The following is a 121,896-nucleotide window of genomic DNA, read 5'->3' as shown; positions in this document are numbered from 1 at the left end:
CAACTCTCTGTGATCCCACGGACAGTAGCCCACCAGGCTGCTCTGTTCATGGAATTTTTCAGGCAAGAATACTGGAGTGGGTTGCTATGTCCTACGTCAGGGCATCTTCCCGATCTATGGATAGAACCCACATCTCTTGCGTCTCCTGAATTGGCAGGCAGGTTCTTTACCACCTTGCCACCTGGGAAGCCCAAGAATTACCATATGATCTAACAATTCTACTACCCAAGAGCAGTATCATAGAAAAGGAAAGCAGTGGATTTAGGGACTTGTAGTGCTTACTCAAATGATCAGTGAAGGGAAATCCCAGATGACAGCCATGTAGTAGGTAATATAAGGCAATCAATCTAGACTAAACATGAGGATAAAAGGCTCCAGGAAGGAGATAACCAAAAAAAAAAAAACTGAGAGACAAAATACAATGGGCTCTGGGACAACATAGTTTTGAACTGCTAGGGCCCACTTATATGCAGAGTTCTTTCACTAAATCTGTACTATGATTGTCTGAATCCACAGACTCAGAACTGTGCATATGAAGGGCTGACTGTAAGTTTTACTCAGATTTTCCATTGCAGGGAGGGTTGGCGCCCCTTACCCTGACAGTGCTCAAGGTTTAATTATAGAATGTTCAGTATGCTGGAAAGTTTAAAACACCACCACAATAAAGATAAATGGTGTGAGGATATAAGGCAATTAGAAATTATCAGGGAGGGAATTCCCTGATGGTCCAGTGGGTAGGACTAGGTGCTTTCACTGCCAGGACGTGGCTTTAATCCCTGGTTGGGGAACTAAGATCCCACAAGCCATGTGGCATGGCCAAAAAAAGAAAAAGAAATACCAGGGAAAACAAAATGTGTAATAGAAAGTCCCAAATATCACATCATCAGCGCACACACACACACACAGATACTAACAAGTAACATCAAACAAAACATAACTGTCGTCTGGATCAGCTGTCTGCAGAGGGCTGACTCTGGTCACAGGCACTGCCAAATGCAGTTCTGAGGTGGGGACTCCCAGAAACCTTAGCCTCTAATAGTGGCATCTCCCATCACCATGTAAGGAAGGGATAGGGGTAGTTTGAGAGGGGAAAGTCACTTAGTCGTGTCCGTCGTGTCCGACTCTTAGTGACCCCATGGACTATATAGTTCATGGAATTCTCTGGGCCAGAATACTGGAGTGGGTTCACATTTCCTTCTCCAGGGGATCTTCCCAACCTAGGGATCGAACCTGGGTCTGCCACATTGCAGGCAGATTCTTTACCATCTGAGCCACCAGGGAAGCCCATCCTAAAGGAGTGAGTGAAAGTCGCTCAGTCGTCTCCGACTCTGCGATCCCGTGGACTGTAGCCTACCAGGCTCGCCTCTGTCCAGGAAGTCAACCCTAAATATTCATTGAAAGGGTTGATGCTGAGGCTGAAGTTCCAACACTCCGGTCACCTGATGCCAAGAGCTGACTCACTGGTCAAGACTCTAATGCTGGGAAAGACTGAGGGCAAAAGAAGCGGGTGGCAGAGGACGACATGGTTAGACAGCATCACTGACTCGGTGGACATGAATTTGCGCAAAATCTGAGACCGCAGAGGACAAGCCTGGTGGGCTACCAAGTCCATGGGGTCGCGAAGACTCAGAAAAGGACTTAGCAACCGAACAACTGAGGCACAAGGTCCATGTTCTCAGGCACAAGTGAAAGGCGCATCATATCTTCTGGAGGACTACCCAGAGTAAGCCCGAGTGTACCGAAAATTCGTTAACACATGTTCCTAAAAGTCCATGCTGGAGACGGTGAGGGACGGTGAGGGAGGCCTGGGCGCGCTGCAGACCATGGGGTCGCCACAGTCTTTTATCTAATGCGGCAGTTTGTCCCCAGTGTGAGACAGAACTACACTCTTAGTATTTCCGGAGGGAACCTAAGACCTAAGGCAGCAGCCAAGAACCTCGGCGGGGCGGGGGGTGAAGGTTATTTTCTCACTTTCTCACCCCTCAGTAAAAAACCCAGGAAACTCTCCAGTGGAGGGAAAAAAAAAAAAACCCAGGTCTCGGCATCGCGAAGAAAGACGTGAACTTGAGGGTCAACGTGCGCCTGCGCAAGCGACCACTCGTCGTCCGCGCCTGCGCCACTCCAGCCAATGAAGGAGCCCTCAGTCGAGGGTGGGGCCACAAGTCGCGCCTTAGGATTGGGCAGCGGGAGCCCAAACGGAAGGAGCGGAAATAACGCCAGCGTGCGCAAGCGCAGGCGGCCCTGCCGCGCGGTGGCTGCCGGGTGCCGCGGGCCGGCCTGTCCCTCGCCTCTCCCCTCCCCCTCGGCCCCGCCCCCTCGGCCGCTCCGCTCCCTGGCGTGACTCGGCACTCAGAGAGCGCCGCGGGAGAAGACGCCGCGGCCGCCGCCTCCTCAGTTCAGGCTTGGGCCTTCCCGCGCCTCCCGCCGCTTCCTCCCCCGGGGCCGCTCCTCCGTCAGGTTTGAAGTCGGCGGCGTCGCGGCCGCCCTGCCCAGGCTCCCCGAGAATGGTGGGCGTGAAGCCGGTCGGGAGTGACCCGGATTTCCAGCCGGAGCTGAGCGGCGCGGGCTCCAGACTCGCCGTGGTCAAGTTCACCATGCGGGGGTAAGGCCGGGCCCGAGCCCGTGGCTGGGGGTGGGGGGCGCCGCGGCCGTCCGCTTCCTCACCTCCCGGCCCCTCCCGCTTTGCCGTCTCCTTCTGCCCCCGGAAGTGTCCGGCCCTGGCCGCGGCCCCAGGGCCCAGGCCGCTGCCGGGTGAGGCCTCAGCCCCTCGGACTGAAGTCCCTGCTCGTGGCCCCGGGGGGCGGCTCCGGCGGGCTCGCAGGCCTGGGCGGCCGCGTCTCCCGGCCCGCGGTCCCCGCCCGCTCCTTTGGACGAGCTCTGCGCTCGCTGGCGGCCCGGCTCTTTTCTTTCTCTGCGGGCGTCTTCCGCAGCGGACCCTGGCTTTCGTCCGTCCCCTTCTTTCCTGGGGTCCAGCTGTCACTTGTATCTTAGGAACCCCCCCTCCGCCCCAGATTTAACTTACCAAATGGTTTGTCTTCGCCACCTGCAGGTCTGGAAAACGTGAAGGAAGATTTCAGCTATGCAACTAATCCGCCTTGTGCTTAGACCTGAGGCTCAGCTAATGCATTTTAAATTAAGATGTTGGGTCAGGATACTTTTTTTATTTTTGTTAAGGGTTTTGTTAGTCCTTTGGTTAGTAATCTTAGGCCGCCTTGTGTAAGAAGTTGCGTCTAATCAGGGCAATTATAGTAGATATATTTATATATATATACAGTTCAGGTAGACAGGTGTCCACACATCTGGCTTTGACCGAATAGACTCCATTTTTGACTTGGTGATTTAAGAGGAGAGAGAACTTGAAAGGTGTTATCTGGCTTTCGTAAATCTCGACGTAATTCATAGGTTGCAGAGCCGGTGGATCTTCCACGTTGGGTGTGTGGTATGTTTCTGTGTGAGAGTGCCGCGGTGGAAGTGGATATTCAGAACCAAGGTTTCAGCGAGTTTGTGCCTTTACTGACCTCCCCGTGCATATGTCCGTGCCCACCCAAATTGAAGGATTAGAAGTTCTGCTTGACACCTTGACCGTCCTGGTGGTTGTTTACACTATAACTTGGAGAAATCTCCTACACGTATCACTGTTTCACATAACACATTTTATTGTCCAAGATCCCCTGAAGGAGGAAATGACACCCGCCCCAGTGTCCTTGCCGGGAAATCCCATGGACAGAGGAGCCTGGCAGGCAGGCTACCCATGGAGTAGCAAAAGAGTCGGGCACGAATTAGCGGCTAAACAACAACAAACTACATAAACGTAAGGCGGGTGTTTTGACTCTCAGAGCAAAAAGTGCTTCAAACCTGTTGAACATGATTCAATAAATGTTCACTATCTAAACGGTAGCATTAGGATTAGATTCATTTTAGGGAATGGAGGGAAGCAGATAGAGATGAAAACAAGAGTTATTTTGGGACTAATCTCTTATGGAATCGGAAAGGGGCAGTGCATTAGATTTTAAAGCGTGTCTTCCCGGTTTTGTTGGTTTTATAGTGACAGTATTCTTAATATGAGGAAATACCTAGACATTTGTTAAGTCCTAGGCCAAAATTGGGGAAAGGAAGAGGTGATTTTAACAAAAGATCTCATTTTTAGTTCAGTTTTCTAATTCTAGTCATTGGGAGGTTTTATACTTTGGAGCCTTTATGATAAACTCTCTTTTTCTCTTACATAGCAGGAGGAGACATGACAGAATTATACATAATTTATTTGACGTGAGAAAAGTTACTGTCATCCCAACTTTAGGCCAAGAACATAGTTTTCTAAAGCACCTATTTCTTAATTTCCTTTCCATTTCTGTTTTAAGCCATATTCCTTATTCTCAATTTCCATGCTTTATCCATCCTATTAATTTTACTGTGCAGATTGTTGCTCTTCTGTTTAAGAATTTCTGTGTCTCTCCAATATTATTTTTCATTTGTTTTTTAATTGTTATATGTAACATAAATTTGCCACTTAGCCTTTTTAAAATGTACAATTCAGTGGCATTAAGCACACCCACAGTGTTGTACCACCATTACCCCTATCTCCTAGAAATTTTTTCATCATCTCAGAAATTCCCATACCTTCTCTCCAGTGCCCCTAGCCCCTGGTAACCTCTCTTCTATTTTCTGTCTCTATCAATTTGCGTATTCTTGAAACTCATTTAACTAGAAATTTATATATGTCTTTTTGTTTACGGCTTATTTTAGCATGCTCTCAAGGTTCACCGGTGTTATAGCATGTGTCCTATTTTCCTTCCTTTTTCTGTTGTATGTATATACCACGTACTGTTTATTCATCTTTTGATGAATGGTTGATGGACATTTGGATGGTTCCGTCTTTTGGCTATTGTAAATAACACTGCTGTGAACATTAGTGTGCAGGGATCTCTGTTAATCCCTGCTCTCAGTTCTTTTGGGTTATACCTATGAGCAGTATTGCTGGATTATAATGTAATTCTCTGTATGACTTTTTGAGAAACCACCAAAGTATTTTCCACAGTGGCTGCACAGGTTTGCATTTCTACCAGCCCCGCAGGAGAGTTCCAATTTCTCTATGTGTCAACGTTTAAAAATATTTTAATAGCCATCTTAGATGGGTGTGAAGTGGTTTCTGGTGGTTTTGATTAGCATTTCTTGATAACTGATCATGTTGAGCATCTTTTCACAAACTTACTGTCCGTTTGTTTTCTTTGGAGAAATGTCTGTTGGAGTCCTTTGCCCATTTTGAACTGGGTTATTTGTTTTTTGTTGTTGTTGTGGATTTGTGGGAGTTCTTTATATATTGGAGATCTTAACCCTTTTTCAGATGTATCATTTGCAGATATTTTCTCCCATTGGTTGCCTTTTCAGTTTTTTGACAGTGTCCTTTGACGCACAAGCGGAGTTGGAAAATTGTGCTGAAGTTGTGCTTTTGGTGTCATATCCCAGAAATCATTGCCAAATCCAGTATCATGGATATTCCTCCCTGTGTTTTCATCAAATAATTTTCTAGTTTTAGCTCTTAAGTTTTAGGTGTGTGATCTATTTGTAATTAACTTTTGTATATGGTTTAACTGATACTCTTACTGGGTCCAGCTTCATTCTTTTCCGTGTGGCTCTCCAGCTTTGCCAACACCATTTATTGGAAAAACTGTCTTTAACCCAATGAATGGCACCCTTCTCTAGTATTTTTTTAAGCAATTAAAATAATCATCACATCTTAATACATTTAAGTTAGTCTGTGTAAGGGACTTACTTAAGCACTTGTTGACTCCTGCAGTCCTCAAAATAATCTTTGGTATTATCTCCATTTTATAAACTAAAAGAAAGTTGAGTCACAAAGAGATCTATTTAAGATACCTTGTTTAAGGTCCCCTTGTTGAATGCACTGTTTGGATTGTAAAGTGCTATCCTGTTCTTTCCAGCCTAAGCAGAGGGTGATGCAAATTCACCTCTTTATTGCATGGAGCCTGATATTTTTCAGTAAATGCTGCCTTGAATAAGCTCTGCCTGCAAAACTTTCAATGGAGGACAGTTCAGCTCACATTCTAATATTCATTTACCTACCTGTAAAATGGGAATAATAACATGTAACCCAACTATACTGTTCAGAGGATGGAATTATGTATGTGGATTATATACTGTGATAACTTGTTTTTGTAACTGGTGTCTCCAAACTGATATATCTTAAATATACCCAAATACACTTAAGTGGTCATAAACAGTTGTTATCACTGATTAACACCAAGTTTAAAAGGATGTATGTTTTCTTTCCCATAAAACTCAGCAATGAGTGATTTTTATCATGAATTCATGAGTGTACAACTTTTGTAGATACGTTTATCATATATTCAGTTTTATTCAAGCAGGTTTTACTTTGTAGTTAGGTGTTATTGCTACTGTCTAAGAATGTCTGAGAATAGCTTTCCTAGTGGCTGAGACGGTAAAGAATCTGCCTGCAATGCAGGAGACGCAGGTTTGAACCCTGGGTTGGGAAGATCCCCTGGAGAAGGGAATAACAACCCACTCCAGTATTCTTGCCTGGAGAATCCCCATGGACAGGAGCCTGGTGGGCAGCAGTCCATGGGGTCACAGAGTAGGACACGACTGAGCGACTAATACAACAACAACAAAGAAGAATGTCTGTGTATTAGGATGGTGAGATGCAATGATTGTGGTGGTTTGTCCCAATAATACGCTATATAATAGTACTAATTATGTATTGTGAAATTGCTGTGGACTGAAGGTACTTTACCGTAATACAGGCCCAACGGTCCATATGGACCAAGCAAATAATATTAGGAAGTGATACAAGTGGCAGAAAGATAACTAGGGCTTCCTCAGGCCCTAGAGAATATATAGAGATTTTTTTTTTAATAAACATTTTTATTGAAGTATAGCAGGCATGCAGAGAATGTACACAAACCATTTAGGTGCATAGTTTGGTAAGTTTTCGAAATGATTGCACCTGTTTAACCAATACCCAGTCAGGAATACCTGCATTGCACAATCCCTCACTACCCCCAACCCCCATCCTCCTGCAGGCTCCTGTCACTCTTGAATTCTAACACTATAAAGATGGTATTATGCAGTATATAATCTGTCTGGTTGCCTTTCAAGAGTGTGTAAGTAATTTTAATCTTGGCGGTTAACTTAGAAATAACAACCAAAACAAAGCAAAAAGCACAGTGTGGGCCACTGTTGTGCAGGTTTTGGAATAGCAGTTGAGTTGGGTTTTGTGATCGGATTTCAGCACTGTGCTTCATTGTTCTTGTCTTTAAAATGAGGAATTGTGAAGCCTAAATGAATTTAAAGGTTTTATAAATTACATAACATACGATACACGCTTAGTGAACGCTAGCGATTCTGTGTCCCTAATAGGATCATTTGACCATGCTTGTTCATTAGTAAATATAATACGTCTAGAAACAACCCGTTCTACAGGCATGCCTCCGAGAAAGCAGACTTTTAAAATGCATCTTCAGAAGGCATGTACATTTTCCACACCATATACCAGCTGAGCGTATTTGTACACATTACCGCTTGATGGAGAGAACTGACTACTTTAGCAAGTGGGGAAGAACAGCAAGTTCTTGAAATAGAATCTGTTTGTATTATGACTAAATACAAATCTTATTAAGAAGAACCTAGCTTGTTTTCAAAGAAAACTGATGTTGGATTGGCTTCAGGAGTTAACTGTTCTGGTTGTGGCCCTGCCACTAACTAAAGTGTCTGATCTTGATCAAGTCAGTTAACTTTTCTGGCATCTGGTGGTGGTGGTTTAGTTGCTAAGTTGTGACCGACTCTTTGCGACCCCATGGACTGCAGCCCGCCAGGCTTCTCTGTCCATGGGATTCTCCAGGCAAGATTTCTGGAGTGGGTTGCCATTTCCTTCTCCTTTCTGGCATTTGCCTCTTATCAAATAATTGTGTTCTGCTAGGTCAATTTTAAAGTTTCAGCTTTGTGAGTTTAGTTCTTACACACTGGATCTAACAGGTAAGCTTTCCATCAAAGAGTTCAGAGGTGGAAAAATAACCTTTTTTTTTTTTTTTTTAAATCTCTGGACTAGATGGTCCCTGGTTTCTTGCAAGTTCAAAGGTACTGAGGTAATCTACTATCTAAGGGCTTCAAATTAAGGGCTTTGCAAAGTCAAAAAAGTACAGTCCTGAAATTTAGGCATGTTTGGGGGCATAATGTTCTAGAGATAGGAAAGGCCCTTGAGGAATCTAGTCCCTTCCTGTTTTCCAGAGAAATCAAATGATTTGTTTGTGAGCTCAGCTAATTTTGGAAGTTTAAGTTTACCTTTAGATGCTAGTGGTAAGCAAGGACCTTATTAAAATAGCAAGTAATTTCACTTGAGTGATTATAATGTGAAAGTATGCTGCTGTATATTTCTGTGCTTCTGTGTTCTGTGACTTATTTTGGTTTTTGACTAAAGACATCATATAAGACGTTCCATCTTACATGACAACTAACTAAATTAAACAGGATCGAGATAAGGTTAAATTTTGAAAGGGAACATTTATTTTCAAGACAGTCATTATTTAGCGGTCTGTTTAGCTTCAGGTTAGCTCATACATGATTGATGAGTGGAGTGATGACGTCTATACAAGGGTGGAGGTTGTGTTAATATTCTAATATTTTTCTTAGGTAGTGAGGGCCAGAAATAGGAATAGAGCCTGTAACAGGAAGCAGAAAAGCCCTCAGCCACAGAGGCAGGCTCCCTTTCAGGATCTGTTTAAGTCTAAATTAATAAAGTTAAACCTGGGCCTCAGCTCCTAGCCCTGGTTCCCCAGCGGAGGTCAGTCTCGTCTTGTCCTTCCTCCTGTCCCCTGCCTGGCTGGCCGCCCTGCTGGCTCCGAGCTTCCCTTGCATCTGATTCTCACAGCACCTGTAATACAGCAGGCACTTCCATTTGATCGTTTTTGTACAATTTAAATGTCTCCTGAGGTAGCCTCTAGGTCTGAGGCTCCTGCCTCAGGTATTTCCTGAGTACCAGTTGCTGTTTTTTTGTAGGAATATGTTTACAAAGTTGCATGGGTTTAAATGACTGACACCAATCTTATTTTTTCCGTAATTTTGGGCACATGCTTCTGCAGAAAGGAGGTTTTTTTCGGGAATGAGAAACTCTGATACTGTGCTTACGCCAGGTGTATTCTGTGACGCAGCGTGATGCTTGCGCTTCTCCTGTGGCCTCTGTTTACATGCAGCAAACACTTAATCGCCTACTGTCAGTTTATTCACTATCGTAAAAGGAAAATAACTATCAGAGAAACCGGAGAATGCAGGAGTATAGGCAGTTCTGAAAGTCTCCCCTAAACTTTCTCTTCCTTTCCAATCCCATTTTTCAGAAGTAGTAGTTTATTGTGTGACACACCTAAGTTGTAAGTATATGTTTGTATACATATATAACATGTAGATAACGTATATAAAGGCGTGTGTTAAATGTGGTCACAGAGAACATTTTTTTGTGAGACTTAAGTTTTCTTTTGAACAGTACAGTTTATCCTTATCCCCTGGTGTGAATGTGTCATAATTTTTGTTGTTGTTGTTGAAGTATAGTTGATACATAGTATTATATAAGTTACAATGTACCATATGGTAATTCACAGTTTTTAAAGATCACACTCCATTTATAGATATTACAAAATACTGGCTCTGTTTCCTTGTGTTGTACCATATATCATAGCTTATTTTATATATTATAATTTCTAAAAATATTTTTATATTGATTGTCATTTAGATTATTTCTATCTTTAAAAAACTATTTCAGATGTTTCATTGAACTTCTTTATACGTATTATTGTGAAATAGATTGTTAAGATAGGATTGACTTTTAGGAGTAAAGGTTGTTGAATCTTAAATTGTGGTCATTTAAAGTTGGCAGATAATGACCAAGTGACCCTTCAAAAAGGATCTACCAGTGTGTACTCCTATCCATAATGTTTAAGACTGATTAAAAGCCAGTAGTATTTTGCTAATCTAAAGATAGATTTCATCAACTGTAAATGTTTGTTCCTGTAAAATTTAGTCTCAGGGCCTAAAATTGTTAGATCCAAAAATTTATTTTCAGAAGCATCAAGTTTAGTATTTAAGAAATTAATAGTTATTTTCTTATTGCTGTGAGTCTTAAAGATGGCAGAAGATGAAAATGCTGATTAAAATATTAAGAATGGAAAGAGAATCACAACTTGAGTTTGAACATTTGTGAATTTGAACATCTTGTGCTTTAGAATCTGCTTTTCCTTGTGTTCCTGTCTGTTAAAGCCAAGATTTTTCTTAATTTTAATTTTTTGGAACTTTCATTGAAATATACATAGTACCCAAGGATAAATGTACAGTTCAGAGAATTTTCACAAACTGAATACACACGCATGTTTGTTTAGCTTCTGGACAAATGGAACATTAGTAACCTCTCAAAATATCTCTCATGCCCTATCCTGTCACTAACAAAAGTGACTTGTTTTGATTTATAATACCATTGATTTGTTTTACCTGTATTTGAACTGTACATAAGTGGAATCAGTGTCAGACTTTATTTTCTTGGGCTCCAAAATCACTGCAGATGGTGACTGCAGTCATGAAATTAAAAGACGCTTACTCCTTGGAAGGAGTTAGGACCAACCTAGACAGCATATTCAAAAGCAGATATTACTTTCCAACAAAGGTCCGTCTAGTCAAGGCTATGGTTTTTCAGTGGTCATGTATGGATGTGAGAGTTGGACTGTGAAGAAAGCTGAGTGCCGAAGAATTGATACTTTTGAACTGTGGTATTGGAGAGGACTCTTGAGAATCCTTTGGACTGCAAGGAGATCCAACCAGTCCATTCTGAAGGAGATCAGTCCTGGGTGTTCACTGGAAGGACTGACACTAAAGCTGAAACTCCAATACTTTGGCCACCTCATGCGAAGAGTTGACTCATTGGAAAAGACTCTGATGCTGGGAGGGATTGGGGGCAGGAGGAGAAGGGGACAACAGAGGATGAGATGGCTGGATGGCATCACTGACTCAATGGACGTGAGTCTGAGTGAACTCTGGGAGTTGGTGATGGACAGGGAGGCCTGGTGTGCTGCAATTTATGGGGTCGCAAAGAGTTGGACACGACTGAGCGACTGAACTGAACTAAACTAAGTGGAATAATAGACTATACTTATTTTCTCAGTGTTATTTGTGAGGTTCATTTATGTTTTGGCATGAGGTTTTACATCAGTCATTTTCATTGTTATATAGTATTCCAGTGCGTGATTAACTACAGTTAGTTTACTCATTCTGTTCTTGAGAGGAACTTGGGTGGTATCCAGTTTTTGGCCATTAGAAATGTTACTTCTACCAGTATTTTTTCATATGCCCTAAAGGCACACATGCAGATGTTTCTGTTTTGTATACCCTGGACGTGGTCACTGGTAGGCATAAATCTTACTTTAACAGGTAACTTCAGTTTCCTTTCTTACCCGATAAAGTGCTTATACCCATTTGCACTAAACAGGTCATTTGCTCCCAGTTCTTGACAGTGCTTCCTTCTTTGTTGTTTTAGCTGTCTTAGTGGGAGTAGCTTTAATTTGCACATCCTTTGTTTCCTTAGTGACTGAGGAAGTCTTTTTCTATTTACTCACTGCTTTTTTTTTTTGCCTGTGTGACCCCATAGACGGTAGCCCCCCAGGCTTCCCCGTCCCTGGGATTCTCCAGGTAAGAGTACTGGAGTGGGGTGCCATTGCCTTCTCCTACTGACTGCTTGGATAACCTCATTTGTCCTATTCAAGAGAACTCTTTTTTTTCTTTTGGATAACAGTCTTATTGATTTGTAAGTGCTTTTTTACATATTAGAGGTATAAGTCATATGTTTGATATGTTTTACACATTTTTTTTTTTTTTAACCAATCTGTGGTTTGTCTTTTCACCCTTTGTTATCTTGATGAACAAAAGGTCTTAAGCGTAATATTTTCCAGCTTATCAAGTATATCCCCAAATATCAGTTCTTCCCTTTTCTCTTTAGTGCTTTCAGTGTTTTAAGAAATAAATTTTTGCTTACTCAAGGTTTTCAAAGTATTCTCTGTATTTTTTTACCCTAAAACCGTAGTTTTACCTTTCACTTTAGATCTATAATCCATCTGGAATTGATTTTTGTGTACATTGTGAGTTAGGAGTCATTTTTTACCCCCAGGTGGGTATCCATTTTGACTCAGCAATGTGTATTGAAAAGACTGTCTTTTCTCCACTGTACTACTGTGTCAGCTTTTTCAAAAGTTAGGTTACTGTGTATGGGATGGGTCTACCTTTGAACGTTTTTTTAAAATTGGTGAGTTTGTTTATCCTTTATACTGTTAACTTATAAAGCTTCTTGGTAGTTTTTAATATCTGGTAATGGAATTCCTTCAGCTTTGAACCCCAGACTGCCTGGGCTATCCTTGATATTTCCCTATAAATTTTAGAATTTAAAGTTGTTAATTTCTCAAAAACCTGTTAGAATTTTACATTGACTTTAAATATCAAATTGAGGAGACTTGACATCTTGACAGTATTGAGTTTTCCAATTCATACGTGTAGTATATTCCTATATTTATTTAGCCTTTAATTTCTTTCAGTGAGAAGAAAGCTGGAATATAACACTGTTAGACTTAAAGACAATATAAATCTGTAGTCATTAAGGTAGTGTGATACTATTGTAAGCATTTGTCTAAATAATACAGTGGAAGGAGAAAGTCTAAAGACAATTTGATCAGAACTTTTTAAGTTTATGTTTTAATTGATGAAATCTTTAGAGTGTAAATTAGTATAGTCTTTGGTGTTATCTTACTTACAAAGTATCTCTTATGTTTTTCACAGGTGTGGGCCGTGTTTAAGGATTGCCCCAGCATTCAGTTCTATGAGTAATAAGTATCCACAGGCAGTTTTCTTGGAAGTAGATGTACATCAGTGTCAGGTAAGGCAAGAGGGCCCTTTTAAAATTTTTTGAAAATTTACAAATTGGCTTGAAATTCACATTAATATCATCCTTTATTTATCTCTTTATGTACTAAGTACTTGTTTATTTGGAGGTAGGATGATGTCTGTCTTGCAGTGGTGAATGCAAGTGTTGTTACGGCTGTATTAGTTAAGAAAAGTAGTCTGATATTAACTGCTTCTGAGTTTGTTTATATTCATATTTTTTTGATATAAAACTAATAGTATGTTGTTAAACTTAGTAGGTCACTTGGCTGTTCTATTTTACATTTCTTTATTTTTTTGCAAATCTGGAATTATATCTTATCTTATACTGTTGACACATTGTTTGGTTAAAAACCCATGGGAGAGAATTCTTGGTTAGAGTTTGATTTGAATTGATCATTGTATGACCTTAGCTCCAAAGCTGCATACTCAGCAGAAAGTTTAAAACATTGATTGCTGCTGATTGAGCCACAGGTCAGTAGATTGCCCTGGCTACTTAGTTGGCATGGCAGTGTGACAGCTCTATGTTTACGTGTGTGTAGTGTGAAAGAGTGGTTATGCCAGAAAAGTTTTTGAAGGCTTCTTGCAACACAGAAGACTACAAAAGTGTAATCTTGACTGAGAATCCTGACTCTGTAGTTTTTTTTTTTTTTCCATTGAGGCTTTTGCCTTTGCATTTCTGGGTTGAAAAAACAAAAATCTTAAATGTTACATAGGTAAGCAGTTTGGGGATTTGGTGCAAATTCTGTTCCATGTTCATTGTTTAGTACTCTGGTCACATGCTGCTGGACAGTAGCTCTGGCCTTAATATCAGTATTCTGCGTCTCTAATCTGAAAGTGCTGTCTTCTGAAGCTGTGTCGTCCTGTATGGTAGCCACATGTAGTTAGTTGAAATGAGCACTTGAAATATGGCAAGTCCAAATTGAGTTGTGCTGTGAGTGTAATATAGGATTTTGAAGGCTTAATATGAACCAAAAAAATGTAAAATATGTCATTAACTTTTATATCGACTATATGTTAAAGTGCATATTTGGATTTACAAGACAGGTTGCTAAAATGAATTTCACTTGTTTCTCTTCTTTGTTTGTGGATTCTAGAAAACTTTAAATTTCACGTACAGCTCACATTTGTGTATTTCTTTTGGATGGCACTGTCAGTCTTCTTTTTTTCCCACTTATGAGGCTCAGAGAAGACGTCTTTGTAAACTTTATGCCTTTTTTTTTTTTTTAATAGTCATACCTCTTCCTCGCATTAGAATATGCAAGAGGACATATTTATTTCACTTGTTTTCTGTACACGTCTCATGAAGAACTTAAACCATGAATCAGTGGTTAACTGATTTTCATTTGGTGGCTAGTCTTATATATCATAGAGTTGGAGCAGAATTTGAAAAGATACCAGTTGCAGTGTTTTTGATGGGAGACCAGAAATCATTTCTTTAAAGAGTAAAACTAGGTGAGGATGTTTCATGGACAGATGTGCTGCTGTTTTTTCACATGTGTACTTTTTATGTTGACAAATCTCAATACCCTTCTCGGTTTCTCCATTTGAGAAATAGTCTGTGCTTATGAGAGAAGTATCTGGTTTTGTCAAGTGCAGTTTCTGTACTGGAAACTGATTGTTCTACTGAATGAATGAATGAAGCCTTTAACACTAAAACATGAAAATACGGGGCTATTCTTCAATGTGGACATGTGGGTAATATAGTTGTGACCTTTCAGAATAGGCTTGCTCTTTCTTAAGTAACAGTTAGGAGTAAGTTATTTTACATGTTTTTAGTTCATGTTTGTGATATTTAACTTCCATACAGATGCAGAGTGAATATTCTGAGTAGTTTAATTTGTAATGCTGTCTAACTTGACAATTCTAGGGAACAGCTGCCACCAACAATATATCAGCAACACCTACATTTCTGTTTTTTCGAAACAAAGTGAGAATTGATCAGTATCAAGGAGCCGATGCTGTGGGACTAGAGGAAAAAATCAAGCAGCACTTAGAGAACGACCCTGGGAGCAACGAGGACACCGATATTCCGAAAGGCTATGTATGTGATCTTAGAAGTGAAATGATGTCACTTGCGTCTGTCATTATTTGGTTGAAATGAAATTTACTCTTTTCATGTTTTGTCTTTCGCTAGTTAAGAATACTTTTCAGTAAGAACTTTAAAAATGAATTCAGTAGCTGACTATTGGGTTTTGTCTGTGTAATATGTATTATAACCTTACTTGTATGTGTGCTAAGTCACTTCAGTCGTGTCCAACTCTTTGTGACCCTATGGACCGTAGCCCACCAGGCTTCTCTGTCCTTGGGATTCTCCAGGCAAGAGTACTGGAGTGAGTTGCCATTCCCTTCTCCAGGGGAATCTTCCTGACCCAGGGATCGAACCCCGTCTCTTGCATTAACAGGCAGGTTCTTTACTACTAGCGCCACCTGGAAAGCCCATTATACCCTTAAGTCCCCATCATAAACTTTATCCAAAATTTCTTCTCCTAATTTTTTTTCAAAATTTTTTCTCTCTTTTTGTTTAATACTTATTTTTATTTATTCGGCTGCACCAGGTCTCAGTTGCAGCTCACAGGATCTTTAGTTGTGGCTAGTGGGATCTAGTTCCCTGACCAGGGAATGAACCTGGGCCCTCTGCATTGGGAGCGTGGAGTCTTAGCCACTGGGCCACCAGGGAAGTCCGTCTTCTAATTTTATTTGCCACCTGTTTTTAATCTGCTTTCTGAACTATTTTAATCGCCACTTTTAAACATTTGATTTTTACTATTTTTCCCCCAAAAGTGAAGAAGTTTGCATTGGAAAATTTTTTCACTTTTTGACAACTATGTAAAATGACACATAAATTTTATGTGTGACTGTTAACATACTGAACTTGCTTTCTACCAGTTTTTAAAGTTTTCTCTCTTTTTAAATATACCCCCTATTTTCTGGCACTCTTATTTAAAAATCCTAGTTACTGATTTTATTTTGGAACCAAATGTGACTTTAGTATTGCATATATTTTAAAAATTTTAAGAATTATTTTAAATAATAGCTTGATGATTAAAGAATTCCAAAGTTTTTGAAACTTTGGAATTATATATATTCATATATAACATGAATAGTTATAATTTGTATCTATCATATGAGAGCTATTTGAGAAGGAAAGTAAAATTCAAAAGTAGCTACTTCATGGTGACTGACTGACTTATGCAAATTAGTAAATCCTGCATAGCAAAAGATATATATGTATATATATTTTTTTAAATTTTGCTTGTTATAAAGTAAATGTATTGGCAGATTAAAAATGAATTTTTAAAAGGTAAGTGTTACCTCAAATTAAAGCTGCTATATGAAAGCATGTACACCAAGTGCAATAAAACAGAGCTGTCACAGGGCTGCCAGTCTTTCTGTAAGGCTCCTAAATTCATGTTGAATAAGGAGACTTTGTAGGTAGGTAAATAGGAGCAGTTCTTTTTATATGTGTGAGTGGCAGGGTTATGTCCTCAAAAAAGTTAAGGAATTTTAATAACGAATATTTATTTAAACTAGAACTATGATATAATAATTTGAAATGGTAATATTCAGTTAGAAAGTATGAGCATGTGTAAGTCAGGGTTGTAACACCTTTAGGAAAATTTTAGATATCATTTGACTTGTAAACTGTTGTGTTTACCTCTTTGTATTTTTTCCTTTATTACTAAGGATTTTTGCATGAAGAAGTCTTATGGGCACAACAGTCTGGGTGCTTAACTGTAGGAATGCTCTGTTCTTTATATCAGCTGAGTGTGATATCAGGGTTTGGGTTTTGGTTGGAAATAAGCAGGAAAAAATAAAGTTTTAATAAGCAAATTTAGTTTTCATCTAGATGTTATTATACACTGAAAAACTGTAAAAAAACAGTTTCATTTTTTTCCATCAGGTGTCAAGACTGCAAAAGTTTTGAACTATAGATCTTGCAGGGTTATTCAATGTTTAAAACTGGTAGTCTGTTCTCGGAACGTTATTGTTTTTACAACATAAATGGAAACTGAATGAAAACCTGTGTCTTAAAGTAGATTTAAATAGAAGCATTGCAAAAATCTATGCACAATTTTAAAATAATATTGGGTTCCTTAGACTAAAGACTTTTTGTCATTAGGTTTTAACACTGAAAGGCTATATAACTACTGATTTCACACATCCTACAGTTTTGAAACTCCTGATTTGACTGGAGCCAGAGTTAAAGAAATAGGTATGTCTTCTAGGGAGAGTTGAAATATTGCAAAAGATGTAGAACATGATACTCAAAAGTTAAGAATCAAAAAGATTCTTTTAAGAAGGCAGTTGCTGCTGCTGCTAAGTCTCTTCAGTCATGTCCGACTCTGTGCAGCCCCATAGACGGCAGCCCACGAGGCTCCTCCGTTTCTGGGATTCTCAAGGCAAGAACACTGGAGTGCGTTGCCATTTCTTTCTCCAAGAAGGCAGTATTTTTGTAAAAATAATGACTTTCGGTTTTTAATATGTTGACTGAATTGGAAAAATGTTAAACATTTCTATTTTTTTCTTTCCCATATTTGCTAAGTGTACCTTGTATGGCTTCAAATAGCATGAGGGGGCTACCTGTATCAAGTCTCCCTCTTCAGAAGTTTGCTTGCTGGGCATTCTAGAATCAAACACGTATTTGCGTGTGTTTTGTTTAAATCTTAAGGCTCATTAGTGTATTTCAGTATTCCAACATCCTAACTGTAGGTTTTGGTCTTCAAATTTGTCACATACATCAAAATAAATAGAACATGAATGCCCCTAATTTACGTAGTAGGTAGGATAGATATTTCTTTAACCAAAAACTTGAAGCATGAAGAGCTTTTTTGTAACTCCTGTCTGTCTCCTGTTGGATTCCATCCCTTCCTCCCCTAAAGTAATAGATGAAATATAGTCAAACGAAAAAAGTTGACTGTGTACTACAGACATGCATACCATTCACTTATGCTCATCAGTTGTGAATGTTTTGCTGTTTTTGTTCTATCTCAGTATGTATGTATTTGCTTTGGTTTTTGCGGCATCATTTGCAAAATAAGTTATAAACATCATGATGGTTCATGTGTAAATATTTCAGCACGTAGTTCCTAAGAATAAGGACATTCTCTGGTATAACCATGATGCCATTATCACTTCTAAGAAATTTAACATTGATTCACTTATCCCTGCTGCTGCTGCTGCTGCTGCTGCTGCTAAGTCGCTTCAGTCCTGTCCAACTCTGTGCGACCCTGTAGACAGAAGCCCACCAGGCTCCCCTGTCCCTGGGATTCTCCAGGCAAGAACACTGGAGTGGGGTGCCATAATGTACAGCTTATATTAAAATTTCCTTAATTGTCTCTGAAATGTACTTCATAGCTTTTTCCCCAGTTCAGTTCAGTTCAGTTGCTCAGTTGTGTCCGACTCCACGACCCCATGAATCACAGCACGCCAGGCCTCCCTGTCCATCAGCAACTCCTGGAGTTCACCCAAACTCATGTGCATCGAGTCAGTGATGCCATCCAGCCATCTCATCCTCTGTCGCCCCCTTCTCCTCCTGCCCCCAATCCCTCCCAGCATCAGAGTCTTTTCCAATGAGTCAACTCTTCGCGTGAGGTGGCCAAAGTATTGGAGTTTCAGCTTTAGCATCAGTCCTTCCAGTGAACACCCAGGACTGGTCTCCTTTAGGATGGACTGGTTGGGTCTCCTTGCAGTCCAAGGGATTCTCAAGAGTCCTCTCCAACACCACAGTTCAAAAGCATCAATTCTTTGGCACTCAGCTTTCTTCACAGTCCAACTCTCACATCCATACATGACCACTGAAAAACCATAGCCTTGACTAGACGGACCTTTGTTGGAAAGTAATACCTGCTTTTGAATATGCTGTCTAGGTTGGTCCTAACTTTCCTTCCAAGGAGTAAGTGTCTTTTAATTTCATGACTGCAGTCACCATCTACAGTGATTTTGGAAGGGTCATGCATTGCTTTTGTCAGTCTCTTTAGTGTTCTTTAGTCTAGAAACTTCTCTATACCTTTTTTCCTTTCATGACTGCCTTTTTGAAAAGTTTAAAACAGCACCAGTCTACCACAATAGCTGCTAGACACATGTGGCATTTTTTATGTGACTAGGGCATCTGAGGCACTGAATTTTCCATTTTATCTATTTTTAATTAATTTTGAATTGACACATGTGGCTAATGGCTGTCTCATTGTACAGTGCAGGTCTGGACCATCTGTCTTATGCACTGTCCCACAATCTGGATTTATGAGATTGTTTTCTCATGATTCTTTCCTCATTATTGGCAAGTTGATTGCATAAGTAGTAATATTTATTTCCAGTAACATGTTTCCAGAATATGTAAATTTGCAATTATGTCAAATATATAATATTATGCCAGTTTGTCCCAGATAGTGTTGACTAACAGAGCACTTAATGCAACTGTTCAGCTACACTACTTATTTTGTGTGTCCCAAGATAAATTAAAAAACAATTTAAATTATTTAGTTTATTTTCATCATTAAAGTATTGGAAGTATGACTGCAATGTTGCCTTCAAGCTTGAGGTCTTGATCCTACATACAGTATGAAGAGGCATCATGGTAGGATGGTAGACATTTAAATGTTTGTAAGATTTTGTCACATTTTCAAGACATGTTTATGGAGTTCAGAATAATATAGAAGTAGAACTTGGCTCTGTAATGCTCCTTTTCTTCCTACCTCTCTTTTTGAATTAGTTACAATATGTTACCCTGACTAATATATTTAACATCTAATGCAGTATAACATTTATATAATAGAATATTTTGGCTTTGTAAGCATTTAGGCTAGTCTGTGGATAGTTAAGGGTCTATTCTAATGACTTTTTACCATATTCATAATTATTTGACCTGTAAAAATTTGTTTCTTTAGTCTTTCAGAACTGTATACACATGTATTAGTGTATATATTAGTATTATTAATGAAGACTGATAGAACATGCAGCTGATACTTGGTAAACTTTATTACTTGGTAAACTTTAAAGCAGTTCTTGTTTAGTCAAAGAAATGGATACTTTTCTAGAAAAATGGTTTATCAAAATCAATTCCTCTAGAAGCAGAACTCCTAAATAGATCAGTCACCACTGAGGAAATAGAGAAAATAGTAACAGAGCCCTTCCATAAATACCAGGATGACTTCACAGGGAAATTCTAGCAAATCTCTATGAAGATCAGGTAGTCTAGTGTTACTGCAATTACTTAAGACCATATCAAAAGAGAAAACTTCCAAATTTATTTTTGAAGTATGACATTGATCCCAGAATCTGACAGAGTTTGTAAAAAAAAAAAAGTTACCAACCAGTTCCAGTTAGGAATATTGGTGTAAAAATCTTATATAAAATATTAGTAAACAAAATCCAGCAATCTAGAGGAGAAAATTTATGATCTACTAATATGCAGGAAAAGCATTTAAGAATTTTTTGTTTATTTATATTTGGCTGTACTGGGTCTTTGCTGCTGCACTGGCTTGTCGCTAGCTACATTGGGCAGGGGCTACTCTAGTTGTGCTGTATGGGCTCTCACTGTGGTGGCTTCTCTGTTGAGGTCCTTTACTGGACTGGAACCTGGTGGTCCGGAGTCAACGATAAGAAAGTAAAAGAGAGAAAGAGGCTGATATTCCCTGGTTTACGCAGAAAACCAGTAAAGTCCTTGACACAGGGCTTGTGTTGCTCACGAAGGCACCAGGAGCCCTCTCGAGGGGGTGAAGGCACAGTGCGCCCTCTTGAGAGGGTCTTAGAAGCCCAGGCAGGAGAGTGAGCACGACAGGATTCTACGCTCCAGAGAATTAGCTGTGTGGAAAGAAAGAGAAAAGACAGACAGACATGGGGACCCAAGCTCTGATGGAGCAAAGATGTTTTATTCAACATAGTGTGGGTATATATACTGTCTTCAAGGTAGCTTGAAGGTATACCTTCAAGGTAGCTATTTTCAGCAAAGATAAAGATCAAAAGTCCAGACTTACAAATTATCAAGGAAATATGAGGCAATCCATACCAAAGAGAGAGGGTTGTAAATAATCATTTTTAGCTTATGGTTCATAAAAAGGAAGAGGGTGGGAAATAGTTACTTACCACCGTATGGGAAAACTAACAAAGGAAATGCATGCATTCCTCAGCCCAGGAGCGGTTTGCCACCCCTCTTAATTCCTATTAATAAGGAACAGAGGATTCATGACAGATCCAAAACAGCACACAGGAAGCTCCTGTTAAATGCTTCCTGACAATTCCCCCTGTTTTATTGTATTTGTAAAAAAGGTCCTGACCAATTGAGTTTGTTTAGTATTAACCAACTTTATAGAAAGTCAATGATAAATAACAAATATAATTACCAAGACAATCACCAAATTTACAGTTCCAGACCCAGTGCTGTGGGTAATACTTTGAAACCATCCTAGTGGGTCTAGTCCAGATAATTGATCAACTAGTTGTTCAGCTAAAGTTTCCAAATTAGTGGAAGAGGTCAGACGTTTATAAAAGGTTTCAAAGATTTCCTTTTGCAATAATTGTACATTCAGAGAGGCATTATCATGTATGTTTTGTAAATGAAATTTGATTTGTTCCCAGTTGTAGGCACTATGATTGAAATGAACAGGAGTAACACACACACACACACACACACACACACAAAATTGTGGAGAAAGAAATGGCAACCCACTCCAGTGTTCTTGCCTGGACAATCCCATGGACGGAGAAGTCTGGTAGGCTGCAGTCCATGGGGTCGCACAGAGTCGGACACGACTGAAGCGACTTAGCAGCAGCAGCAGCAGCAACACAAAATTGAGTAGAATTCCAATCACATTTTAGTATCACTTGTTTTTGCAAATCTATTAATTGATCTCTGACCCGTTTGATGGCTGTTTTTAGTTCCTGTATTTCCTCTTGAATACCCTCATCTACCTGAGCCTGAGTAGCCCACATATTATGAGCATCTTCAGTCCAGTTTTGGATAAAATTATGTGTTTGAATCGTGGTATGTAAAGCAGCGCCGGCGACGGCAGCAGTGGTGCAAATAGCTGTTAACCCCACAATGCCAAGAATCAGCCATCCAACGAATCGTTTAGATTGTTGGAGCAGTTTAGTAAGTAATCTGGAAGCAAGTCCAGCCCTGGGACCATCTTCCCAGGGTCGTTGGGAGATTTATTGATAACCACACATTTCGTTGAGATCGAAGAATCAAAAGGGAATCATTTCTTAAAGAGATAGAGGAGTTAAGACAAGTATATAGTTTGCAATTAATACAAGTTACAGAACGTAAAGTCTTATTAAATTGTAAATTTCCTATGGCTATAACAAAAGGAAGTGGGACACAAGCCTATATAAAATATGACTGATTATAGTGAAAGAAATAGTTACTATGAATACGACTTGTCCCTGTGAAATGTCTGGTCCAAGTCCCAAGTTCTTCAGTGCAATAAGTTTCCAAATGTCCCATTGTTCAGGCCCACTCTGTTTATCGAGGATGATCCTAGGATGAGGTGGGGCTAATCCACCATCAAGCCACCCAAGAAGTCCTTTGTCATGGTAATGCTCCATTGTAGTGTCATTAATTTTCCATGCCACTTGAGTAGCATAGTCACACACACAGCTGTTAACATCTTCTGAGCAGTTAGATAACCACATACCACGGGGTCCCCAATCAACAATTGGATGATTTAGCCACAAACATTAATTTTCCTGTTTTGGCTTGACATTTGTCCCAACGAACAGGAGTATGTGTAAAGTTGTTATAAGTAAACACTTTGCATAATGTTCTTTGTTCTTTCCCTAACTCTTTCCCACAAGTCTCAGTAGTATAAACATGGTTCACAGACAAAGAAAGGGCAGTAAATAATCCAAACAACATCCAAAAATCCTTTTTGGGAGGCAGGGCGAAAGCCCAAGTTTGTTGGCTAACATTTATGCATAATTCTGCTAGGCCCATGCACAAAGGAAGCACTTCATAACCTAGAGAAATATTAAGTAGTTTTCCTTCTTCTTCAGGGTGTGAGGGCCCTATAATGCTCCAGGGAGAAGGCATATGAATAGAGTCATTAGTTGAAACGATTGGTCCTCTCTCTGTCATTTCGACTACCTGTAGTAGAGGGGCATTGGGTATGTAAGCCCAGTAAGTATGATTAGTTAAAGCTCGAACAGGGGAGGCACAGGTCAAGAGACTGAGCATTGCCAGGAGAGTATATTCAGGACTCCGAGGCATTCCCTGTTGAGAGACCAAATTTTCAGCTCCATTAGTAAGGGTTTTTATTCGTCCCCAATTGGGGAGATCGGAAGGTTGATGCCTCCAAGGGCGGCGCTTCCTGGAGATCTTTAGAGCCGCCATGGCCCGTATTGGAATTTCTTCCTCCTGGGGTCCTTGTTGTCCCATCTCCATTTTGAAGGCCAGGGGCCCCCCTTGGGTTGAATCTTCCGAAGAAGAAGCCATGTGAGTTCGTTGGATCCATCTGGGGAAATACAAGCATACCCCTTTCCCTGTAAGATTAGCTTCCCAGATTTCTGTTGTTACATTAACCCATCTTGGTACTAAATGGGCAGAGGAAGAGAAGTGTCCTTCAGTTCCTCAAAATGCCTTTCTGCTCTTGTTAAGATATCTCCCTGTGGTAAGTTTAAAAATTTTAAACAAATAAAGCTGTATTAATAATAGTTAGAGGTTTAGGAAATATGTTGGAATCTAGTAAAGTCTGCTTTATATAAGGAAGACAGTAGTGTTCCTGTGTATTCCCCCTTTTTAAATTTTTTTATTTGCAACTTTAGTGTGTGATGTACACGTTTGACTATGCCTTGTGCCTGTGGATTATAAGAAATACCTGTAATATGTTTAATAGAAAAAGATTGTAAAAATTGTTTAAAGTGCCTAGAAATACAGGCAGGGCCATTGTCTGTTTTTATAGAACTAGGAGTTCTCATTACAGCAAAACAAGCTAGTAAGTGAGTTATAACATATTGTATAGCCTCACCGCGAAGAGGTGTGGCCCAAATAAAAGAATTAGTGTAGATACAGACATGTAAGAAAGAAAATGGAGAAAGTTCAGGGCAATGAGTTACATCCATTTGCTATAGTTCATTAGGTTGCAAACCACTAGGATTAATACCTTGTGCGATCGGTCAAAGATGTAGGGGTCTACAAGTAGAGCAGTTACTAATAATTTCTTTAGCCTGGCGGTATGGGATCATCCATAACTTGTTTAGGGAGCCAGCGTTGTTATGCAACAGAGCATGCTGTTCCTTCCGAGTAGCAAAGGAAACCAGTTTTATCAGCCTGCTCAGTACCGTAAGTCATGCGGCCAGGAAGGCAAGAATGTGCTTGAATATGTGTAATATAAATGGGAGAATTGAGGTTTCTAACAACAGATTGTAGTTCAAAAAAGAGTTGTTGAAAAATAGGTTGATTGGAGTTTGTGGTGGAGGTTTCTATATTTTTTAATACAAAAATTTAATGTATAGAGTCAGACTATATTAATGGGGTAAGGATGTAGGCAAATAAATTGAATAAGAACATATAATTCATTTTGTTGAGCAGAATGAAATTTAGTATAAAAGACTTTCATTCCTTAAGAGACCAGAATGAAGCTTTGGTGCTTTTAGTCCCATCTGTATAAAAAACCTCAGCTTGTGGTATAGGCTGTGAGCTGATAATGCGAGAAATAATAAATTCAGTATTTTTGAAGAAATTCCACAGCTTACCGGAAGGATAATGAAATGAAATTTCTCCATAATATTCCAAAAAAGCTATTTGGAAATCGGTAGAAGTTTGTAATGCGTTCTCAAATTGAGATTTATTGATAGGTATTACAATTTTATGAGGATCAGAGCCAATTAGAGTTTTAATCCTATTTCTTCCATTGATAATGATCTAGAGCAATTAAATCAAGGTAGGGTGTAAGTGACTTTATTCCCCTAAAACAGGTATAGATCCATTCTACTGGGTGTTCTTTTTGGGCAAGAAGTCCTGTGGGAGAATGAAGAGAGGGGAGTATAAATAATTCTAGAGGTAAATCTAGTTTGATGAGCGTAAGAAATTGTTTTTGTAATTTATTTTGCACTAAATAGAGTTCCTCTCCTGCCTCTTGAGAATGTGAACAAGGGCTATTTAAATCAGGATCTCCTTTTAAAGTATTAAATAGGTTATTCAGTTGATAATTAGCAATGCCTAAAGAAGGTCTAATCCAATTTATATCGCCTAAGAGCTTTTGAAAATCATTTAAGGTTGATAATTTATCAGTATGGATCTGAGTTAGTTGGGGAGTAATATGTTGCCTATTAACAACAAACCCCAAGTAATGGTAAGGTTTAAATTTTTTCAGGGACAGTGATTAATCCAGAATTTTTTAAGCATAGTTGAGCTATATCAAACGTGTTGAGTTTCTAAGATAGATGGAGCCAAAAATGATATATCATCCATATAGTGAATAACAAGAAAGTTAGGGAAGTGTTTCCTCACAGGCTCCGGGGCTTTGGCTACGTAGACTGACACGTGAGAATCCGTCATCCCTGTGGCGGTGCAGTCCACTGGTACCGGTTACGAGGTCTGATGTGATTAGGGTAAGGGAGGGAGAAAGCAAATCTCCTCTGTCTAAAGGGTGTGAAGGTATATTAAAAAAGCAATCTTGTAAATCAATAATAATAATGTGCCAATTTTGATAAATAATGGTAGGTGATGGGATTCCTGGTTATAATGCACCCATAGGTTTCATAGATGCATTAACTTTTCTAAGGTCTGTTAGGAGATGCCATTTGTTAGATTTCTTTTTTATAACAAAAATAGAGTTCCAAGGAGAACAAGATTCCTCAATATGCTTTAATTCTAGTTGTGTATCTATAAGTTCCTTTGCCACCTATAATTTCTCTTTTGTGAGGGGCCACTGCTCTGTCCAAATAGGCTCGTCATTCTTCCAAGTTATTTTAATAATTGTATTGTTTGTTAAATAAGCAGTGGCCCCTAGGAAAAATGTGAAATGTATATCTGAGTTTCCCATTGCATAAGTAAGTCCCTTCCTATTAGATTAAGGGGTGCATCTATCACATAAGGTCTTAATGTTGCAGGTTGGCCTTCTGGTCCCTCACATGGATAGATTTGAGTACTCTGATAAACCTCTTGTACTTTGGTTTAAGAAATCCCTGCAATTTGGCAAGAAATTTTTTGTACAGGCCAGGATTGGGGCCATAAATGTTTGGAAATAATATAATATCAGATCCAGTGTTGAGGAGACCAGAAAATCTTTTACCATTAATTTTGATATTTATAGTCAGTCAGGCAAATTCAGATACTAATGATGTCCAAAAGGGCTGTTTTTGATCTGTACTGCCGAATCCGCCTGTCTGTACATCATTAGAGGTGTCGATAGAAATGTAAGGTAAAAGAAGTCATTGAGCAATTTTATCCCCCTTTTGAGTTGCCGTAAAGTCTGAGATAACATCATAATTTGAATTTCTCCTTTATAATCTGAATCAATTACTCCAGGGTGAACAGTAATTCCTTTAGAAGTCAAACTAGATCTGCCAAGTGAAAGACCGAAGGTTTGTGGAGGCAGGGGTCCAAAAAGTCCAGTAGGTATTCTAGAGGGGATGGCTGGAGGCAAAGGAGAAGGTCATGTAGGCCTGGCGTATGGACAGCAGCACTGCTGGATGTTGAGGGTTTGAGGGAGAAGATGGAATTTGCCCCTGGTTTTTGTTGAAGGGGACCTGGGCGGGGGGCGGGGTGGGAGGGTCCCCTGCTTGGAGTTTCCCAGAATAGGTTTCCCTTCAATGTCAAATTTAGATTTACAGTCTTTGGCCCAGTGCATTCCTCTACGGCAGCAAGGGCAGATTTTTGGAAGTATTTTTTTTTCTTTTCTAACTTTTATTTTATTTCTTTTTTAAACTTTATTTTATTATTTAACTTTACAATATTGTATTGGTTTTGCCATATATCAACATGAATCCACCACAGGTATACACGTGTTCCCCATCCTGAACCCTCTTCCCTCCTCCAGCTTTCTTAGGGCAGTCCCTTTTTAAATGGTTCCTATCTCCACATGTAAAGCATCCTTCATTTCCCTTTCTTAAGGCAGTGACCATTGTTTCAGCCAGTATTTGCATCTTTTGAATTTCAGATCCTAGATTGCGACAAGCCTTCAAATAATCAATAATAGTCCCTGTCTCACGAATTGGAGCTATAGCCTTTTGATATTCCTGATTTGCATTTTCATAAGCACGTAATTTAAGGGATTAGATCTGATAGGTAGGTAGATAGAGTGCCTGATGAACTATGGACTGAGGTTCGTGACATTGTACAGGAGACAGGGATCAAGACCATTCCCATGGAAAAGAAATGCGAAAAAGCAAAAAGGCTATCTGGGCAGGCCTTACAAATAGCTGTGAAAAGAAGAGAAGCGAAAAGCAAAGGAGAAGAGGAAAGATAAAAGCATCTGAATGCAGAGTTCCAGAGACTAGCAAGAAGAGATAAGAAAGCTTTCCTCAGTGATGAATGCAAAGAAATGGAGGAAAACAACAGAATGGGAAAGACTAGAGATCTCTTCAAGAAAATTAGAGATACCAAGGGAACATTTCATGCAAAGATGGGCTCGATAAAGGACAGAAATGGTATGGACCTCACAGAAGCAGAAGATATTAAGAAGAGGTGGCAAGAATACACAGAAGAACTACAAAAAAGATCTTCACAACCCAGATAATCACAATGGTGTGTGATCACTAACCTAGAGCCAGACATCCTGGAATGTGAAGTCAAGGGGGCCTTAGGAAGCATCAATAGTAACAAAGCTAGTGGAGGTGATGGAATTCCAGTTGAGCTATTCCAAATCCTGAAAGATGATGCTGTGAAAGTGCTGTACTCAATTTGCCAGCAAATTTGGAAAACTCGGCAGTGGCCACAGGACTGGAAAAGGTCAGTTTTCATTCCAATCCCAAAGAAAGGCAATGCCAAAGAATGCTCAAACTATCGCACAATTGCATTCATCTCACACGCTAGTAAAGTAATGCTCAAAATTCTCCAAGCCAGGCTTCAGCAATACGTGAACTGTGAACTTGCAGATGTTCAAGCTGGTTTTAGAAAAGGCAGAGGAGCCAGAGAACAAATTGCCAACATCTGCTGGATCATCGAAAAAGCAAGAGTTCCAGAAGAACATCTATTTCTGCTTTATTGACTATGCCAAAGCCTTTGACTGTGTGGATCACAGTAAACTGTGGAAAATTCTTCAAGAGATGGGAATACCAGACTACCTGACCTGCCTCTTGAGAAATTTGTATGCAGGTCAGGAAGCAACAGTTAGAACTGGACATGGAACAACAGACTGGTTCCAAATAGGAAAAGGAGTACGTCAAGGCTGTATATTGTCACCCTGCTTATTTAACTTCTCTGCAGAGTACATCATGAGAAATGCTGGGCTGGAAGAAGCAAGATTGCCGGGAGAAGTATCAATCACCTCAGATAGGCAGATGACACTACCCTTATGGCAGAAAGTGAAAAGGAACTAAAAAGCCTCTTGATGAAAGTGAAAAAAGAGAGTGAAAAAGTTGGCTTAAAACTCAACATTCAGAAAACGAAGATCATGGCATCTGGTCCCATCACTTCATGGGAAATAGATGGGGAAACAGTGGAAACAGTGTCAGACTTTATTTTTGGGGGCTCCAAAATGACTGCAGATGGTGACTGCAGCCATAAAATTTAAAAGACGCTTACTCCTTGGAAGAAAAGTTATGACCAAGCTAGATAGTATATTGAAAAGCAGAGACATTACTTTGCCAACAAAGGTCTGGCTAGTCAAGGCTATGGTTTTTCCAGTGGTCATGTATGGATGTGAGAGTTGGACTGTGAAGAAAGCTGAGTGCCAAAGAATTGATGCTTTTGAAGTGTGGTGTTGGGGAAGACTCTTGAGAGTCCCTTGGACTGCAAGGAGATCCAACCAGTCCATTCTGAAGGAGATTAGCCCTGGGATTTCTTTGGAAGGAATGATGCTAAAGCTGAAACTCCAGTACTTTGGCCACCTCATGCGAAGAGTTGACTCATTGGAAAAGACTCTGATGCTGGGAGGGATTGGGGGCAGGAGGAGAAGGGGACGAGAGGATGAGATGGCTGGATGGCATCACTGACTCGATGGACGTGAGTCTGGGTGAACTCTGGGAGTTGGTGATGGACAGGGAGGCCTGGCGTGCTGCAATTCATGGGGTTGCAGAGTCGGACATGACTGAGCGACTGAACTGAACTGAAGCAGGTAATTTCTCTAGTTGCCTTTTGGCTTCTCCAATTACATTACGGGAAATAGCAGTTTCTAATCTAGCTAGAAAATCAGCATACGTTTCATTAGGTCCTTGCAATATTTTAGTGTAGCTACCTGTAGGCTCCCCTTGTGGAGTAATTTGATCCTAAGCTTCAAGGGCTACTGTTTTAATTGTTCATGTAACAAAGGATGGCACTGTATTTGAGCTTCTTATATTGTCAAATTGTCCTGTACCAGTTAGCATTTGGGGAGCACCAGCTCGAGCATTTCTGTTAGCCTGATCTCTGCTAGCACGTTATCCATTGAAGATATTATCCTGGTTTAAGGAGAGCTTTTATTAAAGTTCACCAATCATGGGGAATAAAATTTCCAATAGAGGATGTTATAGAATTTAGAAGTGCTTTAGTAAAAGATGAATGTGGGCAGTACATAGTTATAGATTTTTAAATTTGTTGCTTGTGATAAAAGTTAATACCCTCATATTGAGGTATTATGTGCCCTTGAGCATCAGGATTTCTAAAAACTGGAAAGGCGGAAAAACCATGCGCTTCAGAGACTTGTGATTGCAAAGCCAGCAATTCAGAAAGCCTCTGTTGTGAAGGAGAGTGAGTAGGTAGCAAATTCTTAACAATTAAGAGAATGTGGTAAAAACTTATTATTGTTATTCAGAAAGGTGTTGTCAGTTTTAATGTCAAAAGGTGTCTTAGGAGAGTCATTGCCAGAAGCTAATGGCTTCTAGCAAGAGAGAGACTTTGGGATTTCTGCCCCCTGGCAGGGGAGGAGCGCTTGGAGCAACTGGGGCAGGATCTAAAATATTTTATGTTGTTCTAATTGTGCCTTTTGTAAGGTTTCATCATCAAATTCATATTCATATAATAAGTGTTCTGCCTGTTGACGAATATCAGGAGGGCTAGAATTACCTTGAAATGGCAGAATCACAGCTTTAATGAGAGCCCACAGGGGCCAGAAATCTATCGGAATATTTTTTCCCTGTCTGGTGGCTCGTTCAACATTCTCTTTGACCCGGTGCCAAATTTCTAAATCAAAACTACCTTCATCAGGAAACCAAGGGTTACATTCAACCACTGTCTGAGGGCAAGCTTCTATTCGCTGGCGTGAAACTGAAAGTCCCTGAACTTTAAATAAGTGATGAAGTAAAGTAGAAAAGTGATGGGGCTTTCCAGCTGTTTGACCCATGTCTTAGTACTTACCGACCTCAATAGGCCCTTGGGGTCACTCCGTTCAAACCTGCCATGGGTACCAGGCCCCTGTTCGGGCGCCACTTGTTGAGGTCGTTTAATGGACTGGAACCTGGTGGTCCGGAGTCAGCAATAAGAAAGAGAGAGAGAGAGGCCGACATTCCCTGGTTTACGCAGAAAACCAATAAAGTTCTTGACACAGGGCTTGTGTCGCTCACGAAGGCACCGGGCGCCCTCTCGAGGGGGTGAAGGCACAGTGCGCCTTCTTGAGAGGGTCTTAGAAGCCCAGGCAGGAGAGTGAGCACAATGGGGTTCTACCCTCCAGAGAATTAGCTGGGTGGAGAGAGAGTGAGAGAAAGACAGACAGACACGGGGACCCAAGCTCTGATGGAGCAAAGGTGTTTTATTTAACATAGTGTGGGTATATATACTGTCTTACAAGGCAGCTATTTTCAGCAAAGATAAAGATCAAAAGTCCAGACTTACAGATAATCAAGGAAACATAAGGCAATCCATATCAAAGAGAGAGGGTTGTAAATAATCACTTTTACCGTATGGTTCATAAAAAGGAAGAGCGTAGTTACTTATCACCATATGGAAAAACTAAGGAAGGAAATGCATGCATTCCTCGGCCCGGGAGCGGTTTGCCACCCCTCTTGAACAGAGGATTCATGACAGATCCAAAACAGCACACAGGAAGCCTCCTGTTAAATGCTTCCTGACACTTCTCTCGTTGCCGCCTCGTAGCACGGACTCCAGGGCACGTGGTCTTCAGTAGTTGTGGCTCCTGGGTTCACTGGTTGCCGCCTCAGGGGCTCTAGAGCACAGGCTCAGTAGTGGAAGACAGGCTTAGCTGCTCCACAGCATGTGGGATCTTCCCAGATCAAGAATCGAACCTGTGTCTTCTGCATTGGCAGGTGAGTTCTTTACCACTGAGCCACCAGGGAAGCCCCAGAAAAAATATGTGACAGAATGCAATATCCATTTATTCCTAAAGCATTCAGTAAAATTTTAATGGGAAGGCACTGGAGACATTCTCACTGAAGTCAGAAACAGGGCAGGGATGCCCACCATCACTGTACTCTGTGGTGTGGTGTCGGAGGCGTTAGCCAGCACGTAACGCTGGAAAATGCTAAAGGACGCCACAGGGAGCAGTTAGCAAAATCCAAATAAGAGAAATCGCTAGGCCGAATGACTGGATTAAAAGAGATTTAAGAGACATTAACCAAATATACTTGTTTATACTTTTCTTGGATTCTTATTCTGAGTCTAAACTGATTCAACTGTAAAATATTTGAAACAGTTGAAGAAATTTGAACATTGATATTGATGATACTAAAACATTACCAGTGTTACAGTCATGGTAATGATATTGAGGATTCTTTTTTTAAAGACATGTTTTATGAAATGCTATGAACACACTGAAGTGTTCATGAATAACATGAGAAAAACGTCTAAAATTTACATGAAAATAATCGGGAAGAAGGTTGGGACTGGTTGCAGAGTAAAGGTGAAACCAGAGTGGCTGTGAATTGCTGATTGTTGTATCCAGGAAGCGGGCACCTGAGGATCACTGTGTTGGTCTGTTTATGTATGTTTACACTTTTCTGTTACATAATTTAAGTACTTATTTGCTATTCATCCTTTTTTTTTTTAACCATTTATTTTATTTCTTTGGCTTGTGCTGGGGTCTTAGTTGCAGCATGCAGGATCTTCAGTTGCAGCGTGTGGGATCTAGTTCCCCTGAGTAAGGATGGAACGCGAGCCCCCTGCACTGGGAGCTCGGAGTCTTAGCCACTGGACCACCAGCGAAGTCCCTAGTTCATCTTTAATCTAAACTCTTCTTGGATATAGGTTTAAAGAGTGCATTATCACTAGAAGAGGGAGGTAGGCTTTCTTTAGATATTTTGTAGATATTTATTTTAATTTGCATATTTTACACTGCCAAACACTGTTACTAAAAAAGTGTAAGTTAGCATTTAATAATCTTTGTGTTAAAGACTTGGTTTTAGATACTTATTAAGTGGGCTAAGCCTCAATTTGGCTTTAATTATTAGTGGTAGATATCAGAAGTTTAGACAAAAGGGTTATTACAAAAGTTTTAGTAACTTTTAAATGAGATAGCAATTTTTTAAGTCAAGAGAGAATTACTCCAATACAAATAAAACGTTTAAAAAAAATCACAAGGATGTATTGTACAGCACAGGGGATAAAGTCAATACAGGTTATTAAAAAGATAAGTGGAAAATAACCATTAAAAATTGTTAACCACAGGTGTTGTACACTGAAAACATAATTTTTTAGAGTTTAAAAGAGAATTACATATTTACATTTCTTACTAAGATTTTTATACCAAATCCAAATGCTTTGCCTAAAGTTTTGATTTAAATTTTCAGATGGATTTAATGCCTTTTATTAACAAAGCTGGCTGTGAATGTCTGAATGAAAGTGATGAGCATGGATTTGACAACTGTTTACGAAAAGACATGACCTTCTTGGAATCTGATTGTGATGAACAGGTAACTGAATGCTTAGGGCTTGTAGAGATTATCAGTATTTGTGTCCACACACGTTTCCATCTCATGGTTTCATGTCTCTCCTTTCCAGATGATCACTTTTTTCTTACTTTTTATAACCACCTCTGTCCTCTGACCCTGTCACCTCACCCCCTTTCTTCGTTTGTTTATGCCAGCTGCGCTGCAGAGAATCACAGAAGTCTTGGACTGTCCGGAAGCCTGGGTGGAGCCTTCACTATTCTTAAGTCCTTTTGTTCATTCTTGAGCTGCCTTCATACTTTCTACCCACCTAAATGAGACATTCCTTTTATGTCTAGCCCTCACTCCCAGTGTAAACCTGTTGTGTTTCCCTGTATTTTCCTGCAGTGTTGTCACAGAGGAAGTGGGGTAGTGTAGTTCTGCCTTGATCACGCTGTCTCTATCTTAGCTGTTATTTAAAATTTTATTGTCTTAAAAATTTTTTTCTTATTTAATTACTGTACCATTGCCTCTGCTTTGTCCCCATTCCAGTATATCTTTTATATGTTCACAAAAGTTACTTCTCTAAAATATAAATTGTATTTATATTCTGATTTCTTAAAAGAGTCAAATGATTCTTCAGTGGCTTCAGGAAGAGGATGGCATATGCTTACTAACTTTATCTACTTCCAGCTTTTCTACTCTCATATCCTCTTCACCTATGGTTCAGGTCCCTAAATGGGTCATGTTTATCTCCTGACACCCAAATACAGGTCAAGTATTAAAAGTACTTACATAACTAAAGAGAGTAGTCTAAGTATTTTCTTAAGCAAATAGACCACAGTGATTTGAAATAAATCTAAATGCCATCTTCCTTTGCTCCAACCAGAACTATCTTATTTTATTGCTTGAAAATACCGTCATGTTGTGCACCTTGTAAATGGTGCCCTAAACGTAATGTGATGATGTGTATCAGAAGGGCTGGCTACAGCTTCCCTGAAATCTTCCTGCTGAGGAAACCTTCTTCCCAGGGTGGAAACGTAGAGGTATCTTCATCAGACAGTTTTGGTGGAAGGAAGATTGAGTGAATGAATCAGAGAGAGGCGTCTCAGCAGTTTTGTATTTCAGTTCCCTCGGGTGGCTTTCCAGATTCAGTGAGTCAGATTCATTTAGGATGGCAGTTTAGAGGTGACTGATAGAGCTGTGAGTCCTGTTGTCTTGAGTTTTGAATCAAATAGAGTCCATTTGAGATCTGGTCTTTCCACATAACCTGTGTGCATCGTCTCCAGATTGTCAAGTGACATGGGTAGATGCAGCCACAGATAAACTGTTGCAGGAAATATTAAGCTTAATATGTTAAAATACATAGTTTAAGTTTTAATTTGGGGGGTTTGTTTAATTTGTTTTTCGGGGCAGGGTGGATGTTGCCAGTTTTTAGGTCATGAGGCCTTAGGTTCTTAACATATAATTTTAATTAATTCTGTTAAATTTTGTTGTTATTCCTTTATAAAAAGAACAGATTATTGTATTTCTCAAATGTCAAACTAATCAAGTTACTTTCAGCTTACTGATATTCTGTATTACATTGGTTATGTTAGGTGAATTAAATTTTTTCTGTTTAATGATTTTAATTCTCCTTAGCTGTTGTGTTACTTAAGATGTTTAACAGCCCTTTAAAAATAAGACAATTATTTTTTTCACAGCTTCTTATTACTGTGGCATTCAATCAGCCTGTTAAGCTTTATTCAATGAAATTTCAAGGGCCAGATAACGGTGAGTAATGGGCAGCTTTTCTATAAAGTAACTTTCTGCTCTATAGACCTGCTGGCTTATATTTAAAACTTTTCTTTGTTTTAAATTGATGCATAGTTGATGTGCAGCAGTATGTAAGTTTCAAGCGTACAACATAGTGATTACAGTTTTTAAGGATTATACTCCAGTTACAGTCATTCTAACATATTGGCTGTATTCCCTGTGTGTATCCTTGTAGCTTATTTATTTTATACATAGTTGTTTGTACCTCTTGAATTCCCTAACACTATCTTGCTTGTCCCCTTCCCCTCTTCCCTCCTAGTAAATAGCTTGTTTTCTTTATTTCTGAGTCTGTATCTTTTTTGTTAGATGCACTAGTTTTATTTTTAGATTCTACATAATAAGCGACACCATGCAGTATTTGTCTTTTTCTCTCTGACTTGTTCCACTGAGCATAATAAGTCCATCCATGTTGCTGCAAATGGCAAAATTTCATTCCTTCTTGTTGATAGTATTTCATTGTGTATGTGTATATACTCCATCTTCTTTATCCATTCTGTTACTGGTCCCTTAGGTTAAAACTTGTTATTAAATGGAGGTAGAGAGCTCTTGTTTTGGGAAAGAGTGAAATTGTTCTTGGAACAAAGCAGTGACATATAATGTAAGATTATTGGGCCAAAAGTAATTTGAAAAAAAGTCAACTTTTACCGTTTTCCTCTTCATCTGAAAACAAGGGAGTCCTTTCTTCCAACTAAGAGTTCTAGGTTTGAGGTAGCTGTTTCTCGGGGTGGGAACTGGGGGAGACTTATTTCACATTCTTCCTGTTATAGGTGATAAAACTAAGGCCCTAGATCCTCCTGTGTGTGCGCTAATTATAGTTGCATTTTCTTTATACATATTATGATGCTGCAAACATGATTGTGCAAATTTGGCATTTCTCATTTTGTTCAATACATAGTTGGCCTTACTCACCCCACCCCCTTTTTTCTGTTTCTTCTTCTTTTTTTTTTTTTTTTTTTTTTTGCTGCTGGGAATGGACATGGGAGAGGGCCTGAGGTGGGGAGATGGGGCTAGGATTTGTTGTTGCTTTCTTAGTTGATTGAGAGAACCCTGTTTATCAGATGGCATTCCCTTAAGTCATTTACTATTCTAAGTTTCCATGGGTTAATGATTTTTTCACTAATAAAATTGTTAATTTATTCTGAAAATACAAAGTATTTGTAAAAGCAAATGCCATAGAAATGAGTATGTAAGCAGTGTGGCTATTCTAAGATTCCTCAGTCAGTCACAGGATACTGGTCTGAAGCTAGAGAGACTAAGACATTCTACAGAGTGGTTTTAGCACTGAGCACAGCCTAATCCCTAAGACGAAATTTGGCAGTTTGTGTAGTTAATTTCCTCTGGCTAAATATTGTCACTGATAATGCTTTTCTCCTAAATAACAAAAGGTGCCAGCTGATGGCAACTGCAAGACGCAGCTCAGTGTTTCTTTTATGAAACTTCTCATCATCCTGCATGTGCTGTCAGACTCCACTGCCGCCTTGCCAGTACCTCCTCCCTGGGAGCTGTACATCCCTCATTGCCTGTCTCTTACAGTTGAGGGCAGGAACTCTGTGTATATGTTTGCGTGTGCGTGTGTGTGTGTGTGTTTTAATCTGGTATTCCTAGTAGTTAGTGTAGTTTCAGCAGGCCAAGAATATACCACTAAATGTCTATTGAAAAAGGAGGAGTATGGCTGTGAAAATACTCAGACGTTCCTAAAATTTCTAAAGAGAGGTAGGTGTGTGCATATGTGGGCACGTCTGTATAGAGTGAACATCATGATAAAGAGGACAAAGTATTATATGTTTGATGTTAGCATTTAATTTTATTCTACCTTTCTATAGGTCAGGGTCCTAAATACGTAAAAATTTTTATCAATCTACCGCGATCTATGGATTTTGAAGAGGCAGAAAGAAGTGAGCCAACTCAAGCTCTGGAACTAACAGAGGATGATATTAAAGAAGATGGTATTGTCCCTCTTCGTTACGTTAAGTTTCAGAACGTTAACAGTGTAACCGTAAGTAGTGTTTCATTCAGATGTATGCAACGGGTTGTGGGTGACAATTTATGCCATCTTCAGTGTCCTAGCTGATTCAAGTTATTCTTAAAAATGGTTAACTGTCCATGTGGCTTGAAATGCATAAAAATGTCTAATGAGCTAATTAAATTTTCTTCTTTTTAATTCATCTGTGTGCCCTAAAAAGGAAGGTGGATTTTTTTAATTTATAGGTTTGTCAAACATATATATATATATGGCATGTATATGCCAACTTTTGTTAAAAGTTTATGCTAGAACATTTATTCTTAAACCAGATACTCATTCTTCCTTCGTACCTGGTAATGAGTGAGGATACGTTTCTAAAATCCAATTTACTTTTGAATCGTGTAGTGGCCATGATCTCAGTAAAAACTGACTTTTTAAAAGCATAATTTTGTATTACCTTAATTTACATTACAAAATCAGCAGCTTTTTAGCAGTTACTAATTGCTTTTTTGAATTCTAGTATTAAACCCAGCACATGCTTCTAAACCACCTGTCAACCAGAGCCCATTCCATCAGAGCCGGGGTTTAGGAGGGTTAGAGTAGAATGCCGAGAAAAAGGAGTTGGAACCAGCACAGAGTCACCGGAGCACAGACTTGCCAAAGGAGTGTAATTTCTTTGTGTCAGTAGATTCCGGTTTTGTAAATTAGAAGAATGCTATAGCTGTGTTCATTTTGGGAAGCTTTCAGTGGAATTTCACAGAATATACTTAGTGGTAAGATAAAGGATTATATTGAGTTTTGAGTAGAAGTATTTTACCCGGATGAAATTAAAGAAAATGGTTATATCAAACTGGAACACTGGTTATGAAATATTTTCTTGACTTTATTCATTTGTAACATATTTACAAATATTTGTTACATATTTGTAGCATTCATTTAATAACACCTATTGCTTTATGTAGTGATGGGAGGAAGGCATTTGCTTATTGGAAAAAGCCCTTTAAACCCAGATATCCTAATGTAATCTCCTCTGTCGTTGAGATCATTGAACATAGTTACTTTGTGATAGGTTCACAGTCTTTACTGTGTCCTATTAAATCATACTTTAAACTCAGCATTTTAGTCAGTGACTTAAGTCCAGACACACAAAGCACATCTGTCACTTTTTTTGATGGTAAAGTTGAAATCGAAAGACAGTTTTGATCAGAAAGTCTAATCAAAATAAGTATATGAATTTTTAAAAGAGTAAATATAAACTGTTGTGCTTAGATTAAAAAAGCATTGCAAATAAATAGAGAACTACTTTAATAGTCTGCTTATTATAGACTTGAAGTTTTTAATTGGTCAGCTCAATTCGAGATGAACCTGTGGTTGCCTAAAAAAACAACAAAACTGATTTTCATCTGAAAATGGAAAAAGAATGTTGCCCAAATCAAGAGAGGCAATATTCTTAAGTAGACAGAATCTTGAGTATTATTTTTAAAAATGGAGCAAATTTAAATAATCCAGTGTATTGAAGAAGAACCTATGAGTAAAGCGTCTGTCTCCTAACATGCTGAGGGAAATTTTAAATAGAAAGTATAAAAGAAGCAAGCTTAATAAAACATGCAAGGCACAGTATGGGCTTCCCAGGTGGCTCATTGGGTGAAGAATCTGCCTGCAATGCAGAAAGTGCAGGTTTGATCCCTGGGTTGGAAAGATCTCCTGGAGAAGGACATGGCAACCCACTCCTGTATTCTTGCCTGGAGAATCCATGGATAGAGGAGCCTGGTGGACTACAGTCCACGGGGTCTCAGAGAGTCAGACACGATTGAAGCTACTGAACACGTACAGAGATGAGCTTAAAAAAACATGAGAAGCAGAGGGTAGTTTTAGGAACTGATTTCCAGCGTGCTCTTTTTTCTTTTAACATTTTAGGGAATAGAATGAATGATGGCGTATCAGAAAGAATATAACTGCCAAGATTTTCCTCAGTAAAAATTGTGATTTTGGTAAAATTTCAGTAACATTCTGCCCATTGTAATCTTGAGTTTCATACTCTTTCAGTATTCCCTGTAAATAATTTAATTTTGACCCTTCAACATTATCATGCCAAATCATGCAGAGCTTACATATATAAGTATCCTGCCATGATCCCCCTGGACAAGGTAAGAACAGCTGAGCAGACAGAAGAATTAATGATGCTATAGGAATCCTAGTGTAAATGTAATTTGGACTAATCCTTATAAAGAATGGAAGGTATTTTTATTAATAACCTAAGAAAATTGATTAAATGTTTGAGCATGTTTATCAAAAAAGTGTAATCATTAATGGTAAAATTATTTGTGTGTGTAGATATTTGTTCAGTCCAATCAAGGTGAAGAAGAAACAACAAGAATTTCATATTTTACTTTTATTGGGACTCCAGTCCAGGCAACAAATATGAATGACTTCAAACGAGTAAGTTTGTTTAAATGATATCTAGGAGAAATAAAAATAGTAATTTTAAAGAAATAATTTTAAAATTATCAAAATCATATTATATCATGAAATCTTATAAGGATAAACAGAACAGTAGGGTCTTCTAATCACATTTTTAGATTTCTTACTAAGAGAAGTCTCTAATAAAGATAAGTCTCATTGACACAGTGTCTATTAATGAATGGCATCCAGATAAGAAGGTATAAATTATTGTTTTGTTATAGAAGGTAGTTAGGGATAGTGAAAAATTGGAGTACATTAAGTCATTATTAGTGACTTTTTAAGAACTTTTGTTTGCTTATATTAAGATTTTGATTATCATTGTTTCTGATGAAAACATTTAAAATGACAATGATTTTAATCAAGAAGAATGGGCTCCTTTGCTTCACCGATATGCTTTCAAACCATGTCTTTGTGCTGAAGAACACATTTCAGCAAATAACTCTTCAGTGAACAGGCATATGTGTTCAGTGGCTTTTTTGGTTTGGTTTTTGTTTTTGAGGACATACTCCTAAGGTTTGCATAAGAATTTATGTTACCATGGGACCTTTAGAAATGAGAGCATTGTACTTCTAGCTGGTAACGATTCCTGAGGATGACTCTTAAAATATACAACCACAGAGCATAGATGTGCCATCAAGAACTTTATCAGTACAGAACCCAGTTGCTGTACTCAGATTAAGTGTGCAGCAGCACATGAGATGTAGGTATTACAGTATTTCCGATGGCTGCATCTGGCAGGTGGTCTAGAACTTGGGATGATTACTAAGAGAGGAAGCACATAAGCGTTTCCCCAGGGCTGCCAGTGTGTGGAGGAAGAGGCACCTGGTTTACCAATTTAGACCCCTGTTTTGGGAATTGAAGCCATGAAACACCCAGAAAACTCATTCTTTTTGATGAGGTTTGATTTTAATTCAGATGCTGGAAAATAAAATTTCTTAACAGTGGATGAACTTATGAAACTGGACACTGACAATAGATATTTTAACATCGTTTTCCAACTGCTGTCTTCCTGTCTCACAGCATAGTTAACTTTTGGGAGCTGTAGGAACAGTTTTGTTCTTAGATCTGTCATGTGGGATGTTTGACATACGCATAATGACAGGTCAGAAGAAGCAGAGATTAAACATCTACGCTTTTATGATACGAAGTGTGCTGCACTGGGAAACTGTGAGCAGCAAAGACGTTCTGGCTGCCTGCTCTGCTTCTTTGCTTGTTTGAGTCAGATGCCGTTGGATTTGGCTTTAACCGTGCCTTGCGTAGTTTGCTTCTAGCGCAGTTCTTTCCTAAGATCTGTTACTCTAAATCCCATTATTTCTTCTGGTTTCCTGGCTTCTCACCTCAGCTTATGCTAGTTGATTTCCATGTTTCCTCCAGGTAACCCCTACACTTACTTATCTTCTTACCAGCCTGCCATCCAGTTACAGCTTTTCTAGTGTGCATTAATAATTGCCCATCTCAGGGTGCGTCCACCTCTTTAACATCCCCTCTCCTATCCCTAGCTCTTCCCTGGTGGCTTAGTGGTAAAGAATCCACCTGCCAATGCAAAAGATGCGGTTCAATCCCTAGTTCAGGAAGATCCTCTGGAGAAGGAAACGGCAACCCACTCCAGTATTCTTGCCTGGGAAACCCCATGGACAGAGGAGCCTGGTGGCTACAGTCCATGAGGTCACAAAAGAGTCTGACATGATGTAGCAACTGAACAACAGTTCACATCTCTTCCAGCCTATTCTCTTTTTTGACTACCAAACTACCTTTTTTGACTCTTTAGGATAGTAGAGGTATTTTTCTTTTCTTCTTGAGAGTATTTCTGTTTGTTCTATAATACTATATGTTTAACTAGGTACTTTTTTTACCTTATTAAAAATGACTGTAGAACAGTAGTACTCAAAACTTCATGGTCCCAGGACACCTTTACACTGTTAAAGATTGTTGTGGGCCAGTATTTATCTAATACTTACCATCTTAGAAGTTAAAACTGGGAAATTTAAACAACATTTATTAAAATTATTGTGTTAGCACAAGTGATTTTTTAAAATTAAAATACTTATTTTCCAAAACAAAAACCAATTTTGTGAGAAGAACATTGTTTTACATTTTGACAAATTACTGTATACAGTCTAGTAGAATTCTCTCATTCTCATATTTGCTTCTGCATTCAGTCAGTTTTGCTATCATAAGTCATGTAGCCTCTGGAAAACTTCATTGTATATTGTGAGACAATGAGAGTTAAAGAGGCAAATAACAATTTATTGAGCATGATTATAAAAGCACTTTTAACCTTGAAGACTCCCTGAATGGGTTTCAAGGTCACCCAGCTTGGATCACACTGAGAACTGCTGCAAAAATTATGTAACAGTGTAATGGACTTCCTTCTTGGTGTTCTGGACTTCTTAATCTTTTGCTTTTATAATGTCTGAAAAATTTTGTTTGAATGGTTTTCTTATGTATATTAATGTTACATTTTCTTCCAGTAGTTTCTGAATGAGATTGCACTGCTTGTGTCCTTCATTGTCCTGTAGTGTTATTTCTCAAAAGTAAGCTAATATTTTAGTAGTTTTCATATTGTGCTAAGCCAGCAACTTTAGCGTAGGAAAGCTACAGTTAAAAAGCAGCTTATGTTTAACTGAAATTGGCCTTATTGAGAGTCACTTATTAAAAGCCATCAGTGAGTTTGGATTCTAGTGAAGGAAGTAATAGATCTGTGCTCTGATCCTTGTAGTCCCTGTGGTACTGTGTTATGTGTAGTCATAATCTCTGATAGTAACAAGTTTATATTGTTAAAGGGTAATGCCCTAATGTTTGGAATGTTAATCAATATAAATCAAAGCGTAGTTCAGGGCAGCAGTGGGCACTCTAGGTAGAATGGAAAACAGGAACCCTGGGCATGGAACTGAGATGGTGCAAGTCCTTCATTCAAGGACAAGTCAAGTGTGGCACTTTCTCTTTACTTATTTAGTCAGTTTGACTTTTAAAGGCATTCCACACAGTAATTAGAATTTAAAATTTCAATATAGATTTGGCAAGTGTTTTATCAGCACAGACAGGAGAGTTACCTCTCTGTGTAGTGAAGAGAATTGTATAAAATGATTTTAATGAATGATAAAATAGAATTATGTAGCATTTTCAGTTTCTGTTTTTATGTTGCATGAGTTGTTCCTAGTTAATTTTAGTTCTCAGAATGTCATTGATATTCTCCTTAGGTTATTAAGATGACAGAAGCTAAGGTAATGCTGTTGAGTCTTGGTTGTGGAGAGAAGTCTTAGACCACCTCGCATACTCTTACAGTGTTAGAAGGTCATACTTGGCAGATTTGGGAGGCTAGAACATACCTTCTGTTTTTCTGTTTTTGGCTCATAGGAGGCATTGTGCCCAGATTATAATATATACTTAGGCTATCTGTTGTTGTAGTAAATGTATTCTGTATATTGCAGCATGAAGAAAGCTTGCCATTTAAATTGGAAGTAGATGTTTTCTTTGCAAAAATATGCTCTTCACATGGTTTGCTTTATTTTAATACAAAAGTAATAGAAGTATTCAGAACTGAGCAAAAGTGAAGGGGCTTTTGCTTCTTAGGGAATGAGGTGCATGTGAACAGCAAAGCAGATTTTCTGTCGTGGTAATAGAAATAGACTTTTCTTAACTGGCCATTCACCGTATCAGCTATTTTTGTAACATTTTTGTCTTTATTTTTCAGCTTTTTTAATCCAACTCAAATGAACTAAAATCAGAAGATTTTTAAAAATGAAGTAATATAAAGATTGACCTTATCTCACTCTACTCCCCTCCTTGCTTCTCTGCTCATCTAGCACCTGTCTGCTCTCACCCTTCTCACGTTCTCGCCATTGCTGGGGCAAGATTTCTACAGCTTCTGTCATCTGGATCAACCCCCTTGTTACCTAGATTGCCTCAACCATCTCTGTCTTCAGATCTCTTCTAGTCGATGTTTCTCAGTTGGCTTTATTTTGTTTGAGTTTTTGTTCTGATCTTGCAACTGGGCGCTTTAGTTTCATTACCATACCAGGTTACTCACCCAACTTTTTGTTTGTTTTTACTTTCTCCTGTCTCATTTAATTTTGTACTACATTTTGAGAAATAATATTGCAGTGAAACTTACATTGTCATAAATATTTTTAAATAGTTGGATAATGTTTTAATCTGATCTAAAGTTTGTATTTTTTAGAAACGGTAGAATCATTTTGGAAATCAAATATGAGCAGTTTCACCAAGTTCTTTTACATCAGAGCTAGTGTAATATATTGATTAGGCTGAAATTGAGAGATAGGGGTTTTCTCATTGGAACTGTAGCCCTAGAATCTTTTTGCTGATTAATTATGGGCCTGTCCTCTGCTTTGCCAACACAAGTGAGTTCAAGGCCAGTTGAAAGACTTACGGACTAAAAGTTAGGCTGAGTTAAAATATTAACATAGACAATCAATGGACTCTATTGAATAAATATTTTTGACACCTAATTTTGATGTACCAAAACTTTGTTTGTCAGAGGTGTAATATAAAGACTTTAAAGTGAATAAAAGAGCTTTACTGTTGGGGTGGGAAACTCCTTATTGGAATGCTGAATTTCTTCTTTTTTCCAGAGAATACACATTGGCAAGTTGAGAGTTATCAGCCTGTGAAACAGTATGCAGATTCATGTCTTCTACTGTATCACATCTGCTAAAATGTTAATTTTTAATATTAATTGTTTTTGTTTTCTTTTGCTTAATCTAATAGCTCTGTGTTTGTGTGTTCCCAAGTGGTATAATGATCAACAATGCTTTCAGTGTTTATCTGCTTAAATTCATTTGTGGTACAAATAGCGCCACCTCCCCTTCTTTCTTAGGAAGACTCCCTCCTCCCCCGGCTCTTAAAACCTGAACTTCTTACTCTCGTCTACATACTCTTTTATGAGACTGTCTTCTGTGTCGTTTTTGGCTTTTTGGACTTTGTAGCACGTGGTTTCCTTGGATTAAAGAGGAGTTATTTTAAAGCAATAAAAGTGTTTTTCCTCAAGATGGGGAAAACAGCATTTCTTGTAAAATGTGATTAGGAATTCAGTAGGATGGGTTTTTATCATCTTTTCCCATGAATCTGGGATTCCCAGAATCCCAAGTTCTGTTTTAGACGAGATTTGTACTGAAGATCTTTGTGAGTTTTGCTTGATTCAGACACTGCCTTTTGGATCAGAGTCCATTTAAAATATGAAAATTGTACTTACAAATGTACATAGAAATTTTGTTATATGTAAATATATGTTCAGTGGCTTGCAAGTAGATTTCCTTAGAGGCATTTCTGCCATGAGAATACATTATTATGAACTTTAGGTTTAAAGTAAATTGTTTGATTAGAATGTAGTTTTAGAACGTTCCCATAGAGGCTTTGTTTTCTAGAACCATTGTTAGAAATCAGATTTATTCATTACAGTTTCATGCTACCACGTTTATAGCAACCTAGGACATTTTTTAAACCTTCCCATAGAAAATTTTTCTAATCATTGACTGAACCTAGATTTATTCTTTATATTTTAGTAGTATATTTTAGTAACCAGGATTTTTTTAAAATAGAAACTAGGCAAAATTAGTCATTTTTAATCTGTTTTCATTGCATGTCTACATATTGATAGAAAAGTCTAGAAACCTGTCATCTTGGGCATGAAGACATAAGTTTAGCATACTCTTCTAATTCTACATTATTTTGTGATCAACATTTGATATCTAATTGCCTAAAAATAGTATGCCAATATGTTTCACTCATGTAGCATCATCTTTTTATTAACTTCTCTAAACTGTCAACCTTGTTTTGAAAAGTTGCATTACTTTTTCTTAAAACAGTGTGAAATACCAAAAATAGCCTGCATGTATTTTAGTTTTAATTTCTAGAGGCTGGGAGGGGAGGGAGTGTCACGGTTTGCTTCAACAGTGAAGATACACTGCATGCCAAAGAAATGCAAATACAAAAATTAATATAGGTTTTAAAAATGATAACAGTAGTATTTTGAAAATAACTCGTGTGTCTAAATCAATAAGAGGTATATATAAAGTTATTTTTGTTCTTCCTAGGTAGTTGGAAAAAAAGGAGAAAGCCACTAAAGGTACAGAAGACACTGGAAGACCATGTTGCAATCAGATCTACAGCTCCTGGATAATTGCTTGATTCTCGCCAGAGACTTTCAATATTTCATTCATTTCCATTACCAATAAATCATTGCTTTTGTTCAGATGGTATCACTAGTGTTTCTCTTGTAACCTTAATACATGCAGTTGTAAATAAAAATAACTACTTTTGCCAAGCTTAATTTCTGTTGTTCTAAATAAGTATTTTCTCTTTCCATTTATGTGAAAATTGGACACCTTCTGATTTTAGCAGACTTCAGTGTCTGATAGTGTGTTGATCAAAAGCCTGTTTCCCTCCTTAGAGGAGCAGAAGTGCTTTAGGAACTGAGGCGTGTGTGCGCGTTCATGTGCGCACAGCACGTGATTCTGACAGGTGGACTTGGAAAGGCTAACTGTGTTAGACTCATAGTTTGTTCAACAGCAGTTGGGCATCTGGGCTATAGAAAACACCCACATTATAAACTACCAGAAATAGATTAGTTTAACGAGACTTAACTGTTCCCACCTAAGACTGTCAGAGGGAGCACAGATTTGATACCCTTTTGGATAGACTTAAAACTTGAGTCATCTTTATCAACGTATGTTGAAAGGTATGTTGAAAATATATGTTGAAATCCAACAGTAGGAAAAAATAAAAGTACTGTGCATTCATGAAGCAGCAGGAATTGATACCTTTTAATGAAGTATTTATTATTTTAACTACCAAATGATGCAGTGTAAATATACAGAGAACTTGGTTTAAGGTTGAAAATGAATTGGCCACGTGTATGTTTAAAAGGTCTTTTACAAAAGGCTGGCAAGACCATCTGTTCCGTATGACTTAAGAATCTTAAACTATAATCTAGAAAGGATTAATTTTTTAATTTTTCTATTTTTAAAACTAAAATTTGATTTTTAAATTTCTCTGAGTATTTTAAAAATTCAGTGTTTGAAAAGAATATATAAGACTTAATTTTGATTCAGTTAATAGTAAATTTGAGGGCCTATTTGTCTAGGACTATGATCAAGATACTGATTTGCCTTTGAGACACCAATGTATTTATACGTGTTTCTGAAAAATAAAAATTATGTCCAAGTTTTTGTGGTAATCACTTTCTGAAACCCTAGTGTCGCTAAGTAATGTTTAGTTTCTTTGTATGGAAGCACATGAGCTGGTCTGTGGTGATGTCTACATAGTATCTGTATTTCCTGATTATGTTGCCTTGGATCAAATGGAAACAGAAAGGCAAGAAGTAAAATAAATAAAAGTTTATAAAACAATGCTTAGTAGAGACCATCTCAGATTAATCATGTCTGGAATTAAGGGCGAGATTAATATCAGAAGTTTTGTTTTACAGTTTGTACATTTAACAAAACCTCTTCGGGTAATTGTTGAAACTGCCTCACCTTAAGTATTGCTGACCTCATTTTATTTATACTTACCAATTTGAAATTCCAGTGAAAAAATTTCATATTTGTACAGGATTGGACATCAGATTTATATTGTTTATGTGAATTTCCTATAACTCAGTTGATTGCATAATACAAACATTTCATAATTATTCAAATTGTAAACAGTGAGAAGTGAATGTTTATAGGTAACTGTAGCATGTTTCACTACAGGAAGTTTTACAAATAAACATGCGTAGTTGACATAATTTAAATTACCAATCTGAAATGCTGATGTTTCTCCTATAACTGTGTGTATACCACACACACATACATACATACATTTGTATATGTAACACTGAATTTTTCAAATGAATAGGAAGAGCATTTAAAAAATGTAACCCTAGTTATTGTAACTGAAACCATCCATAGATAGTATTTTCTAGAAAACAGCAAGTTTATTGTTTGTCAGACGTAGCAAAAAACAACCACAAACAACTCACAAAACTGTTCTCTTGATTTTACTTACATTTTACATCAGGATGCATGCATTATCTGGTGTGAAACAATAATGAAATAGCCTATCTATAACAGAAACAAAAATATTTCAATACAGAGTCTTTGTCACCCTGAGGCTGAGGGCAGGAGTAACAGACAGGCTATCTTACTCTTAGGCCTGTGGCAGACATTTATGGTCCATTTTGACCAAATTTTCCCCTAGGCTTGCATTGTGTTCTAGAAACTACTAAATCTGTGAGTTGAAAACAGTCTGCTATCTTTGTCTCAAGGCTGGAGGCCATATACTACATACTAAAGGAAAACAGGAATACTGTGTTCACTTAGCTCTAACACCTCATTTTTAGAAGTGAAAGTGTATTCTATAAAGTTTGCCAAACACATTGTATTTTGTAATATTCATATAGTATGTTAGGTAAGTGATTTTAACATACAAATGTTTTATTCCTTCACTAAAGCCTATTGCCTATGGCAGAATATTGATCTCATCTTAAGCATCTTTTAACTTCAGGTTTTTAGATTTTTTTAAATGTATTTAAAAAATTTTTATTGGCATATAGTTGATCTATAATGTGTTAGTTTTACGTGGATAGCAAAGGATATCAGTTATGCATATATCTACCTTCTTATTTTTTAGATTTCTTTTTAATGTGGACCATTTTTTCAGTCTTGACTGAATTTTTTCAGTATTGCTTCCGTTTTATGTTGGTTTTTTGCCCGAGAGGCATGTGGGATCCTAGCTCCCTGCCAGAGATCAGGGATTGAACCCACACCCGCTGCACTGGAGGGCCACGTCTTCAATACTACTAGACTGCCCGAGAAGGCCCCGCTTTTTAAAGATTCTTTTCACCTGCAGGCCCCTACCGAGTGCCGAGCTCCCTGTGCTGTACCGCAGGTCGTCAGTTTTCTATACGCAGTGGTGTGTGTATGTCAGGCTTGGTCTCCCAATTCGCCCCTTTACCCCCTGGTAAACGTTAACTTTGTTTTCTGCACTGTTTTATTTTTAGATCAGTGCTTTTAAAAAAGATGCCCTACCTCGATAAGATTAAATGGGCAGAGTGATTTTACAGGTTAATAAGATACTTTTAAACTCTGGTCCATGCCACATTAAGAAGTGGAGAAGGTGGAACTAGGCCCATAGGATCGCTGTAGAATTCCTGTATTCTAAAATTGTACACAGCTTGGAGTAATATTAAAATCCTGATTACTACCCTAAACCTGCCGGAGTATTTCTCTAAAAATCCTGATTACTACCCTAAACCTGCCGGAGTATTTCTCTGAGGAAGTTTATTTATGAATTTTATAAATTGAACAGGCCAGATTTATTTGTGAAACATGATTTGCTCCTTATACTGGGATGTGCATTTGAGATGCACATTGTGCTACTCAGGAGCAGGATCCTGAAGTTTGACTCTACTCCTCCTACTTGTAAGCTGTGTCATGTTGAACAAGTAGTTCAAGAGCTTTAGTTTCCTCTTGAGGAAAAGTGGGTCAAGACATAACTTTTTAGGCTTGTTCTGAAGATGAAATGTGTGTTACTTCGATCGAACAAGGATAAGGCGTCCTCCCTGCCCTGTCCCTCCATCCCGCTGCCGCAGCTTTGGGGCGTTGGTTTTTGCTAAGCAGGGTGCAGCAGCCTCCTTTCTGTCTCCTTGCCTCTGACCTGGCCTCCACCCTGTGTCCTCCACATGGCTGCTAGTTTGCTTGTGGATTTCTTCGCGTGGGCCCTCCCTCCCCAGCCTTCCCTGTGCCCTGACCCCCACCCATTTCCCCTCGCGTGGTGCACCTTACTAGCAGTTACCAGCATGTGCTCTGATAACTAATGCCTTCCTCTGACCTAACGTTCACCTGTCCAGTTCCTGCTTATCTACAAGGCTCAGTACAAGAAAAACGGAAAGAAGTTCGCACTAGTGACTGTATGCCTCCTTTGCTGCCGTAGCACCCTGTGGTCACTTCTTCCTGGTCCAGAGCAGGAATTAGGCTCTTATTTACCAGGCTTATGAGGAGTAGTGCAAGGACTTGTTCCTAGTGCCAAACTAAGTTACTTTGATCTCTGTTGTCAATAAACATACTGAACAAATTCTCAGGTTCCAAGGGGAGATGCTTGAGGTACATCTGAGAGAATGTAGGAATTTGCACTTTAACAAGGTAAGGAAGAGAATTTAGCAGAAGTAAGAAACTGTGGTGCTGGACAAAGTCCCCTGGACAGCAAGAAGATCAAACCAGTGAAGGGAAATCAACCCTGAATACTCGTTGGAAGGACTGATGGTGAAGCTGAAGCTCCAGTATTTTGGTCACCTGATGCGAAGAGCTGACTCGTTGGAAAACTCCCTGATGCTGGGAAAGATTGAGGGCAGAAGGAGAAGAGGGCATCACCAATACAATGGACATGAACTTGGGCAAATTTGGGGAGATGGTGAGGGACAGGGAGGCCTGCTATGCTGCAGTCCACAGGGTCGCAAAGAATCAGACATGACTGGGTGACTGAAAAACGGAATAAGCGCATGCTGTGTACATAAAAGGACTGGACTGAGAATTAAATAAGATTTCTTAGATGAGGGAGGAGATGAAGCTAGAAGAGCAAGAGGAAACCATTGGCTTGTGAAAGGGATCAGGCTGTCTTCAGTTTATGGGAGGAGGGAAGAAGCAGAGAGGGAGTCCACAGTGACTTGGATACATGTGGTAGGCATACTGGTTCTTAGGAAAAGCAGCAAGTTGGGAAGGGAAGAGAAATACAGCTTGGGGTACAACATTGCCTTGAGCAATGATGTATCAGATGCTTTTTTGGTTTTTTTGTGTGTTTTTTTGAATTAATGTGGAAATGTCTATTAGGTACATAGCGTGTGTAATCAAACCCAGGCCCGGCTGCTTGCCACTCAAAAGCCAATAAAGAGGCCAGGAGGGTGAAATGGAATGGAAATTTGTTTTGGACGCCAGCAACCAGGGTTGGTGGGGAGAATGCCTGTCCGAAGGCCAGCTCCCCTGCCACTGACAATCCGTGGGCATGAGATTTTATAGGCTGAAGGTGGGGGCTACAGGCAGAAACAGTACAGTCAGCTCTGACAGTCATCCTGAAGTTGGTCATTGGTGATCTGACTGGCATCATCTTGATTAAGTACAGTTAGTCTTCAGTTCCAGCGTCACTTTATCTCCATTTCTTGAGGCCAGCTCTCAAATTGTGGCAGCTTATATAGATAAGAAAGCCTTCCTCAGTGATCAATGCAAAAAAATAGAGGAAAACAACAGAATGGGAAAGACTAGAGATCTCTTCAAGAAAATTAGAGATACCAAGGGAACATTTCATGCAAAGATGGGCTCAATAAAGGACAGAAATGGTATGGACCTAACAGAAGCAGGAGATACTAAAAAGAGATGGCAAGAATACACAGAAGAACTGTACAAAAAAGATATTCATGACCCAGATAATCACAATGGTGTGATCACTGACCTAGAGCCAGACATGCTGGAATGTGAAGTCAAGTGGACCTTAGAAAGCATCACTACGAACAAAGCTAGTGGAGGTGATGGAATTCCAGTTGAGCTATTCCAAATCCTGAAAGATGATGCTGTGAGAGTGCTGCACTCAATATGCCAGCAAATTTGGAAAACTCAGCAGTGGCCACAGGACTGGAAAAGGTCAGTTTTCATTCCAATCCCAAAGAAAGGCAATGCCAAAGAATGCTCAAACTACTACACAATTGCACTCATCTCACATGCTAGTAAAGTCATGCTCAAAATTCTCCAAGCCAGGCTTCAGCAATACGTGAACCGTGAACTTCCTCATGTTCAAGCTGGATTTAGAAAAGGCAGAGGAACCAGAGATCAAATTGCCAACATCCAGTGGATCATGGAAAAAGCAAGAAGTTTCCAGAAAAACATCTATTTCTGCTTTATTGACTATGCCAAAGCCTTTGACTGTGTGGATCACAATAAACTGTGGAAAATTCTGAAAGAGATGGAAATATCAGACCACCTGACCTGCCTCTTGAGAAACCTATATGCAGGTCAGGAAGCAACAGTTAGAACTGGACATGGAACAACAGACTGGTTCCAAATAGGAAAAGGAGTTCATCAAGGCTGTATATTGTCACCCTGCTTATTTAACTTATATGTAGAGTACATCATGAGAAACGCTGGGCTGGAAGACGCACAAGCTGGAATCAAGATTGCTGGGAGAAATATCAATAACCTCAGATATGCAGATGACACCACCCTTACGGCAGAAAGTGAAGAGGAACTCAAAAGCCTCTTGATGAAAGTGAAAGTGGAGAGTGAAAAAGTTGGCTTAAACTCAACATTCAGAAAACGAAGATCATGGCATCTGGTCCCATCACTTCATGGGAAATAGATGGGGAAACAGTGAAAACAGTGCCAGACTTTATTTTTCTGGGCTCCAAAATCACTGCAGATGGTGACTGCAGCCATGAAATTAAAAGATGCTTACTCCTTGGAAGGAAAGTTATGACCAACCTAGATAGCATATTCAAAAGCAGAGACAGTACTTTGCCAACAAAGGTCCGTCTAGTCAAGGCTATGGTTTTTCCTGTGATCATGTTATGGATGTGAGAGTTGGACTGTGAAGAAAGCTGAGTGCCGAAGAATTGATGCTTTTGAACTGTGGTGTTGGAGAAGACTCTTGAGAGTCCCTTGGACTGCAAGGAGATCCAACCAGTCCTTTCTGAAGGAGATCAGCCCTGGGATTTCCTTGGAAGGAATGATGCTAAAGCTGAAACTCCAGTACTTTGGCCCCCTCATGCGAAGAGTTGACTCATTGGAAAAGACTCTGATGCTGGGAGGGATTGGGGGCAGAAGGAGAAGGGGATGAGAGGATAAGATGGCTGGGTGGCATCACTGACTCGATGGACGTGAGTCTGAGTGAACTCTGGGAGTTGGTGATGGACAGGGAGGCCTGGCGTGCTGCAATTCATAGGGTCGCAAAGAGTCGGACACGACTGAGCGACTGAACTGAACTGAACTGAACTGATATCATGGCTACAGTCTGGTCATCATGGCATTAATTTCTCCATTTGGTGGGAATTTTGGTATGTATAAGACAGCTCCCAGGATACGGTTCAGAATAGTGTATATAGCCCTTGAGAAGGAACTAAACGTCTTTGACCATGCTTACAGACTAAACTTTTATTATTTGATTTCCTTTGGCTGTTTTCCTTTTTCTCTGCATTTTCTCACTTCTCTGATTAAACTAGCTCTTTGGTTAAAGTTTTTCCACAGACAAAAGATTGACTGAGGACGTGGGGCAAGGACCATAGGATCCCACTCCTTTTCAGCAGGAATGTGGTCTTAGATCTTAGGGCTAGAGTTAGGGAACTGGGAATCATTTAGACACTGAAGTTGAAATAGGTGTATGATCGGCAGTGTCTAGAGAGAATAGAAAAGGGGAGAAGGAAACTACGCAGCAAATACTAGGAAATACTAAAAAATATTATAGAATTAGGGAAAGAGGAGTCTGAAAGCAGACTTAAGCAGGATGGAAAAACAGGAGGAGTTAAAATGGTTTTAAATTCAAGAGGGGGTAGTCATTATCAAAAGTAGAAATAGTGAAATTGGTGAGGATATCCAATTGTCAATCCAGTAAGTTGTGGTAACAACCTTTGTAGTGCTTAATTATTAGAACCATTAATTATATTAATAATCTTTTGGTTGAAGGTAGCATTAGCAGACAGCTGGATTCTGAAACGCTTCTGGCAAAGGAATCCTGAGCTTTCATGGTCTACCACTGAACACAGTTTTACATGACAATTAGTAAGGCGTGGGGATGGATGGCAACGTTCCATAAGAGGAATATAAAACACGGCTTTGAAGATGCCATTAAAGGCTTTAGTCTTTCCTTATAATCAGGTGCTTTTCCTCCTGTATTTTGATTGTAATTATAAATTCTGTCCCATCTGTCATTCTAGCACATTCTTTCATGACTGCTTTTATTCTCTTGAAAGTTTTTAATTTCACAAAGATGATTCCTCTGTCAGAGTCTCGGATGGGTCATTCCTTAGTGATAAGATTTCTAATATTGTAGGGCAGTATTGAATGTGCAAATGGTCAAAACCTGCTTTTCTGCATTTTCCAGTCATTGATGCAGACAGAGCTCCTTCCCTGGGTCCCTATGATTTCCTGTGACCAAGCACTTTAAAATAGTGGGGCAATTTTACTTTCCTGACCACACAGTTCTCTCAAAGGAGTGAGTGAGCACAGCGACAGCATTAGGAATGAGGAAGTAGCCTTTACTGCAGGTGACTTTTAAGTTTGAAAGGGGTTATTTAACTCAAAAAAGGGCAACTGGCAGAGGGCCTGGTAAGTGCGTGTGTGTGCTCAGCCGCGTCCAACTCTCTGTGACCCCATGGACTGTAGCCCACCAGGCTACTCTGTCGTTGGGATTCTCCAGGCGGGGATACTGGAGTGGGTTGCTATGCCCTCCTCCAGGGGATCTTCCTGACCCAGGGATCCAACCTATGTCTTGCATTTCCTGCATTGGCAAGCAGGTTCTTTACTGCTAGGGCCGCCTGGGAAGCCCATTTTTCATAGTACTCTAAGGCAATTGTTAGCAGAACTCTGCAGTGCGTCCATGCCATTGCAGGAATTAGCTGTTTTTACAGACATGTAACTTGATATCCTTCGCTGAAATGAAGGGACTGTACAAGCCTGCTTTTGGACAGTTTGTTCTGTTCTGCAGATCTGCCTACTGTTATGTATAACAGTCTTTTGTGCGTGTGTTTGTTTTGTTTTGCTTATTTATTGAATTAATTTTCTGAAACTTTAACCTTTTCATTTTGCATTGGGGGTACAGCTGATTAACAACGCTGTGACAGTTTCAGGTGGACAGCCAGGGGACTCAGCCATAGATATACATGTATGGTGAGTTTTTAATTTCTAGCTTTGATGTCATATTACTGGATACATTTAGAGCTGCTGTATCATCCTAATATCCTTCTAAATTGAACCCTTATATTTAGGGAGTGAATTTAGTTTCTAATTATGCTTTTTTGCTTTAAAGTTTAGTTGGTGTGTTTTTAATGTAGTATATTATCTTTCTTTCGACTAGCGTACATTTACTTCTATTTCAAGCCTTCTTCCCCCTCATCCCCAAAGACCATGTCCTTGCAGTTCCTGCCTAGGTCTGGGGCTGGTTTCTGATCGTTCTTACCTTTGACATGCTCGGGTTTCACATCTACTTCCACCAGAGGATGCAGGAATGCAGCTCAGTCACACAGCTTCTCCCCCAGGATGGGCAAATTCCCCTGGGGCACACTGGCCTTGCTGATTTGACCTAATCTTTTTTGATAGTTTCAAGAATTTGTTAAAATTTTGTCTAGCATTTTTAGTTGTCACCAGTGAGCGGCTCAACTGAACTACCTGGGGGGTCATTATAGGAAGGAGAAGTTTCAGATAAAGACAATTTTGTATAAACTGTGCCTGAGATTGTTTCGTCCATGGTAAAAAAACAGTTTTGAATCTGAAGTCAGGTCCCTTAACGCTAGCTATATTTTAACCATCCTTTAGGTGAGTAAAAATTTATGTTCATGAAAAATAAGGTTTCGAAATACTACAAGAAAATGGAAATATTCAAATTGGAAAGATGCATGTACTTGTGATGGAATGGATTCGGATAGGAGAAACTTTTAAAGATACTTAAAACACACAACAGCTTTACGATATAATTCGTGTACCATCCAATTCACTCATTTAACTTGTACACTTCCATGGCTTTTGGTATAGTCACAAAGTGCAGCCATCATTATAGTCAATTTTAGAACATATTCATCACCTCAAAAAGAAGCTCCATTCCCTTTGGCTCTCAACATCCCATCCCTTCATTACAATGACTCCTTATAACTACTAATCTACTTTCTGCCTTTATATTAGATAGATTTCTCTGTTCTGGGCATTTCCTATACATGGAGGCACATCATATGCGGTCTTTGTGGCTGGCTTCTTTGACTTAGCATCTTTTCAAGGGGCATCTGTATGTGTCAGTACACACTCTCTTTCTGTAGCTGAATAGTACTCTGTTGTATGGCTGTTCCACATTCATTCATGCATTCACTACTGATGGATATTTGGGAGGCTTCCATGTTTGCCTGTTGTAAATAGCGCTGCTATGCACATCTATGTACAAGTTTTTGTACAAGTGTATGTGTAGACGGAGAACGCAATGGAACCCCACTCCAGTACTCTCGCCTGGAAAATCCCACGGACGGAGGAGCCTGGTAGGCTGCAGTCCGTGGGGTCGTGAAGAGTCGGACACAACTGAACGAATTCACTTTCACTTTCACTTTTCACCTTCATGCATTGGAGAAGGAAATGGCAACCCACTCCAGTGTTCTTGCCTGGAGAAGCCTAGGGACGGGGGAGCCTGGTGGGCTGCCGTCTATGGGGTTGCACAGAGTCGGACACGACTGAAGCGACTTAGCAGCAGCAGCAGCGTGTGTGTAGACATATATTTTCATTTCTCTTGGGTGTATACCTTGGAATGGAGTTGCTGGTTCATATGGTAATTCTATGCTTAACCAGGCTCTTTTCCTCAGTGGCTACGTCATTTTACACCCCTAGCAACAGTATGAGGGCCCTTGGTTCTCAGTAAATGCTCAGTCACTCAGTCATGTCTGGCTGTTTGTGACCGCATGGCTATAGCCTTCCAGGCTCCTGTCCATGAAATTCTCCAGGCAAGAATACTGGAGCGGGTTGGCATGCCGTCTTCCAGGGGATCTTCCTGACCCAGGAATCGAACCTGTGTCTCCTATGTTCTTTACCACTAGTGCCACCTGGAAAAGCCCTGGTTTTCCATACCCTCACCAAAACTTGTTATTGTAAGACTTTTTGATTGTAGTTATCCTAGTAGGTGCGAAGTGATGCCTCATGGTGGTTTTGATGTGCCTTTCTCTGATGATTCGTGATGTCTAGCCTCTCTTCATGTGCTTATTAGCCAGTTTGTTGGAGGAATGTCTTTAGTATAGGACTCTTTATTTAAAATTTTATTTGTAGTTTTATTATTGAGTTATGTTATTAATACGAAAGTCGGCAAACTGGCAGTCATAGAAATTTCTAGTGCTCACCATGCCACGCCGCTGCTCCCTCAGAAACCATCTGCACTCGAAAATACCTTTGCAAGAGCCAAGGGTACCAAGTGAGGGATTACAGTGCTGGGTGAGGCACAGACGCAAGAAAAGCTGCACGGAGGCGGATGGGAAAGAGATTCAAGCTGCCCCCTCCCCTCGTCCCTGGCCCTAGGCCTGGATAGTCCAGCGAGAGAGAGACCCTCCCCATGGGAGCAGGGGACCAGAACGCGTGCGCCCAAGCCAGGCTGGCTCCCACGCACCGGACTTCCCTCCTCCACGGACCCAGGCCGCTGGTCCACCGGAGGCCCGCCAGCTCCAGAAGCCCTCCTAGCTTCAGGGTACCCCGGCTCCCAGGGGACTCCTAGACCCCCATGTATCCCAGCGCCCTTGGACTCCTGTAGCCTCAGACACCCAAAAGATTTCCCCAGGATCCCAAGCTCCTCGCCAACCCTAGAGGTGACCAGCTCCGTGGACACCAGGCTCCAGGTGGGCTCCTGAGAACACAGGCTCAGCAACCAGTCTTGTCACCCACCCCAGTGCCCAGCCAGCCCTCAGAGCCCCAACCTCAAGGCCAGCTCCCGCGGAGCCAGGCTCGGGGCCACCCTCAGTGGTAGGACTCCCGCCCCCCCAGCTCAGGTGCCACTTCCCCGGGACCAGGCGCTGGGCTCCTCTCGGCTCTGTGCGGGCCTCTGTGATCTCCAGCATGCGGCCTGCCCACCTGATGACCCGGGCACCAGACGTGTCTACTGGGGACTCAAGCCACAAGCCCCCACCTTCTCCGAATCACCTCCCGCCAGCACCCCGACATAGACAACATCGGAGCGCCCACCCAGAGCCTCTGGACCAGCTGACTGGTGAAGGGCTTTGCCTTTGCGTTGAAAATACATTATATTTAATTAAAATACATTATATTATATATATGTTTTTAAACTCCACAGAACCCAGAACGAATCAATGAAGCCTCTTTGCTTTAGAGGTTTGGATGTAGCTGTTCTCCATCACTTTCCTGTTTACCGGAATCAAGAAGTGAGCAGACTCAGCTGGAATTTTGCCTTTATTACCAGGGCAGGGGATGTAGATCCATCTTGCAAGGGGCCGATGGGCAGGGAGCCGCGGCCCTGGCTCTGCGCTCGCGTCCATGTCATCCGCCAGCCTGCAGAGCTGGCACGGCGCGTCCCTGTGCCCGGCAGGCCGGTGCTGAGTGGGGATTAGGATGCCAGCATCTGATGCTCCCCGTGGCTTCCTGCTCCCCCTTGGAGTCCTGACAAGAAATGACCTTGTTCAATCCTGCTGAGCTTCCTAGATTTACTGGGCTTATAGCAACACATGGGAAGGAGATTATGTTTATTTTTAAAACATAAAAAAAAAAAAAATGCAGCCTTCCCAAGGCTTTGGTGGTGTGTGTGCACAACACAAATGCACGCACACATGCAATGTATGTATAATCACTTCTAATTAACTTCTGTTCTTCCTGCAAAACTAAGTGTGAAGCCTTAAAGACTTGTCAGCTTCTCTGCCTGTGAAATTTATCTACTTCTAATTGTGAATAACAATACATTCAAGGTTAGCTATAAATGACTCTGATTTCACAGGAACCCCAAATCTAAAAAGCATGCTTGAAGATGAATACATTTATGCAAAACATTTTTGTAGTATGCTTCCAGATCAAAATCGAGTTATTTATGCTTATCCAAAACCCCTCTTTTGAATAGATAGATGCGTAACTGAATTACTTTGCTGTACACCTGAAACGAACACAACATTGTTAATCAAGTATACCCCAATATAAAATAAAAATTAAACACACACACACACAAAGCACCTTTTGTAGAAGGAGGATTTTTTCCTAAATCTGTGAAAAAATGAATTTCACTGATTTCAAAGTAAGTCCACATAGGAAAGGTATAAAGAAGAAAAGATGCATAAAATAAAGACGAGTTTATCATTCTAGTTAATGGGAAATGAATTTAGTTTACAATTTTACAAAACAAAATATTCAAAGAACAAATGTTAGATAATAAGATTAAGAATGTTCCCACCTTCTGAGTAGCTGTAAGCTCTTCCAGGCTTCGCCACTAGATGTCATGAAGAGCCCGGTGAATTATTATAAGCCATCTTCCTAATCCCGTGGGTTACAGAACCATTTAAAGTTTTTTGTGATTTTGTAGTTAATTTGGATAGGAAGTGATTTCCTCAGGGCGGGGGTTATGAAAAAATACTCATTGTGGGTTAATTTTAAGATATTGGAAGCTATTAGAAAATGTGATCAGTTATCAAATCTGGAAAAATGATCCTCTTAAAGCATGGGGAATATCTCCAGGGAGAATATCATATGCCACGTGGAACCAAAGAGCTGTACTAAAATCTTCTCTGCAGTAAGCTTAGCTTTGGCCCCTCCAGCCTTCCATTCCTCTCCTTTTCTTTTCTTGGCCATGCCATGCAGCTTGAGATCTCAGTTCCCTGACCGGGGTTCCCCAGGCCCACAGCAGTGAAAGCGCTGAGTCCTCACCACTGGACCACCGGGGAAGTTTCCAGCCTTCCTTTTCTTTTGAAAGACGGCATGGCTTGTCAGATCTGCCCTCACCAGGACTTCATAGGATTTTCCCTAAAACTGGGCCAGTGAAAGAAAGAATAAAGGGGAGGGCCTTGATGATCAGGGGAGGATGTTTGAAATTAGACTTTGAGATCCACTAATCAAAGCCATTGTGGGGACCTCCCTGGTGTTCCAGTGGCTAAAACACCACGCTCCCAAAACGGGGGGCCTGAATGAAGTCCCTGCAGCCCACATGCTACAACTGAGTTCTCAAGCCACAACTAAAGATCCGCGTTAAAACCCAGTACAGCCAAGTAAACTAAAAAACAAAGCAAGTGTGGAAGACCAGATTTTATGGGTGAACTTTAGAGACAGAGAATTTTATTTAATATAAGGAAGAACTTCCTGAAAATAAAATAAACACAGTGTCTTATGGAGCAGTGGGGTCTTCATCCCTGGAAAGAGTTAAGAATCAAGAGAGGCCCTCAGTGGGCCAGAATCTCTATTTGAGGTGGAAAGTTAGACTAAGTGAACTTCAAGTGTGTCTGACCCACAAATCTACACCCAACAAAGTTAATCCTTCAACAACCGAGAAGGCAGCAGAAAAAGAGTTGGGAATGTGTGCTTAGGTAAGTCCAAACAAATGCTTGTGTTTGCTTAACTAAGGAAAATAGGGTTCTTGAAGCCCCAAAAGGGAATTACGATAGTTGTGCTGGTTTTGGGGACTCTCCCTGGGAAATACTGGTAAGAAAGGACCCTTGTACATTTTTAAAAAATATTTATTTACTTGGCTGCGCTGGGTCTTAGCTGTGGCATGCACACTCTTGGTCATGGCAGGTGGGATCTAGTTCCCTGATTGGGATTGAACCCGGGCCTCCACTATTGGGAGTGAGGAATCTTGGCCACGGGACCATCAGAGAAGTTCCAGAAGGCAGCCCTGCACTTTCGTGCTTCCAGCCTCTGGCTTCTCAGTCTTTGCCCTGCCAGAGGCATCGTGTTTACTTGCTTCTCCTCCTCTAACCAAGCACTGATCACGACTCAGTCTTCAAATAGTAAATCTGGGAGCAACTCAAGTGACGATCTTCCGAAGTGTTGTGTTTTACTAGGGAACAATGCCTTCCAGCTCAGCTAAAGGAATGAAAGTCAGTCTGGGAATGGAAGATCTCCGCTGGCCTGTAGGGGAGGAAATGAGCCCTTGTTTGACCTCTGAGCAGTTGCCTTTCCTGCCAAAAGGATAAGCCCCAGAGCATGGCTGGCCCTTGAAGTAGCTCACATGAGCTCCAGTGATTGATAAAAAACAAAACAAAGTATTTCCACATATTCTTGGCTCTTGAAAAAAAAAAAAAGAACTACAGCTGAGATATAACTTAAGCCCACCCAAGACCTTGAGGTATTGTGTTTGACCCTAGTATATAAATCAGGAGCATGACTTGTCTATCCTAATACATTCAATAAATCAGGTTTTTATAACATCTTTCTAAACTCAGAGTTTGATAAAACATCATATGATTAGATTGTCAGATGGATTTAAAATTTCCTTCTTATGCCAAGAGTAAAAATGATTTACACATGTTTGTAGTTTCTAAGTATACAGAAGTGTTCAGTGCTAGTGTTTACCTGGATTCTTTTTTTTTGGCCAAGCCACATGGCCTGTGGGATCTTAGTTCCTTGACCAGGGATCAAACATGTACCCCCTGCATTGGAAGGGTGGAATCTTATCTACTGGGTTGCCAGGGCAGTCTTTTACCTGGATTCTTGACCAGGAGTTAAATGAAATCCTTTCTCCTTCACTCCCCACGGACAAAGACCACTCACAGTATCATAGATGCTTAAGGCTGGGGTGGACCACGAGGATCATTTAACCCCATCTCTTAATCCCACAGATGAGGAAAGCGAGGCCCCAGTGACTTGTTCTGACTGCCAACACCCTGTTGCCCCACCACTCCGTCTCCTTCCCGGAGGGTGTGCACTGGAAGTGCACAGAGACACGTGCCCCGACCCAGGCCACACCTTCATCTGCTTTTCTCGGGAACCAAGAGCAGAGAAGCCTGGGTGGGAGCAGAAGCAGGATCTCTAGCCCTCCTCCATGTCAGTGGTTTTACTATTTTACCCACCAAGGAATGAAGGAATGAACTGCCCACCCCTTGCAGGCTCCATGCTTTAAAACAGCAGGTCTACAAAACAAGGGCTTCACAGGTGGTGCTAGTGGTAAAGAACTCGCCTGCCAATGCACGAGATATGAGACATGGTTTCGGTCAGGAAGATCCCCTGGAGGAGGGAATGGCTACCCATTCCAGCCTTCTTGCCTGGACAAATCCATGGACAGAGAAGCCTTGAAGGCTACACAGTCCATGGGGTCACAAAAGAGTCAGACATGACTTAGCGACTTAGCATGCACAAAACAAACCCCGTTTGTTAAGTATTCGTTGATTTTCCTACTTAAAAAAAAAACTTCAAGACAGGCATTGCTATCAACCCAACCTTCTGATGAGCACAGAAAGCCTGGGGGCTGCAAGCTCAGCTCACTGCAAAGAAGCTTGGTGTTTAGCCTAAGCCACCTTTCCAATGACTTCCCTTAGGAGTACTGATGGGCAGGAACCAGGAGAGGACTGCCAAAGATCTGGAAGCTCAGGTTGGCAATATGGGCCCAAAGGATGCTCACAAGATTCCTTGACCTTGACCTCATTAACACCTCTGTCTGAGTTAGCCATGCTTCATCCTGGAACAGGTGAGAGGCAAGGGCGTGACCCAACCGTCATCATCCCGCATCGGGATACGGCAGGGGCTCCTCCCAGATGCCCTGCTCCCACCCTGCTCATCCCTCTGGGGCCTACGCTCCACGGAGCAGCTGGTAATTCATGAACCCTCCACTGCTCCAACCTCCGCATCGGCTCTGCCACATTTTACTGCAGCAAAAGCATCGTCTTTACAGTGATTCAGGGGTGCCCCTCAGCCCCGCCCCAATCTGGCTTTTCCTCCTGCTTATTCCTCTGACCCTATCTCTGGGTCCTTGCTTCTTCAACTTGCTGGGCTGAGTCACCCTGGCCAACCTGCTGGGTCTCAGTCCTTTCAGGAGCATTTGTGCCTGCTGCCTAGACCTCTCCTTCTGGATGAATCAGAGCCCAGTCCCCGCCCGCCCTCTGCTTTCACCTGGACACCGCCCTCCCGCTGTCTTCTCTCTGGCCACCCCACTCCCTCACAGAATGCCCAACACCGGTTTTCTGCTCCCCACCCCTCCGTCCCCGCTTTCTTTTTCGCTTTCTCAGTATCTAAAACCCCTCATATTTGACTTGTCTGTTGTCTGCCTCCTCAGCAGAATGTAAATTTCATGAGGTTAGAGGTCATGGTCTCTCTTGACCACTCTTGTGTTTGGCATCTGGAAAAACGTTCAGCAATGGTTAGTTCTCAGTAGGTATTTGTTGAGGGAAAGCATGAATGGATGCAAGGCATCCCCCTACGTCCTGTACAACAGCAGGCTAGGATCTTAAGGTTTCCAGGTAAAGGACTGAAATACTGCAACAAGCTCTAGAGGCAGCCTTTCAAGGCACATCACACACAGCTGTGGATGAGAAGAACTAGGCTGTCTTCCAGGCTTGGCTAGAGTCTCGCTGCATGACTTTTGATAAGTTGTGTGACCTCTCTGTGCCTTCCTGATCCCACTCTATAAATGAAATAACCAGTACTGGTCTTGCCTCTCTCATAGGGGTTTGTAACAGTCAAATGAGATGGGCCAACAAGCTCTTTGGTAACTTAGACTTCCCATTCCAGTGTGAGAGGGATTTTCTTCTTTCAAGGCTTAAATGTTCGGTCCAAAGAGAAAGACTGAAGGGAGGCTCTGACTCTGGTGCCAAGGAGTAAAGGATGGGGCATGGAATGCTCGGTGTGTAAAATCTCAAAGAGGAACAACTTGGAAGAGGGTACTAAAGGCCTGTGCCTTTTTTTTTTTTTTTAATTGTATTTGTTATTCTCACTTTCACTGGGTTTATTGTGGGCAGGTTAGGGGGTGTATATTTAAAATTCTTTTCCTGAGCCAAAAGGACTCCAGCCCCCTTCCCTTTAAAAAGAAATAAGTATTTAAAAATATTTATTTATTTGGCTGTGCCGGTCTTAGTTACAGAACTTGGGATCTTCGATCACTGTCTCAAGGGAACTCTTAGCTGTGGCATGCGGAGTCTGGTTTCCTGACCAGGGCTCAAACTCAGGCCCCTGCATGGAGCACGGAGTCTTAGTCACTTGACCACTGGGGAAGTCCCCTCCAGTATTTGCATTTGTGTTAATTTTGTCTCTTTACGTGGCTTTGAATTTCCCATGTGTATCTAACATAGTTTTGGGCAGGTGATGGGTCTTCAACTGTCTGGTTAAATGGGCTCAATTTCTGTTGTTAATATTCAGGAAACTGGAATCTTAAATTTCAATCCCCTGCCCCAAATTCCTCCAAAAGGAAATGAATACTAGCTTAGAGAAATCAGCAAGGAAGAGGAGGTTTCATTTCAGGATTTTCACAAGAGTGAGTTGATGGTGGCAATCTTGACTCTTATTTGAACACCTAAATGGACTCAGGAAACTTAAACATTTTAACCCCAAACACACTGACGTGTCAATTCATCTTTGCACACTTTCCAGTTTAGACAAGGGAAGTTATTTATTTTCCAAACTATGAACAACATATATAAAAAAAGGAGTTGATCAGAATTTTCACCCAACTGTACAATTCTGGGATAGTTGTGGCTTCAAGTATCTAAAAGGCACTTGAGCTCTGGAAAAAGAAATCAACTTTCAGGGGACTGATATATTTTCTTTCCTACTACTGGACTGTATTGGGAAACCACCATAATTAGAGTCCAAATTACTGCTTCACCTAAAGGCCTTTTAACTAAGAGAATAATTGCCCACAGCTCGGCACTGAGTAGCCTGAAACTACAGCATCCATAGCAATAATAAAGGGGGGAAAAGATGTAATGAAGATATTTATATTTATTCAAAAGTCTAGTTGTATATCTAAACAGAAGTCAAAGCCAAGCGCACCTTTCAAGTTCCTTAGGAAGCTCTCGGTTGAAGGGAGAGGAGCAGGAAGGAGCTATGTTTTTCTAAATCTCAGACACCTATAGGGTGCTTTCCAACTCCATGAGAGACAAAAAATTAATTTCGATGTATTTTATACCAAAGGATCTCCTATAAACATTGAAAAGGAATCTCATACTTCTTCATTTTTTCCACTGAACACAATGGAAACAAAACATTCTTCATTTTTCTACAGGTGGTGAGGGAAGGAGGAAGCCTGTGTATTTATTCTCTCTCTCAGTAAAAATCTCCTTATAAAAAGGACGTTGAGAGACATCACTGAAACCCAGATTGAAGACCAGTTGGATTTTGGTAGCTGTTTTCTCTACTCAGGCTTGTGTTACATAAGTTGACTCACATATTTTCTATGTGGTCATAGGTTCCAATTGGTATAAATTTATAAAAGTCCAGCCTTTTGATTGTCAGTGTTGCACCATCCCTCCGAAGAACATCTGTGATGTCTTAAAGAGCATTAAAATCACTTAGCAAGCTAAGTGGGATAGAAGGGGAAGAAAAAGCAAGAGACATTTCCTATCGACTCTAATTAAAGAATTTTTGCAAATCGTTGCCTACACCTTGGGTTGTACACTGTGCCAGCCGCACCGGCTTTTAATTTGCTTTCAAGTGCAGTTCAAGGTGTGGATATTGATCTCTGCACCCCTGATGGGTGATCCCTGGGCACCAAGCTACATCTCTTTGTGTACCATTGTGACAGCTGAGGTCACTCAGAGTGCTGGCTAACAATCCTCATGTCTAAACATCCTGCAAAGCTGTCCTTGACAAAGTGCCCCCAGCTCACGAGTCTCCTTTCCTGGATGGCCTGGGTCAGAAAGGATTGCGAAGCAAGGCCATTAAGCCAACGTCTCCATCTATCTACCCACTCCTCTTGGGTCACTTTACCTTCTCAGGTTGGGGTACTAGTCCTTTCTGTTAAGAGCTTAATTTATTTGATTCTGAGCCTCATGAGCAGTTCTTGATGGAACTGCACAGTAACCCCGAATCCTCAGAACAGGCAGTGCTACTCAAAGGGTCGACCAGCAGCACCATCAGGGAGTTTGTTAAACATGCCAGTTCTTGGACCCCATCCCCCACCTACTGAATCAGGAACTCTGGGGATGGGACCGGTCCTCTGCGGCTTAACAAGGTGTTCAGGTGACGCTGATAGACACACAAGTTTAGGAACCAAGGATATACACGATCATCTCAGGAACTATAGAACTTTCACTCCACACCATTCAAATCTCCCTCCTCCTGTTACACAGCTGAACTTTGCTCCAACTAACATCCTCGCTGTAGTTTAAGGCTTTGCATCTTCCAAGAGATGCGCAAATACTTACAGGCACTTTAAGCTGTCATTGGTTATTTATATCTTAGCATGAACAGCTTCATAATTTTCTGGTTTTACTAGCAAAACAGACTCACTGACCCTCAGGTGGGGAGGGAATCTCTTCAGCTTTTGAGAGGAAAATAGTGCCACTCAGAGGGAGCGGGCCACCTCCTTCCAGTTATCATTCTATGCCAGGGAAGTTTTATGACTTGTTCATCTGAGACAATTGGCAAAGGAGTGTCAAGAGGCTAAAAGTCCTGGGCAAAGAGCAAAAGTATTGACGGATTCAACACATTAAAGAAGGAAGAGTCTGGTTAGAGTTGAAAAAGCGAAGATCAGTCAGTGTATTTCCAAAGTATTAACAGCAAGAAAGAGATCTTAACCTGGGAAGCAGAATGGGACAAATAGAATGGGGAAGAATTGTGCATCCAGAAATTTACTAAGGACCCTTCGAAGGCTTTACTCCCACCATGGGAAGAAAAAAGAAACAGGTATGATCAAATTTCATCCAATATTGCTATGGCTTGCCCCTGCTCCAGAGACCCAGGGGAATTTACGTTTTTCTCAGTGGATCTCAGATCTTGTTGTGAGGCTGAGCAACTGTCCTAGAAGGGGATGGCTTGCCTGGTGGGCTGAGCGTGGAAATCAGAGGCAGGGAACCTGGCTTTCTTAATCCTAACTCCACCTCTGTTTAGCCAAGGCCTAGGGCTAGACTCTTAACTACTCTGTGGCCGTTTCTTCCCTGTAAACCAGAAATAAAAACATTCACCTGCCCCTCAGGGGGACTCTGGGGGCCTGACTGGCAGATGACAGGACTGCCCTTTATGTTTTCAATGAGCCACATAAAAGCTGCATGGCTGGTTGGGGTACTCTTTTGTCTGGTTGCTTGCAGAGCAACCTTTAATGACGCTTTAGAAAATCAATTCCGTTTGTAAGCTCTATCAAGTAATCACATGGAACTCTTGAAACCTTAACTTCTGAAACTGAAGTTGCACAACAGGAAATTGCCAAATGTGGATATTATAGGAATTTGAGCAGGCCGAAGGCAGCCTTGCATTGGATAATGATGGTATTGAGGAATGTGCAGCTGTTTGTATGGGAGTGAGTTGTCCAGTCCTTGGAGAGCACGAAGGCAGGCGTGGCCTCTGACTATTGTAATCTACAAGATTATCCCATTAATCATATTTGTCTCCGGGAGTACCTTCGTTCTGACTTGAAGTGTTGTTTTCCCTTGATGCATCACATGCGAGAATGCCTCTAATTGAAAACATTCCGGGGACAAATTTCAAAATGTTCTTAAATACAAGATGAGTTTTAGCTGCCAAGAAGAGACAAGTTAACTGCATGCATCAAAACCTGGTCTGATGACAATTTTTGGTTTTTCTTTATTTTATTACTATTTTTTTAACCTGTAAAGTATGATCGTTTGTTACAATCTGGAACACTCCAGTCTTTTCCTTAGGTAGCTCTGTTGCCTCCATTCTTAACCAGACAAAATGGCTAAGCCTTCCAGGACTGCCAGCCAGCGGGGGAGCAAACTGTCTCTCGTTTCCACCCAGAATTCAGCAAGACCTGGGAGATGCAGATTAGTCTGGGGACAAAAATTAAAAGCACATTTTGCAAATGAGATTCAGATGCGCAAGGATGGGATGATAGATTTTTATTAATGACATAATATCGGAGACATTAGCCCAGTTGTAGCAATGTTTCAGTCCTAGGCAGCTTCCTCTTCAGCAGCTGGTGTGACTTTTCATGCTGTTTCTGGAGCTTTCCCTACTGAGAAGCTGTACACATTTTAGGGTATGTGTGTTTCATCTCAATAGCTGTGTAAGAATACTGTAGTATGCTGATCCCAGGAATAAAAAAAAATACGTGGTATGTTTTTGCATGTGTCTCTGTAGTCAACGTAAGAACTATATTTGTTCTCCTCCCCACCGCCTCCCACCACCCTTTGTCTCTCACACTCACCATACACACCATTCACACAATAGATTTTCATATAGATCAGAGATAAAAGACCAAACGCTGGGACTTCTCTGGCAGTCCAGTGGTTAAGACTCTGTGCTCCCAATGCAGGGGGCATGGGTTTGATCCCTGGTTGGGGAACTAATGAAAAAAAATGACCAAATGCTGACAACAATGGAGAACAAATCATAAATTGATTTGTTAGCTTACACTTAAACTTCAAGCAAAGGAGATAACTTTTTGTTTAACAAGCTCTGCATTGATTACAGACCAACAGTGACCTCTAATGTATAAAAACACATTAGCAGTGAGGAAGGATATTTGATTTCTTGAGTCATTTACAGCTGGGCAGCCTAACCCAGCTGGTACTTTCAAATGTGAACTATATTAGGATAAAACAGAGAGAGGAATGTAAGTGCACTGTTTTTGAAACTGAACTATAAAAACGGACGTAGAGAGTTACTTCATGACTTTGTTAACTGTCTTTCTTGTTGTCAATGTCACCTAATAGTCAAGCCTCAGCCAAAATACCTGTATATACAGTATTAATTCTACTACTACATGTGATACATGTTTAATGAAGTTATTCATTCAATAAATTTTTACTGAATGTCAGTGGTATGTCAAGCGTGAGGGGTACAGCTCTCACTGAGGATCAAACAAATATTACATTTTCTTTCTGTACCATTCCCTACATTTTCTCTATTTCTATCCCCCAAATTCCTAAGGATTTGAAAAAAATATAATTGCTCTCTTTTTTTAAGTTTTTAAAAAAATATTGATTTGACAGCACTGAGTCTTACTTGTGGCATGTGAGATCTTAGCTGCAGCCTGTGGGGTCTAGTTCCCTGACCAGGGATCGAACATGGGCCCCCTGCCTTGGGAGCGTGGAGTCTTAGCCACTGGACCACCAGTTCAGTTCAGCTCAGTTGCTCAGTCGTGTCGGACTCTTTGCGACCCCATGGACTGCAGCACGCCAGGCTTCCCTGTCTATCACCAACTCCTGGAGCTTGCTCAAACTCATGTCTATCGAGTTGGTGATGCCATCCAACCATCTCATCCTCTTTTCAAATCCCCTTCTCCTTCTGCCTTCAATCTTTCCCAGCATCAGGGTCTTTCCCAGTGAGTCAGTTCTTTGTATCAGGTGGCCAAAGTATTGGAGTTTCAGCTTCAACATCAGTCCTTCCAGTGAATATTCAGGACTGATTTCCTTTAGGATGGACTGGTTGGATCTCCTTGCAGTCCAAGGGACTCTCAGGAGTCTTCTCCCACACCACAGTTCAAAAGCATCTATTCTTTGGTGCTCAGCTTCCTTTATAGTCCAACTCTCAAATCCATACATGACTACTAGAAAAACCACAGCTTTTACTAGATGGACCTTTGTTGACAAAGTAATGTCTCTGCTTTTTAATATGCTGTCTAGGTTGGTCTTAACTTTTCTTCTGAGGAGCACGCATCTTTTAATTCCATGGGTGCAGTCACCATCTGCAGTGATTTTGCAGCCCATAAAAATAAAGTCTCTCACTGTTTCCATTGTTTCCCCATCTCTTTGCCATGAAGTGATGGGACCGGATGCCATGATCTTAGTTTTCTGAATGTTGAGCTTTAAGCCAACTTTTTCAGTGTCCTCTTTCGCTTTCATCAAGAGGCTCTTTAGTTCTTCACTTTCTGCCATAAGGGTGGTTTCATCTGGACCACCAGGCAAGTCCCTATAATTGCTCTCATAATTGAATATGTGTATGTATAACACACCTCTTTCGCTTTAGACACCAAGGCCTCCTAAAACTTCTTCCTTTGAAATAGATCGCTAGGGCACGTGCCCTCCCACTCTGCTGAGTTGTGCATTCCACACGGACTACACCCAGAGCTGGTTCCAGGCCAGATTGCCCCCTACCTGCCGTGTGATCTTTGCCACTTCAGGCTCTCAAAGCCTCTGCCTTTTCAATCTGCAAGAGAGCAAGAGCCACCTGTGCCTTGTAAACTGTAAAGTCCTGTAAGGAGTTATGAGTGAAAGTGAAGTGAAAGTCGCTCAGTCGTGTCTGACTCTTTGTGACCCCAAGGACAGTAGCCCGCCAGGCTCCTCTGTCCGTGGGATTTCCCAGGCAAGAAGACTGGAGTGGGTTGCCATTTCCTCCTCCAGGGGATCTTCTCCACCCAGGGACTGTGTGCCCCGCTCACTCACATCTGCTTCCTGGAGCTGCAGTGTGAAATAGGACAGTGACACTGGCCCCACGGGAGCTGGGGGACTGACAGCGGGGGAGGGGCACACGGGGCTGATAGGCTGCAATGGGCAGAGGTAACCACAGGGCTGCCATCACGGGGCCGGAGCCTTGCAGCTTGCATCCAATGAGGTCACACCGGCTCCTGCCAACTTGCTGTGCTTCTGTAAGGCCATGGGGTGGGCAGAAGCCCTGGGCTCACTCTCTGGTCTCAGCTGTGCGATTCAGCTCCTTACCTTTCAGGAGAAGGAAGAAAGCAGTGGAACCGTGAAGGGACAGATTGGGGTGTCCCCTGGGCCCTTTTCCCCCTGGTGGAATTCCCTCTCGGTGACACTATCCCCAGCTACTCTTCTCTGCCCAAATATGCAAGGGGTCTGTGGTGTGCAAAAAGTTACAAAGAGGTGGGCAAAAATGGGTGGATTGGCCAATTCTAGTCACTGTGTTCAGTCTCAGCTTAGCAATCACCTCATTCTGGAAGCCTTCCATGAGTCCCTAGGTCTCCCCCAGACCATGGGGGCGCCTAGGACGTGTCACTGTAATGGCCGGCTTACCCCGCTCATCTCTACCCAACACTAGATGTCAGCTCCAGGAGAGAAAGCGCCAGGGGGTCTTATGGAACCCAGGATCCTGCCCCTCACGTGTGTGAGTGACCCCAGACATAGAGAAGTCCACAGTGGACAGAAAGCAGGAGAAACACACAGGGAAAGGCCTTCCTTCTCCTTCTAGGGGTCTCTTCCTTGAAATAGGACTCTCTTCCAGGGGAACTGAGATGTTTAGAAATGATTCCTTTTTTCTGACATGGTTGTTGGTGGCAGCCTTGCAGAGGGTGTGTAGGAAGTGGAGGGCGTGAGCTTCCAGGCATTGACGAGAGTGGCAGGTGGTCTCGGGGGGTGGGAACTGAGAGTCTGGATGAGTTCCTCCCAGAACACAGGGGTTAAGATATGCTCCTCGCCGGCCCATCCCTGGACCCCAAGAGGAGGCCCAGGCAAGCACACTGGGAGAAATGGTGTGAGAGGACCCCTCTTTGCTGCAAGGAACTAGGTCTCACGATCCAACCTGTAAACATATAGTTGTATGTAGCATGCGTGTGTGCTAAATGGCTTCAGTCGTGTCTGACTCCTTGCGACCCTGTAGACTGTAGCCCTCCAGGCTCCTCTGTCCATGGAATTCTCCAGGCAAGAATACTGGAGTGGGCTGCCACTTCCTTCCCCAGGGGACCTTCCCAACCCAGGGACGGAACCCATGCCTCCTGCATCTCCTTGCACTGGCAGGCGGATTCTTAACCACTGGACCACTTTTACTGATTATAGTTGATTCATAGTGTTGAGTTAGATTCAGATGTACAGCAAAGGGATTCAGTTTTATACATGTTCCCTTTAAGATTATTTTCCCTCATAGCTTGTTACAAGATACTGAGTCTAGTTCCCTGTGCTATACAACAGGTCCTTGTTTATGCTATGTACACTAGTGTGTATCTGTTATCTCCTAATTTATCCCTTCCCTCTTTCCCTTCTGGTAACCTCAAGTTCATTTTCTATGTCTCTGAGTGTCTTTCTGTTTTGGAAATAAATTCATTTGTATCATTTTTTAGATTCCACATATAAGCCATAGCACATGATATTTATCTTTCTCTGTTCACTCAGATGCACCTCTTATTTTTTTCCTTTTTTTGGCCACACCTCATGGCATGCAGGATCTTAATTCCCCAGCCAGGGATCGAACCTGGGCCCCCTTCAATGGAAGCATGGTGTCTTAACCACTGGATCACCGGGGAAGTCTCTCAGATGCACTTTTGATTCACAAACATTATTAACCGTCAATATGTTTTCAAGTACCTGCCATAATGGGGAGCTGATTTATAGGCTGCCTTTAAGAGGCGGCATTAAATCAACACACATCCCGAGAACTCCACTGATGGGGGAGGCTGTGAATGGAACCCGATGACTCAGTGACCATTTTGCAAAATAGAGTCTGGGCTGACAGTGTTGAGCATAGCTTAGGTACCTAAAGTCTCCGACCACCTGCAAATCCTTATATATTTAGAACTTTCAACTTCTTTTTTTCTCCCCTCTTAAATATTTTCTCACAACTGCTAACGAGAAGCAACCCTGATCAATGTGGTTTTTAATTTCTTTCTTTTCCTCTCTGCCATGCTGAGAAGAAGTCTGCTAGTCAAAGCAGGTGGGGAAGGGACAGAGGCAAAGAGACACCCTCAGACTGGAGTCTCAGCCTTGGTGTGACCCCTGAATCTAGTTCCTTCTGTCTCCCGGCTGCCCCTATCACATGGCCTCCTTTGCAGCTTTCTGTATTCTAGTCACTGCCCCAGGCGAGTACAGACCTCTCGTGCCTTTCAAGTGGATCCGGAAGCTACTGTTGAACATTTTCTATGTTTAGCCAGTTCACCAAAGCACAAAGTATGAAATACAAGATGTGAGATTTGCTTACACTTAAGCACTGAGGGGTTGTATATCACATATATTTAATATCATCTCTATTTAATAAATGGGGGGAAACCCATATACTCACATGGCGTATATGAGTACTTGTTTTAGTGGGTCCTCACTTCTGCTTGCTCACACACACACCATGCTTTGCCCGTGAGTGACCTTAGCAAGCATGCCAGCCACCTCACCAGCATTCTATTCCAGAACTCAATTATCCCTCCACACATTTCATGCAGGTGAGCTGTGGCCAGGGAAGCCTTCCACCATGCCCTGCCACGGACCGTGGTTCCTGCGATAGGGCTACTGAGATGCACATGAAAAAAGAAGCATGTGGTTGTCGACAAACAACCCGAATCTTCCAATTTATCCCAAGTTCACGGATGGGAGTTGAACTCCAGGGACTGCACAAGGTCACGGAGCTAACTGTGAGAGGCGGGAAAGTCCCCGTACTTCTGACTTCGAATTCCTGGCCAGCTCCTTCCTTGTCTGAAAATAAAACACGTTCGTAACATATCTTGATGCCTTTCCTTTCTATCTTGATTGATGCCGCCTATCATTTGCCTGTCACGGTGGGACAGAAACTGAATATACCTACACTGCTCAGTCACTTCTAATACACCTTAGCATCTTATATTGCCTTGAATTTATGCTTTTTCATACTGTAACTGTTTCAACTGTAACTGTTGTCCTTCTACATACAAGTCTCTGCTTCAACTAGCTGGCTGTGTTACTTACGGTTGTGGGCAATCAGGGCTTTGATTATCTTCTCCTGGAATTATATTTTGTGATGTTATTCTTATTTGTTATTAGACTTCCATGGCTCAGTTGGAAAAGAATCTGCCTGCCAAGGCAGGAGATATAAGAGACCTGGGTTTGATCCCTGGGTTGGGAAGATCCTGTGGAGAAGGAAATAGTAACCCACTCCAGTATTCTTGCCTGGGAAATCCCTTGAACAGAGGAGCCTGTCAGGCTATAGCCAATGGGGTTGCAATAGAGTCAGACATGACTTAGCAATTAAACAACAACACACACAACAAATGCTCATGAGATCACATTCTTTATATTGGAGAATACAGTGGTCATGAGAATGGGATTTGGAGGCAGGACTGAACTGAACTGAACTGAAGATCTATATTCGAATCTTGCTTTTTCCAGACTACTTGAGACACTTCATGCAAATTAATCATTCTGTAAGTTTAGGATAATAATCTTTTGATGGTTATTGAAATATAACATGAGATAATGTACAAGCAGCTCATACAGTGTCTGACACATTTTTTTTATTCTCCTTTTTTAATTTTTAAAATTTATTTTTCCTGATACATGTCAATAAGCTTTATTATAAATATTAATAAGCTGACAGTTGGATGGCATCACTGACTTGATGGACATGAGTTTGAACAAGCTCAGGAAGTTGGTGATGGACAGGGAAGCCTGGCCTGCTGCAGTCCATGGGGCCGCAAAGAGTTGGACATGACTGAACGACTGAACGGAAGGCCTTGCTGAGCTGTGGTAGGTACTGTGCTAAGCTCCTGAGGACAAGAAGAAAAACATGGTCCTTCCACTAAGTCACATGAGGCGACATACATGTAGACTATCAGTTATAAGTGGTGTGACCCCTGCTATACTAGAAGGCTCCAGGGCATGGGGATTCACAGAACAGAGTCCTGTTTAATTTTCTCAAGTCAAATCATGCATGGTCTCTGCTTCCTCTGTCTTAAATATGCTGGATAGCTATATTTTCATATGTATTCTTTGTGTTATGAAATGGATTATAAATTTGTACCCTTGTATTATGAAATGGGTTTTACTCACAAAACTGTGTGTACCAAATCCTGATGAACCTACTTGCAGGGCAGGAACGAGACGCAGACAAAGGGAACAGACTTGTGGACGCAGGGAGGGAGGGAGAGGGCGGGACAAGCTGAGGAAGGAGCTCCGACACGTGGACCCTGCCCGGCGTAAAGCAGCTGGTGGGAACCTGCCGTACAACACAGGGAGCGCGGCTCCGTGCCCCGTGGCGACAGATGGGTGGGATGGGGGGAAGAAGGCTCGAGAGGGAGGGGACATATGGATACTTATAGCTGATTCACGTTGTGGGTGCAGCAGAAACTAACACAGTATTGTAAAGCAATTATTCTTGAAATCAAAAAACAAACTGAGATCAAAAGCATGGGGGAAAGGAGATGTTTAGTGTCTCAAGTTTTCCATTAAAAATCGACCTCTGGGGGGAGAAAAAGAAAAAAATTCACTGGAGATTGTGAAGCGTGATTTTAATTATTTGTGATTCTATTCTAGAATCTAACCCTTCCCTCCTCTCAGATGCTAGTCACCTGTAACTAGGTTTACTTGGAGGAGCTGAGAAACGTCTGCTGGGTTGGTTCATTAATCTATTATATAGCATTCATTGAGCCCACGGGGACTGAGCTGAAGAGAGGGCATAAAGCGACTCAACCCCGGTGCCCAGGTCTTGTCCTCAAGGGGCTTCTCTGTAAATGGGGGAGGCAGACAGGTGGGCCGCGCTCAGTGGATCACCAAAGGTTTGAAGCCAGGGTGGAGGAGGTGATTGATTCTGCTGGGCCACAGAGGGTCGGGAGGCAGCACCTTGCGGGGTGAGTGAGTAATCACTGCCAATTAGAGTCAGAAAATCTTTTTCTTCTTCAGAGAGAAGCATTGCAGGTAACAGCCTACAGGCAAAGGCATGAAGTGATTAAGGCAGACAAATACATTATCACATTTCATTTTGAGGGACTTAAAAAGATGGAGTTGTTCTCAGGGGCAGGGTTTCATCCCAGATGGCATCAGCCGCCTTCCAGAGGTCTCCTGTGCAGTGGGCAAGACTCATCCTTCCAAACGGAAAGGAAATTAATGAGAGAGAAGAGGTATGCGACATGCTTTGGGAACATTCTTTTCATGCTTACTTAAAACTGAAAATATAAATGTGTTCAATTATATAAGTAACTGAACAACATGCATAAATTTATTATAATAGAAAGAGGAAAAAAACCCCCTGTAATCTTACCTTTCTAGAAAGAGCTACTACTGTTGGTATTCCAATGACCAATCTTCCAGATTTTATAATGTGCGAAAAGAAATGAATAGGAAATCAAATCATATCTATTACTTTGTACACTTTTCACTCAACACTGTAGTGAGACTATTTTACTCTATCATAAGTAGTTTATTTTAAAATATTTTAACATATATGTTTACAAAGCAAAATAACAGGCTTCCCAGGTGGCACGGTGGTAAAGAACTGCCAACGCAGGAGACACAGGACACTCCGGAGGCTGGGGTTAGGTCCCTGGTTCCGGAAGATTCCCTGGAGGAGGAAAGGGCAATCCACTGCAGTATTCTTGCCTGGAAAATGCCACGGGCAGAGGAGCCTGGCGGGCTATGGTCCTTGTGGTCGCAAAGAGTGGGACAGGACTAAGCAGCTGAGTACTCATGCATGCCACAAGGCAAAGTAATTGTTATAACTTTAAGAATGAAAAAGTAACAGTAAAAATAACTTACAGATAATACTTGGAGTGTCTACTATAATAGACAAATCTATTTTAAAAATAAAACAAAACCCCCAAACAGAGGAGACAACTGAAAGATAAGGACAGACCCTTATTCTATAATTACTACTCTATAAAAGTAATGAGAATTTTCATACAAGATGGGCATGAACTGACATGGAAGCTGCATGTCTCTGTGTGAGAGACAATCAAGATGGGCTTTCTTGTAGGATTTATTGGACCTTTTCTTGGTATCAAGGACTATGATCCACACTTTACATCTGTTTGCCATGACCCTATTAGATACTCTCATTATTTGTACTTGATATATTGGTATATATATTCAAGTCTCTTGAAATAGAGACTTGAAAAGGTTATATAACTTGACCAAGGTCACACAATGCAAGGCAGAGTTGGAGCCTGAATTTGTACAGCTTGACTCCAGAACCCATAATAGGCACTGTGCCATACCCTTCTGGACAGACACTGTCCAGACAGACACCACCAGACAGACACTGGTGATGGTGGGTGATGTGGTGGGAGAGGTGGGCGGAGCACAGAGGTCAAGTGCGTGCTCAGTCACTTCAGTTGTGTCTAAGTCTTTGGACACAATTATGGACTGTAGCCCACCAGGCTCCTTTGTCCATGGGGATTCTCTAAGCAAGAATACTCTAAGCATGGGTGGAGTTGCCATGCTCTCCTCCAGGGGATCTTCCCAACTCAAGGACTGAACTCTTATGTCTCCTGCATTGGCAGGTGAGATCTTTACCACTAGCACTACCTGAGAACAGATGTAAATAAAGAACTGGCAGAAATGGGGCCATGAGGTCATGAAGAGTCGGACAGGACCAAGCAACTAAGCACAGCACAGCCCAACACAGAAGGGAATCAGTTTTGATACATTATGTATATTCTCTGCATTTGTTTATAACCTGCTTACTTCCAATGGGTTTGAAGGAGTTTAGATTTGATATCTTCATCTCTGAACATTTTTCTTATGGCCAAAGTTTTAATGTCACTAGGGGCTTTCCAGGTAGTGTGAGTGGTAAAGAACCTGCCTGCCAACATAGGAGACGTAAGGTTTGATTCTTGGGTCAGGAAGATCCTCTGAAGGAGGGTATGGCAACCCCCTCCAGTATTCTTGTCTAGAGAATCCCATGGACAGAGGGGCCTGGCAGGCTATGGTCCATAGGGTCGTAAAGAGTCGTACACAACTGAAGCGACTTGGCACAAACGTCACTAATGTTTATAACCTGGCCCATTGACAAGTTGCATCCCAGTACATTTGACTTTAAAAAAAAATTATGTGACAACATTTAAGGCTAATTATGTGAGGATCTGTTTCATTACTTGTCCATAGGAACACTAAAGAATAATTATCTGTGTAGTTGGCTAAGTCACGTTGGACTCTTTATGACAATGACCCATGGACTCTAGCCTGCCAGGCTCCCCTATCCATGGGATTCTCCAGGCAAGAATACTGGAGTGGGTTGCCATTTCCTCCTCCAGGGAGTCATCCGGACCCAGGGATCAAACGCACATCTCCTGCATTGGCAGGCAGGTTCTTCATCAGTGAGCCACCAGTGAAGCCCCTAAATCTGTGAGTTTGTTTCAATAGCTCATAACTATATTTAAACATCACAAATCTTTCCTTTATGCTAAAACTGCTGAGATAGGAATCTTAATTGAGAAAATGAGTTGTAATGAGAAAAGAAACAGAGTAAATAAAATGAAAAATAGAAAATGTATCATCTGCTTGAATATCAGTTGGATTTAGCATGAAAATATATGAACCAAAAATGTGGCTGTCTTGAACATAGTTGTATTATTCTCATAAGTAGATATGCCATGAGCCTATATTTGAACTTTATTTTTATATTCTTGCATGTGAAGACTGCCCTTACCATCTTCAGCTGTTAAATTTAATGACAAATTTAAAAATGGTGGAGGAGCATTGGGAATGCTCCATAAGGCTGTGTTCTGTGCCTTCAGGCCATTCTTGTGAGCTAGAGTAGAGGAAGTGGGATCCTAATTTTAAAGCTGAGCGCAGGGCGGGGTTCCCCGGCGGCCTGGTAGCCAATGCAGGAGACACAGGTTTGATCCCTGGTCCAGGAAGATCCCACATGGCTTGGCACATCCAAGCCCGTGTGCCACAACTATTGAGCCTGTGTTCCAGCACCCGGGAGCCGAAACTCCTGAAGCCCGTGGGCCCCAGAGCCCATGCCCTGTAACAGGAGAAGCCACCGTGATGACAAGCCTGTGCAGGACGACGAAGAGTCGCCTCCATTCACTGCAACTAGAGAAAAGCCCTTGCAGCAATGAAGACGCCGCACAGCCAAAGAAAAGCTGAAGGAAGCAGAGAAGATTCTCAGCCAGACTTGTAGAGCCTCCACTGAACCAGGTCCAGTGACTGCTGAGCCAGTGCTCCTTCTGGAAAATTCATTCTCCTCCATTTGCTCATCTACTCTACTTAGAGGGCTCCCAGACAGGGAGAAGGAGTTGAACGGCCAGAGCACACCACTCAAGCCAGAATTTCTGGAAACACTGCGAATGTTTTAGAGGAGGAGCAGGATCATGGGGGACCATCCCCCGTGAGGTCAGGAGGCCAACTCTTGCCTCGGTGTGGTCACTAAGCGACTGAGTGACCCCAGGCGGTTAATTATTTCATGACTATAGGAATAACTAGCTTTCAGGTGGTCATAAATGAACTCTGTGAGTATGAGACAAGAGTCAGTGCTTTTTTTTTTTTTAAGGGAGAATTTCTTGTCTTGGTGGTGAATTTTCCCCTATTGGCACAAAAGCTTTTTGGCTTGCTGGTTGCTTTTCTGGAGGTCTGTGTGCATGTTCTTCTTTGGGCTCATCAACCACTCAGTTCAGCCAGGTCACCTGTCTGGGTACCAGCTTTTCAGTCTGGAAACTGAGCCGAGATTATCCAGGCGTGTGGCCGTAACTCCTTCATCTTCTCTTTCTGTCTTTGTTTCTCTGATGCCATCTTTTCCTGAGGGTAGAGGAACAAAAACCAAAGCTGGTCAATTTGGCTGTTCCTAGGAGTTATGTATTTTTTGTTTGTTTTCGTTTGTGTGAGAGGAGGTTGCAGGGGACAGATAAGGTGAGGTGGATGGGGACTCTTATTTGTTCAGCCTCCTTCTGTTCCTAATTACCAGGGATTACAGCAAGGTTGGCTGGATATTCCAAACGATTTATGACATTTTTAAGGAAAGCAAGGAGAAAACAAATTTGGGAAAATCTTTCTCAGTTCTTGAGGATTCGGTTTTTGCTATACGTGTGGTCATTTTGTTTTTAGTTCAGGGTTTTCGGGGAAAAGCAAACCCCAAATCACAATTATATTACATCATAACACATCCCGGGCACACCTGTACATTTTGCAGTTCCCTTCTACCCAGAGAGGATCGCTGTCAGACTTCCAACGACGAGGAGTCTGATTAAAGTCATGGAGTGCATGATTAAAAACCAGCATCTGAGATGAATAATAGGGAACGAAGGCATTTTGTCATAATTTAATTTTTATTCGTTTCTAGAGAAAAAAAATTGCTCAACATAACATAAGCTGGGCCCACTCAAATGGGGGGCATGCATATGTTACCCGTTCTGCCAGGCTCACAACCAATTGGAGTGTTAGCTATTTATAAATGCAAGGTTGACTGAAACCATCCCGCCACCACGCAGAGCTCCCTCCTTAATAGAAGAAGATCCACTGGTAGGTGTGGGGAGCAAATGTTTAACAAGCATTTTCCGGCCCTGAAATATGGAGGAGGAGAGGAAACGTATGGCGGTAGCAACCGAGGCCATCGACTGCGGGATGAGAAGACTTGGGGGAGAAGGCCAGGGAGGGAATCAGCGTGTCCATATGGGGACCTTCAGCAACTGGGAAACCGGGGTGGGGGTCGGGGAAGGCAGGAAACACACGTGAGGAGGAGAGAGAGGGAAAAGCAGGTGGCTGTTTTTGATGCTAGGTAGACTTGCTTCCAGTGGGACCTAGAGGTGCTTGTTTGGGAAGGGACGATCGCGCCACCCGGCAGGCAAGCTGTTTTCAGCGTGTTGCTCTATTGCTGGGAAGAGGGAAGACAAAGAGATAAACTCCTTTTCTTTGGCACAAAAGTGTTTAAATTGGGGAACTTGCAGTTATTGAGGGGCGGGAGATGGAAAGAATATGTATCGGTTGGGTCACGCTGAGTTGCAACTCCCAGGGGAAAAAAAAAAAATCAACCCAAAGGACGGTGTGGGTTCCTTTCTAGAAAAGTCAGGGACAGTCTGGCTACAGGGCCAAGTGTATCCAGGGCCTCAATAGTAAATGTGGATCATTCCATCTCTCCATTCTGTTCTCCTCCATGTTCACTTCATTCTTGAACTGCACACGTTGGTTCAATAGTCGCCTCCACCTGCAGGCCAGGACAACTTAGATTTCTGCCTGTGGGTAAATAGCTTACTTTCCTCCAAGAGCTGAACCACGGGAAATCTCGGCCTGACTTTTCCTTGATCTGGGTCCCAAGACTGCCCTAGAGTTGGGGGTGGAGTCAGACCTAGTCACGTGTTAGGACCGAGTGCAGACCTGCGAGTGGGCTCTGGGTGCCAGAGAACAGAGCCTCCAGTGTGTGGGGTGAAGGCAGGAGGTGCTTTGTTCACCTCTTCTCACGGGAGCCTCCTATAATTCCTACGAGAACGTCGTCACTGCCGCCATTTTGTAAGTGAGTAAACTGCAACTCAGGTTCAGTTAACACTTGGGATAACAGAAAGGGGAGGAGCTGGGGTTTGAACCTGTTCCCACGGGCTCTACTAGCATTCTTTATGTAAGTATCAAAACCCAGGTCCTACTGGTCATCTAAATTCTCCTCAGCTATGTGACATTTCCACCAACCCACCCCTTCCCCTCCCCCAGCTTTGTTTAAAACAACTGTAGGGAGGCAGGTCCAGGGTGACCCTGAGGCATCTGTAGGAGGGTGGGGAATACCACCTTTGCTGGCATCAGTGCCCCTTACATTTACCTCTATAAGAATAGGAAGGCCCGAGCGTCCATCTGGGACCTACAAACTACCAGGGTCACGGGGTAAAGCGGAGCACCCCGATTCTTTCCCTCCCCACTTACAGCAGATCATGGTCACCTCACACCTGCTTCTACCTGGCACCCTGGGTCGCAAAGGGTCTGACAGGACTGAAAGCAACTGAATACACAGGCATACAGAGTTAAGGGATTACCACTAAGTCACTTCAGTCATGTCCGACTCTGTGCGACCCCAGAGACGGCAGCCCACCAGGCTCCCCCATCCCTGGGACTCTCCAGGCAAGAATACTGGAGTGGGTTGCCATTTCCTTCTCCAATGCATGAAAGTGAAAAGTGAAAGGGAGTCGCTCATTCGTGTCTGACTCTTAGCGAGCCCATGGACCAGGCTCCTCCATCCATGGGATTTTTCCAGGCAAGAGTACTGGAGTGGGGTGCCATTGCCTTCTCCGAAGGGATTTCTAGTACCTAATATTGCTAACCTGAGAGAGGAGCCTTTTTTGCATGACCCCTTGTGCTTAATTTTAAGTCAAATTAAACTTTGGGAACACGTGTACACCCGTGGTGGATTCATGTTGATGTATGGCAAAACCAATACAATATTGTAAAGTAATTAGCCTCTAATTAAAATAAATAAATTTAAATTAAAAAAAAAAAGATTTTCCTTACTTTGTGGAAAGACCAAATGGATGGGCAGACTGCTGGGACTTGGTGAGACAAAGTTGTGTCTGTGAGGGGTGAGGCTGAAAGACAGGTGGGGAGTTGGGAGAGAAGGAAGGCAGGTAAAGGCAAGGGATTTTGACAGCACAATTTTTCTTAGGACTCGAATATTTGGGGGCCAATGTCTTATTATGATACAAATTCAAAACACATGATACAAAGCTAAAGCACACAAAAACATTCATCCTGCAAAGCATGTCTTTCTCTTGCTGTGCACTCAATTATCAGTTTCTTGTGTGTCTTGGTAAAGATGTCTTTACACAAAGATCTAAGTATATCTTCATTTTCCTCCTGAAAGTATGTGTTTATGCATTCTGTAAACACATCCTTGCACATTGCTCCTTTTTTCTTTTCCTTGGGATCATTCCATTATAGAGGGCTACCTCGTCTTTTTCCCCCTTTTAATGTTCTATGGATTTACCAGTTTATTTAAATTATTATGGAATGGTTTCAAAGATGTTATTTAAAGACATTCTTTGAATGTATTATTTAAAGTTCTCATGGATAGCTTCTTAAGTGGCTTCTAATCTCTTTGCTGTATTAAACAAAGTTGCAGTGAATATCTTTGTAGGTACCTAATTTTACACAACAGAGGATGAAATGGCTGGATGGCATCACCGACTCGATGGACATGAGTCTGAGTGAACTCTGGGAGTTGGTGATGGACAGGGAGGCCTGGCGTGCTGCAATTCATGGGGTCTCGGAGAGTCGGACACGACTGAGCGACTGAACTGAACTGAGTGTATTTTTAGTTTCAATTTCTGTAAGTGGAATCATTAAGTCAAAGGGTATGTGAATAGAAAATTTTGCAGGTATTATATATCTATAAATAGATATTTGCTAAAGTTTCATCATGGAAGTTGTGTCAGTTTACACTCCTACTCTTTAAAAAAAAAATCCTTAAAACTTTTTTTAAAACTGTGGTAAAATAACTTAAAATAACCACTTCTAAGTGTACACATTAGTAGTGTTAAGTATATTCACACTGTTGTACAACCAATCTCCAGAACTTCTTTATCTTGCAAAACAGAAACCCTGTGCCCATGAGGAGTTTGAGATCAACATATACACACTATATATAAAATAGGTAATCAACAGGGATCTGTTGTATAGCAAAGGGAAATCCACTCAATATTCTGTAATAACTTATATAGGAAAAGAATCTGAAGAAGAATAGATACATGTATAAAGAAAGAAAAATAGCACTAAGTCGTGTCCGACTCTTGCGACCCTTTGGACTGTAGCCCACCAGGCTCCTCAGTCCTTAGGATTTTCCAAGCCAGAATACTGGAATGGGTTGCCACTTCCTCTCCAGGGCATCTTCCTGACCCAGGAATCGAACCCAGGTCTGCACCACTGCAGGGAGATTCTTTACAGACTGAGCTAGCAGGGAGCATGTATATGTATAACTAAATCATTTTGCTGAACACCTGAAACTAACACAACATTATAAATCAGCCTCCAATACATTTTTTAAACAAAAAAAAATTTTTTTGGCTCTGCTGTGCAGCACTTGAGATCTTAGTTCCCTGACAGGGATTGAACCCTTGCCCCCTGCAGTGGAGGCTCAGAATATTAACCACTGGACTGCCAGGGAAGTCCCTAAAATAATTCTTTTTTTTTTAAGGGGAAAAAATCCCCTGAAACTCTGCGCCCAGTTAGCAAAAACTCTCCATTCCTCCTAACCTCCACCCCTTAACAACTACTGTTCAGCTTTCCATTTCTACGAATTTGACTATTTTGAATATCTCATAGATGTGAAAATATACAGTATTTGCCTTTTTTTGTGACTTGACTTACTTCACTTAGGGTAATGTCCTCAACTTTCACCCATGTTGTAACATGTATCAGAATTTACCTCCTTTTCAAGGGCTGAATAATACTCCGTTTTGTGTACAGAACACACTTTGTCTACTCAGTTATCTGTCAGTGCACAAAGAGTTGCCTGCATCTCTTGCCTATTATGAATAATGATGCTATAAATGGATGTGGAAGGATCTCTTTGAGATCCTGCTTTCTGTTCTTTTGGACATATACCCACAAGTGGAATTGCTAGATCATATGGCAATCCTACTCTTAATTTTTTGAAGTACCACCATATTATTTTCTATTGTGGTTACACCATTTTACCTTCTTAGCAACAGTATACTCCTACTGTTATGAGTGAGCATGCCTGCTCTCTGACACTTTTGCCAATTAATAGTGTATGATTAAACACTTAACTTCACTTGGCATTAATCTCTCTCTCCCCTTCTCTTGTTTTCTCTCTGTATTTCTCTTGTTACAAATGTGTTTGAGTACCTTTTCATCTGTTAAAAGTCATATATTTCTTTTACCACCAACGATGACAATATCCTTTGCCCACCTTCCTCTTGAACTGTTAGCCCTTATATTTGCAAAGATTTTCTATTAAATAAGATTTTTTTGTTTGTTATTTGTTTTCCAGTTTGTTATTATCTTTTGATTTTGATTTCTCTTCAGTTCAGTTCAGTTCAGTCGCTCAATCGTGTCCGACTCTTTGCGACCCCATGGACAGCAGTATGCAAGGCTTCCCTGTTCATTGCCAGCTGATTGCTCTTGCTGCTGCTGCTGCTAAGTCGCTTCAGTCGTGTCCGACTCTGTGCGACCCCATAGACGGCAGCCCACCAGGCTCCGCCGTCCCTGGGATTCTCCAGGCAAGAATACTGGAGTGGGTAACTGATTGCTCTTAGACATGTTCAATTTTGTTGTCGTCCAATTTGTCTAGCTACACTCTGACTTCTGGGTGGTTTGATATTTTCTTTAGAAAGTCCTTTTCTTGCTTCAAAATTCTAACAAAATTCCCCATGTTTTCTTCGAGTAATTTTTACATTATTTTGTGGCTCAATATTGACTGAGCTGGGTCTTTGCTGCCGCAAGGGCTTTTCCCTCGCTGCGGAGGGCGGGGGCTATGCTAGTGGTGGTGCGCTGGCTTCTCCTACCGTGGCTTCACGCGCTTGCGTGCTCTTTATGTGCTCTTGCGGAGCGCGGGCTGTACGGCTCGCCGGCTTCAGTAGCTGCAGCATGAAGTCAGTAGTTGTGGTTCTGGGGCTCTAGGGCACAAGCTCAATAGTTGTGGCTGCTGGGCTTTGTTGCTTTGCAGCGTGGGGATCTTCCTGGACCAGGGAACGAACTTGTGTCTCCTGCATTGGCAGGTGGGTTCTTTACCACTGAGCCACCAGGGAAGCCCTGGAAATGTGTTTTTAGATCCTACTTGCAAATCCATTTTGGTAATTTTTCTTACTCTCCTGCTTTAGTTCATAGCAAACCTGAAAACCTGTTCTACTAAGAAGGAAGAAGAGTGGAGAGTTTGATCTTATAGTGACAGGAGGGATCAAAGTGAGGGGACCTGCAGAGAATGATGAGAGTTTTGGAGATAACTGTTGGGCCATTTGCATGGCATCTTGTTACGTAAGCATCTGGGGATGTCATGCTTTCCCCCACCATACTGTAGTGTGTATGTGTGCTCAGTCACTCAGTCACGTCTGGCTCTTTGTGTTCCCATGGACTGTAGCACACCAGGCTCCTCTTGTCCGTGGAAATTTTCAGGCAAGAATACTGGAGTGGGTTGCCATTTCCTTCTCCAAGGGATCTTCCTGACCCAGGGATCGAACCCTCATCTCTTGTGTCTCCTGAATTGGCAGGCAGATTCTTTACCACTAGCACCACCTGGGAAATCAAATTATTTTGTTAATTGTGTGAATAGTACTTTGATACCTGTCTTTTTTGATAGATTCCTGCTTTCAGAAGGGCAGGGAGCATGCCTGTGTCACTTGTTAATGTTATCTTCAGCAGAATACCTGTCTCCAGAAGTATACAGTGAATGACTAAATTTCTGAGGTCTCCAAACATATCCCCCTCACCCCCACCACTACCACTCCCCCACTCCCCAGCAATCTGTGCATTATTTAAGGAAAAAAGCTGCATCTTGATTTTCCTTCTTCCAAGCATTGCAAGGGTAAGTATTCATTCTGTGCTTTTGGAATAAATGAATTCACACTGTGAATATGACAACAGCCTACCAATAGCAACTGATCCAGTCCACAGGCTTGAGAGGTAAATACTTCATTCATCCAAAGTGACTAAGCTCTTGGAAACTCAAAAAATTGAGGAAAATCTCAAAGTCTTACACAAGAGTAACTGGAAATCCTTCCATTAATCCTGCATGGACATCAGGATGTTGACTTTATTTTTTCCTTGGCAAAGGAAAGGAAAACTTGGACATTCCTATCGCTGTCTGACTTCTTGAGGAGGTCTTAGGTTAAGAAGATCAACTTGGCAACACTGCTGTTTTCCACTTGAATTAAAGTGAATTATAGCTTAGGTTAAAGATAAAAACAAATAAAAATAGCATTTATTCATGTTAATTAAGAGCAGTTATTTTATTTAGGAAAAAATGTTTTCCCTTGTCAATGAGATAATCTTAGGGTTCCTAGCTAGCTAGGTTGCTTAATGATTCTAATAGGCAACCAGATATATTCTTGTTTTTAAAAAGACGCACATTTTGTGAAGTAGAGAATGCAGGTTGCTACTTCATTTCTTCTGAAGACAAAAGGAAAACAAAATTTTTTTCAAGGTTAAAGAACTTATTCTTAATTTTTAAGGCTGCGTGTCATCTTACCATAGTGAGTTGACAAAACTGCTCAGTTTGCAAGGAATTAAAAGATCAGCAAGAGTGTAGTTCCAGAGTTGTCCAATTATGTGATGTCTCTAAAGGGAGAAGGGGTGTTTTCAAGGGCAAGATTGAAAAAAAAGCAGTCACTGAACTAAAACCTTCTAAAGGCCCCAAGTCAGGAGGCCACCAAAATAGAGCCATTGAGAAAGAAATTCATTTGAGACTGAATCGCAGAGTAGCTTTTGCTTGGAAAATGTCAAAAACGCTGATGTAAACATGCCCTAATTAGTGCCAAATCAACCTTCTAGAAAATATATAACTGAGTTATATTGTACTTTTAAAATAATTTGGAATCTTTGTCGTATATTCTACCCAATGGATGAAAAAATTACATTAAAATACCCCAGAGTTGTATTACTTTGCATACAGTTGCATCTAATACTATTTTATATTCCACTCTTTCAACTGGGCATGATTTTGTACCCACATTTTGCTTATGGCTACATGGTCCAGCCCTCATATTCTTTTAGGAGATACATAGTTTATCGGACTTTTAAGAATTTTTATTTAAGGAAAGGAGTTTTATGACTTGCAAATTCAGGCAGTAACTGCTGACAGGATGCGGGGACGCGGAAGTTGCCTGCATTTAAGAGAATCCTGTAAGTGCGTTAACAAATGATAAGATGTGCTTCGAATGAGCTCATCCGTCGTTTGAATAAAAACTGCTGGGAAGGTGGTGCTTAAGCAGTTTGTGGTCTCTGATGCGAATAGGGTTGACGCTCCCTTTGCTTATTGCATTGTTCAAGCTTCCTTTCAAAGCTGGTAGCCCCACACCTCAGCCTGGCTCTGCGGATCGCTGGTCCCCAGCCCTGTCTGCACATTAGAATTCCCAGGGTGGGGGAGAAGGAGGGGACTTGGAATTCCAGACACTCAGGCCTTATCCCAAATTAACTGCTTCAAAGAGGTCTGGATATTGGTATTTTTTTCAAAGCTCCCCAAGTGATTATAGGTGCAGTGGGGGTCCAAAACTACTGGTCGAGAGAATATATTAACAATCCCGTCATCTCTGTCCTTTGATTTCTGTAATTAGCTCTGTTTAGGTCACCAGGAAGCAAAACGTTTATCTTGATTCCCTAGATAGAAAATTCGTCAAGGGATCCCAACCACTAAATTGAAAATGAAATAGCCTGAAATACAGAATGTGTTTTGAAATATTTATTCCTTTAACAAAGACGTATTAAGCATGTACTGTATGTATGCTCCGCTTTAAGTATTATGAATGATTGAAAAATGAATGAGACACCACCTCCCTGGTTTTTTTTTTTTTTTAAGTATGAACAGAAAGATAAAACTCGTCAAATGAATCACAGTTGTGGTTGTTCAGTCACTAAGTCGTTTCCGACTCTTTGTGACCCCATGGACTGCAGCACTCCGGGCTTCCCTGTCCTCCAGGGAGAGACCCAAGAAATACACGGCAAAATGTGCTTTGATTCACAAGGGACTGAGAGGAGGAATGCAAGCGGAGTTTAGTAAGCCTTCTACTAGGGAAGGCTTTGAAAAGAAAGGGAGATTTAAGCTACTCCTGCCTGCACAACCTGAGGGGTAGGAGCTGGCTGGGCAGAGGAGAGGAAGGAGTCTAAACCAGAGGGAGCTTTGTGGCGACTGCAGGGAGCTGGAGGGAGTATTTGGGGAACGAGTGCCTGGTGTGGCTCCGGCTTAGGCCGCATGGAGCAAAGGACTGAAGAGTCCAGTAATAATGCAGGTCTTGAATTTCAGTCCAAGAGTCCTCCATTTTGTGTTAGTCATGTGAAAAGGAGCCCCCGGGAGAGACTTTCCCTTTGGAAAATCTGGGAGCATAGTGAATGTAAAAATGCAGGATTGAAAAATGTCCCATCCTGATAGAAGCCCGGAGAGGTAAAGATGTCTAAATCCATCCCTGTCTGGCCTCAGGTTCCTTCGAATTGTTCATTCTCCCAGCGTGGCCTCTGCGAAGGCTGGGTAAGTGCTCTGTGTTTTTTCCCCCCTGCCACATTCAATAATGGTTAAAGACTTAATTATCTTTTTATGAGCCCAACAGTCCTAGTTTTCTGTTGCTCAAACACAAAGACATCATCTGTCTTCGGCAGACATTCAGCTGTTGAATAGGAGAGAAGACAGTGGCGGGAGGGTGGAGGTGCGCGGCGCGCGGGCTCGGGGAGGGCGCGCCCTGGAAACGCGGAGCCGCGGGCGGCAGACCTGCGGGTGAAATGCCGTAAAGCCCGGGCAAGGGCTCGACGCGCTCGGCCGGGTCAGCGCAGAGCAACTGCCGAAAACATTTAGCTCAAGTAGGAGCTAGTGCACTCAAGGGAACAGGACTCTTGTGCTTTTTGCTTTTCTGTATTTTTAAGATACACTTCCTTGGTATCTTACAATATCATCATGAAATATTACAAAGACAAGTATAGACTTTTACCTTACGATTTATCAAAATCTCAGCTTTAGACCAGTGTGGATCACCTGTTTTTTGAAGGAATAAAACAGTCTATACCTACAAAAATCTGTGCTGTTGATGGCTTTAAATTTTACACAGTGTTTAAATGTATGTGTATTATTTGACAACTTTTTTTTAATGTTAAACATTAAAAAAATTTTTAATTAAAAGTATAGTTGATTTGCAGTGTTTTAGGTGTACAGCTAAGTGACTCAGTTATATATATATTTATTTATATTTATATTCATTTTCAAATTCTTTTCCATTATAGTTTATTACAAGATGTTGAATATAGTTCCCTGTGCTATACATTAGGACCTTGTTGTTTATCTATTTTACTTTATATATATAGTATGTATTTGTTAATCCCAAATTCCTAATTTATTCCTCCCTCCCCTTTGGTAACCATAAGTTTGTTTTCTATGTCTGTGAGTCTGCATCATTTTTTAAAAACAATATTCCACATATAAGTGATATCATATGATACTTCTCTTTGTCTAGGCAATTTCCTTTTTCTTTAACTCAACATTCTCATATGAGATTTACTCATGTTGATTCCCTTCAATGGATGTTGTGTATCCTGTTCTATGAAGACGCCACGTCCATGCACGCTCACAGGTATATGGGTGGCTTCCAAATGACCACTTTACAGCTGACGCTGCAGTGAACATTCCCAAGCAGATGGGAGAGTCTCTCTTCATACGTCTAGAAGAGGGATTCTTGGGTTATTGGGGGTGAGGGAGTCCAACTTCACGTGGCCAAATTGCTCTAAAAAACAAAACAAATGGACAAATGTAAAACAGAAACAGGGTCATGGATATGGAGAACAAAAGGGTAGTTGTCAGAGGGGAGGAAGATGGGGAGGTGAGCGTAGTATGTGACGGGGATTAAGAGGATTAACAAACTTCCAGTTACAAAATAAATGAATCACAGGTATGAAGTGTACAGTGTGGGGACTCCAGTCAATAATAATGGAATGGTGTGTGGTGACACGGGGTTTTAGAGTCATCATGGGAATCCTTTTAATGTATAGAAATACCAGGTCACTGTTTTGGATCAGGAACTAACACAGTGTTATTGGTCAATTATATTTAAAAAACAAACTCATAGAAAAAGAGACAGGAGTTGTGGTTACCAGAGGTGGGGGTGGGGAGGTGGAATTGGATGAAGACAATCAAAAGATACAAACTTCCAGTTATAAGTAAGTACTAGAGGCGTAGTGTTCAACACGATAGATACAATTAACAGTGCTGTATGTTTTATCTGCAGGTTAAGAGTACATTCCGAGTTCTCATTAAAAGGAAAACCTATTTTCTTTCATTTTTTAATTGTGTGTCTGTATGAGATGATGGACGTCCACTAGTCTTACTGTGGCTAGTGGATCACTTCATGGTGTAAGTCAGCTCGTCATGCTGTACCCAAAACACAGTGCTGTGGCGTCAGTTACATCTCAGTAAAACCAAAGGAAAGAAAAGAGAACAGCAGAGTTTTTTTTGTTTTTTTGTTTTTTTTACATAAGTGAGTATTACATATATCCTCAATTTATAAAATATACAAATATGATTTAAAAAAATTTTTTGACCACACCGCATGGCATGTGGGACTGTTCCTGCATCAGGGATCAAACCCGTGTCCCCTGCATTGGGAGGTGGAGTGTTAACCACTGGACCACGGGGGAGTCACATAATATCGTTTATTGGTATGTATTTTTCTTAGACATTTGAAATATTGCCCTACAACAAAGGCACTCAATGGGAATAATGAAGTGGCTTTGGGACCCAAGTTCTCGGAAACCGACTTCATTTGGGCTAAATGTGGCCGCCCTGTTCCCCTGAAAGACTCTGTCCCTTCCTACCGCCGCCCCCACCCCTTGCTCTATTTAATATTTAGCATTCTTGTTATTAGAACAGCATTTCCAGCCCTCCCTTCACACCCATCAGAAAGATGGAGGCAGACACTTAGCCATCAGCTGTTATCTTTACCAAACTAGTGTTGTCTAATCCACAGACCTGGGAGAAGTCCCGGTTCAGGAGGGAGGGAGACTTTCTGCAGCAGCAGAAAGAGGGGCATGGACTTTCCAGCCTGGGGGTCTTGTTGCACATCCTGTCTTGGACACTATAGCCATGGGACATCTCAGGTGGGTCCCCTCTTTGAGTCTCAGTTTCCTCATCTATAATAAAGGGAATGTAAACACCTGCCTTATGGGTTCTTATGAGGATAGAATAAATGAAAATGTGTTTACCCAGCATAGTGCTTTGCATATGGCTCATTAAATATTTATTTTGCTTCCCCTTGGGAGAGCAACTGTAGGGCTCAAACGATATAATAGAGATGGAAGTACTTTGTAGTCTGGGAAGAGTCATCGCTGTGCAGGTTGGAATCCTGATGTGGTGTGACATTGACTCATTCCTGACCTGATGGATACTTATTTTCTCTGAGTAGATGGGTACTTATTTTCTCCTGGGTGAGAGAAAGAGGATAAGAACATACAGAGGGGAATATGGGTGTGCTGGATTCTTGTGAAAAGCCGATGGCCAGAAAGAGATTTGAATATGTTTCTGCAAGGCTATCCTGGCTCTTTTCAGTTGCCAGAAGACCCATTTTATGAAGGGTTTTGAAGTATAATGGGATGCTGAAGAGTTCAGGCCCTTCCTCAAACACCAGGGTGATTTACAATCAGAATCTGGTTATTTACATCATTTCCCAGATCATCACATATACTGTTTGGCCATTGACATATACAGTTTTATCAAATTAACCTAGAGTATAGCAAGGACTCTGTTTGACAGATTTGCACGTTAAAAAAACACAACTTTGTATTGGGAATTGTGTTTAAATCTGCAAAGAGTATAGCCATTGAGATATAAAGAGCAGATGAGTCTAAATGTGGTGGTTTTCCTTGAGCAATCGTGAATTAGCATCGGAGATATTGAAGGTGGCAGAAGCTAATGCTGCCTTTGCCAAGAGGGACAGCTGTGTCCTTCTGAGCTTTCATATCCACCTGGGGTCCCCCTCTGCTGTGGGCTGGGCTCAAATAGTTCATCTTTGCTTCTCCCTTTGCTAATTCTCCCAGTAATCTGCTTTGTGGAGTTTGATTGGGCTTCATTATAGATCCTCATACTCCCAAACTGTGAAGTCATTCTTTTCTTCAGAGGCTCTTTCAAGACAGAAGATTTAATGCGTTATACATTTTCCAAGTTTTCTCCCTAGTTTTGCAGGTTCCTCTGGGCTGCCTTCTGAAAAGCTTCTTCCCCTTCTCTTGTCTTTCTGTTAATTAGTTGGCCCTCAGCTAGCTCCCATCTCTGGCATATAATGTGTCGACGGGAATGAGCTTTTGGAATAGAGTTGCCTTAAGTGATGGAGATGAAGACATAGAAAGCAGACTTATGGACGAGAGCAGGGTGTGGGGAGAAAGGAGAGGTTGAGAGGAATGGAGACAGTAGCATGGAAACATATACACTACCGTATGTAAAATAGACAGCCAGTGGAAATTTGCTGTATGACTCAGGGAACTCAAACTGGGGCTCTGTGACAACCTAGAGGGGTGAGAAAGGGTGGGAGGAAGGTTCAAGAGGGAGGGGACATATGTACACCTATGGCTAATTCATGTTGATGTATGGCAGAAATCAAACCAATATTGTAATTATCCTTCAATTAAAAATAAATATGTTAAAAAAATAGTTGCCTTAAATGGTTACCTGTCGCTTTGTGTGACCATCCCCCACTTTACAAGGCTTTGTAGGTTTCCCGTTTTTTATTGTAAAACTTCCCAGGAGCTGACCACCTTACCAACTAGCGTCGTAACCAGTTGCTAGGGGTAGTGGACCAGCTTGGTCTTGGGAGAACAAGCTTCTGGAATGAAGTAGATTGGGGTGGGTATTCTTTTTAAAAAATATTTATTTACTTTTAAATTTTATTTTGGCTACACTGGGTCTTTGCCTCCTGTACGCGGGATCTTGAGTTGCAGCGTGAAAACTCTTAGTTATGGCATTTGGGATCTAGTTCCCTAATTGGGTTGAACCTGGAACCCCTGCATTAGGAGTGCAGAGTCTTAGCCACTGGTGACCACCAGGGAAGTCCCAGAATGGTCTTCTTTAAGAAAAAGAGTAATGATTTGGGTGGCAGAAAGACTCCAAAACCTCTGCTTCATAGTTTTTCTTAGGGTTACAGGCTGAATCAGGGGGAAGGCTTCATGAAATACTTTGCTTTGTTTTCTGAGTATGAAAAAAAGTGCAAGTGTTAGTCGCTCACTTGTGTCCAATTCTTTGTGACCCCCCTGGACTGTAGCCTGCCAGGCTCCACCATCCATGGGAATCTGCAGGCAAAAATGCTGCAGTGGGTGGCCATTGCCTTCTCCAGGGGATCGTCCCAACCCAGGGACTGAACCCAGATCTCTCTCATTGCAAGCAGATTCTTAACTGCCTAAGTATAGGAAAGATCAAATGGGGTCAATTTGACGCGGTGTGAGAATTCAGTGACTCTGCTTTAGGGAGTCAGCACAGCCCCATGACATAGCCCCCTGCTCCCTCTCTGGGCCTGAGCGCACTCACGAGCTTCAGGTTCATCTTAGAGTCCAGAGACTCGGGCTTGCTGTGATTGTTGGTAGATGATCAGGTGACCCTCCCTCTCCAAATCCTGCATGTACTGCAAGGTGTGATTAAAGCCCCAGCCTCTCTAACAACTGCTCCTCTGACTATTCCAATCCATTTGGTGTGTTCTAACTCAGAATTCTCACTGTGGGTCACCTGTACAGCTTTCCTGGTACTTAGTCATCCACCACGTGTGTGGTTAGTTACTCTTTCTGCCGTTGGATTCTGAAGGCTGCCTTATAACTAGGCTTTCCGCTCTGCTGCTACTGCCAGGAGTCGTTTCTAGCTTCCTCTGTTTCTCTGTGTCTTACACTCATGGAGAAAGTCCTGGTGCTGGAGGGACCTGCCATTTTCCTGTGCTGTGTATGCCAGTGGGAAGAAAAGAGTGTTTCTGGCTCCTTCCGTATGTCTGTATTTACAGGAGCATCACAAATAACCCAGGGAAGGATCTTTCAAGTAGTAAAGCTGTTCGGTTGCTAGAGAGCCAAAAATGGATGTGTGTGTGTGTGTGTGTGTGTGTGTGTGTGTGTATTAGCCACTCAGTCGTGTCTGACTCTTTATGACCCCATGGACTGTAACCCACCAGGCTCCTCTGTCCATGGAATTCTCCAGGAAAGGATACTGGAGAGGATTGCCACTCCTTTCTCTAGGGGGTCTTCCCAACCCAGGGATCAAATCTGGGTCTACCTGCATTGCAAGAGGATTCTTTACCAGCTGAGCCACCAGGGAAGCCCTAAAAAAGGATGAATGCTAATCAAATATTTATACACATATATAATATATAACATTATGTTAAAAAAGCTCCACCTACTGTGTATCAAGATTTCTTTCATGTATTGGAATACTGCAGGAAAGTAAAAAATGTTGTTCTAAGAGTTTTTAGACTTTATTATTTAAGATATACATTTAAAAAATTGAGCTCCAATATTCCCTATGAACTGGGAATAATACTCTTTACCAAGGAAGGCTTTTAAAAATTAGATAGGATGATATGTATAGTCATATACTTCCTGATATGAGTTAGCACTTAACAAATGTCAGCTGCCCTCTCCCAGTATGAGTTTCTGAATCATTTACGGGGAAAATTATTCCTGACAATCCTCTAGTGCCACTCTCTGTTCATGGCAACTTTAAAGGCAACCTCTAAAAACAATTCCCCATTACTTCTTTTTCTATCTATCTGAATGACTCAAAGTCTTTTTTTTTTTTTTGCAACAGAACATAGTGACAGCCTGCTTCTGTTTTCTTTTACTCTTAATATATGCCTTCCTTAACATACAAATCAACAACTAAGAGCTCGGCTCATTTTTATTTTATTTCATTTCTTCTCAATGATTTTGAAATTCTGAATGGGTTAAGATGAACTTGGCTTGGAGTTGTGGGGCTGCTTCTGTCTCACTGTCTCTCATAATTGGCAGCGCCAAGGGGACCTGAAGAACGAGGGCCGGGGCCACTATCGACTGAACTGAGGATGTGGGCGTCATTACCATCAGCAAAGTCCTGGGTAAGGACGAGTTGTGGTCTCAACTGAGTAGCTAGCGGTAAACCAAGAATTGATCCTGTTGTTAAGGTCTAGTTTCTCCAAAGGGCAGATGGAAAGTGTGCAGTTGAGTATCGCCTCTGGGCACAAACGCTGCTTCTCTCCTGCCCACACTGTAGGCCTTCCTTCAGTGGGCCCTTATTATCCTGACTCATTTTTGACACGTACCCACAGTGGAGTTGGGGCCCTGCTGCTGTTGTCGTGGTGAATAACCTTCACAAGCATGTCATGCGAAGGAGATGAGTCATTTAATCATAGTCTGCATGAATCCTACCACCCTGCCTCCAGCCCTCCAGGTGAGGCGAGGGGGCTGCACCATGGATCGCCAGGAAAGAAGGGGGCTGTGACTTCTTCTCTCCCCAGGGAAGTCACTTCTGGGCGGCCACCTGGTTGCAGAAGTTAGTTCCCCTAAACTGCGAGAATCATTTCATGGAGCCCGGGGTACAAATAACTGGCCCATCGGCTACAACCTGGACTGATCTTGCTCCCTCCCATCCTGTTCTGAGACATGGCTGTGCTGGGTATGGTGTGAGAATGCCTCCTCTTCTTTTTTTCTTTTTAATATTCCCATTGTGCAAGTACATAAAAGCTCCATACATTCTATAACATGACATCTCTCTGATGCTTAACTCTTTACATATGATCCCATTAAGGGAGGGCGGGTCTCGCTGCCAACAAAGAGGACCCACACAGCGATGGAGAAGTTAGAAAACAGCCTGGCTTTCTGGGTGTTCCTGTGAAAGCCCATCTTCTTCTGGATTTATGGTTCTCATTTTCTTCATTTGTCTCCTTTCTCTCTCTTCGCAGATAATTAGTCTACTTGCCTCAGCTGTTGGTGCATCAATAAATATTTGCTGAATGAATAAACGGAAAGTACCATTGCCAATGTGTATACAGCCTCAGGAGGGGCCTGGAGGACCGGAAAGAAATTGCTGTAACTGACCTTTACTGAGGTGGTACCCTGAGATAGGAGAGCTCGCTCACTCCCTGGGTGAGGAGCTCTGGGAAAGAAAGAAAAGAGAATGATGAAGACACTTGGTTTTCTCCCATCTGGGATAATGAGCCTCCTTTTAAAAGAAAGTATTTAGGAAATGGAGAGAGAGGTTACTTGCTATGCAGACAACAGAAATGTGTCTTAGAGCCAAACGCAGTCTCCTGGCTTAGCGCGGTGATAACTAAAGGGGTGATGTAGATGGATGAGGCACAGTGAGGTACTAGATGATTCAGTGCTGGGAGCCAGCCACCTGACATCCTGCGGGGTTCTTGAGGTAGCTCGCTGTTCTAGAGACTTAATTACCGCTGTAACTCATGACACATAATTGCGTGTCAGCGAGGCTAGTTTTCCTGCTGAACTGCAACCTAGAGGAAGTAAATGATGCTGCTCCATGTTGCACCTGCAAACTGACCCACCAGCTTTCTGATGTGCATCTTCTTATCCCTTTCTCATCATTCTTAGACATAGCAGCAGTAACATGATTGCTTGTAGAATGCACATAAAACTTGGAGAATCAGAGAATCTTAAATTTGTAGAATATATTTAGCTGATTAAGAGAAAGAAGCCATCAAATTCCAGGGAATTTGGGTTTTAAAATACATGAAATTGGATTTTAATGTAGGAACTTGAAATCTTTTTTTTCTATAAATAGATCTTCCCCCACCCAACCCCTATTTCACCACATCAGATCCAAATCTCACTTCAGTGCAAAGGAATTGTGAATGGAAAATTGACAGTTTCTTTTAAGAATAGAAAGTTGAAGATAGGATCCAAAACTGTGAAGAAAAAACTGGAGGAATTTTATTACCTAATCATGTAATTGTTTTACTGAACTGAACATGAGTAGTCCTCAAATTTTTTCCATCTGTTTTTCCAAAGAGTCAGCCTTCATTACCCTGTAGTCATTAATTTAAATTTAAAACCAGAGAAAGCACACGATTATCAAACTCTTGAATCTGAGGCCAGATGTTCAGAAAATTATTTTTAATGTAGGAGTTTCTCACCTTTTCTTGAAGATATTTCTTTTGGTTTCCCATGAACCTACAAGCTTCTAAGAGGACCCACGCAAAGGAAAGGCCTGTAGTTTATATTTATAGCCCTTGATGAACTGAATACATTTACAAGCTGCATTTTGAAATCATAATGATCTAATGTGAAGCAATCAAAATTCCAAAATCATCTAATCAAGAATGACATCAGAAGCAAACAATTTCTAGATGGAGTAGGTATAATTCCCTCTGTACATCTTCAATTTAAAGCAGATGTTCTAATTCTGTGGATTAAAGTCAAGAAGTGTTGAGCTAAGTTGTCCAGAAGATAGTTATTTAGGAAAGGTGAACTAATTTGGTTTTCTCAAATAAACAGAGGTACCTCCAGCCTTCATCACGTAGCTTGTTAACGAGGAGAGAATTGAGTTGCCAAGCAAAGCAGAGAGACCACTGGTAAAGGAAGAGGATGCTTTGAAAGGACAGCCTTGGGGTGATCCAAGTCCTGAAGTGCAATATCCTTCTGTGGGAGATTCTTTTCCTATTCTTGTCGAGATTCTTTTCCTATTCTTGTCTCAGCCCTTTCCTGTAGGACTGAGAACAAAAAAGAACAGCAAGTTCTTGCAGCTTTTCCGTTCCAAAGAGTAACTATTTTGGTTCATTGATCAAGCAAGACATATGGATTCAGAAATTCAAGATCTGTATGTTTTAGCATCTCATCATCTGGTACCTCGATTAGGTAGACCTCTGATGGCAGGAGGGTGGCTGTGGAACGTACTGCTATGGCCTCAGTCACTGTCGTGTTTGGGACCTGGCCCCTGATCTGGCAACAGAATCGTTGGTTCCAAAGGTCTGTTGGTAACAGTTTATGCAGTGTTGTCAGAAGTAGCATTCATTCTTTACTGTTTTCTTATTGCTCTTATAATAAATATTTACAGATTTATTGCATACTTATTTTCCAAATGGATAGACATTTTTAGAAATGACATTTCTGAGAGTGCAGAAGCTCTCTGGCGCACACACAGTGTATCATACCATTTGCTTTCTGACAAGAGCATCATCGGAACTGTCTCCGTGGTTTATCTGATAAAACTCCCTTGCAATACGCTATATCAAGTTTATGGCCCCATTCTTCTCTTCTATGCTTTTTATTTTTACATCTGGCATAGGGAAAATGGCAAGATTTTCTTTGTTCCCTAGCAAGATAATCTGTAAAAGCGGCAGGAACTTCTCTTTTCTCACAAAGGGGGTGAGAGACCCTGCGTCCCACAGCGTGTCTCCTCCATTAGAGACTCTGTTTCTAGTCTTACTGTCAGCCTGGTCCCTGCTCTTAAGGAGTGGGATGGATGAAAAGAGAAAGCTGTATAGGAAGCTAGGATGTCTTCCTGTTTAAACGATGAATTTTTTTCACGTGAGACGGCGTCACAGCCGAGTCCTCTGGACCATTTTGGTGCTCCAGGTGTCATGTGAAGTGGTATATTGGCTGTTTTTTGGGGCAAACTATAAAAAGGTTCAACTATCCGCAGAAAAAGAGGCTCCTTGACATTTTAGAAGAATAGGAAACCAGAGTGGAATAGGGCAACATCTTATCTTAGTGTTACTTGTCCTGGTTTTGAAAGAATCAGGTGTTCTGGAGGTGAGGTGTTTTGAAATCTTACCAAAGTTTCAGGATTTCAAGGACTATCTACTGAAATATCCACAAAAAGCAAAGCAAGGAATAACATTGTAGGCTGTTTGTTAACTCTTGACTTTATTTGAGGACATATGAAAGGACATCCCTTGCTTATGATGATTTTTACTGGCTCCCCAGAGAATCCCCAATGGCAGGTGAGCTATGCCTCTAGAGGAAAAAGAAAATGAAAGATTTTGTGTCTACTTAAATTGAACTGTAGTGTGGATGATTCAAGGAGGGAGATTTTGATTAATTACAAGAAAAACTTTCAAACCATAGACGCATTTAACAAGGAAATAGCCTTTTTGGAAAGATAGTACGCTCCCTATTAGTAGATATATTCAGGTGGGGGCTGGCTGATAACCCAGCAAGATCAATTTAGAAGGGATTTCTGCATTGTTTTATCTGATGTCTCAGGTCTCAATTGCATCTATTGCAAGCATTCCAAGAGTCAGAGTCTTATCAATTTACATATGTAAAATTTCATTAAACTGAGGTTTCACTAATTAATAATTTGGAATAATTGGGCTGAAGGCTTTCATTACATAGCACATATTTTTTTCTTTTTAAAGAGAGTGTAAGGTTAGAGGAAGATTACAAAAACACTTAAAATAGGCTGCTGTGTTGAGATGCTCTTAGAAGCATTAATTTATTTAGAAAAATGATATGCTCATTACAAACTATTAAATATTTATCTCTATTAGATAATACTTTTTGTTCTAAACCTGAAAATAATAAAAGTTTATTTCTTTGAATGTGCTTTACTCAGACTTTTTCCCTTCCCAAACAAGTCTGAATTTATCAGTTTTCCTGGTATTTCAGACAGTAAAGACTGTCTTCAATGTGAGAAGACCAGGGTTCAATCACTGGGGCAGGAATATCCCCTGGAGGAGGAAATGGCAACCCACTCCAGTATTCTTGCCTGGAGAATCCCATGGACAGAAGAGTCTGGCGGGCTATAGTAGATGGGGTTGCAGAGAGCTGGCATGACTAGCAATTAACTCTTTCTTTCTTAATGAGACTTTATACACTTTTATTCTTTCTTAATGAGAATATTCATCTGCATATTAAAGGATATTTCTTAAAAGGTAAAACTATGACTCATATAAATATAAAATGAACACACATCAAAGATTTTCATTGAACTCATTAATTAATGAGAGAACCAGGAAAGTGTTGTAACTAATTGAAAATAGAATCCAAAGATCAAGCATATTTATCAGTCATTAGGAGTACCCAAGTTGATTGGTTTAAATAGATGCAAAACTGAGTTCTTCCGCCGTGGGAGATGAATATCAACTGAACCTTCCCTAGACAGAATCTTGCATTTCTGTGGATAGGGATTAGGGGCATTCCTACTGCTGCTGCTGCTGCTGCTAAGTCGCTTCAGTCATGTCTCTGTGCGTGACTCTGTGAGACCCCACAGACGGCAGCCCACCAGGCTCCCCAGTCCCTGGGATTCTCCAGGCAAGAACACTGGAGTGGGTTGCCATTTCCTTCTCCAATGCATGAAAGTGAAAGTGAAGTCGCTCAGTCGTGTCTGACTCTTAGCGACCCCATGGACTGCAGCCTACAAGGCTCCTCCATCCATGGGATTTTTCAGGCAAGAGTACTGGAGTGGGGTGCCATCACCTTCTCCGGCATTCCTACTAGGTATCTACAAATTAACTTCTGTCTCTTCAAAATTGTTAAGTAGCCTAATCAAAAACAATGAAAGAGAACACCTGCATAGATGAACCAGTCAGGAAAATCAACAAATTTCAAAGCCTGTTCAATTTTTTTCAAAGCCTGTGCAATTTTTTCTTGCACACACACACACACACACACACACACACACACGTGCACGCACACGTGCGCACACACACATTCTATCAGGCCCTTTCACCAGGAAATTAGAGAGACACCGTGTTAGAAATAGTATCCCTATCTATTGAACTGCTGCTTCTGTGTTCAAGAATCAAGTGACTTTCAGAAATTCAGTTTATCTCACTCCCTACTCCCGATACTAATAATTTGAGGAATATTATGTCAAGAAGCCCCAGATTTTTTGACAAGGAAGATGGCCTCAGGGAGGATGTGCTCAAGTGGGTGTGTTCAGGTAGAGCCAAAGTCCTTCAGCAGTGATATGGTGTACTTTTTTGTTTTTTAACGTTTTTTTAAGATAAAAAAATGGGGAAATGTGTCATCAGGAAAAATGATGTCATTTTCAGATAAGATATATTAAAACTATTTGGGGAAAAAACCCATCTAGGTTATACAATATCTAAATGGCAGCTGTCTTTGTCAAGGGGATCACTATAGGAGACTGAGTGGTTAGTTGTCTTAAGAGTATTTTAAAAATTACTCTGAAAGATGTGGCAGTGCTGAGCTTTCCCTTAGACCTGTGCTTACAGAGAACAGTGGGATGATTTAGAAATCCCTCTACCCTGTGAGTTCCTGGCAATGACAAACCGTAAAGAATCACATTGCTCAGTTTATTATGAGATAAGATCTATTTCCATCCTTCCATATGAATCTCTTAGAGAAGAAATTAATACAACATTGTCAATAAACTCTACTTCAATTAAAAAAAAAAGAAACTTTTTAATACTCCTGGACAACTCCATTGTTTACCTGCCTCTGCAAACTCTAGACCTCTTTATTTTCTTTTGAGATACTCACTACTAATGAACATTCTCTTTATTATATTAAGCTGAATACAATCATCTCCTTAATTTGGTGTATTTTGTAAAAGTTAGGATTACATTTTTGGTCATGTAATGGTAAATTTGGATTCTGGAAATGATAAAAATCATAGAGATAAAAATATGTTTAAGAGGAGAGTGGTCAAGCTGGACAATACCATTTTGGGTCAAAAGCCCAGGTTTGAAGTATAAATGATTTTCCAGTGTGGCAAGCTATATATTTTCGAACACAATCCAAGTAATAGCAGCAATACTAGAATAACTCATAGTGTCTTGGGCAAACCTATTGACACCATTAATCATTTTTTGAAACCACTAGTTATTAATATAATTTTGGTACATGAAAGCAACCGGGAATAGAAATGGTATGGACCTAACAGAAACAGAAGATATTAAGAAGATGTGGCAAGAATACACAGAACTGTACAAAAAAGATCTTCATGACCCAGATAATCACGATGGTGTGATCACTCACCTAGAGCCAGACATCCTGGAATGCGCAGTCAAGTGGGCCTTAGGAAGCATCACTACAAAGCTAGTGGAAGTGATGGAATTCCAGTTGAGCTATTTCAAATCTTAAAAGATGGTGCTGTGAAAGTGCTGCACTCAATATGCCAGCAAATGTGGAAAACTCAGTAGTGGCCACAGGACTGGAAAAGGTCAGTTTTCATTCCAATCCCAAAGAAAGGCAATGCCAAAGAATGCTCAAACTACCACACAATTGCACTCATCTCACACGCTAGTAAAGTAATGCTCAAAATTCTCCAAGCCAGGCTTCAGCAATACGTGAACCATGAACTTCCAGATGTTCAAGCTGGATTTAGAAAAGGCAGAGGAACCAGAGATCAAATTGTCAACATCTGTTGAATCATTGAAAAAGCAAGCAAGTTTCAGAAAAACATCTATTTCTGCTTTATGGAATATGCCAAAACCTTTCACTGTGTGGATGACAACAAACTCTGGAAAATTCCGAAAGAGATGGGAATACCAGACCTCCTGATATGCCTCTTAAATCTGTATGCGGGTCAGGAAGCAACAGTTAAAACTGGACATGGAACAACAGACTGGTTCCAAATCAGGAAAGGAGTACGTCAAGGCTGTATATTATCACCCTGCTTATTTAACTTATATACAGAGTACATCATATGAAATGCTGGGCTAGAAGAAGTACAAGCCGGAATTAAGATTGCCAGGAGAAATAACGATAATCTCAGATATGCAGATGACACCACCCTTATGGCAGAAAGCGAAGAAGAACTAACAAGCCTCTTGATGAAAGTGAAAGAGGAAAATGAAAAAGTTGGCTTAAAGCTCAACATTCAGAAAACTAAGATCATGGCATCTGGTCCCATCACTTCATGGCAAATAGATGGGGAAACAATGGAAACAATGAGAGACTTTATTTTTTGAGGCTTGAAAATCACTGCAGATGGTGACTGCAGCCATTAAATTAAAAGATGCAAAACCAATACAATATTGTAATAACCTCCAATTAAAATAAATAAATTTAAATTAAAAAAAAAAAGATGCCTTTTCCTTGGAAGAAAAGCTATGACCAACCTAGACAGCATATTAAAATGCAGAGACATTATTTTACCAACAAACATCCATCTAGTCAAAGCTATGGTTTTTCTAGTAGTAATGTATGGATGTGAGAGTTGGATTGTAAAGCTGAGCACTTAAGAATTGATGCTTTTGAACTGTGGTGTTGGAGAAGACTCTTGAGAGTCCCTTGGACTGCAGGGAGATCCAACCAGTCCCATCCTAAAGTAAATCAGTCCTGAATATTCATTGGAAGGACTGATGCTGAAGCTGAAACTGCAGTACTTTGGCCAACTGATGTGAAGAACCAACTCATTTGAAAAGACCCTGATGCTGGGAAAGTTTGAAGGTGGGAGGAGAAAGGGATGACAGGGGATGAGATGGTTGGATGGCATCACCAACACAATGGACATGAGTTTGAGTAGACTCCAGGAGTTGGTGATGGACAGGGAAGCCTGGCGTGAGGCAGTCCATGGGGTTGCAAAGAGTTGGACCTGACTGAGCGACTGAACTGAAAGCAACCAGATATTTACCTCTCTGTGCCTCAATTTCCTCATCTATAAAATTAAGGTGTTTGGCTAGATGACTAATATTATTTACCTTTTCAATACTGTGAGCTCTTTCAACTTTTTCAAAAGTTGGATTCAACTTTTTGAATACAATGGGATCACTCAGGTTCAGTCTCCAGGTAGCTAAACAGTGAAAAAATTGAAGGGTTGGTCTTTCTTCTCTGTCATTCATGTCTGATCTGAAGTCTTGAATGAACACTATTCTATCATGCATTGCAGTTTCCATGGGGAAATAAGTTTCTATTCATTTAAACAATCTAATTCCATCAGTGAGGAAGGAGGCTGCTTAAAAACAAAACAGAAGTATTTTGATAAGTTTTTTAAAATGTCTACTTAAGTTTTTTTTAATTGGAGTATAGTTCTTTTACAATGTTGTGTTAGTTTCTGCTGTACAGCAAAGTGAATCAGCAATGTGTATACATGTATCCCCTCGTTTTTGGATTTCCTTCCCATTTAGGTCATCATAGAGCTCTGAGTAGAGAGCGTTCCCTGTGCTGCACCGTAGGGTCTCATTAGTTATCCATTTTTATACACAGATGCATTTGACTTAAGTTGTAAAGTCCTCACGGTAAACCTAGTTTATAGCCCTTAGTATATGCTAGACACTCTTCTAAGTGGTTTCAGTCATTGATGCATTTAATCCTTCTACCCTAGCCAGTAACACCGCTGCTGTTATCATTTTCCTGTTGGAGACACGGAGACATAGAAGCTGGAACAGCTTGTCCAAGGTCACAGAGTTGTTCAATATAAAGGAGAGCCAGGGTGTGGAGCCCTCTCATCCTGGGCGGGGTTTATGCTCTCAGCCACCACGCTGTGCTGCTTCAGCAGAGTAGAGGTGGCCTTTCACGGGACGCTGACAGCCCTGTCCTTCTACGAAAGGAAAAGAATCTTTGATGCAGCTATGCAAACTCCACACTTGAAAGAGAATAAACAGGAAGTCTCAGTGTAGAGACCTTTAGATGACTGAAATGCCTATCCCAAGGTCATAAAATGAGTTGGCCATGAAGCCAAGGAACCCATCATCATTTCGTTTCCAACTTCTAACCTCTTGTTCACCCCTGGCTTATTCTTGCAGTCGACATCACGGAGAAAAATGAATCTCTTTTAAGAGTTTCTTTCTTAGAGCTTGTCATGCTACAGAATTCTTTACTGTTTGGAGCTCACGATAATATGTGGTCTTTGCTAGAACTCCCGTGGTTTGACACCAGCCTCTCCTCGAGATTATGGCAGCTTTTGTTTTCCTAAAAAGCTGGCCGCTCTCAAAATTTAGGCTTGAGAGAATAGAAGTGACTTTGGTTTGGCTCCAACAAAGCAGTCAAGTGTAACTAATACTGTGTTATTAGCATGGGGTGAAATTTCCAACTTTGCATGTCTTGACGAAACATAGACAATAAAAATTGCGTGGTGACTTTTTCTAACCTTTCTAACCTGTATTTTACTCCCCGAGACCACGATCCACTTTGCATTCTCAGACAATAAGCCAGGGAGCTTGAAAGTGTGCCACTCATGGAGAAGGATGGCTCCCCTAAACAGCCACATTTGGCAAATTGAAGTCTCAAGAAGTCTTAAAAATTTCCAGGTACTGAAATGTTCTCCTTAATGACAGATTGAAATAGTTGTCAAGGCTCCGATGAAGTGAGAATCCTTCATTAAGAGGTTCTGAAAAAATCTAAGGAGCTGAGCTGGTCAAGTCCCCAAGTGTGATAAGAAAACATTTCCTGCATCCCCGTGGATATTTAATTAATCTAATTGTTTTGAGATGTTCTATTTAAAAATACAGTAGGAATAAAACAATACAATGTATTAAAATCACAGTGGTCTTAGTCAAGGCCCATTAACATTCCAAGTATAGAAATCTATACACATATCTTTATTGGGGTTCCTCTAGCATTTCTTTCCTTTAGGCATTTTGGAGGACTTAGAATATGGTGGATGACTTTGAAATGCACTTTCTAGCTGTTGGGAATTAAGTGGTCGGGACAGTGTGATTTTTTTGCATTACATAAGAAAAAAAGAATGCAGTTGACTGCTGCTTCAAATTTATTCTTTGGTGGAAAAAGAGAGCTATGGGAAGAGTCAGAGCCAGTTCACAATCTAATAATGAAGTCAACTTGGAAATGATCTCTTCCTTGGGTTCTTTCTTTTTCTTTTAACTATTTATGTATTTATGCATGCTGCATGGAAACTTCTAGTTCTGGCTTACAGGATCTAGTTTCCTGACCAGGCATGGAACCCGGGCTCCCTGTATTGGGCTTGTGGAGTCTTAGCCACCGGAAGGGAAGTCCTTCTTGGGTTCTTCAGGACTCTTCTTCCCTCCCATATCCCAGCCTGGTGTTGAGTCCAGGCTGCTTTCTTCCCCTGAAATTCTGATAAGGTTCTGACATCGGCTGGCTTTTCCTAATTGTAGACACTTTTTTTTTTTTTTTGCCAGAGAGGAAACATGTATTGGGGTATGAGGAACACTGTCCTCTGAGGTGGTAAAGGCTGGTTCTTGGTAGGGAGGTAGGGAGTAGACTAGAAAAGTTAAACAGTATTAAAAGTTGGGAAACACAAAGCGCTAGTTCAGCCAACTGCAGACTTTGAGAAAAATATTTAAACCCACTGAATACCATTTTTATAAATCACTTGGAAATGGGGGCATTGGCTTGTTATTAATTCTCAAACTTTTAGCCTCAGGATTCATTATTCAAAGGAAAACATTTATGTAGGTTTAGTAAGAGCGAGGGCTTCCCAGGTGGCACTAGTGGTAAAGAGCCTGCCTGCCAATGCAGGAGGCGTAAGAGAGACAGGTTGCATCCTTGGGTCAGGAAGATCCCCTGGAGGAGGGCATGGCAACCCAGTCTAGTGTTCTTGCCTGGAGAACCCCATGGACAGAGGAACCTGGCAGGCTACAGTCTATAGGGTCACAAAAAGTCAGACACGATGGAAGTGACTTAGCAGCAGCAGCAGCAGCAATAAAAGAGAATCAAAGACAGAATTGCTCAGTATGAATGGATCAAGTCTGAGCTCCACTCATCCCCTGGGCTTTCCCTGCAAGGATGCCCTTACTTGGCCTCATTTAGCCCCAGGAGGGTACCAAGGAACATGATTTGATAACTGGGCCAGATGCACACTGAGGATGTTATAAGGTTCTTCCCAGCAGAGGATACAAATGCAAAGTGAAGATGCTTCCTTACACATGTAGAGATGTGGTCTGTTACACAGACACACACACAAATGTAAAGAATAGTAAATAATTAGAGGACAATTAAGAGATACACTGTGAATTACTCACCAAAGAGAATTCTCTTAGCTTTACCTTTTCCCCAGTGAGACTTTTTGTGATCATGCATTTAGAATAGTGAGTCTTAACCTTTTTGGTATTTGACCCATTTGAGAAACTGGTGAAAAATGCATGTAACAACCACAACATTTTGAAAGAGATTTCAAAGTCTTCCAGATGCCCAAAGTCCAACCACTGGTTGTGGAGCAAGAATTCCACCTCAGAGTTCTCCCACAAATGTAGTTGCTAAGCTTAGATTCACCCAAAGGTGTTTATGGTTGACCCTACCAGATGTACTTGCATTTTTAGTCAGGACTTCTGAAGATGATGTAACTCAAAGCTATGACTCTGACGCTGGGAATTTGGAGACCCATTGGCTGGCCAGTAAGGGGTTATTCTTAGCAGTCTTAGGAAAAATAGATAATATTTTTTTGCAAGCACACAAGTATTATTGTTTTTACTGACTTTCAAATGCCAAAAAGATCCTTGTTTTAAATGCGGCATCCTTATTGCAGGAAAAGGAGCCTGTATTTAGTACCTCCCATTCTTCTGCGGTAGAATTGTCTTCAAAGTTGGCGGCTGAAAGCTCCTACCTATGAGCATGCGTGATGCTCCTCCACAAATAGGTGAAATCTGTTTCCTCTCCCTTCTGGTCCCATCTGACTTTGACTGGGTTTGACCAACAGACTGTGGCAAGAGTGACACTGGGTCAGATATGAGCCTCGCTTTTAAGAAGTCGGTCAGCTTCCGCCTTGGTTCCAGTCCCTCGCCATGCTCTCACTGCACATGAAAGAAGCTTGGACTCAGCTAGTCGATGAGAAGTCACAGGACAGAGGTTCTGGGAGATGAGAGGCTGCTTGGTTGATCTAGCTTCAGCTGAGCTTCCAGCTTCAGCTGAGCTTCCAGCTGGATGGCCCCACACGGGTCCTCTAGCACTACATGTCCAGCAGCAGAAGAACTGCCCAACTGAGCTCAGCCTGCCTACAGACTTCTGAGAAATAACAAGTTGCTGTTTTAAGCCGTTAGGCTTGTTATATAACAATAAATTACTGAAACATTATTCCTCAGGCATTTATAGGCAAAATCTTAGCTTTCCCACATGCAACTCAAAATCCTGAAGCTTTTTCTTAATTTTGAGCTATTTCATCACTACTTCTTGTTTAATATAATTTATTGCTTCCATGCTGAGTTCTCAGAATCACACAGAAAACACATATATCACCAGTTGACTGATGACACAGATGGCTCATCTGTGTCTGAGCGTTCACTTGAGGACTGCCTGACCTTTCTGAAGAGATTCTAGGACTGGAAAGATCGAGTCCATGTGACTTTCAACTTTATGGTAATCATGTAAATCATTAATTCATTGCCTTTCCCCTACTTCAGATACATGGTGCACATCCCCCCGCCCCCCACCTGATAAGTGATCCACAGTGAAAAGCACAAATGGCTTCAATGTAAGGGGGTAGTCTAGTTTGCACATTTAAAAACTGCCAATAATGTATTGGTTATTTTGTTTTCTAAATGACCCTGTTTGGAGTACATCACCACAGCGACCATAAAATGGCTGAGCGAAAAATAAGGCAAAGTAAAACAACGGAAGCAATAACTCAGTGTGCATTGCACGCCTACGAGGGTGTGCTAACAGCCAGAGACGGTTCTCTTTTGGTTTTTTTTCATTTGGCCTGGTTCTGTCCACCAGTGATTAGGCTAAAGGCCTCGTGCTGATGGCTAGAGGCAGCAATAAAATCATCCATGAGTAGCTTTTCCTCGTGGGTATGGTGTGATTTATGTGTGTGTAGCTCCGACATAACCTCCTCCACCCCTGACCCACCCCATCAAGTTATATAAGTTTTTCAGAGCAAAGAACACAGAAGAATATGCGTTGGGGCAGAGTTTAGAGCATTTGTAGCACAAAATGATCATCATTTATTGATTTTACCGGAAAATAAAGTTGCTGTTGCTGATGTGTGTGTGTGTTTATGTATTATATACGTGTGTGTGTGTGTGTGTGTGTGTGTGGTATCGTACTTGTGTAAGAAACATAAAGCCATAGTTTTACACAAGGGAGCTTTGGGTAAGACAGAAAGGAAGGAGTGGTTTATTGAAGGGAGAAGGGAGACAGATGTAGGGTGAAAAAGTGCAGTGTTAGCTGCTCGGTCACGTCCAACTTTTTGCAACTCCATGGACTGTAGCCTGCCAAGCTCCTCTGTCCATGGAGTTCTCCAGACAAGAATACTGGAGTGGGTTGTCATTCCCTTCTCCAGGGGATCTTCCTGACCCAAGGATCGGACCTGAGTCTCCTGCACTGCAGGTGGCTTCTTTACTGTGAGCCACCAGATGTAGGGTAGGCAGTTGGAAAGATATGTGTCCTCATCCACCCTGTGGGTCAAAGTTCCATTGTAGAGAGGTGTTCTGGACAGCTTGGGGGAGGTCATGTGTAAGTAAACAACAGCCGCAAGCAAATGAACAAAAGCCCCAAACGGTTTTACCTAAGGGATTTTGTAAGGTCGAAAGGATTTATTTAAGAACAGAATAGTTTTCTTTTTAGTTGGCCCATATATGATTGACTTCTGGATTGTATAACTGTGAGGTAGGGAGATTCAAGTACAAGAAAGAGGAACGATTAGCTGAGTGGGGTGGATTGAGCTGGAGCAGAGGCAAGGCCAGTTTGGGGACAGAGGAAAAAGGAGACCAGGGGTGGCAGGCTTTGGGCTGAGGGAGAAGCAGAGGAAAAGAACACATCAGAAGAAAGGGACCTAACAGACCAGGAAGAGCCAGAGTTGGAGAAAAAGCAAATGGCTAATGAGACACCCACGAGAATGCAGGTGAGCATCTCAAGAAGCAATGGAACCTGCAGGACTGTGGCTTTTCTTCCTTCTGTAATGTGACTTTTCAGTGTCTCATACAGAAATATGGGTGTGGACTGACAAGCAGTAAAAGCAAGGAAGCCAGGGTCATGAGTTTTCTGTTTGTGTGGGTTACAAGCCAGTACTAAGTGAGATTCCGTACCTTAATGTTGGTTAGTCATTTAATAATTCACGTCATTGGGCCCCAGGGACAAGGATGAGAGAGTATACATAGCCTCTAGACAAACCAAATTTATAACCAGAGAATGGTGCTTTAATAATTTTATCTCTGCACACCCAGAGAGCATATTGCTGCCTTAATGTTTGTATCATCCTGCCATTAGATCCTTGGTAGAATACTCAATTTTCTTTCTCTGATCTAGAGCTTTTTAGTAGGTTGATGAAGACATGGACAGGGTAGTAGTCCCTTTTGTCATTAAAACTAAAAGTAATTTGTTGTTTTCTACACACACACACACGTGTTTCTTAATCTATTATAATATGGAGACTTAAAAGAAATTCTGTTTGGATCACTATAATCTTCAAATTAATCAGTTTAAAAGGTCCATATTTTCCTTTGTGTCTTTATGTGGATTAAGTTTTATTGTAACAGGAGTTTTGTTTGGTTTTTGGCCATACTGCACAGTCTATGGGATCTTAGTTCCCCAACCAGAGATCAAACCCAAATATGTACATATATATTTACTTATTTAATGTATGCATATATATGTGTATACTTACTTATTTAACTTTTCGTTGGAATATAGTTGGTTTACAATGTTGTGTGAGTTTCTGCTGTACTCAAAGTGAGTCACTTATACATATCCATATATCTGCTCTTTTTTAGATTTTTATTTCCACATAGGTCATTACAGAGTTCTCAGTAGAGTTCTCTGTGCTACACAGTAGGTTCTTACTAGTTATCTATTTTCTATATAGTAATGTGTATATGCTATATATATTCTTAAAATTCTTTTTTATTATAGGTTATTGCAAGAGACTGACAGTGGCTCCCTGTGCTACACAGTAGATTCTTGTTTATCTATTTTGTCTACAAGTCGTGTGTATCTGTTAATCCCAAATTGCCAATTTATCCCTCTCCCCTATTTCTCCTTTGATACTCATGGGTTTGTTTTCTGTCTGTGAGTAGGAGTTATATTTTTTCATTGAACTTTTTACTTGGAGAGCCTTATAGATTCCTGTGCAGTTGTAAGAAATAGCACAGGGAGATTGCATACACCCCTTGCCCGGTTCCCCCAACTGGTACCGTCTGGTAACACTGGAAACGTGTGCCCCAGGATGCTGATGCTGACTCAGTAAAGACACACAGCGTTTCCACCACACAAGGCTCCCTCCTGATACCCTTTGATAGCCAAGCCCACCCCTCTCGCACAGCGTGGGTATACCACCATTTGGTTAACCAACCACAGTTTGCACAGTTCGGACATCTGGTTGTTTCTAGGTTTGGGTTATTATTAATAAAACTGCTATAAACATCCATGTACAGGTTTTTTGTGTGAACATAAGTTTTCATTTCTCTGGGAGAAATGCCTAAGAGTATAATTGCTGGGTTGTATAGTAGTTGCTAGTCTAGTTTTTAGAGAGACTGCCAAACTGTTTTCCAAAGTTCTAAACTGTTTCCATTTTACATTCCCACTAGCGATGTATGAGCGATGCAGTTTCTTCGTATTCTTGCCAGGATTCGGTGGTGTCACTCTTTAATTTTAGACATTCTGATAGGTGTATGATAGTATCTTGATAGGTGTATGATAGTATCTTGATAGGTGTATAATAGTATCTTGATAGGTGTATGATAGTATCTTGATAGGTGTATAATAGTATCTCGCTGTGGATTTAATTTGCATTTGCCTAATGGCTAATGATGTTAAACATCTTTTCTTGTTTTCATTTTTTTATTTGTGTCTGTATTTATTTAAACACCTGGGAGGAAAAGTATTTAGTTGTTCTTTAATGCCTGTCTCATATAGACTTTGTTCTCATGTCACCAGCTTTCAGAGAAGAAACTCAGTCGAGATTTGCACACCCTGGACGAGGAAGAGAAGCAGAGATGTTATTTGGAGCTGGATGTTATTCCTTGCTCAAAGGGGAAAAAAAAATTCTGTTTCATGTAAGTGTCAGTGTAACACAGTATAACAATAATACAGATGATTGTTTTATACCCCCTGGTAGGCCCAGTTCTTTTGCCTCATATGATGTCAGGAGTTTTGTAGCCATCTTAAAGACGTTGTTATCTTTGGCAGAAGCATGGTGGCTTGGCTTAGGAAGCAGGCGGTAACAATGATATCAGTTCCTTTTTATTTTTTTTTTCTTCCCCTGGAACACGATGTTACCTAGAATACATGAGAATCTGGCAGAGGCCTGTATTTTCTTCCCCTGTATTCCTTTCACACCATCTGTTTGGGTGTGCTAGAATCCACTGGAATGTCTTTACAAGGTGTCAAAACTCTGGGAACTCCACTGTCTTTGGCAGCAGAGAGAGGAGGGATGAAGTGATCATGGGAATGGAAAGCGTACGTGGGGGAGTGTCTGTCACAATCACAAAAGGGACAAGTGTCGGCGTGCTGGAGGCCAAGGTTAGCGTTACTTCTCTCAGGATCTTGTTCTGATCCCCGTTTCAGGAATGGATGCCACGCAAGCGCCCTTGATCTTCAATGAACAGGATGTCATGTGATTCTGCAAACTGTTTCAGAACCATTCATGCTTCCGTCTAGAATGTTCCCAGAGAGGGAAAAAAAAAAAAAAAACAGTGGAGGGTGGAGGTTCCTGAGAAATCCCCGACTTAGCACAAGTTCATTTTTGTGATGGGTTTAGAAATCCAGTTAATCTTTAAGTCATTTCCAAGGCAGAACTGTAATTTTGTCTATTAAAAATATAGAAAAACAAAACAAGACAAAACCACTCCCTCTGTCCCTCAAAATGTGTTTATAAACGGCATCATGTGAAAATCCAACTTGGAAAGAATTCGAGTTTGACTTTAAACTGTTTGTTCACAAGCTCATGGTTCTTGGATTCATTAACTCTTATTTATAAACTTAAGGTTGTTTTGGAACAGGAAGCATAACATTTACTAAAAAGAACATTGAAATGTATTTGTCTTTTTAATTAAAAAAATACTAAGAAATGAAGTCTGCAGAACACAAAATCTTAATATTGCAGTAGGATTTTCCCTCATTAAAAAATATATATCAAACCATTGTCTGATTGAAACTAAACACAGTTAAACATATATAGATATAAATTATATAATTTACATTTATTATCCTTAATCCAGGTACACATGCAAACACATTTGTATATATAAATTATGTATGAAATACTCATAGCTAAAATTTATGTGGCTATATTTGAAACTGTGACATCAGAGATAGGCTTAAAACATGTTTAATTACATTACCAGCGTGTATAATCAGAGTTAGAACTACTGATAGATTTTGCTGACAAGAATTATGGAAAGTAGCAGCTAATTCAGGATTGTTCTATTACAGATATTACAGGGGAAGCAAGTCTGGGAAGTGCATTTAGATTCCCATATCACTCACTTTTTGTGGGAATTTTGTTATTAAAAGGAAGCATCATTCTGAGACAATTTAGGCAAGTAAATTATAGAATAAAATAGTCATCGTTTTGGATAAATTCTTGTGACTTTCTTCTTATATTCACTTAGCTCAAATCCATTGTAGGCTTTTAAAAATGAAAGAATGTACAGTGTGAAATATGTAATATGTAAATACCCAATACATGCGGTTTGTTGTCTTTCAAAGGAAGCTTGTAAAAATATAGGATTGTACAACTGATACAGGAAAATGACCAAAGATGTTTAACACTGAGCGAAAGATAAGCCTTTTGCCCTAAAATGCCACAGGGCTCTGTGACCAGTGCTTTTAAGACCCTAAAATAACCATGCTCCCCTTTCCGCTGAGGAATGCATTGAAAGGATGGGAGGTTACTAAACATAGGTGCCTTAAGTGTCCTTTGAAATAGATTGTTTTACTTATAAGTTGGAACTATCTTCTGATGAAAATGGGTGGGGATTTTTCCACAATCATAGCAAAAAGTGATCTTCTTCAACTAGAAGAAGTCTTTATGACTCCTTTGAACCAATCAACGTTGCTGAAATAAATGTACCTTGCAGGTTTCATGATCTGGCTTAAAAAAAAAAATGAGTAGGCATAGTGTTTGCAATGATATTTAGGAAATTAACCTCTTTACCACTAACTAAAATGTCAGGTCGTCAGCTTTGAAAAGCATTCCAAACAGTGTTGGTGATCTGCGTGACAGACGTTTAGAAAGATGCTGATTCACTCACACCCATTTGGGTCTTCAAAATCCTTGCTTTGTAGGCTTTGAGCACATCTCTTCTATCATAATGGAGTTTGGATACTTCAGAATGTATCCTGAATAAGCCAGAATGTGGAGAAATCTGGTGGTTGATCCCTCTTGAGTCTGTTGTTCAGTCCTTGGAAAGATCTGCATCAGAAAACTTGCGGAGATGATTGTGGACAGACCAAATAAGATTAGCCCATTAAAAAAATTATTTTATTGAAGTATAGTTGATTTACAATGTTGTATTAATTTCTACTGTAAAGCAACGACTCAGTTATACATATGTGTGTGTATATATATATATATTCTTTTTCATTTTCTTTTCCATTGTGCTATATCACAGGATACTGAATATACTTCCCTGTGCTACACAGTAGGACTCTGTTGTTTATCCATTCTATATGTAATGGCTCGCATGTGCTAACCCACACTCCTAATTCATCCCTCCCTCCGCCTTGGCAATCACAAGTCTGTTCTCTATGTCTGTGCGTCTGTTTCTGTCTCATAGATAAGGTCATTTGTGTCATACTTTAGATTCCACATGCGAGTGATCTGTAGAGTATTTATCTTTCTCTAACTTCACTTAGTATGATAATCTCTAGGTCCCTCCATCTTGCTGCAAATGGCATTATTTCTTTCATTTTTCTTTTTATAGATTAGTTCATTTTAAGGTTAATTAGGCTTTTACCCTGGCTCAGGGTATTTCTCTGATCCTGGCCAATTAACTGGTCAGCCAGATTGTTTAAGAGAGCAAGTGGATTTTGGTGCCCGGGTTTCCTCTGTCTCTTTTCAGGGTTTAGGCTGGGTTTAGCTTTGCCATGGGATGTTTTAGTTGCGAATATAATCTGGCTTTGGGTTACTCTCAAGATGAAACCCTCTGAGAACACTTGAAAAGCAGTACTGGAAAATGAAAGCATTTGAGTTTGGGATCCATGGTGATGTGAAACATGGCACTCTGCTGAAAGCCCAGTGGATTAAAGGAAGCCTCTTTGTAAAATGTGAGACTGCAGTATGGTTCCCCTTCCCCTCTTTCAAAATCACTGGGGTCTATTTGTAAATGGTTAGTCAAAGCTAAATAATGTCATCAAATATATTAACATACTGTAAACAGAAAGGTCAGGTGGACAAGATGAGACAGAACAGATGGCCAGAGCTCACTTCCAAGCATAGCAACTCCAAAGGCTGTAAGAGGTGCCCAAGGAAAACTTCTGAGTCTGCCCCAGGCTGAACACAGCTCATTCATTCATTCCACCGTTTATGGAGGGAATTACACTCTCAATCTGTGACAGACTTTTGTCTCAGTTCAGTTCAGTCGCTCAGTCGTGTCCGACTCTTTGCGACTGCATGAATTGCAGCACACCAGGCCTCCCTGTCCATCACCAACTCCCGGAGTTCACTCAAACTCACATCCATCAAGTCGGTGATGCCATCCAGCCATCTCATCCTCTGTCGTCCCCTTCTCCTCCTGCCCCCAATCCCTCCCAGCATAAGAGTCTTTTCCAATGAGTCAACTCTTCACATGAGGTGGCCAAAGTACTGGAGTTTCAGCTTTAGCATCATTCCTTCCAAAGAAATCCCAGGGCTGATCGCCTTCAGAATGGACTGGTTGGATCTCCTTGCAGTCCATGGGACTCTCAAGAGTCTTCTCCAACACCACAGTTCAAAAGCATCAATTCTTTGGTGTCAGCCTTCTTCACAGTCCAACTCTCACATCCATACATGCTCTAGGAATTCATGAAGAACAGCAACCACAAGAAAAGCAGACAAAAATCCTTGCCCCATGGAGGTTTTCACTCTAAAATCCAAGTACATTATTATAGCATTTAACAATCAGAAAAAAAAGACCATAAATTATTTTTTGATTATTGAAACATCTAATAATCAGGAAATTAATTAGAAAAACTGCTGTTAGAAATAGCAAAGCATTTCATTGAGATATTGTGGGGAAAATACTGTTTAATCTATAAAAAGAAAAAGACAGATTTAAAGGTAAAGTTTGGCTTTCTGCTTTTAAAGAGGAAGTGGCTTAGAAACAGATGGGTGTTGCAGGTAAGACACTTGTAAAAAAAATTGAAAAATCTACTTTAATAGCCTTACCACCAACCTCTTAACTAGGTTAAAATATCCAGTTTTTGGGGAAACATCTGGAAGTCAAACATTCTCTTCAGTGTGACTAGCAGTTTTATTTCTGAGACACGTGTGAGCTATTCAAAGCTATTTATAGGCATTGAATATTTAAATAAATAGGGTATTGATTACTCAAGCAATTATTTTAAGTGGAAAGGAGAGCAAAAGAAATCAGAAACAAGTTTATAAATAGAGTAGAGACATTATTTGAACTTTATACTTTTCTGTCTTCTAGTATTTGTTTCTTTATTTTAAAGTACTAGATTAGCAGGAAAAACTATTTACCTCTGATATTAGCTAAACACATAAGGTAGATAAAGTAAGGTAGGGAGTTGAAAGTAGTCAACTTTGTATGATGTGAAGAAACAAGGTGTGTGTTTTAACCAGTTTGACTCCAGTAAAGGAACAGATTATGCTCACTTTGGCTCCTTTCCCACCACTAACCTTGCTGGCTTCTCAGAAAGTCTTATTTGTTCAGAGTTCTGCATAAAATAATAGATAGGATGGACTTGATGAGTTTATGGTTTCTCTCACTGGAGAACTGCTGCAGATGACAGCTTGTTTTTCTTGGGTAGGCTATAGATCAACTTTCTCTTTCCTTGATGAATTTGAAGTCATTATTGAATAAATGAACGAGTGAGTCAATATCTGAAGAACGAATATGGACAGAGACTTGCTCAGTGTTCTTGCAAATGTTCCAATTGGTTCTTGTCCAGCCAACTTGCATTCATTCATAGCCACTGAGCTTCCCACAAAGATAAGATGGAGTCCTGCCATCTGTTGCCACAGTCTGAGGTGGGGGCCAGCTGAAAAATCGTAAGTGGGACAAAGAGAAGGTCTGAGGAATGTGTAGGCATCTGTGGAGCTCAATAGAAGGGCGTCAAGTGCCTGGATGAAGATGAGAGGGTGGGTGGTTAGAAAGGCTTTGGGGAGAAGCTCCCATTGAAGCCATTTGGAGATAATGAGCAGTTTTCCGGGACTCAAGACAGACAGAGGGGGCAAGTCATGAGGAGATGAAGAGGCAGGAGAGGTTCAGGAGGAAACCACAAATATCCCTGGTGCTTTTCATTCACGTGGATCCGAATTTCCATCTCGTATCATATTGGGCCTCATTCTTACTCTGCCTAAAGAATTTTCTTTAGCATCTATATAGCGCAAGCATGGTTGTTGTTCATTCACTACATCATAACTGACTCTTTTCTGACCCCATGGACTGTAGCTGACCAGGCTCCTCTGTCCATGGGATTCTCCAGGCAAGAATACTGGAGGGGGTTGTCATTTCCTTCTCCAGGGGATCTTCCCAACCCAGGGACTGAGCCCCTGTCTCCTGGATTGCTGGTGGATTCTTTACCACTGAGCCATCAGAGAAGCCCATAATGCAGGTATATTTGTAGTAAATTCATTCAGCTTTAGTCCATGTGAAAGAGTCTTAATTCACCTTTACTGTTGAAATATATTTTGAGGGTATTGACTTCTTTTCTTTCAGTGCTTTAAATGTGTCTCTCTGTTGCCTTCTGGCTTGTATAGATGTCCACAGGGGAGTTCTTGTTTGTGTTCCTGTGTATGGAATGTATTTAACATGTCTTTTTATTTGGCTGGTTTTAGCATTTTCTTTTTAGCCCTGCTTTTCTGTTATTTTTTGTCTTTCTGATGAGCCTTGGAGTGGTGTTCTCTGTGTTTATCCTCCTTGAGCTTCTCGGGTCTCTTTGTTGAGCGTGTCAGATCTCTGAGTCTATAGTTTTCATCAAACTTAGAAAAAATGTCGACCATTATTTCTTCAGATATTTTTTGTCACTTCCTCTTTCTTCCTGGAACTCCAAGTATATTGGACTTCTGATATTTTCTCACAGGTCAACAAGACTCCTCTTTTTTTTGGTCTTTTTTGTTTCCTCTCCGTGCTTCATTTTGGATGGTTTCTCTGGCTTTGTTTTCAGTTCACTGGTTATTTCCTTAGTGCTTCCCAATCTAGTGTATTAAAACTGTCCTGATATGGTAGTTTCCATAGATTCCATTTAATTCTTTTCATATCTTCCATTCCTCTCATTATGTTCACATTTTCTTATACCTTCTTGAACAATTCAGAGCACATTTATGATACCTATTTTAATGTGCTAATTTCTTAATTATACCATCTCTGTCATTTCTTGACTGACTTTTCAAGAAGCAAGTTTCTATTGATTGACTTTCTCCTGGATATGCATCATGTTTTTCTGTTTCTTTGCATGCCTAGTCTTTTTGCCTGGCTGATGGACATTGTGAGTTTTACTTTGTTGTCTTCTTGGTTTCCTTGTATTTCCTTAAATCTGTTGAACTTTGTTCTGGCATGCAGTTAAATTATTTGGCATCTGTTTGATTCTTTCAAGGATTGTTTTGAAGATCTATGAAGTCAGTCCAAATCTGCCTTTAGTCTGGGGTTAATTTAGTTCCATTACTAAGGAAAAACTCTTCTGAGAACTCTATGTATTACTCAGTCCTTCTGTTCTGGTTTACGGAATTATTCAACCTACTGCTTTTCCATGCAGTTTGCACTGACCTTGGGCAGTTTCCTCTCAAGCACAGACAGCCAAGAAGACGATATTACAGATTCTGGAGCTCTCTCTAGTTCTCCCCCTTGGTTTCCAACACTGTCTTCGCTGGTACTCTGCCCTGTATATTCTACAAGTCTTGGTCTTCCTGAATGTCAATATTTGTCTCCTCCTTTCCAGTGAGAATGCTGGCCTTCAACTGGGTTCCTCCTTCCTGTGTAACAGCTTGGAAACTGACCCTGGGTGATAAGCTGGAGCAATTATAGGGCTGACTTATTTTGTTTCCCTTCATGCATTGCCTGTAATTCAATGTCTGGAAACAACTGTGACATATACATACATCTTTTTCTCTGTCTCTCTCTATATATATTTATGTATAGTGGTTTTCTAAGTTTTCTAAAGCAGGAGAATAAATCCAGTCTCTGTTATTCCATGTGGTTGAAAACGTTGTGTTTCTTAACAATTTTTTTATTATGGAAAAATTTCAAACATACATGTAAATATAATAATATAATGGAACCCTATATACCCATCATCCACTGTCCACAGTTACCCACTCATGCTCAAGCTTTCTTCATGTATATACCCTCTTGTTTTGCCTGAGGGGAGATGATTGGAATTCATTTGATGCAAGTCCCATATATTTTATAATTTCATTTACAAATGTTTCAGTATGAATTTCTAGAAGATAAGAGCTTTTAAAAAGTGCATAACCACACTGGCATGATCATAGTCACAAAAACTAATATGAGTAACAGTGTTTAATCCTATCAACTACTTAGGCGACATAAAATTCCATGCCCTCGCAGTCAGGGCAGGGCATTGCTTGAGTGAAATATTCCCGATGAATGACATCCTGGGGTCTGATCTGAACTTGAATTCCCCCCTTTACTTATAAAGCCCTCTCTGCTCAAATTTACTTTCTATCATCAGTGCCCACAGCTCCTCCTCTTCCCTTCGACAACTGTCGCTCCCCCTCTTTACTCTGTACTTCCCGACCCTTCTCAAGCGCTGTCACGTCTTCTTGTCTTCTCTGAGGCCCAGGTGCTGGCGCCTGTCTGGCTGATCAGTGTCTTCAAAAATGGAGATGCAGACACAGAGAACAGACTTACGGATTCAGGCGGAGGGAGGGGAGGAAGGAGAGGGAGAGACGAATGGAGAGAGTAGATGGAGGTATACGCACTACCATATGTAAAATCAATAGCCAGTGGAAATTTGCTGCATGACTCGGGGAACTCAAAGCTGGCCTCTGTAACAACCTAGAGGGGTGGGGGGAGGTTCACGGGGAGGGGACATATGTACCCTAATTCATGTTGATGTATGGCAGAAATAAAACCAATATTGTAAAGCAATTATCCTTCAATTAAAAATAAATTAATTAAAAAATAAAAAAAATAAAGGGAGCTTCTTAAAGTCCATCCCAGTGATGACATGATATGAGAAGAAAGTTAAAGGCAGCTTTAGAAACAAAATATAATCCTCTCTGTATATCATGATTCTAAACAAAGACTGTAGCATCAGGTTTGAGAGGCTGTGATATAATTGCTTGGATTTGCCTGTAATCGTGATATTTATTTTGAAATTTCAAATTGCTCAAAGGAAGTCATGACACACTTAGGTTTATTGACAATGGTTATGGGTTAAACAATTTGAGCATCCCTGATGAAAATCAAGCAAGCTTCCCCTTTTCTAATACAATGACCAAGACTGAATTTATAAGAGTGATTTCAGGGGAACAGAAATGATTCCATCTCCTCCTTAGCTACTCTTCACTCTTAAACTTCCTCATTTGCTCTTGGATGCTTGAAATTTCCTGCATTTGGGAAAAAGACCAGAGTTTTTAAAAAGTGATTTAAAACAAAGAAGCTTTATTGAAATATAATCTACATACCACACAGCTCACCCATTTACTTTAAAGTGTGCAGGGACTTTGAAGTGGCCCGGCGGCCAGTGCAATTCAATGATTTTCAGTGTATTCACAGATATTACCAGATACATTCTAGAACATCTTCATCAACCCCAAAGAAACCCCATATCTGTTAGCATTCACTCCCTATTCCCCTCCAACCTCTCCCACCACCACTAATCTACTTTCTGTCTCTATAGATTTGCCTGTTCTGGACATTTCATATAAATGGAATCATATAACACGGGATGTTTTGTGACTGCAAAGAGAAGTGATTTGAGGTGATTTAAATTCATATTAAGGAAGAAAAGATGGCTTTCTGTCTTTTATAAAGAGGTTTCTGATAGGGAAAGGAACAGACCCTTTTGGTACTGGGAAGCTGATGAGAAGAAGCAAAGCAGAGTGATGAGGAGGGGTGGTCCTCGCTTCACAGCTTTGGCTGGGGGCAGGCCCTGGCCTTCAGCACTAAGTGTCAAGGCGTCAAGATGACAATTCAGATGACGGCGTCAAGAGGATCTGCTCATCCATAGATGCAGCTTACTCTCTGTCACATTCATAAATACTGGAATTGAGACTTATAATTAGACCTCACTTGACTGACAGCTTACCTTGATTTCTCACCAAGCTGGTTACAGGACCGAAGGCCTCTTTCCTCCGCTGTGGCTTGTAACACGAAGCCAGAGAACTGTGCCGCACAGGCTACTTGCCCGGTCGGGCCAGGTAACGGGGCACCAGGCTGTCATCCTCATCATGAGGAAATAGGTCCTTTGGTGTCATTTTCCTCCAGTAATTAGTCTCTCTGTGCTTTTTAGACTTTGTGTCATGTTGTGAATGCAACATGTTCGACAGCATTCCTGCAGAGGAAATACCTTCTATGATGGGTAAGCAAATATCATCTTTCATTAAAAACATCAGAAAGATTTCATCTGAAACTTCTGAACAGCCAGGGGGAGGAAAACTTCTAATGACAACAAAAAGCCCGATTATGCCAAAATCCATGCGAGAGTGACTGACTTATGGTACAGATTGAAGGTAGCCTTCTAGACTTTCCTCCAGCCCATTGGCTACAAGTCTATTCTTCTTTTAGTGATGATGTCTTCTGAGACAATTGCTTTCTACACCAAATGGTGTTATTGGGCTGAAGTAGGTATGTGGGTGTCCCAAGTGGTATGTATCAAATTAAAACACTTTCCTAAGTCAGGAGTTGTGTAAGCCTGGTCACTCCCCAGTCTGCATTTCTCTTCTTTATTTTTCTATGTATGCGCCTGTCTTTTCCTTAGATATCTCAAGTCCTTTGCAGAATGCAACAGTGAAAAAACTTTCTTCTCTTTGGTGGATGAAATAAAATCTTCATATTCTCCTTCTAGAAGATAGATGATGTTCGAAAGAAAACCCAATTCTGAAAATTTCAGGTCAAGAACGCTTAGAGCTCCTTTTGTTATAAATTAAGTTACAGTTGGGTCAAGACTGGGCTGTGATGGGGATATGAATGACCAGAATCCTCCAACTGGTGGGATAATAAAATGATAGAACTGCTTTGGAATCCTGTCGGGCAGTATCCTAAAATGTTGAATGTGTACATACCCTATGATCTGGAAATTTCATACACACACATACACATTCAAAAGAAACAAGTACATACCAACAAAAGACATGTCTAAGAATGTTCTAGTAGCTTTCTAACAAAATTAGAAAAACATGGAAACAAACCAAATATCCACTGGAGAATGGATGAATAGATTGTGGTTTTTATATAAAGAAATAATGCATAGCAATAGGAACAGACTACAGATACACACAACAACACAAATGAATCTGGCATTATTTTGAGCAAAAAAAGCTACAAGCCAATGAGTTCCTACTGGATGGCTCACTTTAGGCGATCACAAATAGGCAAAAGTAATTAAAAATGAGAGAAGTCAGAGTGGTGTTTATCTTGGGAGGAGAGCAGTACTTACTGGAAAGGGGCATGTAGGAGTCTGCTGGGGGGTGGTTAGGAATTATCCTAGATCTTGATTTGTGTGGTGGTCAGGCAGGTATGCGTGCATGAGTGCTCCGTTGCTAAGTCATATGTGACTCTTTGTGACCCCATGGACCATAGCCCACGAGGCTCCTCTGTTCGTGGGATTTCCCAGGCAAGAATTCTAGAGTGGGTTCCCTTTTTCTTCTGCAGGGGATTTTCTCAACCCAGGGTCTCCTGCATCACAGGTGGATTCTTCATCCCTGAGCCACCTGGGAAGCCTTCAAGCAGGTGTGTATGCATATGCAAAATGAATC

The 121,896-nt window shown here is 41.0% G+C and overlaps 1 protein-coding gene and 1 long non-coding RNA gene across 7 annotated transcripts; both read left to right on the top strand.

Annotated features, from left to right (window-relative positions):
* The first annotated feature begins 2,305 nt into the window (after positions 1-2,305).
* TXNL1 (thioredoxin like 1) lies at positions 2,306-46,271 on the top strand. Of its 6 annotated transcripts, XR_011462502.1 has the most exons (10): positions 2,306-2,602; positions 12,838-12,934; positions 14,810-14,983; positions 32,758-32,880; positions 34,539-34,608; positions 36,474-36,646; positions 38,948-39,052; positions 42,883-43,097; positions 43,669-43,711; positions 45,130-46,271. XR_011462502.1 is itself a non-coding variant. In XM_070361931.1 (9 exons), exons 1-8 carry the CDS (start codon positions 2,505-2,507, stop codon positions 43,705-43,707), a joined length of 879 nt encoding a protein of 292 aa, XP_070218032.1. In that variant the 5' UTR covers positions 2,308-2,504; the 3' UTR covers positions 43,708-43,711; positions 45,130-46,271. The 6 variants fall into 6 exon arrangements, 5 of the variants coding, with proteins under 5 accessions (XP_070218031.1, XP_070218032.1, XP_070218034.1 ...); XM_070361931.1 differs by lacking the exon at positions 42,883-43,097 and having other exon boundaries at positions 2,308-2,602; XM_070361930.1 differs by lacking the exons at positions 43,669-43,711; positions 45,130-46,271 and having other exon boundaries at positions 42,883-43,650.
* A 7,549-nt stretch (positions 46,272-53,820) lies between these two features.
* On the top strand, positions 53,821-95,447 carry LOC138985392 (uncharacterized). Its single transcript, XR_011462451.1, has 3 exons — positions 53,821-53,937; positions 94,038-94,123; positions 94,967-95,447. It is a non-coding gene; the product is annotated as an uncharacterized lncRNA (long non-coding RNA).
* The last annotated feature ends 26,449 nt before the right edge of the window (positions 95,448-121,896 follow it).

The sequence above is a fragment of the Bos mutus genome, chromosome 24, assembly GCF_027580195.1.
Source record: "Bos mutus isolate GX-2022 chromosome 24, NWIPB_WYAK_1.1, whole genome shotgun sequence".
Taxonomy (NCBI): domain Eukaryota; kingdom Metazoa; phylum Chordata; class Mammalia; order Artiodactyla; family Bovidae; genus Bos; species Bos mutus.
Note: the sequence above shows the minus strand (reverse complement) of the source record. Positions and strands in the feature narration are given on the sequence as shown.

Excerpts from the sequence above, each read along its gene's own strand:
- TXNL1 (XM_070361930.1), top strand. The coding sequence starts at position 2,505 with ATGGTGGGCGTGAAGCCGGTCGGGAGTGACCCGGATTTCCAGCCGGAG. Across the intron at positions 14,984-32,757 it reads CCGATATTCCGAAAGGCTAT|ATGGATTTAATGCCTTTTAT; the intron begins GTATGTGATCTT and ends TTAAATTTTCAG. Across the intron at positions 36,647-38,947 it reads AGAACGTTAACAGTGTAACC|ATATTTGTTCAGTCCAATCA; the intron begins GTAAGTAGTGTT and ends TTGTGTGTGTAG.